The sequence below is a fragment of the Equus asinus genome, chromosome X, assembly GCF_041296235.1.
Source record: "Equus asinus isolate D_3611 breed Donkey chromosome X, EquAss-T2T_v2, whole genome shotgun sequence".
Lineage (NCBI taxonomy): Eukaryota > Metazoa > Chordata > Mammalia > Perissodactyla > Equidae > Equus > Equus asinus.
Genome location: NC_091820.1, coordinates 139421974 through 139560586, shown reverse-complemented (window position 1 = coordinate 139560586; position 138613 = coordinate 139421974). Strand labels below are relative to the sequence as shown.

At 51.1% G+C, this 138613-nt stretch overlaps 7 protein-coding genes across 29 annotated transcripts; 5 read left to right on the top strand and 2 right to left on the bottom strand.

Moving 5' to 3' along the window:
• Positions 1-42068: 42068 nt before the first annotated feature.
• Positions 42069-67585, bottom strand: IKBKG (inhibitor of nuclear factor kappa B kinase regulatory subunit gamma). 11 transcript variants are annotated; one of them, XM_044763130.2, is made up of 10 exons: positions 67446-67585; positions 58500-58701; positions 54993-55204; positions 50970-51088; positions 48102-48254; positions 47435-47531; positions 46204-46347; positions 45778-45920; positions 45507-45568; positions 42069-45267 (listed from the first exon to the last, which is right to left on the bottom strand). In XM_044763130.2, exons 2-10 carry the CDS (start codon positions 58684-58686, stop codon positions 45125-45127), a joined length of 1260 nt encoding a protein of 419 aa, XP_044619065.1. In that variant the 5' UTR covers positions 58687-58701; positions 67446-67585; the 3' UTR covers positions 42069-45124. The 11 variants fall into 11 exon arrangements, with proteins under 11 accessions (XP_044619065.1, XP_070359000.1, XP_070359001.1 ...); XM_070502899.1 differs by having other exon boundaries at positions 47456-47531; XM_070502900.1 differs by lacking the exon at positions 67446-67585 and adding an exon at positions 66283-66699.
• G6PD (glucose-6-phosphate dehydrogenase) lies at positions 62813-74238 on the top strand. 3 transcript variants are annotated; one of them, XM_070502895.1, is made up of 13 exons: positions 62813-62948; positions 63839-63966; positions 68961-68998; positions 69078-69186; positions 69891-70108; positions 71079-71237; positions 71358-71483; positions 71878-71971; positions 72371-72557; positions 72807-73042; positions 73124-73200; positions 73310-73402; positions 73492-74238. In XM_070502895.1, exons 1-13 carry the CDS (start codon positions 62837-62839, stop codon positions 73580-73582), a joined length of 1668 nt encoding a protein of 555 aa, XP_070358996.1. In that variant the 5' UTR covers positions 62813-62836; the 3' UTR covers positions 73583-74238. The 3 variants fall into 3 exon arrangements, with proteins under 3 accessions (XP_070358996.1, XP_070358997.1, XP_070358998.1); XM_070502896.1 differs by lacking the exon at positions 62813-62948 and adding an exon at positions 63097-63243; XM_070502897.1 differs by lacking the exon at positions 62813-62948 and adding an exon at positions 63220-63646 and having other exon boundaries at positions 63738-63966.
• Positions 74239-79920: 5682 nt separating this feature from the next.
• Positions 79921-89280, top strand: FAM3A (FAM3 metabolism regulating signaling molecule A). 3 transcript variants are annotated; one of them, XM_014834134.3, is made up of 10 exons: positions 79921-80101; positions 80431-80503; positions 82113-82226; positions 82828-82851; positions 85060-85183; positions 85311-85369; positions 85872-85922; positions 86254-86338; positions 86414-86540; positions 87434-89280. In XM_014834134.3, exons 2-10 carry the CDS (start codon positions 80491-80493, stop codon positions 87527-87529), a joined length of 693 nt encoding a protein of 230 aa, XP_014689620.2. In that variant the 5' UTR covers positions 79921-80101; positions 80431-80490; the 3' UTR covers positions 87530-89280. The 3 variants fall into 3 exon arrangements, with proteins under 3 accessions (XP_014689620.2, XP_044619403.1, XP_014689621.2); XM_014834135.3 differs by having other exon boundaries at positions 79972-80333; XM_044763468.2 differs by lacking the exon at positions 85872-85922 and having other exon boundaries at positions 79965-80101.
• A 3413-nt stretch (positions 89281-92693) lies between these two features.
• SLC10A3 (solute carrier family 10 member 3) lies at positions 92694-96625 on the top strand. Of its 5 annotated transcripts, none has more exons than XM_070502903.1 (3): positions 92695-92802; positions 94821-95037; positions 95149-96625. In XM_070502903.1, the coding sequence occupies exons 2-3, from the start codon at positions 94959-94961 to the stop codon at positions 96396-96398; spliced, it is 1329 nt and encodes a 442-aa protein (XP_070359004.1). In that variant the 5' UTR covers positions 92695-92802; positions 94821-94958; the 3' UTR covers positions 96399-96625. The 5 variants fall into 5 exon arrangements, with proteins under 5 accessions (XP_044619402.2, XP_070359004.1, XP_070359005.1 ...); XM_070502904.1 differs by lacking the exon at positions 92695-92802 and adding an exon at positions 92979-93116; XM_070502902.1 differs by lacking the exon at positions 92695-92802 and adding an exon at positions 93371-93504.
• A 572-nt stretch (positions 96626-97197) lies between these two features.
• On the top strand, positions 97198-100028 carry UBL4A (ubiquitin like 4A). The gene is made up of 4 exons (XM_044763235.2): positions 97198-97365; positions 97553-97658; positions 97872-98086; positions 98200-100028. The coding sequence occupies exons 1-4, from the start codon at positions 97318-97320 to the stop codon at positions 98305-98307; spliced, it is 477 nt and encodes a 158-aa protein (XP_044619170.2). The 5' UTR covers positions 97198-97317; the 3' UTR covers positions 98308-100028.
• A 7484-nt stretch (positions 100029-107512) lies between these two features.
• Positions 107513-108750, top strand: LAGE3 (L antigen family member 3). The gene is made up of 3 exons (XM_014834136.3): positions 107513-107738; positions 108053-108181; positions 108430-108750. The coding sequence occupies exons 1-3, from the start codon at positions 107530-107532 to the stop codon at positions 108542-108544; spliced, it is 453 nt and encodes a 150-aa protein (XP_014689622.3). The 5' UTR covers positions 107513-107529; the 3' UTR covers positions 108545-108750.
• A 3520-nt stretch (positions 108751-112270) lies between these two features.
• PLXNA3 (plexin A3) lies at positions 112271-127683 on the bottom strand. 5 transcript variants are annotated; one of them, XR_006522578.2, is made up of 33 exons: positions 127551-127683; positions 125149-125772; positions 124216-124755; positions 123479-123661; positions 122505-122633; positions 122334-122434; positions 121925-122048; positions 121684-121840; positions 121506-121605; positions 121227-121341; positions 120866-121066; positions 120603-120699; positions 120263-120453; positions 120040-120185; positions 119851-119971; positions 119606-119742; positions 119348-119518; positions 119100-119193; positions 118777-119016; positions 118559-118702; positions 118248-118482; positions 118014-118156; positions 117673-117929; positions 117511-117577; positions 117273-117419; positions 117029-117188; positions 116769-116872; positions 116433-116529; positions 115959-116149; positions 115491-115660; positions 114730-114942; positions 113521-114508; positions 112271-113347 (listed from the first exon to the last, which is right to left on the bottom strand). XR_006522578.2 is itself a non-coding variant. In XM_070502463.1 (33 exons), the coding sequence occupies exons 2-32, from the start codon at positions 125743-125745 to the stop codon at positions 114405-114407; spliced, it is 5487 nt and encodes a 1828-aa protein (XP_070358564.1). In that variant the 5' UTR covers positions 125746-125772; positions 127551-127683; the 3' UTR covers positions 112271-113347; positions 114358-114404. The 5 variants fall into 5 exon arrangements, 3 of the variants coding, with proteins under 3 accessions (XP_070358564.1, XP_044619577.1, XP_070358565.1); XR_011499704.1 differs by lacking the exon at positions 127551-127683 and adding an exon at positions 126452-126566; XM_070502463.1 differs by having other exon boundaries at positions 114358-114519.
• Between the last annotated feature and the right edge of the window lie 10930 nt (positions 127684-138613).

Below are 138613 nucleotides of genomic sequence, written 5' to 3'. Positions count from 1 at the left end.
GATGTGTTAGTATGCTAAGGCTGCTGTTACAAAGTACAACAAACTTGGTGACTTAAAACAACAGAAATGTATTCTCTCACATTTCAGGAGGCCAGAAGTCCAAAATTAAGATGTTGGCAGGTTGGGGCCAGCCCCGTGGCCGAGCGGTAAAGTTCACGTGCTCTGCTTTGGCAGCCCAGGGTTTCGCCAGTTCGAATCCTGAGTGCAAACATGGCACTGCTCATCAGGCCATGCTGAGGCAGCATCCCACATGCCACAACTAGAAGGACCCACAACTAAAAATACACAACTATGGACCAGGGGGCTTTGGGAGAAAAAGGAAAAATAAAATCTTTAAAAAGAAAGATGTTGGCAGGCCATACTCTCTATGAAGGCTCTAGGAAAGAATCTGTTCCATGCCTTTCACCTAGTTTCAGGTTGCCAACAGTCCTTGGCATTCCTTGGCTTGTAGATGCATCACTTCAATCTTTGCCATAATCTTCACTTGGCATTCTCCTCTCTGTGTCAGTGTCTAGCTCTTCTCTTCTAAGGACATCAGTCATATTGGATTTAAGGCACATCCTACTCCAGTATGATTTCATCTTTACTTAATTACACCTGCAAATACCCTTTTTCCAAATAAGATCATGTTCACAGGTACCAGGGGTTAGAAGTTGAACATATCTTTTGGGGGGGGGCACTATTCAGTCCACAAAGGACCTCAAACATTCAGTTGGTCCTCAGCTCAAGACATACTTACAGCATATCTATTGATATGAATAGAGGATAAAAACCACATGATAACCTCAATAAACTTAGAAAAAGCATTGGACAAAATCCAACACCCTTCATGGTAAAAATACTCAAAAAACTAGGAGTAGAAGTTCATCAACATGATAAATGGCATGTATGAAAAACCCACAGCTAACATCATACTTGATGATGAAAGACTGAAAGCTTTCTCCTTAAGATCAAAAACAAGCCAAAGATGTCAGATGTTGACTTTTCTGTTCAACATTGCACTCGAGGTTCTAGCCAGTGCAATCATGCCAGAAAAAGAAATAAAAGGCAGCCATATCGGGAACGAAGAAGTAAACTTGTCTTTATTTGCAGGTGACATGATCCTGCATGTAGATAATTCTAAGAAAACCACTAAAAACTGTTATAACTAATAAATGAGTTCAGCAAGGTAGCAGAATACAAGATCAATATACAAAAATCAATTATATTTCTATACACTTACAATGAACAATCTGAAAATTAAATTAGGAAAATTATTCCACCTACATGGCATCAAAAACAACAAAATACTTATGAACAAATTTGGCAAAGGAAGTGCAAAACTTACACTCTAGAAACTACAAAATATTGTTGAAAGAAATTAAATAAATTGAATGACATCCCATGTTCATGGAGTGGAAGACAATATTGTTAAGATGGCAATACTCCACAAATTAATATATAGATTCAATGCAATCCTTATCAAAATCCCAGGTGAATTCTTTGCAGAAATTGGCAAACTGATCCTAAAATTCATATGGTAATTAAAGAGACCAAGAATATCCAAAACAGTCTTTTTTTTTTAAGATTGGCACCTGAGCTAACAACTGTTGCCAATCTTCTGTTTTTTTCCCTGCTTTTTCTCCCCAAATCCCTCCAGTACATAGTTGTATATTTTAGTTGTAGGTCCTTCTAGTTGTGGCATGTGGGACGCCACCTCAGCATGGCCTGATGAGTGGTGCCATGTCTATGCCCAGGATATGAACTGGTGAAACCCTGGTCCGCCAAAGCGGAGTGCACAAACTTAAGCACTCAGCCAGAGGGCCAGCCCCCAAAACAGTCTTGAAAAGGACAAAGTTGTAGGACTAGCTACAGAAATCAAGAGTGTGTAGTACTGGCATAAGGACAGACATATAGATCAACTGGAATAGAATTGAGAGTCCAGAAGTAAACCCTCACATTTATGGACAATTGGTTTTCAACAAAGATGCCAAGACAATTAAATGGGGAAAAAACAATCTTTTCAACAAATGGTTCTGGGATAACTGAATATCTACATAAAAAAGGATAAATTTAGACCCCTACGTCACACCATACACAAAAATTAAATTCAAATTGATCGTGGACCTAAATTTAAGAGATAAAATTATAAAACTCTTAAAAGAAAACAAAAGTGTAGGGGCTGGCCCGGTGGCATAGTGGTTAAGTTCACACATTCCACTTCAGCAGCCTGGGGTTCGCAGGTTTGGATCCTGGACATAGATGTACAAACCACTCATCAAGCCATGCTGAGGTGGCATCCCATATACAAAGTAGAGGAAGATGGGCAAGGATGTTAGCTCAGGGCTAATCTTCCTAAAAAAAAATGTAAATCAAAACCAGAATGAGATACCACTTCATATCTACTAGGATGGCTATATTTAAAATGACTGACAATAACAAGTGTTAGCTAGGATAAGGAGCAATTGGAACCTTCATAGTACATTGCTGGTGGGAATGTAAAATTGTGCAGCCACTATGGAAAACAGTTTGCCATTTCCTCAATAAATTAAACATAGAATTACAAGATGACCCAAAAATTTCACTCCTATGTATGTATCCAAAATAAGTGAAAACAGGTATTCAAACAAAAACTTGTACAAGAATATTCATTGTAGCACTATTTGCAACAGCCAAAAGGCGAAACACCCCAAATGTCAATAACTGATGAATGAATAAGCAAAATGTGGTATATCCATACAATGGAGTATTCCTCAGCCACAAAAAGAAATGAAGTATTGATACATGCTACAATATAGGTGAATTTTGAAAATGTTATGTTAAGTGAAAGAAGTCAGACACAAAAGGCCACATATCATATGATTCCATTTATATGAAATATCCAGGATAGGTAAATCCATAGACATAGAAAGATTAGTAGTTGCTAGGGGTTGCTGGTGAGGAGGACTGGGGAGTAATGCTTAATTGGGTGTGGGGTTTCCACTTGGGGTGATGAAGAAGTTCTGGAACTAAATAGTGGAGATGGTTGCACAACATTGTGAATTACTAAATGTCACTGAATTGTATACTGAAAAGCGGTTAAAATGTGAATTTTGTGTTATGTGTATTTTACTACAATTTTTTCTAAATATCAGAGTAGAAATTTCTGCAGTCTCTCAGTGCTGAGAAGACGAAGACCCATACCCACTAGGGCTGTCAATGGAAAACCCTAGTGAACCAGAAGAAGCCTGCAACCCAGCATCAATATAGACCAGTCTCTGATTAGACAGAGTATGGTGATCAGCAGAAAAACTGCTTCACCCTCTCTGGTGGAGGACAACCTCATCTAGAGCATCTACTGTATTTTTATACATAATGTTTGGGACTCAACCAAAATTACTAGGCATGAGAATTGACAAGACTGTATGACCAAATAACCAAGAGGAAAATCAGATAACCAAGAGTAGCAGACTGAGAGGTGACCAGATATTAGAATGGGCAAGAAATGACTTTAAAATAACTATCACTAATATGCTCAGAAAAATAGAGAAGATGGAGATTTTCATAGAGAATTGGAATTATAAAAAAGAATCAAATGGACATCCTAAAACTGAAAATTCCAATATTTGAAATTAAGAACTCAATGGATGACTGGCCAAAGGAAAATACCTAAACTGAAACAGACAGAATAGGTTTTTGTTTTGTTTTGTTTTTTTTGAGGAAGATTAGCCCTGAGCTAACATCTGCTGCCAATCCTCCTCTTTTTGCTGAGGAAGACTGTCTCTGAGCTAACATCCATGCCCATCTTCCTCTAATTTATATGTGGGACGCCTACCACAGCATGGCTTGCCAAGTGGTGTCATGTCCGCACCCGGGATCCAAACCGGCGAACCCCAGGCCACCGAAGCGGAACGTGTGAACTTGACCACTGTGCCACCAGGCCGACCCCAAGAATAGACTTTTTTTAAAAACCGAAGATTGTAAAAGGCATGTAGGACATGGCTAAGAGGTCTAACATACATATAAATGGAGTCTCAGAAGGAGACACAGACAATGGAGCAGAGTCAATATTAGAATGTGAATTTTTCAAATTAATTAATGACATCAAGCCACAGATTCAAGAAGGTCAGTAAAGGTCGAGCAAGATAAATACAAAGAAAACCATATCTAGGTACACTGTAGTAAGAGTGCTGAAATACAAAGAGAAAAACTTAATAGCAGCCAGAAGAAAAAAGGAGGGGAAAGAGACAATGCTAAGATGAACAGCTGAATTCCCCACAGAAACAGTGGAAGCCAGAAAACAAGAAAATTACATATTTAAAGTGCTGAAAGGAAAAAAATAATTTCCAACCTAGAATTCCATATACCCAGTGAAAATATCCTTCAAAAATGAAGGTGATGTATATGGAATTCCCACTATGACAGAGGGAAGAAGTTGAAAAATTCTATCCACAAAAAATCAAGTACAAAACTAGACAAAGTTATCAAAAACAACCATTGTAGGGCTCTGGAAAGTGACCAAAGGCAGACAATGAACTATTACAACTTCAGTTAAGAACAGCAGGAATCTCCAGCCTTCTTGCCCATCCCCTTAGTTAGGCAAGATCAGTACTTTACCACTGCAGGGCTAGATGTGAAAATCAGCAGCTGTGCTGCCACAGGAGGTGGTCTTGATTTGGAGCAGGGAGCAAAAGTGAAGCTTCTTCAGCTAAAAGTGGAGAATTTTATAGGAAACAGAGGAAAGCCACAATTTGAATAACCTGAGGTTGTGATCATGGTTGGGGTGAGCAGTGAGCCATCCATAAATTTAGCAGAAAAATCTTGGAAATAAGAGAGTCATGAAAGGGGAAAATAAGATTTCCACCCATCCATGGATGACTAGGAAATTACATGCACGAGCAGGGGAGACACAAGAGAGACCAGCAGAAAATAAGAATCAAGGAAGATTTGAAAGCTGTCTGAACTTGGAACACACTCCAGCACACACAGATCAATCTGAAAATGGTGGAAGTGTTTTCGGCTCAAGAAGTTTGCCAAAATCTCTGCCAAAATCACTGGCTGACCACTAAGCTATACAGACACTAGGAAGCCAGGTTAAAAAATAAAATAAGAATTTTTAAAATCTGAGGAGAGAAAACCGCAGCTTTACCCCAAGGAATACACAGATTGTGGGAGCGATAGATTAGACAGTTTAGGTCTAGGAAAGTTATTAAAATAGAGCAGAACAATGCAAAAACACTCAGAAAAAGCTCAGAATCCAGAGTTGCTACATTATGCAAAATGCCATTTTTCAACCAAAAAAAAGAAACATGCAAACTGTAGGGGATTGGAAATTCTGTGTGGCATCTCCACATAGGATACACAGGCAAGGACTGACTGCAGTCTGACCTGGGTCTTGGCACTATACCCCATGATTCTCCTGGAGCAAGGGGCAAGAAGCCTGGTACGGAGTTGCTGCGAGGCAGTTTCTCATCCACATCTTATGAGAAACTTCACTAAGGCTATTTCTTATTCATCTCCCTAGTTGCAGTTGATGTAGAACTTTTCACCTTATCTGCCCTTAGGCTACACCTTCAGGTTTCTCTACCAACCTGAAGAGTCTATCAACCTCCTTGGCTGTAATTTTAGAGGTGACTCCTCAATGGCAGAGTGATCTACTGCCTGTACCACCTGTCACTTGGTCCCTCTAGTTTGGTGTCATCCTGTGGAACTGGAGACATGATCTGACACTATGCTGACCTTGCTTTTGCTGACTGTGTAAGTAACAAACTGTCTGAATCTGTTTGGGCTCATTGTCTCCTTACCAACTGAATCCATGGAAATGTTGCAAGCGCACTTAGCAGCCACGGTGCTGCTGCTTAGGAACTGCTTGACAACTTGACATGAAGAAAATGGAAAGCGTGACCCAAACTCGTGAGTAAAAGCAATCAATAGAATCTGACTTTGAGGGGATCTAGATATTCAATTTACCAGTCAAAGGCTTCAAAGCAGCCATTATAAATATGTTCAAAGAAGTATAGAAAAGTATGCTCAAATAATTAAAGGAAAATACGATGTCAACAAATACAGAATCTCAGTGGAGAAATAGAAACTATATTAAAGAACCAAATGAGAATTCTAGAGTTTAAAAATATAAGAACTAGGGCCAGACCCATGGCCGAGTGGTTAAGTTCGCGTGCTCCACTTCAGCGGCCCAGGGTTTCACCAGTTCAGATCCTGGGCACTGACATCACACCGCTCATCAAGCCACGCTGAGGCGGCGTCCCATATGCCACAACTAGAAGGACCTACAACCAAAAATATGCAACTATGTACCGGGGGGCTTTGGGGAGAAAAAGGAAAAATAAAATCTTTAAAAAATAAAAATAAAAATATAGGAACTAACAGGAAAAATCCACTAAGTGGACTTGGAGTGGATATGACATGAAAGACAAAAGAATCAGTACACTCAAAGATAAACCAATAAAAATTATCTTCCTCAGCAAAAAAATAAAGTTAAAATAAAGACATTCTCAGGCAAAGAGTGAAGGAATTTGTTCCTAGTGGAATTAACTTACAGGAAATACTAATGGAAGACTTTCTGGCTAAAAGGAAATAACAGCAGTGACTCAAATCCACATAAAGAAACAAAGAGGAAAGAAATCCTAATACAAAAGGGGACTTCAACACTCCACTTTCAACAATGGATAGATCATCTAGACATAAAATCAATACGGAACATTGGACTTGAACTATACTTTAGACCAAATGGACATAACAGACATATAGAGAACATTCCATCCAAGAGCAGAGAACACACATTCTTCCTGAGCACACACGGAACATTCCCCAGGATAGATAATATTTTAGGTACAAAACAAGTCTTAAAGTTAAGAAAATTTAAATTATATCCAGTATCTTTTCCAACCACGATGGTATGAAAGTAGAAATCAATAACAAGAAGAAAATTGGGAAAATTTCTCTTCTTTTGAGAAATTGATGTTTTACCGAAAGTCATGAGGGAGAAAGAAGAAAAGGAATTTCCTTAAGATGTCAGAGAGCAACACCCATTTAACATGCTTTATGTTCTTTTTTAAAAAAAAAAAACAGAAATTTATTTTTTCACGGTTCTGGAGGCTGAAAGTCTGAGATCAGGATGTCAGCATGGTTGCGTTCTGGTTCTCTCTTCCTGACTTGCAAATGGCCACTTTCTCAGAGTGTGCTCACATGACCTTGCCTCAGTGCACGCATGTGGAGAGAGAGAGATCTCTCCCTTGCTCTTCTTTTTTTTTGTTTGTTTTATTGAGGTCACATTGGTCTATAACATTATATAAATTTCAAGTGCACATCATTATATTTTGACTTCTGTGTAGACTACATCGTGTTCACCACCAAAAGTCTAGTTTTCATCTGCCACCATACATATGTGCCCCTTTACCCCATTTGTCCTCCTCCCAACACCCTTCCCCTCTGGTAACCACCAATCTGTTCTCCATATCTGTTTGTTTGTTTGTTTATCTACCACACATGAATGAAGTAATACAGTAATTGTCTTTCTCTGTCTAATTTATTTTGCTTAGCATTGTACCCACAAAGTCCACCCATGTCATTGCAAAGGGCATGATTTCATCCTTTTTATAGCTATGTAGTATTCCATTGTGTATATATACCACATCTTCTTTATCCATTCATCTCTTTTTTTTTTTTTTAAAGATTTTATTTTTTTCCTTTTTCTCCCCAAAGCCCCCCAGTACATAGTTGTATATTCCTCATTGTGGGTCCTTCTAGTTGTGGCATGTGGGACGTTGCCTCAGCGTGGTTTGATAAGCAGTGCCATGTCCGCGCCCAGGATTCGAACCAACGAAACCCTGGGCCGCCTGCAGCGGAGCGCGTGAACTTAACCACTCAGCCACGGGGCCAGCCCCTATCCATTCATCTCTTGATGGGTACTTAGGTCTTCCAAGTCTTGGATATTGTGAATAATACTACAATGAACATAGGGGTGCATATACCTTTTTGCATTAGTGTTTTCATGTTTTTTGGATAAATACTCAGAAGCGGAATAGCTGGCTATTTTTAATTTTTTGAGAAATCTCCTTACTCTTTTCCATGGTGGCTGTACCAATTTACATTCCCACCATGAGTATATCAGGGTTCCCTTTTCTCCACATCCTCTACAACACTTGTTATTTCTTATCTTTTTAATAATAGCCATTCTGATGGGTTTGAGGTGATATCTCATTGTAGTTTTCATTTGCATTTCCCTAATAATTAGTGATGTTGAACATCTTTTCATGTGCCTATTGGCCATCTGTATATCTTCTTTGGAAAAATGTCTGTTCATATCCTCTGCCCAGTTTTTGATTGGGTTATCTGTTTTTTTGTTTCTTAGTTGTATGAGTTCTTCATATATATTGGATGTTAACCCCTTTTCAGATATATGATTTGCAAATATTTTCTCCCAGTTGGTGGGTTGTCCTTTCGTTTTGTTGATGGTTTCCTTTGCTGTGCAGAAGCTTTTTAGTTTGATGTAGTCCCATTTACTTATTTTTCCCTTTGTTTCCCTTGCCTGAGGAGACAGATTCAAAAAGATACTGCTGAGTCAGTGACATCAGCAACATGGTGGAGTGAGCAGTTTTCTTTGTCTCTCCCCCTTCCAACTACAACTAATTGGACATTCATCATTCAAAAAAGGATATCCACACAGCAACTCAGGACGCCTGAGAGACCTGCGCTGCTATACATCAGAAGGTGGATGGACCTCCCCCTGGGAGGAGGTGGAGATAGGTAAAAACTCTCCAACTCCCAGACAGCCTATTACCTGCAAGCAACTCTCTCCTGGCTGACACGCTCATAGCATCACCATGGCACTGAGGGCGGGCATGCATGCTCATTGGCAGCATGACTGTGAAACAGGTGACTACAGCCCTAAGCCCCCCATGATTGCTCCTTAGTCCAGTGGGAAAATCCACACTCCCACAGCAGCTGCAGGGCAAGCCTCTACTCTGCCTTAGCAGAGAGGCCCTGCCCAGCAATCACAAAGGCTGGAAGGCCCTGGGACAAAAGGAACTCAGCTGGCTGAGCAATCTGCCTGCTGCATTTAACACACACAGCCCTGCTGCAGCCCTGAGGGAGCAAGGGAGACCCAGCAGGACTGCATGAGTGGGTGGTGACAATTTGGAGCCCCAGCGTGACTGATCCTTGGTCCAGGGGAAAAATCCACAGTCCCACAGCAGCTACAGGGAAAGCCTCTACTTGACCTTAGTGGAGAGGCCCCACCCAGCAATCACAAAAGTTGGGAGGCCCTGGGGCAGAAATGGTGTGGCTGGGTGAGCTAACCACAGGCTACATTAGGTACCCATAGCTCTGCTGCATCCCACAGTGGACAAGTGAGATCCTGTGGGACCTGACAGTGGCAGAGCTGTGAGTCTAGGTGAACCTGTTCCCAGCTGCTGTGAAAACCCACAATACCACCGCAGACCCTAAGGAGTGAACATGTCTAGGTGGTCTGCAAGAGTAGGCACCAGCAACCTGAGGTCCCCTTGCAATTGTTCTCACAGTTGATGGGAGACCCCACAGGGCCACTGCAATCGCAAGGAGGGGCCTAGGCTCAGTCAGGAACAGCTGACAGGGCTCCTGGTTGGTGCAGATTACACAGCTGCTGTCCCCTCCCCACCAGTATAAGCAAGTGGAAGCAGTAACCAAACTCTATCTCTATGTGGAGGCACAAATCCATGCCATCAAGCAGTATGAAAAAATATATTAAATCTCCAGCACAGAAGGAAAATGACAAGTACGCAGAAAACAATCCCGAAGACACTGAAATCTATAACCTAAATGACAACAAATTCAAAATAGCTATCATTTAAAAACTCAATGAGTTAAAAGAGAATACAGATAGACAACTTAACAAGTTCAGGAGCTACATCATAAAAGAGCTTGATACTATAAAGAAGAACAAATCAGAAATGTTGGAGGTGAAGAACACAATGGAGGAGATTAAGAAAAATCTGGACTCTCTGAAAAGCAGGGTCGATAATGTGGAAGACAGAATTAGCAATTTGGAAGATAGGAATATAGAAATGCTGCAGATAGAGGAAGAGAGAGAACTAAGACTAAAAAGAAATGAAGAAACTCTCTGAGAAATATCCGAGTCAATTAGGAGATGCAACATAAGGATTATAGGTACCCAAGAGGGGGAAGAGAAGGAGAAGGGGGCAGAAAGCCTGGTCAAAGAAATGATGGCTGAGAATTTCCCAAACCTGGGGAGAGAGATGGAACTCCAGGTGACAGAAGCTAATAGATCTCCAAACTTTATCAATGTAAGAAGACCAACCCCAAGGCATATAGTAGTGAAGCTTGCAAAAGTCAATGACAAAGAGTAAATATTAAGGGCAGCAAGGCAGAAGAAAATAACCTACAAAGGAACCCCCATAAGGCTGTGAGCAGATTTCTCAGCAGATACCCTACAGGCTAGAAGAGAGTGGAATGATATGTTAAAAACTCTGAAGGACAAAAACTTGCAGCCAAGAATACTCTATCCAGCGAAAATATCCTTCAAATATGATGCAGAAATAAAAACTTTCCCAGATAAACAAAAGTCAAGGGAGTTCATTGCCACAAGACTTCCCCTACAAGAAATGCTCAGGAAGGCCCTCATACCTGAAAAATCAAAAAAAGGAAAGGGGTTACAAAACCCAGAGTAAAGGAGATAAGTAGAAAGACAAAATCAGAAAATTACAGCTCTCCATCAGACCAGGTTAGCAAAGGCTAAGCATAATATTAAAGATAAAAGGAAGGGAAACACAAAGAGTAAATATAATCTTGTCATTTTAACCACAAACTCACAACAAAGGAAGGAAAAACAATCTGACCATAACAACCTAGAAGGGGAAGAGGGAAGGGATGGAATGGCTTAGTCTAAGGAAATAAGAGGCTATCTCATCTATAAGATGTTTTATACAAACCACATGGTAACCACTAAACAAATATCAAAAATAGAGACACAAATTACAAATAAGAAGAAAGCCAATATAGAAACCTACCTACCTGAATTGGTAGTCCAAAAATCATAGGACGAGAAACAAAGGAAATGCAAGAGAACTGGAAAACAAGCGATAGAATGGCAGCATTAGACCCCCACATTTCAATAATCACTCTAAATGTAAATGGATTGAACTCTCCAATCAAAAGACACAGGGTGGCAGAATGGACTAAAGAACAAGACCCAACAATATGCTGCCTCCAGGAAACACATCTCAGCCCCAAAGACAAACACAGACTCAGGGTGAAGGGATGGAAGACAATACTCCAAGCTAATAACGAACATAAGAAAGCAGGTGTCGCCATACTTATATCAGACAAAGTAGACCTCAAAGCAAAACAGGTAAATAGAGACAAAGAGGGCAGTTTATAATGACAAAAGGGACACCCCACCAAGAAGACATAACACATAAATATATATGCCCCCAACACAGGAGTACCAAAGTACGTAAAGCAACTATTAACAAAACTAAAAGGAGATATCAACAACAATACAGTAATAGTAGGGGACCTCAACACCCCACTAACACCAATGGACAGATCATCCAGACAGAAAGTCAACAAGGAAATTATAGAATTAAATGAAAAACTAGACCAGATGGACTTAATAGATATATATAGAACACTCCATCCAAAAACAGCAGGTTACACATTCTTCTCAAGTGCACGTGGAACATTCTCAAGGATAGACCATATATTGGGAAACAAAGCAAGCCTCAACAAGTTCAAGAGGATTAAAATAATATCAAGCATCTTTTCTGACCATAACGCTACTAAACTAGAAATCAACTACAAGAATACAGCTGGGAAAGGGGCAAAAATGTGAAGACTAAACAACATGCTACTGAACAACCAGTGGATCATTGAAGAAATCAAATATTATCTGGAGACAAATTCAAATGAAAACATGCCATACCAACTCATTTGAGATGCAGCAAAAGCAGTACTAAGATGGAAATTCATTGTAATACAGGCTCACCTCAACAAACAAGAAAAATCTCAAATAAGCAATCTCAAACTACACCTAACAGAATTAGAAAAAGAAGAACAAACAAAGCCCAAAGTCATCAGAAAGAGGGAAATAATAAAAATTAGAGCAGAAATAAATGATATTGTAACAAAAATGACAGTAGAAAGGATCAATGAAACAAAGAGTTTGTTCTTTGAGAAAATAAACAAAAGTGACAAACCCTTAGCCAGACCCACTAAGAAAAAGGAGAAAAGACTCAAATAAATAAAATTAGAAATGAAAGAGGAGAAATCACAACGGATACCACAGAAATACAAAAGATCATAAGAGAATACTATGAAAAACTATATGCCAACGAGTTGGAAAACCTAGAAGAAATGGATAAATTCTTAGACTCTTACAACCTCCCAAAACTGAAGCAGGAAGAAGTAGAGAATCTGAATACACCAATCACAAGAAATTGAAGCAGTAATCAAAAACCTCCCCAAAAATGAGAGTCCAGGACCAGACAGCTTCTCTGGAGAATTCTACCAAACATTCAAAGAAGATGTAATACCTATCCTTCTCAAACTATTCCAGAAAATTGAGGAGGATGGAGCACTTCCTAACACATTCTACAAAACCAACATTACCCTGATCCCAAAACCTGACAAGGACAACACAAAGAAGGAAAACTACAGGCCAATAACACTGATGAACATAGATGCAAAACTCCTCAACAAAATTTTGGCAAACCGAACACAACAATACATTAAAAAGATCATACACCATGATCAAGTGGAATTTATACCAGGGACGCAGGGATGGTCAACATCCGCAAGTCAATCAACATGATACACCACATTAACAAAATGAAAAACAAAAAACACATGATCATCTCAATAGATGCAGAGAAAGCATTCGACAAGATCCAACATCCATTTATGATAAAAACTCTCAATAAAATGGGTATAGAAAGAAAGTACCTCAAGATAATAAAGGCCATATATGACAGACCCACAGCCAACATCATACTCAATGGGCAAAAACTGAAAGCCATCCCTCTGAGAACAGAAACAACACAAGGGTGTCCACTCTCACCACTCTTATTCAACATAGTACTGGAGGTTTTGGCCAGAGCAATTAGGCAGGAAAAAGAAATAAAAGGAATCCAAATAGGCAATGAAGAAGTGAAATTCCCACTCTTTGCAGACGACACGATCTTATATATAGAAAACCCCAAAGAATCCATTGGAAGACTATTAGAAATAATCAACAATTACAGCAAAGTTGCAGAGTATAAAATCAACTTACATAAATCAGTAGCATTTCTATACCCTAATAATGAACTAACAGAAAAAGAACTCAGGAACACAATCCCATTCATAATCGCAACAAAAAGAATAAAATACCTTGGGGTAAGTTTAACCAAGGAAGTGAAAGACCTATACAACAAAAACTACAAGACTTTACTGAAAGAAATTGATGACAACATAAAGAGATGGAAAGACATTCCATGCACATGGATTGGAAGAATAAACATAGTTAAAATGTCCATACTACCTAAAGCAATCTACAGATTCAACGCTACCCCAATCAGAATCCCAATGGCATTCTTTACAGAAATAGAACAAAGAATCCTAAAATTCATATGGGGCAACAAAAGACCCCGAATTGCTAAAGCGATCCTGAGAAAGAAGAACACAGCTGGAGGCATCACAATCCCTGACTTCAAAGCATACTACAAAGCTACAGTAAGCAAAACAGCATGGTACTAGAACAAAAACTGGTGCACAGATCAATGGAACAGAATTGAAAGCCCATAAATAAAACCACACATCTACGGACAGCTAATCTTCAACAAAGGAGCTGAGGGCCTACAATGGAGGAAAGAAAGTCTCTTCAACAAATGGTGCTGGGAAAATTGGACAGCCATATGTAAAAGAATGAAAATTGGCCATTCTTTTTCACCATTCACCAAAATAAACTCAAAATGGATCCAAGACCTAAAGCTGAGACCTGAAACCATAAGGCTTCTAGAAGAAAATGTAGGCAGTACACTCTTTGACATCAGTCTTAAAAGGATCTTTTCAGACACCATGTCTTCTCTGACAAGGAAAACAATAGAAAGAATAAACAAATGGGACTTCATCAGACTAAAGAGCTTCTTCAAGGCAAGAGAAAACAGGATTGAAACAAAAAAACAACCCACTAATTGGGAAAAAATATTTGCAAGTCATATATCTGACAAAGTGTTAATCTCCGTAATATATAAAGAACTCACACAACTCAACAACAAAAAATCAAACAACCTGATCAAAAAATGGGCAGGGGACATGAACAGACATTTCTCCAAAGAAGATATACGGATGGCCAATAGGCACATGAAAACATGCTCATCATCACTGATCATCAGGGAAATGCAAATCAAAAATACACTAAGACATCACTTTACACTCGTTAGAATGGCAAAAATAACCAGAACAAAAAGTAACAAACGTTGGAGAGGTTGTGGAGAAAAAGGAACCCTCATACACTGCTGGCAGGAATGCAAACTGGTGCAGCCACTATGGAAAACAGTATGGAGATTTCTCAAAAAATTAAAAACAGAAATACCATATGACCCAGCCATCCCACTACCGGGTATCTATCCAAAGAACTTGAAATCAGCAATTCCAAAAGTCCCATGCACCCCTATGTCTATTGCAGCATTATTTACAATAGCCAAGACGTGGAAGCAACCCAAGTGCCCATCAACTGATGACTGGATAAAGAAGATATGTTATATATATATACAATGGAATACTACTCAGCCATAAAATAGAATATAATCGTCCCATTCACAACAACATGGATGGACCTTGAGGGCATTATGTTAAGTGAAATAAGCCAGATAGAGAAAGACAATCTCTGTATGACTCCACTCATAGGTGGAAGTTAAACATGTAGACAAAAAGAACAGATTAGTGGTTGCCAGGGAAAAGGGGGTGTGGGGGTGGGCACAAAGGGTGAAGTTGTGCACCTACAACACGACTGATAAACAATCATGTACAACTGAAATTTCACAAGGTTTTAAACTATCATAATCTCAATAAAAAGTTTTTAAAAAAAAAAGATACTTCTAAGACTGATGTCGAAGAGCATACTGCCTATGTTTCTTCTAGGAGTTTTATGGTTTCATGTCTTACATTCAAGTCTTTAATCAGTTTTGAGTTAATTTTGTTGTGTGGTGTAGGATAATGGTCTACTTTCAATCTTTTGCAAGTGGTTGTCCAGTTTTCCCAACACCATTTATTGAAGAGACTTTCCTTTCTCCATTATATGGTCTTGGCTCCTTTGTTGAAAATTAGCTGTCCATAGATGTGTGGGTTAATTTCTGGGCTCTCAATTCTGTTCTATTGATCTGTGTGTCTGTTTTTGTGCCAGTACCATGCTGTTTTGATTACTATGGCTTTGTATTATATTCTGAAATCATGGGATGTAATACCTCCAGCTTTGCTTTTTTTTTCCCTCAGGATTGCTTTGGCTATTCAGGGTCTTTTGGTGTTCCATATAAATTTTAAGATTCTTGGGGCTGGCCCTGTGGCCGAGTTGTTAAGTTTGCATGCTCCACTGCAGGCAGCCCAGTGTTTCGTTGGTTCAAATCCTGGGCGCGGACATGGCACTGTTCATCAAGCCATGCTGAGGCAGCGTCCCACATGCCACAACTAGAAGGACCCACAACAAAGAATATACAACTATGTACTGGGGGGCTTTGGGGAGAAAAAGGAAAAATTTAAAAAATACAAAAAAAATTAAGATTCTTTGCTCTATTTCTGTGAAAAATTTCATTTGGATTCTGATTGGGATTGCATTTAATCTGTAGATTGTTTTAGGTAAGATGGACATTTTAACTATGTTTATTCCTACAATCCATGAACACAGAATATCTTCCCATTTCTTTATGTCTTCAGCAATCTCTTTCACTAATGTCCTATAGTTTTCAGTGTATAGGTCTTTCACCTCCTGGGTTAAATTGATTCCTAAGTATTTTATTCTTTTTGCTGCAGTTATAAATGGGATTGTATTCTTGATTTCTCTTTCTGCTAGTTCATTGTTAGTGTATAGAGATGTGACTGATTTCTGTATGTTTATTTTGTACCCTGCAACTTTACTGTATTCATTAATTGTTTCTAATAGTTTTTTGGTGGATTCTTTAGGGTTTTCTATATATAAAATCACGTCATCTGCAAATAGGACAGTTTTACTTCTTCCTTTCCAATTTGGATCCCTTTTATTTCTTTTTCTTTCCTAACTTCTCTGGCTAGGACTTCTAGTACTATGTTAAATAAGAGTGGTGAGAGTGGGCATCCTTATCTTGTTTCTGTTCTTGGAGGAATATCTTTCAGTTTTTCACCATTGAGTATGATGTTGGTTGTGGGTTTGTCATAGATGGCGTTTATTATGTTGAGGTACTTTCCTTCTATATCCATTTTATTCAGAGTTTTTATCATAAATAGATGTTGAATTTTGTCAAATGCTTTCTCTGCAACTATTGAGATGATCATGTGATTTTTATTCTTCATTTTGTTCACATTGATTCATTTGTGGACGTTGAACTATCCCTGGATCCCTTGAATAAATCCCACTTGATCATGATGCATGATCTTTTTAATGTATTGTTGTATTCTATTTGCTAATATTTTGTTGAGGATTTTCGCATCCATGTTCATCAGTGATATTGGCCTGTAATATTCCTTTTTTGTGTTGTTCTTGTCTGGTTTTGGTATTAGGGTAATGTTGGCCTTTAGAATGAGTTAGGAAGCATCCCATCCTCTTCAATTTTTTGGAAGAGTTTGAGAAGGATAGATAATAAATCTTCCTTGAATGTTTGGTAGAATTTACCAGAGAAGCCATCTGTTCCTGGACTTTTGTTTTTTGGGAGATTTTTGAGTACTCTTTCAATCTGTTTACTTGTGACTGGTCTATTCAGATTCTCTATTTCTTCTTTATGTAGTTTTGGGAGGTTGTATGATTCTAAGAATTTATCCATTTCTTCCAGGTTATCCAATTTGTTAGCATATAGCTTTTCACAGTATTCTCTTATAATCCTTTGTAATTCTCTGGTATCGCTTGTAATTTCTCCTCTTTCATTTCTGATTTTATTTATTTGAGCCTTCCCTCTTTTTTTAGTGAGTTTAGATAAGGGTTTATCATTTTTGTTTATCTTTTCAAAGAACCAGTTCTTAGTTTCATTGATCCTTCCTATTGTCTTTTTAGTCTCTATTTCATTTGTTACTTCTCTGATTTTTATTATTTCCTTCCTTCTACTGACTTTGGGCTTGATTTGTTCTTTTTCTAGTTCTTTTACATATAGAGTTAGATTTCCTATTTGTGATCCTTCTTGTTTCTTGAGGTAGGCCTATATTGCAATAAAATTCCCTCTTAGTACTGCTTTTGCTGTATCCCATAAGTTTTGGTAGGTTGTGTTTTTGTTTTCAGTTGTCTCCAGGTATTTTTTTATTTCCTCATTGATCCAATAGTTGTTCAGTAGCATGTTGTTTAGTCTCCACATATTTGTGACTTTTCCAGCTTTCTTCTTGTAGTTGATTTCGAGTTTCATAGCATTGTGATCATAAAAGATGCTTGATATGATTTCAATCTTCTTAAATTTATTGAGGCTTGTTTTGTTTCCCAACATATGGTCTATCTTTGAGAACTTTCCACGTGCACTTGAGAAGAATGCGTATTCCACTGTTTTGGGATGGAATGTTTTCCATCCCAAACATTAATATATATATATCCATCTGGTCTAGTGTTTCATTTAAGGCCAATGTTTCCTTAAATGGTCTATCCATTGGCATTAGTGGCTATCAAAGTCCTCTACTATCATCATGTTGCTCTCAATTTCTCCCTTTAGATCTGTTAATAGTTGCTTTATATACTTTGTTATATATGTTACACTATGTTAGGTACATATACATTAATAAATGTTTTATCTTCTTGATAGATTGTCCCCTTTACCATTATATAATGTCCATCTTTGTCTCTTATCTTTTTTGACTTGAAGTCTATTTTATCTGATATAAGTATGCTCACACCTACTTTCTCTTGGTTGTCATTTGCTTGGAGTATCACCTTCCATTGCTTTACTCTCAGCCTATGTTTGTCTTTAGAGCTGAGATGGGTCTTCTAGAGGCAGCATAGTGTTGGGTCTTGTTTTTTAATCCATCTAGCCTCTCTGTGCCTTTTGATTGGTGAATTCAATCCATTTACGTTTAGAGTTATTATTAATATATGAGGGCTTGATTAACATTGCCATTTTATCTTTTGTTTTCTGGTTATTGTATATTTTTCCTTGTATTTCTTTCTGCTATTTCATTTTTGTGGTTTTATGTGATTTTTTTGCAGTTTTCTCTTTATTTAGGTTTTGTGACTCTGCCCTGATTTTTTGTTTAGTGGTTACCATGAGGTTTGTCTGAAATATCTCATAGGTGAGATAGTTCTTTTTTTGCGGATAGCATCTTATCTCCATTAGGCTATGCAGGTTCTGTCCTTTTCCTCTGCTCTTTGTATGCTTTTGTTGTCACAAAGTATCTTTTTTGTGTTGTGAGTTTGCCACAAAATTGAAGTAGTTATAGTTATTTTTGATGCTTTCTTTCCCTTTAGCTTTTATGTCATAATTGTTTACTAACCTATTTTGATATAGAGTTGCAATTTTCTGATTCTTTCTGTCTATTTATCACCTTGTTCAAAGCTTTGTAAACCTTTGCCTTTTGTTTCAGGTAGGAGGGCTCCTTTCAACATTTCTCATAAGGCAAGTCTAGTGGCGATGAACTCCCTCAGCTTTTGTTTGTCTGGGAAAGCCTTTATTTCTCCTTCATATATGAAGGATAACTTTGCTGGGTAGAGTATTCTTGGCTGGTAGCTTTTGTCTTTCAATATTTTGAATATATCATTCCACTCTCTCCTAGCCTACAGATTTCCTGCCAAGAAATCCACTGATAGCCTGATGGGGTTCCTTTGTAAGTTATTTTCTTCTCTCAGGCTGTCCTTAATATTCTTTCTTTGACATTGACTTTTGACAGTTTTAATATAATATGCCTTGGAGAAGGTCTTTTTGCATTGAGATAATTAGGAGTCCTATTAGCTTCATGTACTTATATATCCAGTTTCTTATCCAGGTTTAGAAGTTCCCAGCTATTATTTCTTTGAGTAAACTCTCTACTCCTTTCTCTCTCTTCTCCTTCTGGGATACCCAATATCCTTATGTTGCTTTTCCTAATTGAGCTGGATATTTCTCATAGAATTTCTTCATTTTTTAAAGAATCTTAGTTCTCTCTCCTCTTCCACCTGAATCATTTCTAGGATTATATCTTTGAGCTCACTCAGTCTCTCTTCTATATGGTCTGCTCTATTTTTAAAGCTTTCTACTTTTTTTATCACATTAATTGTGTTCTTCATCTCCAGAATTTCTGTTTGGTTTTTTTTGTTTGTTTGTTTGTTTTTTAGAGTCTCAATCTCCTTAGTGAAGTACTCCTTCTGTTCATTAATTTTATTCCTGAGCTCATTGAACTGTCTTTCTGAGTTTTCTTGTAACTCATTGATTTTTTTCATAACAGCTATACTGAATTCTCTGTCAGTTAGATTGCAATCTTCTGTGACTTCAAGTTTGGTTTCTGGAGAGTTGTCATTTTGTTTCTGTTGTACCATGTTACTGTAGTTCTTCATGGTGCTTGATGAGCTGATCCTCTGCTGTCACATTTTTGGTAGTAAATATCTTTCTTTTTTGGTTAAGGCTTTGTTTACTTTGATTCTGAGCTGCTTCTGGTTGTATTTGAGAGCCTGCCCTTTCCACCCTCCATTGCCTCTGCCAGAGGTGTTGCCAGTGCCCTCCTTGTGCTGCTTGTGTCTCCAATGTTGCTGGTGCCTTGCTGCTTTCAGTGTCACTGCAGTTACAGGTGTTACAACCAGGGTCATCAGGTTGAAAGCACTTCTGATTCTTCTGGGGTTGCCTGGGTCTCATGTTCCCCCTCTGGCTCTCTATGGGCTCTCCACAGGCTCAGGTGCTGCTGCCCTATGCACCACCTGCACTACTGCCCTCAGATTATCTTGTTATTCTGGCAGCACCACTGCTAGGGGCACTGGGTTCACAGATGTCACTGCCACTACTAGGGGCCCGGGGTCTTGTATGCAGCCCCCACTGCTGGTAGAGCCTGTGTAAAGGTGTCACCACTGGGGGCCTGGTCACAGGTTCTGCTGTGGCTCCTGAAGCCTCAGGTTGCAGATGCCACCTGCCACTGCTGGGGGAGTGGTAGAGGCTGAGCCATGAGCACCACTACTGCTCCTGCAGCCTCTGGTCACCAGTACACGCTGGTGTGCTTCTTGAAACCTCAGGTCTAGGCACCACTGCCCCTGCTAGGGGTATCTGCCTTTTAGATCACCACCACTCAGGGAGAGAGAGGGGACTGCTTCCCTAGTTCCATTTCCTTCTGGAGACCCAGTCTCCCACCTTCAGATGTATAGATGTATGGGTCTCTCAGGTGTCCTGGTGTGCTGTGCAGAGAGTGCTTTTTTGGTAAATGAATGTCCTACTGGATGTAGCTTAGAGGGGAGAGACAAAAGGAACAACTCACTTTGTCACAATGCTGATGCCACTCCCTGGAAAAGTCTTACATATGGAAATTAAGCAACACACTCCTGAACAACCAATGGGTCAAAGGAGAAATCAAAAATATCTCAAGACCTACTAAAGTGGAAACGTAATACAGCAAAACTTATGGGATGCAACAAAAGCAGCTCTAAGAGGGAAGTTCTTAGCAATAAATGCCTACATTAAGAAAAAAGAAAGATCTTAAGTAAACAACCTAACTCTACACTTCAAGGAACTAGAAAAAGAAAAACAAACTAAATCCAAAGTTATCAGAGGGAAGGAAATAATAAAGATTAGATCAGAAATATATGAAATAGAGACTAGAAAAGATCAACAAAACTAAGAGTTAGTTTCTTGAAAAGATAAACAAAGTTAAGAAACCTTTAGGTAACCTTACCAAGAAAAAAAGAGCAAGAACTCTAATAAATAAAATCCGAAATAAAAGAAGAGAGATTACAACTGATATCACAGAAATACAAATAATCACAAGAGACTACTGTGAACAATTATATGCTGACAAATTAGATAACCTAGAAGAAAGGGACAAATTCTTAGAACCACACAACCTACCAAAACTAGATCATGAAATAGAAAAGCTGTTCAAGACCAATAATGAGTAAGGAGATTGAATCAGTAATCAAAAACCTCTCAACACAGAAAAACCCAGGACCAGATGGTTTCACTGGTGAATTTTACCAAACATTTAAAGAAGAATTAATGTCAAGCCTTCTTAAACTCTTCCAAAAAATTGAAGAGGAGGGAACAAATCCAAACTGTTTTATGAGGCCAAAGTTCCCTTGATTCCAAAGCTAATTAAGGACACTGTAAAGGAAATATTAGAGGCCAATAGCCCTGATGAATATAGACGCAAAAATCCTCAACAAAATATTAACAAACTGAATTCAATAGTACATTAAAAGGATCATACACCATGATCAAGTTGGATTTATCCCCAGGATGTGAGGATGGTTCAACATCTGCAAATAAATCAATTCAATACACCACATTAACAGAATGAAGGATTAAAATCACATGATCATCTCAATAGATGCAGAAAAGGCATTTGACAAAATTCAACATCTTTTCACGATAAAAAAAAATCTCAGAAAATTAGGTATACATGGAATGTACCTCAACATAATAAAGAATATATATGGTAAGCCCACAGCTAGTATCATAGTCAGTGATGAAAGGCTGAAAGTTTTCCTCTAATATCAGGAACAAGACAAGGCTATCCACTCCTACCATTTCTATTGAACATAGTACTGAAAGCCCTAGCCAGAGCAGTTAGGCAAGAAAAATAAATAAAAGGCATCCAAATCACAAAGGAAGAAGTAAACTTATCCCTGTTTGCAGATGACATGATCTTATATATAGATAACCCTAAGGACTCCACTAAAAAACTGTTAAAACTAATAAATGAATTCAGTAATGTTTCAAGATACAAAATCAACATTAAAAAATCAGTTACATTTCTATACACTAACAACATACTATCCAAAAAAAGAAATTAAGTAAACAATCCCACTTACAATCACATCAGAACAATAAAATACTTAGGATTAAATTTAACTGAGGTGAAAGATCTGTACACTGAAAACTATAAAATATTGATGAAAGAAATTGAAGAAGACAAAAATAAATGGAAAGATATCCTGTGTTTAGGGATTGGAAGAATTAATATTGTAAAATAAAAATGTCCACACTACCCAAAGAGATCTACAGATTCAAAGCAATCCCTATCAAAATTCCAATGGCATTTTTCACGGAAATGGAAAAAAGCAATCCTAAAATTCATATGAAACCACAAAAGATCCCAAATAGCCAAAGCTATCTTGAGCAAGAAGAACAAAGCTGCAGGCATCACACTTCCTGACTTCAAATTAAATAACAAAGCTACAACAATGAAAACAGTATGTAGTTCTGACATAAAAACAGGCAAATAGACCAATGAAGGAGAATGCAGAGCCCAGAATAAGGTCATGCATATATGATCAACTAATCTTTGACAAGGGTGCCAAGAATACACAATGGGGAAAGTAGAACACATGAACTTAACCACTCGGCCACGGGGCCGGCCCCTAAAGACTTAATCTTAAGACCTGAAATTGTAAAACTCCTAGAAACAACATGGGGGAAAGCTCTTTGACACTGGTCTTGGCAAAGATTATTTGGAGATAATACCAAAAGCACAGGCAACAAAAGCAAAAATAGACAAGAGAGACTGCATTAAACTAAAAAGCTTCTGCATAGCAAAAGAAACCATCAACAAAACGAAAAGGCAAGAGACCAAATGGGAGAAAATATTTGCAAACCATATATCTGATAAGGGGTAAATATCCAGAATATGTAAGGAACTCACACAACTCAAGATCAAACAAACAAATGACCCAATTAAAAAATTGTCTAAGGACCTTAATAGACATTTCTCCAAAGAAGACATACAAGTGGCCAAAAGGTACATGAAAAGGTGCTCAACATCACTAACCATCAGGGAAATGCAAACCAAAGCCACAATGAGATATCATCTTATACCTGTTAGGATGGCTATTATTTCAAAAAGAAAAGATAACAAGCGTTGGTGAGGATGGGGAAAAAAGAGAACCCTGGTACGCTGTTGGTGGGAATGTAAGTTGGTGCAGCCACCATGGAAAACAGTATTAGTTTCCTCAAAAAATTAAAACTAGAACTACCCTATGATCTAGTTATCCCACTTCTGGTTATTTATCCAAAAAAATTGAAATCAGGATCTCCCCTGTTCATTGCAGCATTATTTACAATAGCCAAAATGTGGAAATAAACTAAATAACCATCAACAGATGAATGGATAAAGAAAATGTGGTATGTACATACAATGGAATATTATTCAGACTTAAAAAGAAGTAAATTCTACCATTTGCAACAATATGGATGGACCTGGAGGTGTTATGCTAAGTGAAATAAGCCACATACGAAAATTACATAGGAAATACGGAAGCCACATACTAATATTGTCTGATCTCACTTATATGTGGAATCTAAAATAGTCAAACTCATAGAAGCAGAGAGTAGAATGGTAGTTGCCAGGATCTGGGTGAGGGGGAAATGGGGAGATGATGATTAAAGGGTACAAAGTTTCAGTTATGTGAGATAAATAAATTCTGGAGATCTATACAGAACAGTGCCTATAGCTAACAATACTGTGTTGTATACTTAAAATTTGCTCAGAGGGTAGATCTTATGTTAAGTGTTCTTAACCCACAGACAAATAATAACAATGATAATGATTATGATGATGAAGAAAGGAGGAAACTTTATGGCATAGATGGTGGTGATGGTTTCCTGGGTGTATACTTATCCTCAAAGTCACCAAGTTGTGTACATTAAATATGAACAGCTTCTTGTATGTCAGTCATACCCCAATAAGTGATTTTTTTAAAAGGCAATAGGAGGAAGAGAAGGAGGAGGAGAAAACAACAAAGAGGAATTGTAACACAGCAATAGATAACTGAAACAATAGCAAAACTATAAAGAAAAGAAAAAAAGATTAACATAAAAATCAGGGTGGTGATTACCCCTAGGGAGGAGGGAGAGAGTCGTGATTTGGAAAGGATACAAGGGGCTTTCTGGAGCTATGGCAATGTTTTATTTCTTGCCTTGGGTGATGGTTACACTGATGTCTATAATGATGTATTAAGCTGTACATTTGGTTTGTGCCTCTGGCTGTATGTGTGTTGTATTTCACAATAAAAGGCTTAAGAAAGATTCAGTCGAGCCATTGTGTATATCTCTAGTTCATTATTTTCACTGCTGTAAATATTCCATTAAATGATAGATAACACAAGAAACAAAACAGATAACACAACCTGATAACACAATTAGACCAGGAATAGCTAAAAATCAGACATAACCCAGTTGGTTATTGACTCCCTTCCCCTGCCCAGCCCCCATTCTCAAACAGAGGCAGGCTAAAGTTTTTACCTTCAGCAGAAAGTCATGGAGTAGAAGGTAAAGCCAGGTACCAAAGAGGCACATGACCTTGTCTCAAGAAGCAAGACAGAGGGAGAGTCTCCCCAGTATCCTCCCAGCCCAATCTCCCCAGATCAAGTCAATAAAACAAGTCCTCAACTAACTGGGAGGTTCCCAGAGTTACTGCCACTGTCCTGGAAGTCCCAGCCAGACACTGGACCCAGAATCTTCTCCATCAATGTTTATGCCAGAGCAACACCTACCACAAAACTACTGCCAGGATCAGGACAGGTTTGGATGGCCCATTAATCCCACAATGACACAATTCCATGTTTTATGTGATAGAATTTCTTGGCAGCTACCTATTACTTTATGGCAGTGTTTTGTACTGCTCCAGTTTATCCATTCTACTGTTAATGGGTGTTTGGATAGTTTCCAGCCCTTGGCTATTCTAAACAGTGCTGCTATTTAGTTGCTTAATTAGATCTTCTTTCATTTCTTTGAGCGATGTTTTGTAGTTTTCAGCACACAAGCCTTGCACCTCCTTGGCTAAATTTATTCGTTTATTTCATTTCCTCTTTTATATATGCTCCAATTACATTTTTAAAAGTAGTTGGTCACCCAGAAGCACAGACTTGTCTTCCAGTTTTTCTGTCTCCCCTAATGCCTTGCTAAATATACCTTTGTTGACTGAGCCTTTAAACTCACAAGTAAAAATTTAGTGTGCTGTAAAATGTAAACTCATGGGTAAAGTTTTGATCTTTAATCAACATAGATCATGGAAACATCACTTCATTCCTAAATGCCAACATAATGGATACTAGAGAATTATGTTTTTTATGTCAATTTTTTTTAAAGATTGGCACCTGAGCTAACATCTGTTGCCAATCATCTTTTTTTCTTCTTCTTCTTCTCCCCAAAATGCCCCAGTACATAGTTGTATATTCTAGCTTTAGATCCTTCTAGTTCTGCCAGGCGGGACACCACCTCAGCATGGCCTGATGAGTGGTGCCGTGTCCGTGCCCAGGATCCAAACCAGCAAAACCCTGGGCCGCGAAAGCAGAGCACATGAACTTAACCACTCAGCCACAGGGCCAGCCCCTTGAGAATTCATTTTAAAGAAGCATTTTGAACAGCATTCACTAAATTCATAGTGGATCCAATCTTCCTCCACTGCACTTCTTAGAGCAGTTTGGCTCTACTTGCTCTGACACCCCAGGCTGGTAACAATTAGTGAGGAGAGCTACAGGCAATTTCTCTTCTCCAATAAGGACTCCCAAGAAGGAATGAAAAGAGAGAGAAAGAGAAGAAAGCATAGGGGATGGAACCCTAATGATGTCTATTTATTAATAAACATAATATTTACTACTTAAAGTGCCTGTCATACAAAACAGAGCTCTGGAAATGCAAGGTAACTTCTTTAAAAAGTAATGCTCAGCTACTTACTGTCTATTCAGCTCTGCCACATCAAAGAATGATTAACACACGACATGAAAACATATATTCAAGTCATATGCTATATGGAATAAACTCTAAGTGGCTTTACAAGTAAGAGGAGGTGTGAAAAGAATATCAGGGAACCCTGAAACCAAGCTTCTTACCCCAGGGCTAACCTTCGTCAGGTTACAACCTGTCTGAGCCTCAGTTTCTTCCCCCATAAAATGAAGAGCTCATAGACTCTATGGTCTCTGAAGTTCCCTTCCAAATCCATAATTCTTTCTACTGGTTCAAAAGGAAAAGCAAAGATAAAGCAGAACGAGATGAAGAACGCTTAGACTGAACACGTAGTCAATTCCACTATAGCACTTGTTTTGAAAGTAGAAATGTGTTCCAATGCAATTGATATATTAGGGAACAACTTGAGCATAATTCAATTTTTGCATTCGCGTATGGGAAACACTAGGTGAATGCAGAAACCTGTACCAAGCTGAACCAATCAACTCAGGACCACACAGAAGTCACGAATGTCCACCCACTTCCTCTGTTCACCACACGCATTCTGAGCCCCAGCAGTTCTCATGCTCTCAGACCTCAGATCACCTTCCTTTCACTAACTCTCAAGCTTCAGGGTTCCACCACCGCTTCCACAAGCAAACTTCAGATCTTTGTCAAGGTAAAGTGCCATATTTGTTGGAGGATTTATACATTTTAGTCATTTAACATATGTAAAATTGTGCTACCTTTCTTATTAAATTCCTATCTTTTTTATGTGTCACAGAGTTTTTGAGTATTGTGTTCCTAACCCCATTTTTCCCATAAGCCTTGTGGGTTTTACTGCACAATGGTTTTTAGGAACACATATATCATGTTGTAACAGAACTCCCTGTATTAATGTTCAAGAAAACTTAATCAATAACCAAGGTCTGCTTAAGCATTGAATCAAAGTCAGAGAACAGCTGTTTTTTCCTCAAGGTCTGTCCATTGAATAGGTAACGCCCAAGCCAGAGACCAGATCTGGAGCTGGAAGGGTATCATTCACCTTGAAAGAGGGAACAAAAATTTGGTTTTGTCAAGAAATAAAAAGGTGTTAGGGTTACCTGTCTCTCCATGTAGCTTCTAAAATCTGACTTTGATTCCAGCAGAAAAACCTTGGCGTGTGTCACTATAAGTGCCACCTTTACAATAATAGGATGTTCGACATCTACTTGATACCAACCAGGAACGAATTTGCCACCAAATTTATATACATATATTATTTCTGCAATGTAGTTGTAATGGTCCAGTAGAAAGCTTTGACAAAGCCTTTACAAACACTCGCTCCTCATTCTTGATAAACTCACTGAAATAAAGGAGGTCATACATGTTTCCTGGTTCACATGCGCACCTTTCTTATTGTGGCAAAAAGCACAAATTATAAAATGTACCATCTTAACCATTTTTAAGTGTACAATTCAGTACAAATTAAGTTGGCAACTGGGTCCTCCTGACACAACTCCGTGGTCTCTGAGAGTTTTCTTATTTTCTTTTAGAATAAGATGTCTCCAGTTTACCCTGAGCACCTCCTTCCTCATACTTGAAATCAGCCATTTCTCCAGGGAGCCCTGTTCCTTTAAGTGGGTGATATTTAGGGACTACAGTCTTGATCCTACCTGCGACTGGTTTGTCATTGCTTCTAGGCTTTTTCAGGAGAAAAAAAAAGGAAATCTTGTCTTTTTTAGAAAGAAAATAATAAATCAAGTTCATGCTGATATTTCCAATTCAGATCTAAAATTACCCAGCTTTTACTTCTTGGACATATGTTAAGTCACTTTTTATAGTTTCCTATTTCCTGCAGATATTTTCAAGTCTTTGTTCTTTAAACTTAAGTTCACTTGTCTGTCATCGAGGCCTGGTGGCCCCAGGGTCTAGAGCCCTCATGTCTCAGGGCATCTGTCCTGCTCAAGGCACCTCTTCTCATTGAGTGCTTGGTTGTCTTTTACTGTTCATTGTCCCTAAGAAGTTTTTTTGGGGATTCTTTGGGCCCTAGGATGGCATTCTCCAGAAAAGAATTGTGTTTTCTTTTGCCAGGCATCTAACGGTACTACTATGGGGTAAATTATGCTATAGACTGAATGTTCCTGTCCTGTCAAAATTCATATGTTCAACCCTAACCCCCAGTGTGATGGTATTAGGAGGTGGGGCCTTTGGGAGGTGATTAATTCATGGGGGTGGAGCCCTCATGAATGGGATTAGTGCCCTTATGAAAGAGACCCCAGAGAGGTCCTCGCCCCTTCCACCATGTGAGGACACAGTGAGAAGATGGCCATCTATGAACAACAAGTGGGCTCTCACCAGACACCAAATCTGCCAGCACCCTGATCTTGGACTTCCAGCCTCCAGAACTGCAAGAAATAAATGTCTGTTGTTTATAAGCCACCCATCTGTGCTATTCTGTTACAGCAGCCTGAATGGACTGAGACAATTTGTGTCCTCCAAAAAGATATGTTGAAGGCCTAAGCCCCATTGCCTGTGAATTTGACCTTATTTGGAAATAGAATATCTGCAGATGTAATCAAGTTAAAATGAGGTCACACTAGATTAGGGTGACCTTAATCCAGTGACTGGTGTCCTGATAAGAAAAGAAAACAGAGACATAGTGACACACAGGGAGGAGAAGGCCGTGTGAAGATGGAGACAGAGATGGAGCGATGCGTCTACAAGCCAAGGAACACCAAGGACTGCGGCCACCGCCAGAAGCTGGGAGAGAGGCCAGGACAGCTGCTCCATCGGAGTCTCCAGAAAGAACTAATCCTGCCCACACCTTGATCTTGGACTTCCAGCCTCCAGCCCTGGGAGACAATAAATCTCTGTTGTTTTAAGCTGCCCAGTCTGTGGCCATTTGTGAGAGCAGCCCTAGAAAACCAGGCCCGGAGTGAGGTGGGATTACTTTGGGTTTCCCCTTCAGAGATCAGGCTTAATGTAGAGGGGCCTCCGATCCAATGACCCCACACTTCTAAAAGGCTTTGGGCGTTGACTGCTGTCTTCCTTGCCTTCGGTTCCAGAACCAAACCCAAGTTTTCCCAGGTTCACCAACATCCTCAAAACAAAAGCAGCCTCAGTGGTCTGCTTCTTGGACTCCCACTTCCTCTTAGATTTTGCTCTCTCGTTGATTCTCAGTTGCTTTAACAGAGTTTTAAAATATTTGATCTGTCATTTGTAATTATTTTCAGCAGAAATATTTGTTTGCATGCCACTACTTACAAATATAGAAACAGATGGCTTGTTCTGCAATACTCCTGGACACTGGGAGAAGCCTCATTTCTGCTCAAGCAGACATTCATCCATGTGGCTCTGCTGGACCGAGACATCAATTCCCACCCCATCCCTGGGCCTTTGACACTTGGAAGCAGTGGAACCAGTGGAATTCACAGAACAGGGCAATCCCTAGGTTCCCCTGCTTCTGGACCTGCCGGTACCTACCACACTTTCCCTGAGCTGTGTTCCTCCAAGGATGCAATAGTGTTGGCAGCTGCCTGTCCTCTCCAGACACGGGTACCCCCTCTTCGGTGGGGTTCACCTCAGAATAACTCTAGAGAAAGCAGCCTAGGGGAAAGGACAGAGTGGCATCTCCCATTCTCTTCCTCCGAGTCTGCTGCTCTGTAGTTGGTGCAAACAGCACCAGGTGCCTATCCAGAGGTCCTGTCAAACACAGCTCTGGGAGAGGAGCAAATGGCTTTCTATATCTTCATTCGCATCTTCAAAGGAGCCTGCGGGAGGCAGTACAGGGCTCTTAGACAACATGTTTTATAACAGCTTTATTGAGATGTAACTCACATGCCACACAATTCATCCATCTAAAGTGTACAATTCAGTGGGTTTTAGTATATTCATAGATTTGTGCAACCATCACCACAATTTCAGAACATTCTTAGCATCCCTAAAAGAAACCCTGTACCTGTTAGCAATCACCTCCCAATTCCCCCAATCCCTCCAGCCTAACAACCACTAATTGACTTTCCTTAGACAAATTTTAAACTTTCGTTCAGAGTAATTATCTAATGGAAAATGTAGTTTTGTGGCACAGCCTAAGCTGAAATTGCTTTTATGGTTTTCCTTTCTATCTTGGGTTGGTGTGTCACATGCATCCTCTCATTAGTAACTTTGCAGCTCACAGATGGCATTCTGCCCATTTTACAGATGAGGAAACTACAGCTCAGAGAGATTAAGGGGCTGAGCTGTGACTACTCTGTATGACTCCAGAGTCTGCATTCTTGCCTATACAAGACCAACATGATCTACTCATCCACATTCCAGAAATATAAAAAATACAGATGCTTATAAGAAGTCCCCCCAGGTTACCCACCATAGTTCCTAAAATAGGTTTTCAGTGTCATCATCTCTACCACATTAATACAGTCATTTCTGTCAAGTACCATTTACGGTGATGGGGTGATGTCTGCAGAAATATGGAAAGAAGAATCTTGATGGAGCCTTAAGGCATGCTCATGCCTTCTGTAAAGGCGCACTGAGCAGCAATCTGCACTGAGCATTGTTCTAGCAGATTCTGCCTAAGATGGACAAGACCGCTGCTCTCCCTCTAGTGGAGGGAGATAGAAAACAAACCAGGAAAGATTCGGAATTCAGACAGGGCAATGGATTTAGGATGGCGACTTCAGATGAAGGAGATAATGTTTAAACTTCAAGCTGACAAAAAGAAACCAGCCATGCAAAGATTTGGGGCAAGGGCATTCCTCGCAGAGGGGCCAGCAAGGACAGGGGCCTTAAGACACATGAGTGGTTTGCGTTTGAGAACTGCAAGAACTCTTGGCAGGAACACTTCATTCAACCCCAGCACTCAGAGACAACCAAGCCTCATCCAGCTTCTAGCAGCCTAAGATGGCAGCCCTGGGATGACCCAGCCCCCTTTTGAGCTCCTGTCTGAGAAAACAAGGCTGGCAAAAGAATTTACTGTTTGTTCCAGCGAACACCTGACATAGGGCCCCCACCTCCCTTCCTTAGAGCATTTACTAAAAAGGGATCCCACTGGTTACAGGGCGGAGCAAAATGGCGGGGTGAGCTGACCTGGGATTCTCTCCCCTCCAAAATACAACAAAAGATTGGAAGAACTGAATTTCAGAGAATAAACATAATGCCAGCTCGTTAGAGACCTACAATACCAAGAAGGAGGAGATCATAAACCTAGCTTACACCCTCGGAGGCACTGGAACGGTAGGAGAGAACATCGCTCCCTCCCCTAGAGTCTGCGATGGCTGCGGCGCACGTTGGGAAGGAGCGGCAGAGGGGCCGCGCGTCCGGGGGATCATCCAGGACTCCTGCCGCTGATTCAGTGGAGACCCGGTGACGGGGGGAAAGCTTCTGTCCGCGGGCACCCTATAAATCAAGGGCCTTGGGAGACCAGAGAACAGAACTGATCTGAACCCAGACCGGCGCGTGTGAGTAACAGCCCCTCCCCCCCAGCAAAGCCAGTGGGTGCAGCCATCTTGCCCCAAGGCGGAGAGCTAACACGCCGCTCTCGACCCCCATCTAGTGGCGACAGGCTGTAACTGCAACTGAATTCTACCACCATGAGAAAAAAACCGCTCCTCTACCATCCAGCAATTTATAAAAGCCCCAGACCAGAAGGAAAACAATAAAAACATAGAATTAAGTCCTGAGGACTTGGAATTAGGTAAACTAAGTGATAATGAATTCAGAGCAGCTATAATCAAAAAACTCAATGAGGTAGAGAGAAAGATAGAGAAACAATCCAAGTTCTGGAGTTACTTCACAAAAGAGATTGAAATCATAAAGAAGAATCAAACAGAATTACTTGAGATGAAAAACACAATGGGCCAGATAAAACAGAATACGGATTCCCTGAATGCCCGTGTAGACAACATAGAGGAGCAAATTAGCATAATCGAAGACAGACAGGCTGAATGGCGCCAGACAGAGGAAGAAAGAGAACTAAGAATTTAAAAAGATGAGGAAAATCTCCGAGAGATAATGGATTCAATGAGGAGTAAGAACATAAGGATCATAGGAATTCCCGAGAATATGGAAAAGGAAAATGGAGCAGAAAGTGTGCTTAACGAAATTATTGAAGAGAACTTCCCAAATCTAGGGATCGACGGAGAAATGTGTGTAGAGGAGGGTTTTAGATCTCCTAGATTTGTCAATGTAAAAAGACCTACTGCAAGGCACATAGTAGTAAAGTTGGCAAATAGGAATGATAAGGAGAGAATACTCAGGGAAGTAAGGAAAAAAAAGAGAATAACCTATAAAGGAGCCCCTATCAGACTGTCAGCGGATTTCTCTACAGAAACCCTACAAGCTAGGAGAGAATGGGGTGACATATTCAAAGCTTTAAAGGATAAAAATCTTCAGCCAAGAATACTCTATCCAGCAAGAATTTCCTTCAGATATGAGGGAGAAATTAAATCTTTTCCAGACAAACAAAAGTTAAGGGAATTTGTAACTAAAAGCCCTCCATTGCAAGAAATCCTCAAGAAGGCTCTCATACCTGAAAAAAGAAAAAAGGGAGAAAGGGGACACAATCCACAGACTAGGGAGACCGATGGATAGAACCAGAACAGGATAGCAAATATTCAATTATAGCATTAGGGTAAAGGTAAGGAAACTACCAAAACAAGGACGATCTTAGCACTCTAACTACCAATTAATAAGACGAGTTGGAATAAAAAATGAAAATAATTATTTAGGAGGGGGAGAGCAAAGGGTCTAAATCAGTATTGGTCGAGTAAGTAAGAGACCACCAGAGAATAGACTATATTATACACGAGATTCTAAAAACAAACTTCAAGGTAGACACTAAAATAAAGTACAGAACAGAGTCACAAATCATAAATAAGGAAAAATCTAAGAAACCCAGCATAAGAAATTGCAGTATTAAATGGGTAGTCTAAAGCAAACAGGAAAAGAAACGCAGGAAAACAAGATAATGAGCGACAGATTAACAGCATTAAGTTCACATGCATCAATAATCACTCTCAATGTGAACGGATTGAACTCTCCAATAAAAAGACACAGAGTGGCAAAATGGATTAAAGAACACGATCCAACAATTTGTTGCCTCCAGGAAACACACCTCAGCCCCAAGGACAAACACAGACTCAGGGTGAAGGGGTGGAGGACAATACTTCAAGGAAATAGCAAGGAAAAAAAGGCAGGTGTTGCAATTCTCATATCAGACCAAGCGGATTTCAAAATAAGACAGGTAAAGAGAGACACAGAGGGACAATATATAATGATCAAAGGGACACTTCATCAAGAAGAAATAACACTTATTGGGGCTGGCCCCGTGGCCGAGTGGTTAAGTTCACGTGCTCCGCTGCAGGCGGCCCAGGGTTTCATTAGTTCGAATCCTGGGCGCGGACATGGCACTGCTCATCAGACCACACTGAGGCGGCGTCCCACATGCCACAACTAGAAGAACCCACAACAAAGAATACACAACTATGTACCGGGGGGCTTTGGGGAGAAAAAGGAAAAAATAAAATCTTTAAAAAAAAAAAAAAAAGAAGAAGAAATAACACTTATAAATATCTATGCACCCAACACAGGAACACCAAGATTCATAAAGCAACTATTAACAGACCTAAAGGAAGATGTTAAAAACAACACAATAATAGTAGGGGACCTCAACACCCCACTCACATCAATGGACAGATCATCCAGACAGAAAATCAACAAGGAAATAGTGGAGCTAAATGAAAAACTAAAACAATTGGACTTAATAGACATATATAGATCACTTCACCCTGAAAGAGCTGAATACACATTCTTCTCAAGTGCACATGGAACATTCTCTAGGATAGACCATATGTTGGGAAACAAGGCAAGCCTCTACAAATTTAAAAAAATTGAAATAATAACAAGCATCTTCTCAGATCATAGAGCTATAAGGCTAGAAATTAATTACAAGAAAAAAGCTGAGAAAGGCACAAAGATGTGGAGACTAAACAACACACTACTGAACAAGCAATGGATCATTGAAGAAATTAAAGAAGAAATAAAAAAATACCTGGAAACAAATGAAAATGATAGCATGCCATACCAACTCATATGGGATACAGCAAAAGCTGTATTAAGAGGAAAATTCATCACCATACAGGCACATCTTAACAAACAAGAAAAATCCCAAATAAGCAACCTTAAAGCACACCTAACTGAACTAGAGAAAAAAGAACAAATGAAGCCCAAAGTCAGCAGAAGGAGAGAAATAATAAAAATCAGAGCAGAAATAAATACTATTGAAACGAAAAAGGCAGTAGAAAGGATCAATGAGACAAAGAGCTGGTTTTTTGAGAAGATAAATAAAATTGACAAACCACTAGCCAGACTTACAAAGAAAAAAAGGGAGAAAGCTCAAGTAAACAAAATCAGAAATGAGCGAGGAGAAATAACAACAGACTCTGCAGAAATACAACAGATTATAAGAGAATACTACAAAAAACTATATGCCAACAGAAGGGATAACCTAGAGGAAATGGATAAATTCTTGGACTCCTACAATCTCCCAAAGCTCACCCAAGAAGAGGCAGACAATTTGAACAGACCAATCACAAGGAAAGAGATTGAAACCGCAATCAAAAACATCCCAAAGAATAAAACCCCAGGACCAGGTGGCTTTCCTGGGGAATTCTACCAAACTTTCAGAGAGGATTTAATACCTATCCTTTTCAAGCTATTCCAAAAAATTAGGGAAGATGGAACACTTCCTAACACATTCTATGAGGCCAACATCACGCTGATACCAAAACCTGACAAGGACACCACGAAAAAAGAGAACTACAGGCCAATATCACTGATGAACATAGATGCAAAAATTCTAAACAAAATTTTGGCAACCAGAATTCAGCAATTCATCAAAAGACTCATACATCAGGATCAGGTGAGATTCATACCAGGGACACAGGGATGGTTCAACATCCGCAAATCAATCAACGTGATACATCACATCAACAAACTGAGGAATAAAAACCACATGATCATCTCAATAGATGCAGAGAAGGCATTTGACAAGATCCAACAGCCATTTATGATAAAAACTCTGAACAAAATGGGCATAGAAGGAAACTACCTCAACATAATAAAGGCCATATACGACAAACCCATAGCCAACATCATACTCAATGGGCAAAAACTGAACGCCATCCTCCTGAAAACAGGAACGAGACAAGGATGCCCTCTATCACCACTCTTATTTAACATAGTACTGGAGGTCCTGGCCAGAGCAATCAGGCAAGAAAAAGGAATAAAAGGAATCCAAATAGGGAGGGAAGAAGTGAAACTCTCGCTGTTTGCAGACGACATGATCTTATATATAGAAAACCCCAAAGAATCCATTGGAAAACTGTTAGAAGTAATCAACAACTACAGCAAAGTTGCAGGGTATAAAATCAATTTGCATAAATCAGTAGCATTTCTATACTCCAGTAATGAACCAACAGAAAAAGAACTCAAGAATACAATACCATTCACAATCACAACAAAAAGAATAAAATACCTTGGGGTAAATTTAACGAAGGAAGTGAAGGACCTATATAATGAAAATTACAAGGCCTTTCTGAGAGAATTGGATGACGATATAAGGAGATGGAAAGACATTCCATGTACATGGATTGGAAGAATAAACATAGTTGAAATGTCCGTTCTACCTAAAGCAATCTACAGATTCAACGTCATCCCAATCAGAATCCCAATGACATTCTTTACAGAATTAGAACAAAGAATCCTAAAATTCATATGGGGCAACAAAAGACCCCGAATTTCTAAAGCCATCTTGAGAAAAAAGAACAAAACGGGAGGCATCACAATCCCTGACTTCAAAACATACTACAAAGCTACAGTAATCAAAACAGCATGGTACTGGTACAAAAACTGGTGCACAGATCAATGGAACAGAATTGAAAGCCCAGAAATAAAACCACACATCTATGGACAGCTTATCTTTGACAAAGGAGCTGAGGGCATACAATGGAGAAAAGAAAGTCTTTTCAACAAATGGTGCTGGGAAAACTGGAAAGCCACATGTAAAAGAATGAAAATTGACCATTCTTTTTCACCATTCACCAAAATAAACTCAAAATGGATCAAAGACCTAAAGGTGAGACCTGAAACCATAAGGCTTCTGGAAGAAAACGTAGGCAGTACACTTTTTGACATCAGTATTAAAAGGATCTTTTCGGACACCATGCCTTCTCAGAGAAGGGAAACAATAGAAAGAATAAACAAATAGGACTTCATCAGATTAAAGAGCTTCTTCAAGGCAAATGAAAACAGGATTGAAACAAAAAAACAACCCACTAACTGGGAAAAAATATTTGCAAGTCATATATCTGACAAAGGCTTAATATCCATAATATATAAAGAACTATCGCAACTCAACCACAAAACATCAAACAACCCAATCAAAAAATGGGCTGGAGACATGAACAGACATTTCTCCAAAGAAGATATACTGATGGCAAATAGGCACATGAAAAGATGCTCATCATCGCTGATCATCAGGGAACTGCAAATCAAAACTACACTAAGATATCACCTTACACCCATTAGAATGACAAAAATATCTAAAACTAATAGCAACAAATGTTGGAGAGGTTGTAGAGAAAAAGGAACCCTCATACACTGCTGGTGGGAATGCAAACTGGTGCAGCCACTATGGAAAACAGTATGGAGATTCCTCAAAAAATTAAAAATAGAACTACCATACGATCCAGCCATCCCACTACTGGGTATTTATCCAAAGAGCTTGAAGTCAGCAATCCCAAAAGTCCTGTGCACCCCAATGTTTATTGCAGCGCTGTTTACAATAGCCAAGACGTGGAAGCAACCTAAGTGCCCATCAACAGATGAATGGATAAAGAAGATGTGGTACATATATACAATGGAATACTACTCTGCTGCAAAACAGAACAAAATCATTCCATTTGCAATAACATGGATGGACCTTGAGAGAATTATGTTAAGTGAAATAAGCCAGCGAGAGAAGGATAATCTGTGTATGACTCCACTCATATGAGGAATTTAAAATTATGAACTAAGAACAGTTTAGTGGATACCAGGGGAAAGGTGGGGTGGGGGGTGGGCACAAAGGGTGAAGTGGTGCACCTACAACATGACTGACAAACATTAATGTACAACTGAAATTTCACAAGATTGTAACCTATCAATAACTCAATTAAAAAAAAAAGGGATCCCACTGTGAATCCTTCCTCTGTCCCTTTGAGATGTCTCTGTACCTCCTACAACCCAGGAGAGTCTTTCTCAAGGACCCGAGAGCCATTCCTTTGAGATGGAATCCTCAGGAAGGATAGGGCCTCAGTTTCCCAGTCTCTGTGCAGGATGCAATCCTAACTTCCATAACTGCCAGCAGCAGACACAGCTGGCCTCATGTATTTACACGGACCACCCTTTGTGAGTTTTCTCTTGAGCCCCTCCTAGCTCCCTCTGTCCCTTTAAAAAGCCCGTCACCTCTGGGCAAATCAGTACAGAGCTCAGCTCTTTCCCCTGCTGTCGAGAGTTACTGAATAAACTCTGTTCTCACCACTTTAATGTCCAACTGTGTTTCTCTTTGGCCACATATCCTATGCTGCCGACACATGGAGAGAGATGAGGACTGAAGGGGAGTGGAGGGAGAGTTAACGTTTCATGGGGACAGAGTTTCACTTTGGGAAGATGAAAAGTTCTGGAAATGGATGCTGGGGATGGTTGCACAACAATGTAAACGTGCTGAATGCCACTGAATGGTACACTCAAAAATGGGTGAGGTGGTCAATTTTATGTTATGTGTATTTTACTACAATTTAAAAAAAAAAAAAAACCGGGGGCCAGCCCCGTGGCCCAGTGGTTAAGTTCACGTGCTCCACTTCTGTGGCCCGGGGTTTCGCTGGTTCGAATCCTGGGAGTTGACAAATAGAAATGGCAAGCAATAGGATATATTGGAGTATATGAGGAAGCCATTTGGTGTAAACCTAATTCGGCCTGACTTTGTTTTTCCAAAAGGGCCTGACACGGCCATCGAGCATGCATTGTATACCTGCTCTAAACATTTCTTATGGCCAGAACAAATGCCCTTAAGATAAAGGTGCAACTTCTCCCCACATTGGCATTTCCTTAAGGATAAGCATCTCTTCCTAGGCTAGGAACTGATTGCTGCATTCACCTTTGACCACCCAGCTCACCTGTGACCACCCAGCTCGAGACAACAGACCTGCCACCCTGCTGTGTCCACCGAGGCAGCAGACCTACCTGCTGTTTCCATCAATCGCTGTGCCGACAGAGCAGTCTCGCGACTATTGTAAAGGAGACATTTCAATCCTGTGTGAAACACCTTCTTTGGGGGTATATAACCACTCTGTGCACCCCACTTCTTTGGTGCCCTTTCTTCCTTTGGGAAGAAAGGCCCCGGGCCATGGTCCTCACATTTAGCTCAGAATAAACTCACCCAAATTTTCATTTATAGATTGGTTATGGATTATTTTCGTCAACAGTGTGGACATGGCACCACTCGTCAAGCCACACTGAGGCGGCATCCCACATGCCACAACTAGAAGGACCCACAACTAAATATACAACTATGTACTGGGGGGCTTTGGGGAGAAAAAGGAAAAATAAAATCTTTAAAAAAAATACTCACATCAGAAAGTGGAGAACAGCTTTGAAAGTAATTTAAGATTAGCCAAAAAAACTTAATTACCAGTTTGGAATTATTTTTAGGTTTACACAATAAGCCACAGTTATCCTTGAACTTGCTTTGGGAGCTCAGGGGCCAGGGCACCATGAGTAGGCAGCAATCAAGACACCTCGACAGAGCCTTGTCTCTGGTTAGACAGATACGTGCACTTCACTTGGGCAGGCTAGGGATTGAGGAACAGTTAATGGTCAGAGTGTGTGTGTGTGGTTTGTTTTGACCAACATGGTGCAATCCCTGGGGATGTGCTCATATAAACCAAGCTGTTAGGAACATGAGTTGCTGTTAGCACCCACCAATGACTGGAAAATGCAAGCATTTATGTGACAAAAAACCGTGTTTGTCACAAATCCATAAGCTGTGATACTACTGTAGGGGAGGAAGACAATTCCTCTACCCTCTAGGTCCTTCTGGCTGGTCTAAGAAAAAAATTGACATGAAACAGAGTAACAGGAGAAAATCAAACAAAGCTTTATAACATGTGTACATGAGAAGACCCAGGAAAACTGAGTAACTCGCCAGAATGGCCAAAGCCACCACCTTAAAAATCATCTTCAGCTAAAGACAAAGGAGGACGTTGCAGAGGACGTTGCAGGGTAGTGGTTTGGGGCTTCAAAGTGGAGGAAGGCAATTTACATGGAGATGAAAATGCAAATGTTTGTTAAACAAGCGTTTCCTGGGCCAGCTATAGACAATGCTATCTTAGGGTATTAGCTCCTTTCTGGAACAGGCCTCCTATCTTAAATTCTTCTGGGCAGCTAGGGGGAAGGTCAATTTATTTCAGTCTTTTGTGCTTAAAAATAATCAAGCCAAACCGACACATTTTGAGGTGGCCAATACTGATCCCCCACACCACGCTTGAGAATAAGGCTTAGGATCCTTTTTTTACTTCTTCCTGATTTTCTAAAGCAGCAGCTCCTCATCCCTGAACGAAACACAGGGTCCACCCTCCCTGTAGTCAGCAGAGCAGCTGATCCAGCCAAGAGCACTGAGACCTCTGCCATGGAGCACTGTGTTTGTCACGCCTATGTCAGCCCAAGAGGCCTCATAGAATCTTATGAAATAACTTTTGTTTGCCATCCTATGTTCAGTTGGTTGGACTTAATTGCTCTTGAATGTCTGGGCTCCTGGGGAAAGTCCAAGCATAGGTCCACATGCGGCTGTCCAGCCAAGCACATCTTCTCATCACGTTTCTGAATATCAAGACACTCCTCCTAACCTGGATGGGACTAAGGAAGTCTTTGCAAATAAATTAGAAAACTCAGTGAAGGCCCAGGATAGCACGCTCCAAGTAATACAAACACAAATATGACATTTGGGACTGCAACTGAGTCCCGTCCACTGCAGGGGCCCACCCGGGACCAGGTTATGGACACTGCAACAACATGCTCCCAATTTTAACACCTGGATTTTTGGACCCCACCTCATGGTGCAGTGTGTGGTTCAGATGTTTGCTTTGGGGGCTTGTGGTTCCTACCTCAGCCATTGCATTTCGGCTCTGCCTGGGGCAAGACTGTTAAGGAGCTGCCTTCCCCAGGCCCTCGCCCTCACTACAGAATGAGACACTCCAGTAAGTGTGGAGGCCACAGACACCATGAGGCAGCCATACCCCCATACCGCCTACATCCTGCCAAGCACTGCTGCCACAACCCTATTTGATTTCCTCTTCCTCTCCATCCACCGTGGAGGGAAAGTGTGCAAACTACAGTCAACTATCAGTAGCTACTCAAACGGAAGTCAAAACTTTGATGTTCCTCTTTGGGCCAGCCCCATGGCTGACTGGTTAAGTTAGCGTGCTCCGCTTTGGCGGCCCAGGGTCTCGTTGTTTCAGATCCTGGGCGCAGACATGGCACTGCTCATCAAGCCATGCTGAGGTGGCATCCCACATGCCACAACTAGAAGGACCCACAACTAAAAATATACAACTATGTACCAGGGGGCTTTGGGGAGAAAAAGGAAAAATAAAATCTTTAAAACAAAGAAAAAAAAAACTTTGATGTTCCCATTTTACGGACAAGGAGACTGAGGCTCAGAAAGGTAAAGTCACCGCCCATGATCAAACAGCAAATGGGCCCAGGGAGACCTCCTCCGGCACACCCGCCTCCTCCCCGAAGGCATTGCCTGCTACTGCTCTCCACACCTAAGCAAAGCACATGCAAGGACGTGTCAGTTCTTTCCATCCAGATTGACCGTGTCCTGCTGCAGGGCCTAGTCCTCAGCCAAGGAAGCCAGCTCAGCCCTGTCACCATTCTAACATGGCAACGGTCAGCCAGCAATTGAAGGCCTCCTATTCAGAATGTAGGCTGGGGCTGCAGCTGTTTTCTATTGGAAAAGAACAGACTCGTTGTTGTTTCAGGCCTCCTGTAAAACAGGGATAGGCTACCCATGAGCTATGGGTTGAGAGAGGCCCCCCCATAGAAGGTATGGGGGTGTTCTACCCCCCAGGACCTCAGAATGTGACCTTATTTGGAGACAGGGTCTTCACAGAGGTGACGAAGTTGAAGAGCGGTCGTTAGGGTGGGCCCTAATCTAATCTGACAGATGTCCTTTAAAAAGGGGACATGTGGACACACAGAGGGGAGACGATGAGAAGACAGGGAGGAGACGGCCGTCTACAAGCCAAGGAGAGAGGCCTGGAACGCATCCTTCCCTCAGCCCTCAAAAGGAGCCAACCCTGCCCGCGCCTTGATCTCGGACTTCTGGCCTCCGGAACTGGCAGACGGTCCATTTCTGTTGTTTGAGGCGCCCGGTCTGTGGTACTTTGTTACAGCAGCCCCAGCAAATACACCACAGAAGCATCGAGAAGGTCCCTTGCACCCTTCATGACCAACAGTTGTACAACAGTGTGCTCTTTTCCCAGCCACTAGGGCAGACAAAACCTCAGAGCTGCATTCACATCAGGCAGACTCTGCAGTAACATATATTTTCTATGTATCACATAGTAATACATGCAAATTATAGGCACTTAGAAAACACATAAATACATAAGCAACACTTTTAATCACCCACATTCATCCAAATGGTAGCAGGATGTGCACCTGCAGCTTTGACTTTTTCACTGGGCGTCACACTTTGTACATAATTTTGTCTACTGGCTTTTTCACACCAACATGCTACAGAGTGTGTTCCATGTGACAGATGTTCACAATACTGGCTGAGCAGGCCCACATGGTCCAGAAGTCCAGCCTCTTATTTCATCATGATCTTTGATGGCTACAAGTGATGGTGCAGCAGGCTGAGGACACTTCCCAAGTGCTCGTTCCAGCCCGGCAAACCAGCCCCCAGGAAGGGGCAATGTCACAGGCCTGTCCCCTGCACCTTGCCAGCAGGGCACCAGAAGTCTTCATTTGTTGCTATTTTGACATCACTTTTTGTTTAGTTTGAATCCGTATTGTTTTAGCTACTAATGAGAGAGAAATGCATTCTTACTGTGCTTATTTTATTGCTCATCTAGATTTCTCTTAAGCATTGACCAGCAGGTAGCAGAGGGGGCACACGTGTAAGCAATGGGAATGACACAGGTTTCAGGGGGATATGCTTCTAGCTGTCTGTCTCTACCACTCAAACCCAGGGCTGTGAAGATCAAGGGGTCACAGCTAATAAGGCAGGCAGGCTGCTTCCCTCATGGGAAGAATCCAACCACTTGTTTCAGAAGCTCAACCTAACTAAAGCCAGAAAGGAAGAAAGCGGAATCCCTCACATCCGGGTGAATGGCCTGATTTAAAATCCTTGGGGTCTTCTGCAGAACCAGCCCTAGAGAGTGCGACAAGAAGAAAGGAGGCAGGTAGCAAGGACACCCAGCCTTCAGAAAGGGAAGGTTCAAAAGAGCAGCGGTTGCCCGCCAATGCCCGGTTCCACACCCAGACCCTGACTCAGCTAGTCTAGGGCCCAGGCGGGAGCATCTGTAAAGCTCCCAGCTGCTGGGGCTGTGCAGCCCACCTGGTGCCACTGCCAGAGCCTGAGGAAAGTTCTCCAGGAAGAGAACGTCCGCTCTCTCACTGTTCCTGCATCTCACCTTTTTTCTTTCAACCCCCTTTCAGAAGAGGGAGTTGGTCAGAGATATGCCTTCGTTCACCCTCTTAGAAGCATGAAGCCCATCCCCAGGCAGCCAGTAGCCGCTACCCAGGGTGCAGGTGGTCCAATGGCTCCGTCCTACTGCACTATACCCCCTTCTCCTGCCCACACCCACTGGCCCTGGCAGCAGCGTCCAGCCTAAAGAACAAGAGTCTGCACGCCTGCAAGGGCCTGTCCCGCACCAAACTCCAGCTTCCCAGCGGCCACCATCACCCCGGGGAACAACCCCTTGAACAGAACTGCACGTCCTGAAGACACCTGCCTTTGACTGCATTTGTCCTAATCTGTGGGCTCCAGAAGAGGCCCCGGTGCTGGGTTAAATGGTAGCCCCAAAAGATATGCACACGTTCTAACCCCCAGGACTTGTGATTATGACCTTATTTGGAAAAAGGGTCTTTGTGGATGTAATGAAGGTAAAAATCTCAAGATGAGATCATCTTGGATGATATAGGTGAGCCCTAAACCCGATGACTGGTGTCCCTGTAAGAGACAGAAGAGAAGACACAGTCAGACGAAGAGGCCACGTAACCACGGAGGCAAAGACTGGAGTGATGTGTCCACCAGCTGAGGAGCACCAAGGACAACCACCGGAAGCTGGGAGAGAGGCCCGGACCAGACTCCCCCTCACAGCCTCCAGAAAGAATCAACCCTGCCCACACCCTGATTTCAGACTTCTGGCCTCCAGAACCGTAAAAGAATGAATTCCTGCTGATTTAAGCCACCAAGTTTATGGTAATTTGTTACAGGAGCCATGGGAAACTAATACACCCCCAAAAAACTAAAAGTGCTCTTGTAGAAAAATTATAGGATTGGGATAGAAATGTGGCACCCACGAGCAGAGAACCTGTCTGTACCTTTAACATTTTTCTGAAGCACAATCTGCAATTAGACACCTGGGCTTCAGGAAATGGACAAGTTGCTCCCACCCTCCAGATGCCAAGACAGCCCCGGCCCAGGCTTGTTTTCAGTCTCAATACTAGACTTCCATCCTAATTCTGCTCAGCTCTCTCATTGCCAAGTACCAGGAAGCCCCACGAGAAGACGCAGGGCCAGATCCGCAATACCCCATTCCTGACCTGGGAAGCTGGGAGGAGGGCAGGGCGAGGGCCAGGGCACCAAGGAGCAAACGATGGGCCGTCGTCCCATTCTCCCTCCACTTTCAACGTCCTCTCTTTACTACGGTTGCAGGGTGAATGCCCATGGCTCTGCAATCCTAGGAAATACTCAGCATCTTGCACAACAACAAGGAAGAGTTCTCTGGTGTTTGTAATCTGCCAATCGTTGCCAAGTGGCTCCTGTTCGAACGCAAGGCTAGGACGTCACAAACTTCTGGAATGTGATGAAAGACGGCCACCACCACTCACATTGGGCGGCCGTGCTCTCGCAGTGTTAGGAAGAGGAACGGAAAAGCGTGTATGCAGGAAGCAGTCCTCCCTCAGACCACAGGGCGGCCTCAACAACTCCAACCCCAAAGCACTTTATCCCAAAGGTGGATAAACGTGATGGCGCAAAGGTAACAAACCGAGTCCCAGAAACCCAGCCCAAAGGCGAGCAGGAAAAGATCACTGCAACTTCCTCACACCCAAGAGCGGATCCCACTAATGACCAAAGAGCTCCTACAAACCAGGGAACAAAAGACTAACAGCCCAATAGAAAAATGGGCAAAAAACACAAACAAGCTATTCACACCAGAAGAAATGAAAGGCCCCTTCAAGCTCTGAAAAGATGCTCAAGCTCACTCTTAACAGAGAACCACAGCCCTGGTGGATAGCAAGGCTATGGGGAGCAAGGGCGGCGGGAAACCACACTTGGGGGGCAGGCAGGCCCGGCACCATCTACTCTGTTGGCTGATGCTCTACGGTGCCGTCTCTAAGAACTTGACCCAAAGATACACATGACGGATGCACGAGGATTTTCAGTGCAGCGTTATTTATGACAGTAAAAAGATTGGCAACAACCTACATGTCCATCAGCAGCCGACTGGTTCAATCCACGGTGGTGCAGCCCCATGTGGAACACCAGGCAGCCCGTGAGAGCAGCAGCAACCCAGCAGGAAGGAGGGGCTCCCACCCATCTCGCTGGGGAGGCAGTCCTCTCCAAGAGCCCCGACCTTGATTCTTGACTTCCCCAGTGGAGGTGGAAGAACAGGGAGCCCGAGGGACAAGCGGTTCAAGCAGACAGAACAAAAAAAAAAAAGGGCAGAGTCAGGCCTAGCTGGGGCTCTGTGTACCCTAAAAGAGGTGAACCAGCAGATGGGGGAGCTGAAGCGTAAGGCCCAGCGGCTAGCTCTCGGGGCTCAAAGAAGTGGCCGGTTCTTTGTCACTTAGCCCATCATTCAGGACTTGGCGGGCAGGAGAGGAAAGCACAGATGACACTGTCCCAGGCTGGTGATCAACAGGCAGCCCTACTCGATGCACTCCATGACGTGTATCTGCAGGGTGTCCATGTCAGGAGCCTGGTACTGGCACTTGGGGCAACAGAAGTCGGGTGGCTCCTCGGGGGGACTTCTCCTCTGGCTGGGCAGGGCCGAGTGAATGGAGTGGTGAGCTGGGGAAAGAGCGCAGATGCAGAAAGTCCTGAAACTGGAGCCAACTATCAGGCTCCCTGCCACTAGCTCCTCCACTTTAATCCCCCCTTACCGATGGGGAAGGCAGCCAATGCAAGCTCCCATGCCCACCGTGTGTGTGCGCTCCAAAGAGCAACTCTGGGGTTAGACGTGGCTCTCTCCGTCACAGAATCCTTCTCCCAGCACCCTGCCCTCCCCACTCTTCCTGCAGCTCACTCACCTGGGGTGGGGGGTAAAGGGGGCTGGGAGACCTCTACATGCCGCTTCCTCATATCTTCGATCCTTAGAGAAGAGAAACCGTCCAATAAATACGTGAAAGTCAAGGTCCAGGTGTACAAAGCTGATGGAAGGACAGGGGTGGGAGGAGGGGAGTGGGAGGGCCAGCTCACCCTAACCCAACAAGCCAGGAGCACTCAGTCTCCTGTGGTTACTACTGGAGACTCCCCACCAGTACCCAGCCCTGCTCCCCGTGGGGCCACGCTGAGGCCCACCTGGCTGACTCCTGACAGCTGGCCTTCAACCGGCTGTACTCCCTCTGCAGCTGCTCCAGCTGCTCCTGCAGACACTCCTTTTTCTCAGCCAGCTTCTCCCGGGCCTGCCTTTCCGCCTGGAAGTCCGCCTTGTAGATATCCGCCTGGCAAAGCCAAGAGAGGGGGGACACACCCGCCGTCCATCAGCCATTCATCAGACATTCCATGCTAGGCACCAGGAAACAAGGCAGAGCCTGCTCCTACCCTCCCAGAACCCACGGCAGAGAGCGAGTCATCCCACTTGTGCTGAGAGGTCAAGGAACAGCACAAGGAACTTGAAGAGCTTCCAAGAAGCTACTGCAAAATGACACCAGAGTCACACCAGGTCCCAGCGCCAGTGGGCCCAGTCTGCTCACCCGTGTGCAGGCCTCAGAGGAGAGCCCTCACCTGGGCCTTCAGCACCGGAACGGTCTCCATCACAATCTTATGCTGCTCGGCCTCTTCCTTGAGCTTGTCAATCGCTTCCTGTTTGGCCACCAGGGCCTCCTCGGCCTGCTGGAGCTGCTGCTTAAGATCTTCCAGCTGCATTCCCTGGAGACGGACAAGAGGGAGATGACAGACCCTGAGCCGGCCCGGAATGGGGGCCAGGCTGCCCCCAGGATAGCTGCCATTCCAGGTGAGAGCTGAGAAGAACGAAAGATCAACCCCGGCTGTCCTGAACTAGGACAATGCTGACCACAAGGTGTCGGCGTGTGCAGAGTATTAGAAAGGGAGAGGTTGGAGGGGACCTCTGAAGTCATCTGGCACAGCCTCCCACACAGGCCGACATCCCCTTCCCAGAATCCCCAGCTAGACAGCCCTCCTCCAACCCTTCAGGGGATAGGGGCCAGACTCCCCACTGAGGCCACCCTCTCCACTCTGAGCCAGTCTCCCGCACTAACACTACCACATGCCCGCTAGGCTGAGACCCACTGGTCCTGCCACTCTGCCACCTGGTCAAAGGTCTGCTGGTCACACACACATACGTGCGCACGTGCACAGACATTACAAATACATGCACATACAGACACCCACACATGCCAGCAAGTCTTCCCTCTGGAGATCAAAGGGCCACAGTTTTGTCATTAACTCTTCCCCATGTGACCCGGTTTCAGGCTTTACCCTTACAAGTCTCCTCTGGGTACTTTCATGTTTGACAACATCCTGCTTAAAATGTGATCGCTAGAAACTGCACCCAGTACAGGTCCGATAAGAACAAACTAAAAAAGGGCTCCCAGCTGCCTTCAACACTGTTGGAGATGGAAACGTTCCCGGGGCTTACCTTGGCTCAGAGAAACCTGAGCCAGGAGCTGAGCTGGCAACAGCTGGCGGGAGGGACTGGCCATGGAGCAAGCATATTCCCGGCCCACGGAGGGAACATCTAGAAGCCCAGCCCAGCCCACTGTAGGCAGCAAACAGTACGGCCCAAGCATCCCACCTCCCTGTGGCCTGCCCTGAGCCATCACACTGCAGCCTGGACAAAGCTCTAGACAAACAGAGCACCCCTCCCAAAAGCCAACTCTGTCAAGTCTTCAGGGAGGGCCTTGAGTCCCAACATCCCCAAATTTGGAGGAGTAAGGAGAGGAGCCAGGGTAAGGTCAGTCCTAGACAGGCTCAAGGACATCCCAGCCATACTCACTCGGTTCCGCTCACTGCTCACCATGCTGCTCTTGATGTGGTTGTCATACTCTTGGAAGAGCTGGTGATAGGCTACCTGTAGCTGGGCCAGCTTCCGCCTAAGAAAAAGGAGCTTTTGCTGGAGAAAACACCTTGTCCTGGTCCAGCCACAGCTTTTCCTGCTTCCAACTCCACCCTCTTCCTTCTTGTTCTGTCCACAGACAGGAGTGGAGCTGCCGGGATGCATCTGTGCCTTAAAGGCCTGTAGCTCTGAGGCAGACTTTGCTCACTAGTTACTATCATTTTCCTTAAAGCTAACATTTTTAAAAGTACAAAAAGAAATTTTTATAATAAAATGCAACTGTCTTGTACTCTTCAAAAACGTCAACTTCATGAAAAATATGCAAAGGCAGGATGACTGTTCTAGATTAAAGAAGACTCAAAAGGCACACCAATGGAAAGAATGCAGGATCCTGAACCAGATGCTGTTAACATATGGGACAAACAGTGGAATCTGAATGTGGACTGGAGAATGGATAATATTATTGTATCAAAGATGGATCATTTGGGTGTGTACTGGGTGCAGCATAAGGGGCAGCCAGTCCCGAGAAGGGCTACCCCGAAGGCAGAAAGCCACTGATGGCCCCCCCACTGGGCCCTGTCCCTCCCAGTGTTAGGAACCCACTCACTTCTCCTCCGAGGCAGCCTGGCGCTCCATGCGCAGGGCAGCCTCCATGCTCTGGGTCTGCATGCGCAGCTGGTCCACCTGCACGTTGTGCTGCTGCTGCAGCGCCTCCCGCTCACTCTCCAGCTGCCGGGCCTGCTCACTGGCCGCCCGGGCCCTGGCACAGGGGAAGGGGGCGGTCACAGCAGAGCCCCGGCAGGAGCAGAGGGTGACAGGCGCCACCCGCCGTGCTCACAGGATCCCTGCCGTGCTGAGAAGGGCTGGCAGCAGAAGGAAAGCGGAGCCCAAGAGCACTAGAAGCACAGCAGTCCGCGGGAGAGGACAGCCACAGGGAGAGGGCGTGGTCCAGAACGTCCTGTCAACGCACAGCCAAAGCACCATGAAAAGGGGGGCGCCACTCACTGTCCAGGTGGAGGTGCTGTCACCGGAGACAGGGACAACCGCAGGGCACCAGGTTGGGGGTGATGTCTTCACGTCACCACAGGCACCCGGCAGGGAAACAAGTGCAGGTGGCAAGGAGACCCGCGGCTCAGGGTTCAGGTTGATGACATGCATTAGGGAAGCCCCTTCCAAGGTGAAGGAGGTGGTCTCAGAAGAGGACACTGCTGGGGCTAGGGTAGAGGAGCCCCCAGGAACCGTCTATGGGGTTCCAACAGGTGGATACCGGGGGCCCCGGTCAGAGCAGTCTCAGTGGAGGGGGTCAGGAGAGACTAGGAGGAAAGGAAGTGGAGGCAGCCAGCAAAGACAAGCCTTTCTAGAAGATCTGCGGCGGGGGGGGGGGGGGCGGTGGGTGAGGGGGGAGATCCAGTGTGCTCAGGCAACTCATTCCGTCCCAGTCACTGTTCTGGAAGTGGCAAGGAGGCAGCTGGTCCACCTCAATGGCTCAGCTGGAGTCCCAAATGCCCACACCTGAAAGCTGAGTCTGCTGCCTGCTTGCCTGGGTGACAGTGACAGCCTTGGCAGGGCATTCTTCCTTCCACACTCCCACCAGAATGGCTCATCTCTCCTCCCTTGATCTTCTGATCCAGGCCCATACCACCCCATGGCCCCCATCTCCCGTCTCCACACTCATATCTCCCCACAGTCCCCTAAATCTCCAGTTTCAGGCTACAGCCATGTCATCCTGCTGTCTCGAGACCCTCCATAGTCCCCACCATGGGGGGCAACAGTGGGTGTTTCTGGGTGGAGGAAGTTATTAGGGGGTTTCACTGGTCTCACTGTTTCTCTGCACTTGTCCAAATACATTGAACACATTTCCATCTGTGATGTGACAAAAGTTACGTGCTACCATCACCATCACCAGATGGAACTGCTGCCTGCCAGGGGCCCTGGAACAAGGGGAAGGCCATTCCGACGTGACAGGTCTAGGGCTCAGAGAGCAGCCATGTGTATGAAGTTTGAAGCTGTTTAAATGGCCACACTGAATGATCTGAGATGCAAGCAAGGCTTCGTGCCCCAAGCTGCCCAGTTCAGTATTTACACACTCGACCATGTTGGGGAAGGATGGGAAAGGAGGCTGCCCAAGAGCCTACAAGTGCCAGAGTAAACGCCGTTGCAGGGTCGTTAACTGACCAAAGTTGGCTGCAAAACTGCACTAACAGCGAAATGCCTCCAGCAGCTTCTTTTATGTGAACAGAAAAAAGACCGGCAAGAAAGACACCAAATTGTCCTGAAAATTACATATGCGATTTTAGAAACTTGGCAGTACAGAAGAGTACACGGTGGGAAGACACTGAATGCGACGAGCCGGAGCCAACCAGGCTCAGCGCTGCGATGCCTCTGCTCAAGGTCTGTTCTCTGGATGGAAGTGCATTCACGCCATCTCACGTATCACTCCGATAAGGGGAGGGGGCATCTAAAGCGTTATTCAGACTCGTTGGAAAACTCCTGCCTGCTCCTCTAGCCTTCTTCAGGAAGGCGTCCCTGACATCATCCAATGCACCCTGATCACCTACTGCACCGGGGGAGCTGGCGCCACCCCTTTCGACCGGACCCATTTTTCTGGAGGGCAGCCGCTGGGCGGCATGAGAACCACAGAAACATCCGTGCCCTTTGACCCAGTGAAGGCACTTCCAGGAATCTCCCCCCCCCACCCCAAGCCTCGCGACTGTGCAGAAAAGAACAACCAGGAGGTCTGACGAAGGGCCAGCTTGCAAGGTTGGCCCTCGGGTGGCGCCTGGGCAGTGGGCTGGTCCAAGTCCCCTACGCTGACATGACACTTTCCTTACTGCTAAGGGTGGTCCCTGCGCCTGGACTCCTGCACAACAGGATGGTTTATGGGGAGCACCTGCTTTCCTCTGGGAGTCGGGAAGTGTGGTGCATGCCCGGCAGGGGGCCCTGCGTGACCAGCCCCCAATCAAACCCGGGGCGCTGAGTCTCCAGTAGGTTCCCGGGGTCTCCAGTGTTGCAGTGTCGCTGCTGGAGAAGGGAGAGCACTCGGTGGGCCCCTCACAGGAGGAAGGGAAGGAGGGAGCCTAAGGCGTGGGGTTCTCCACCCCCGACCTGTGTCTTCTGTCCTCGCAGGTCCTGGCATGTGACCTTTCCCTGTAATAAACCTCAGGGGAGAGGGCACTGGGAGTACTTCCAGAGGTGACCGTGGATCACAGGGTGCTCATGGGACCCCCCCAAAATGCCCCCTAAGAGAATAATCCCAAATTCCAGCAAAAGGTCAGACAGCCCAGAAGCGCCGGGTCCCAGATGCCCAGCCCACAACTCCTGCAAGGCCCTGCTGCCCCAACACTCCCGTGTGCTCAGGCAGCACATCCCCCAGGCTGCCCTCTCTCAGAGGAACCCCTGGAGGACCCTAAACTGCCTCCCTCTTCTCGGGCATCCCGACAGTGGCCTCCAGGGTGGGCTTTCCCTCCCCACTCACCTGCCCTCCAGAGCCTGCCGCTCCTTAGTGGCGGCCTCCAAGCGACTCTGGCTCTCCTGGAGCTCCCCCAGCAAGGACGTCACCTGGGCTTTCACTGAGGCCTTATCCTCGGCCATCTGCTGCATGAAAAAAAGCCACTTCCTGTCAACGATGTTTTCTCACCAGCTGCCCACCTCTGGCGGCCCAAAGCCCCAGGGCAGCCTGCAAGTGCTGAGATGTGTCAGCCTTAAGACTTCTATCCTGACCTCAGCATCCCCACTCATCTCACCTACAGAAGCCTCCTGATCCTAGCGAGGCAACTGAGGTGGTGGGAACAGATGGAGTCCCATGAGCCCACACTCCCAAGCCCCTCCTCCTCCCTGCAGATGGGACAACACAAGACCCAAGGACACAGGAGCACAGAGATGCCTTCAGTCTCATGAGGCTGACGACCAGGCCATGATGGCTGAACCCAAGAGGAATCTCCCGGCCTCTCTGAGACTTGGTGCTGAGGGAGGCAAGACTCAAAGACAGCAACAAAAATACATGCTCCATTCCACAGGCCCAGGGCCACTAGAGGTGAGCTGGACTGACAATGTTTCCTGAAGACCTCCACCAGTAACAAAATTCCAGAGTTGTCCAAACTCCCCGTCACCCAGTCCCCCTCATCAAATAGTCCGGAACCAGGTCCCCCGCAACCTCAAGCTGCTTGACCCAGGGTTGAATCTCAGTCCCCTGCACCCTCAACTCCTCCACAGCAACCCCTCCATTGTAACTGCCACTCCTGCCCTGGGTTCCTGCCTGCCACTCCCTCCCCTCTCCTTTGCAACTGCTTGCTGTCCCAGGAATGTGACTCTTCTCCATCTACATGTACATGCATGGAGATCCGATCTGGTCTCAAGGCTTTCAATATCCCCTACAGGCTGCTATCTTCCAAATTCATACTTCTAGGACAGACTTCTCTCCCAAACCCCAACTTAGCTATTCAACTACCTGCCCAATATCTCCAAGTCTATGCCTGTCAGCAGACCCTGTCGGCTAGTGCCCACCTTGGTCAGAGTCCCATGCTAGGCGGTTGCCATGGGCTTCCACCAGGGCTCCCCACTCCACTCCTGCGCCTGTAGGAATGTCCTGGGGCTGCCATAAAGGACCACAAAGCAGGGGACTTAAGACAACAGAAATGTACTATCTCCCAGTTCTGGAGGCCAGAAGTCCAAGAGTAAGGTGTCAGCAGGGTTGGTCCTTCTGAGGTCTCTGGGAAAGAATCTGCTCCAGGCCACTGTCCTGGCTTCTGGAGGCTGCCAGCCATCCTTGGTGTTTCTTGGCTTGTAGACACATCAACCCAGTCTCTGCCTCCATCATCACATGGCCTTCTTCCCTGTGTGTCTGTTTTTCTTCTTATAAGGACACGAGTCATTGGATTTAGGCCCCGCCCCCCACTCCAGTACAACCTCATCTTCACTTGATGACGTTTGCAAAGACCCTATCTCCAAATCAGATCCCATTCACAGGTACTGGGGGTTAGGAAGTGGGTATTTCTTTTGGGGGGACACAATTCAACTCATAACTCCCCACCCACACTCTATACTCTACAGGAAGCCAAATAATGTCTCACACTAGCACAGCACCCTCCCACGGCTCCTGTCACACTCAGGATCAAAGCCAAATCCTTCCAGTGGCCTACTAAGCCCACAGGAGCAGCCCCCACGACCCCGCCTTCCTCGGCCCCATCCACTCAGCCCCAGCCATGTTTGCCTCTTTGGTGTTCCCTGAACACGACAGGCAGGCTCCTGCCTCAGGACCTCTGCATGTGCTTTCCCTGCCTTCAAAATGTGCTTGCCCCACATACCCACACGGCTTAGCCCTCATCAGCTTCTGGTCCGTACTCGACGCCCCCTCCGGGAGGCCTTCTCCCTTGAACCTTCCCTGTTGGATCAACAGCTCGCCTTGGGTATCTAGTGGTCCTCTCAAAGCCATCCTCCCTAACACTGCACATCTGACAGTCCCCCAAAGCCAGCTCCGCCCACAGCCTTCGTGATTGTCAGTTGATGGCAAATCCATCCTCCAGTTAGAACAAAAACCTTGGGCTCCTTTTTGACTCCCCCTCACCTCTCTCTCTTTCTCTCTCTTGATCTCACTCTCAGTTCACATCTAATCCATCAGGAAATCCTGTCAAAATGTATCCCAGAATCTATTTGATGACACTAAGCAATTAATGTTAACTATTTTAGGTGTGATAGTGGTATTGTAGCTATTTTTTTCCCAAGTCCTCTCTTAGAGATACATACCGAAATGTTGACAGATGAAATTATATGGCATCTGGGATTTGCTTCAAAATAATGGGGTCATACTGGAGGGGGGTGGGTCTGATCCAACAACTATTAAGAACTACGAAAGAAATTAGCACAGAACAATTTCAATTCAACTCCATCCAAATCCCTGAACTCAGAGACTTGACCAAACTTTAACACAGCTCCAAGCAGCCTGAGGTGGCAGCCCTGGGACGACTCAGCCCCCTTTTGAGTTCCTGTCTGAGAAATCAAGGCTGGCAAAAGAATTTACCGTTTGGGTAGCTCTTCCTACCCATGGGTCCTGTCCCCATGCCAGCAGCTCTTCCTGCCCATGGGTCCTGTCCCCATGCTACTCCATGCTACTCTCTGAATAAAAGAGCCCTACTGCCAGAAAAAAAAAAAAAGAATTTACTGTTTGTTCCAGCCAACACCTGACATGGGGCCCCCACCTCCCTTCCTTAGAGCATTTACTAAAAAGGGATCCCACTGTGAATCCTTCCTCTGTCCCTTTGAGATGTCTCTGTACCTCCTACAACCCAGGAGAGTCTTTCTCAAGGACCCGAGAGCCATTCCTTTGAGATGGAATCCTCAGGAAGGATAGGGCCTCAGTTTCCCAGTCTCTGTGCAGGACGCAATCCTAACTTCCATAACTGCCAGCGGCAGACACAGCTGGCCTCATGTATTTACACTGACCACCCTTTGTGAGTTTTCTCTTGAGCCCCTCCTAGCTCCCTCTGTCCCTTTAAAAAGCCCGTCACCTCTGGGCAAATCAGTACAGAGCTCAGCTCTTTCCCCTGCTGTCGAGAGTTACTGAATAAACTCTGTTCTCACCACTTTAACTAATGTCCAACTGTGTTTCTCTTTGACACTGGCGTCTTTCTAAGAGGAGACACACAGACACCTAAGGAGAAGGCAACATAACAATGGAGGCAGAGACTGGAGCGAGGCGTCTACAAGCCAAGGCACGCCAAGGACTGCAGCCACCACCCGAGTCTAGGAGAGAGGCCGCTGGGGCAGCTGCTCCCTCAGAGCCCTCAGAAGGAACCAACCCTGCCGACATCTTGCTCTTGGACTTCTGGCCTCCAGAACTGGGAGACAATATGCTTTTGTTACTTAAAGCCACCCAGTTTGGGGCACCTTGTTATGGCAGCCCCAGGAACTTACTCTTCCCTGAGGGCCCTGCCAGGCAGTCTATGCTGACAGCGTGATTTGTGGTGGGGCCTTGGGCTGCACACAGCAGCCTGACCTCCGGGCGCGGAGACTGAGTAACTGAGGTCAGGCCCTCGGGTGCTCTAGGCCTACAGGACCCAGCCCCAGTAAAGTCCCTGGACACCATGGCTCCAGGAGAGCTTCCGTGGTGGCAGGACTCCGTGCATGTTGTCACACGTCATTGCTGGGAGAAACTGTGCTGCCGCCCAACTCCACTGGCAGGGGACCTGGAAGCTCCTGCCTGGTCTCTCCTGGACCCGCCCTACGACCGCCCCTTTTCTCTTTGCTGGTTTCACCCTGTATCCTTTCACTGTAATTAACCAGAACAACCATAACCACGAGGACAATGGCTTTTCTGAGTTCTGAGAGTCCTCCTAGTGAAGCATCAGGCCTGAGGCTGCTCTTGGGGACCCCTGATCATGGGTTCCCTCTGGGAACACTGGTGTTCCTGTGGGATTTCAGAACTCAGGAAGCTGGTGGCACAGGTGGCCAGAGCCCCCAGCTCACCTGCTCCTGGGAAAGGGCCTCCCTACCCCCCGGCTACCTGCTGGCATCTCTTCAGGTGTTCCACCTCCTTCAGAGCCTGTTCCCGCTGCCTCCTCAGGTCAAGCTTCTCCAGGCTCAGTCTCTCCACCAGTTTTCTGGCCTCCTGGAATTTCTGCATGAGGAACTCCTTCTCCTCCCTCTGGCTGCTCTGGAAATGCTGCAGCTCCTCACAGCGCTCCCGCAGCATCTGGTTGCTCTGCCGGATGGCATCTGGCAGCAGAGAAGACAGCAGAGGGGAGGTGAGCCCTGACAGCTGGCCCACCAGCCCCTCTGTGGGCCCATTGTGGCACCCTCCCCATAATACCATGTGGCCTCTTACACAGAGAGATGGCTTTGAAACACTTGGTTTTATTTCGTGAAACACTTTCAAAATCAATTATGCTAATAATACACCTCTAAAATTCTCCAATGAGATACTAAACACAACAGCTTCACTGTGCGCCAAATGCCACTTTCCTTGTAAGTGACTCTGGACTCATTTGTATTCTGGTCAGGTCAGAGGCTGCCTGCCCTGAGGCACTCAGTCTGCTGACTTCAGGATCAGGACTGCAGACTCAGAGCATAGCCACCAGCAAACTTCCCTGTGGCACTGCTGGCTGCAGCCCAGGAGGGCCAGAAGGGTGGAGTATGCCAGTGAGTCACCTCTAGGAGCCTCACCATCCTTATCTGCATGTTCGACAGAGACGATCCCACCCATCTCATAGGAGGAAGGTTAAACGAAAAAGCAGACAAAGGGCCCGATGCACAACATGAACTCAAGAAACAGCCAGTCCTCCCATCACCAGGTTGAAGGATGAGCGTGTGCAAATGCCAGGCAGTCAGCAGAGGCCAAGGAAAGGAGAACCACATGCCCAGGGGACACCCCACACAGCAGAAGACTGTCGGGGGTGCCAAAACTAAACAGTGATGTGCAAAGGTTCTAGCAACTACAGAGCTGCAAAAGATGGGGGCAGGGAGTAGCTTCCCGTCACCCTCTGGTCAAAACCCTGACCTAGCAAACAGGGCCTGCTGCCGCCCATTCTTTCACAAGAACCACAGTGGCTTCTGAACCCAGCTCCAAAGCCACCTAAGCCACTTTCTGCACTTGACTATCCCTGTGTGACTCCTCCCCTACAGGGGAGGGGGGCCGAGTGCAGGCCCTGGACAGGGGCCCCCCTGCCTCAGGGCACACTGTTCCCCCAGTGACCACCACCTGTCACAATCCTGCCCAGCCTGACACTCAGCTCACATGCAACTTCTTTTTCTATTGAGATAAAATTTGCGTAACACCAAATTCATTTTAACTATTTTAAAGTATACAGTCCCTCAGTAGTTTTAGTGTATTCACAAAGCTGTACACCCATCACCTCTATCTAGTTCCAGAATATTTCCATCACCCCCAAAAGAAACCCCACACGCAGTGGCAGTCACCCCCCACTGCCCCCAGCCCCTGGTGTCCATTCACCTGTTTCTCTCTCTGGACTCGCCTCTCCTGGACACATCACATAAATGGACTCCTACACTAGATACCTGCGACTTCTTCCATGAAGTTGCCTCCCAAACATTCCAAGCAAAGTCTACCCTCCCTCTTACTCCCTCCTCCATAGACAGAGTCATGAGCATTGTGGGGGGCAGACACACAATACCCGTGCCACAGAAATGTGCAGTCAGGTGGCACAGGTGGAGGCATGCAGCCTTGAGGTCTCCATCTGCCGCTGGAGCCCAAGCTCTGCGGAGGGGAGCCAGGGGTGCCAAGGCCCCTACGCGGCTGGCCTGCCACTCTCTTGCCCCTGAGTCCCCCTTGCGAGAGCACTCTCCTGGGGACGAGCAGAGGCCACACACACAGGTGTGGAGGGTAAGCTGTCTCCCCACCCCCTAACCTGGCTGTCAGTTCCATGTGGCCCCAACACAGCAAGACATTTGACAGCATCTGGGGACATTCTTGGTTGTCACAACTGGAGGGGTGCTATTGGCATCCAGTGAAAAGAGGTCAAGGATGCTGTTGAACACCCTGCAGGACCCAGGGCAGCCCCTAGAAGTCTGAGCACTGAGGGGAAGGGCCTGCCCTAAAGGCAGGTGGGTCTTGTGGGCTCTCTGTGCTCAAAGCAGGGTCAGCCCCCCCAGGAAACCAAGCGGCCTCTTGGTGGCAAGGTGACTGCACTGGACCCCTTCCATCCTGGAAAGGAAGGCAATTCGTCTTGACAGGAAGAAGAGACACATATTCCAGGCATGGGTTTGGTCCCTGCCTGCAGAGCCTCAGCCAGCACCACGCTCTGAGGCCAACAGAGCACAGGACTCATCAGCACAGGGCCCCATGTAACACCCACCACACCAGGGGATGCACTGTCCAGCAAAGGAGGTGGGGGAGTTGCTCCATGACTGTGACCTCCACTGGTTGTGTCACATGCCAAGCCACTGGCCTGCTAGGACAGGGTACGGTTGACTGAAAACAACTGAGGCACTAGCTTGGGGGTGAGTCCTCCGGGATACAGCATACTCGGAGGCTGTGACCTTTGTAAGCCCTGACTTCCTAACAGGAACCCTACTACTCCCCAAGACCCACATGGGAAGTCTGTGCCGGCTCTCCCTGCAGTTCTGGACTCGGCAGTCTAGAAGGTCCCCACAGCAGAAATGCAAGAGTCTCAGTGAATTAGAAGCTGGGGGTACCACCTGGGCACCTGGGGCTCCTTGTACCAAAGGAGCAGCAGGCTAGAGGAGGAGCCCTGGGGGCACAATCACAAGGGGGTGCAGGGGCGCTGTCCCAGGCTGGGCGGGCAGGAATGTGCCGCACCCAAGGGCAGCCACGGGCGTGGTGCAACAGCCACTGGGACTTAGAGGAGCTGCCCTGGATCCAGGTGAGGACATGCAGGGTGAGTGAGCGGCGGCTGTGACGGAGACAGGGATGGGACGGCCAGGAAAGTACTCAACCTCCAGCCCCTTGGAGGGAGGGGGCTGCTGGAGGATGGCCTTCAGCTGGGGTCTCTTCGGAGAGCCGCCTGGCCCAGGATCACCCCCCACTCAGGGTGACCTGGACCTCCCCCTTTCCCAAAACACTCACAGGCCCTTCTCGGGGAAGGCCACGCCCCCTGCCAGAATGGAGAGGGCTTAATGACTGATCATGCAGAGGCTTGAAGGCCTGGCCATGTTGGCCCAGCTTGTGACAACTCGGAAGGGTCATTCCAGCTCCAGAGCTCCCCGCAGGTCAGCCTGCACTGCAGCCCAACTTCTCCCTCTCCCCACCCCTTCTTCTTCCCTGTGCTTCCCTTCCTTTCCCCAATGTCGGTCCTGAGCACTCTAAATAAACATTCTGCATGCTAATCTGTATCTCAGGGTCCACTTCCAGGGACCCCCCCCACACCAGAAACAAAGAGGGAGGGTGGCCGAGCTTGAATGGCTAGCTGGCTCTCAGGCACGTGCCCACCCTAGACTGAGGAAACACAGAGGCACAAGTGAGTGGAATAAGCCTTCCCTCTAGCAGGGCTGGGTCTCCTGACTTTTAGTTCTACACACCCACTATCCTCCTCACCTCGGAGCTCTTGATTCTCCTCCAGACAACGCTGGAAGGTCTCAGGAGTTCCCTGCTCCGAAGGCAGGTGGAGCATGGCCGGCTTCCCCAGAGAAGACTCGTCACCCAGCACGTCCTGGTCCCCTGCCGGGCCGCCACTAGGCTGTACCATCTCACACAGCTGACTCTTCCAGGGGGGCCTGCTCATCCAACAAGTCAGGGTCTGGAAGAGAAAGGCAGCAGGGGTGTCACACAAGACCAGTGTGGAATTCCCTTACCCTGCAGGACAAGGAGTGTAGACTATGCAGGAGTTCTGGGGCCACACTTGAAGCAGAACGCCAAGTGTTCTGCCTAGTGTAACAGGATGCTAAAACAGGCTTTTTGGTCTCAGAGGTAGCACATGCTCCCACTCCAAAGGGAGGTGCAGGCCCATATGTGGGACTTGGAAAGGCCATGGTTTAGCACTGGTTATAAACTCTGCCTAGCACCTATCTCTGGGCTGTAAGCTGAAGTTAAAAATTTCACCAGAGGGGAGAAATTAGGGAGTGGATTATTTGTGGAGAGAGGTGTCAGCATGCTGGGACTCCTACCCTCTACACACCTCCAAGCAAGAGTGGTGAAGCAGGGCTGGCCCCGTGGCCGAGTGGTTAAGTTTGCGCACTCCGCTGCAGGCGGCCCAGTGTTTCGTTGGTTCGAATCCTGGGCGCAGACATGGCACTGCTCAGCAAACCACGCTGAGGCAGCGTCCCACGTGCCACAACTAGAAGGACCCACAACGAAGAATATACAACTATGTACCAGGGGGCTTTGGGGAGAAAAAGGAAAAAAATAAAATATTAAAAAGAAAAGGAGTGGTGAAGCTTGTTGACCCTTCACCTGGTGGAATGTTGAATTGTGGCCCCCAACAAGATATGTCTACTTCCTGACCTCCAGAACCTGTGAATGTGACCTTATTTGGAAAAAGGGTCTTTGAAGATATAATTAAATGAGGATCTTGAGATGAGATCATCCTGGAGTAGGGTGGGCCCTAAATCCAACGACAAGTGTCCTTGTAAGAGACAGAAGAGGAGACACAGATGCGGAGGAGAAGGCCATGTGGAGACAGAGGCAGGGACTGGAGTGAGGTGGCCACAAGCCAAGGAACACCTGGGGACCCCAGAAGCTGGAAGAGGCAGGAAGAGTCCTCCCCTAGAGCCTGCAGAGGGAGCACCGCTCTGCCGACCCGTGGTTTCGGACTTTTGGTCCCAGCACTGCAAAAGGAGAAATCTCTATTGTTTTAAGCCCCCAGTTTGTGGTCATCTCTTACAGCAGCCCTAGGAAATTAACCTATCTAGTAAGAGGGGCTTCGAGGAGACCACTCAGAATCTGACGAGTGTTCCCTGGAACTAGGGGGCCGAAGGGGACATCTAGTATCTGACGTGTGCTAAGTAATCTGAAAGTGAGAGCTGGGCTTGCAGTCCAAGACAGAGAGGCAGAAAGACAGGATGAGCTGTATGCATTCTCTTGTGAACTAGAGTAAGAGGCAAGCCATGTGGGACAGCACCAGCCTGGAGCCCTTTTAAATCCTGCCCAAGAAGACTAACCTCCCAGAGGAAGAGGCCAATCCCAATACAAGTTTCCAGGAGCAGGCCTGAGCTGAGGAAGAGAGACTTTAACACTGAACAAACTTGGACGTTTGACTATGACACTGATATTGCTCCACTGAACACCCTACTAACTCATCAGCAGTATTTGATCAACCGCTGATCCCTCCCTCAGCTTCCAGAACAGCCCACTCTCGTAGTTTTCCTCCTACCTCACTGGCTGCTCCTGCTCAGGCTCTTTCACTTGATCCTCTTCATCCACACACCCCTTCACGCTGTAGTGCTCCAGGGCTCTGCTCTGGGATCTCTTCTCTTCTCTAACTACAGTCACTCCAGTACTAATTCCTTCCATCCTCACGGCTTTAACCCCCATTCTAACGCTGATGATGCCCTAAAATTAGACCTGTTTCCTGAACTCCAGACACATATCAGACTCAACATCTCCACTTGGATATCTAGCGGTCCTCTCAAAACTAATCTAACACTGCACTCCTGACAGTCCCCCAAAGCCAGTTCTACCCACAGCCTTCCTGTCAGTTCGTGGCAAATCCATCCTCCAGTTATCAGGACAAAAACCTTGGAGTCCTGCTTGACTCCTCTCCCTCTCTCTCTCTCTCTCTCTCTCAGCTCACATCTAATCCATCAGGAAATCCTGTCAAAATGTATCCCAGAATCTATTTGATGACACTAAGCAATTAATGTTAACTATCTCAGGTGTAATAGTGGTACTGTGGCTACGTTTTTTAAAATCTTTTCTTAGAGATGCATACTGACAGATGGTGTCTGAAATTCACTTCAAAATAACAGGGCAACTCCTAGGTATCTACTCGAGAGAAACGAAAACACTTGTCTACACACGAATGCTCAGAGCAGCATTACTCATAACAGCCAAAGAGTGGAAACAACCCAAATGTCCATCAACTGATGAATAAACAAAATCTCCTACATTCACATACTACAACATGGACAACTCTTGCAAACATTATGCTAAGAGAAGAACAACTCACAAAAGCCCACGCAGCGTATGATTCCATTTACATGAAACGTCCAGAACAGACAAATCTATAGAGACAGAAAAATTAGCAGATGCCTAGAGCTGAGAGAGATGGGGTGATGTGGGTGACAGCTAAAGGGGACGGGGTTTCTTTTTGGAGTGATGAAAATGTTCTGGAATTAGTAGTGATGATTGCACAACTCGGTGAATACACTAAAAACCAGTGAACTGTACATTTTAAATGAGTGAATTGTGTGCTATGTGAATTATATCTCAATAAAGCTATTATTGAAAATAATAATGGGAAACGATTGTGAGCGGTATAAATTAAACAAAATCAACCACGAGTTGATAATTGAAGCTAGGAAGTGGCTCCATGGGAGTTACTATACTATTCTTTCTACTTTCGTACATCTTTGTAAATTTTTATAACAAAATACTCAAGCATCATCATCTCTCACCTAGATTACTGCAATAACCTCCTAACAGGTCACCCTACTCCTACCCTTGTCCACTACAGTCTGTTCTCCCCACCAAGGCCAGAACAATCAGCCTAAAAGGTAATTATGATCACGTCCCTCCTCTACTCAGATCACTAACATGGTTCCTCATTGCCCTCCATGTAAAAGCCGAAGTCCCTTCGACAGCCTACAAGACCCTGCACCATCTCGTCCCCCATTGCTTCCTCTCCAAGTATTCTCCCCTCCCTCACTCTGCTCCAGCTTTTCCTCCAACATGCCAGGATGGCCCATTCATCCTCAAGTCACAGAAACCGTACGAGGTTGAGTAGACATTGATCGTTTTGCAAAGTGAGTAAACTGAGGCACGTGAGGTAAGATACTTAACTGCCAAACTATATTTAAGGCCTTCTTAAAGATTTTCACAACCTCAAATGCAGTCAAGTTCGATGAACAGAAAACGTCTCCGAACTAGAAGAGTCATCCACGAAATAGGGGTGTGATCAGACTCCGCAGCGGCGAAGGAGGGAGAGACGGAAACAGTCTTGCTCGCCGCCAAAGTAACCTGGGTCCTATATCTGCCCGCCTTGGCTGGTGCTGCAAAAGCGGGCAGCAGGAATGGGCGGGGGCCCAAAAGGAGGGGGAAACCTGGACATCCGGGGGAGTCTCGGAGGCGGCGGAACGCCCACCGTTGGTACCCTACTTTCGGGGAAGAGGACCACACCTGTCAGCAGAATCGGTCCGAGGTGAGAAGGGCGGGAGAGACAGGCCGCGAGCGCTCCTCGGGCCCCAGCACTCCGAGAAAGTCCCGACTCCGCGGTCGCCCTTCCCTTCTCCCGCGGCCGAAATTCCCACTTCCGGCTTCCGGTGTCGTACTGTGGGATCCGGAAGTAAAACAAGCAAGCCCCGCCCCCGCCCAGGAAGCCCGCGGGAGGTGCGAGGGGGGCTGCTCCAGAGGGAAGCCGAGGCCGCCAGTCTCGCTCGGCCCGCAGGACGCTCCCCAGTGATATCCACCATCTGCTACTTTTTGGGGCGTCGCGACCCACCCTTTCCCTTGTCCCGCGGGCGACAGTATCCAGTCTCCACGCGCTGGGCTGCCCCCGCCCCGCCAGGGGAGGAGCCACGACGAGGCCGCCCAACAGAACTGGTCTGACCCGAGCTGGCGACCGTCCGGCAAGGGGAAAGGGTTCAGATGGCCCCGCCCATAGACTGGGTCGAGGAGGCGTGGCCACGCTGCCAGCGGAAGTGGAGCCTTCCGCGAGGGTGTAGGGCCGCCTGCGACGAGCGACAAAGCCAGACTGTAGGGGCGGGGCTGAGCCGGTGATGGGGACGCGGACGAACGGCGCGGAGCTGCATGCGGACCCGCGAGGCATCTGGGACGCGGCGCAGCGGCGGCAAGGACAGCAGGCGGCCCGCGGCCGGGCGGCCGGGGCAGGTGCCCAAGAGGCGGGGCGAACCAAGGGCGGGCGGCCTCGCGCGGGGGGGGGGGGGGGGGCGGGGAGGAGCGGGGGGGGGGTGCTTACCCGGGATGCGCGCGCACCTGCCTGCACCCTCACCCCGCCCCGGGAGGGAGGGACTTGCGGGGACCCCGCCCGCGGGCCTCGCCTGAGGCGGGTCGGCTCAGACCAGGCGCCCGCCCCCGCCGGTTAAATGGGCCGGCGGGGAGCAGCCCCCGGAAACGGCCGAAACTCCGGGGCTGCGAGTTCGACGAGCGGCGGCGGAAGGCGCAGGTAACAGAGTGGGCGGGCGCCGCGCCCGCGGAGGGGTGTGCTGCGCCTTAGCCGTTTTGGTTTGGCGTGCTTGGGAGCGGGGCAAAACCGAGAGGGCCTTAACCGATCCCACTGCCCTCTGCATCCCCGCCATTGGACCCCCGAGGAGACTGAGACCCCGAGAGGACTTGCCAGGGTCTCTCAGCCTGGCAAGAGGGCTGGAGCTGCACTCCATCGTCTGCATGGGCTAACATGCTCCAGCTCATTGTGGAGTTTCCGCCAGAGTCTGGGGTGAGATGGTCTTAGGCAGATCGTGCAATGCTCCAGCAGGGTTTTGCTCAGTCCCCCAGAATTGAGGTTCTAGCTGGAATCCACTAGGGCTTTGAGCAATTTTGTAATGTACACCGTGAAAGAAGGCTGCCTGGTGAGTATGGCTGGAGCCCAGAGCTGGCAGTTTCTTTCTCCCCCACCACCCTGCTCCCTGGCCATTCACAGCTAATGGTTTCAATAATCAGGCGTCAGCTGGGTGAGAGCTCAAAGGACCCCTCGAGAAAGGCGTCAACTTCTCAACGCTCTTCTGTTCTCATGCCATGTCAATGAGCCTTTCTTCCACCAGAGAGCATCATGGCAGAACAGGTGGCCCTGAGCCGGACCCAGGTGTGTGGGATCCTGCGGGAAGAGCTATACCAGGGCAATGCCTTCCATCAGTCCGATACACACATCTTCATCATCATGGGTGCATCGGTAAGTCTCCCCCAAGCCCCGCATCTTAAAAGCCAGACTTAGAGTGTGACATTGCTTAAGGTCCCTTCCTGCTCACTGCCTGGGCTTTCCCAACTGACTGTTGTGGGGCCACGTGGGCTCTGCTCAGTTGGGCTCTCCTTCTTGCTCCTGCCTGTGTGCCACTATCATCCCAGCACCACGTGATGTATACACACGATGAGGTATTTCTGAAATCCGTGTGCAGCCGTTGATTGTACACATTAACAGGACAGCCACTGACTGTCCTGGAGCCGGGATGTCCTTCTCCAAGGGGAACACTGAGATAGAAACAGGGGAGCCTAGTCATTCTGTGAGTATCTTTTTCAAACCTCTTTGTGACTTGACAAATGTCACATAGTCAATTAGTTCCAAAGGCAGGATCTGAGGCCCCATCTCCACCTTGTCTCTCTACCATGTCAGATTCCCTGGGGACAAACACTTGACCCGTCTTTGAACATAGTCTCTTTGCCGCATTTTGCTCTGATAGAGTAGAAGCACATTGACAGTTTGTGATGGAGGACGGGCGCGCGAGAGGGAGGGTGGGTCCTAGTCAAGTCATGACCCTCAGACTAAAGCGCCTCCCGGTGTATCATGTGGAAACAAGATCTGCCGGGTGGCCAGACATGTGTAGTGGCTGCCAAGATGAGCTGCCAGGGTTTCATCTCGAAGTAATAGTGGTCTTTTCTTCTCAGTTTTAACCCTGGACGTGACCAAGAGTCTACTAAGCATTGTATCATCATCTTTGCCAGTAACTTACTGTATAATCTTGAGCAAGAGTTCTCCCAAAATTAGAGAGCTCTTGACAGAGCAGCCCTGGTCTCTCTGCGCCTCCCACAGCACAGTTCCCCCGGCTCTGGAGAAACTCAGGTCTTCGTTCGTATGTCATGACATGCCACCGTCCTTTGCAGAGCCTCCTCCCTGCCACCTTAGGGATTCTGATCAGAACTTGGAAAAGGAGAGCCAGAGTGCAGAGCAGGAGACAGTACAGGGGAGAAGGGCTCTGCCAGAAGGAGGAAAGGGAGGGCTGCCCCAGGCACTGTTCTGTAACTCCCTGTACCCAGGAGGAGCACACAGGGGGGCAGGCTTGGCCTCCACCCTGGCCTCAGCCTCCTCCCCTTGGAGGATTCCTACCTGTGTTGGCCACAGATCTTAACACCTAGGACTCTGACCATTAGGCTCTTTGTCCAAGAAATAGGTAGGTAAAGAAAGTAACTCAGGATTATTTTTCCTCCTCCCATCTCCATGCCAGCCTGTCACAGGATGCTCCTACAGAGGAGCAAGAAATGGCTTGTGACTCCAGGCCCCCAACTCTTAGGTGCCGCGTTGAGAGCATCCAAGCTTGCTGTGTGACCTGGGACAAATGTCTTCCCTTCTCTGAACCTCAACGTTTCCACGGAGTAAACGAGGGCTTTTGAAACAAGTGCCAAAGGTCCTCAGGCTCTACCAAGCTGATTCTGTGACTCCTCACTGCCTTTGCCTGTGGCCAGCTTGGCGTTGGGCAACTTTGTGTCTTTGCAATCAGCAGGGTTCCCCTTTGCTCTCCTTTGCTCTGGGAGTGACACCCAGAGGCTTCCAGAGCAGAAGTGGGAAGTGCTGCTCCAGCAGGGCGGAGTGGGGGAGAGCAAGGGTCCTCTGGAAGAAGAGCCTCCTTATTTGTTTCTCCCTTCTAGTCAAGGGGACTCGAGGTGGTGGGCCTCCCATGCTCAGGAAGCACCTAGCATAGCTCCCACAGTCTGGGGCCTTGCCACCTCCTCTGTCTGGGTAGGAGGTAGGCAGAGGGCGGTGCTGGGGGTGCACTCTCCCAGAGCCCGCTGCGCTGGGAAACCAATGAGTTCTCCGAACATTCATCTAACAAATGCTGATGAAGCACTTCCTCTACAGCCTGTGTGCTGGGGGGCCGGGACCCAAGATGAGTGCACCCAAGAAGAGTTCAGAGTGGTGCATGTGACAGAAGACACAGACGGGCTTCTGTGTCCCCAACCCCCCGGCACACAGGTCTCATGAGGAGGGCCTGCAGAGCCAGGGCCCAGGGAATGCTCCACACAAAGGGAAGAGCAGACATAGAGCCCCCAGTGGGGCAGGCTGGGCCCACGTGGCCCTCCTCTGCCCCTTCCTCCTCCCTTGCCACTTACCCAACCCTCACCCACATGCCCAGCTTCCTTCCTAGGGGCCTCCTGCTGCCAGCTCACAGAGTTACCCAAAGGGCTTTGAGCTGCTCTCTGTTCTCTCTGCTATGTGGCCACTTCCCCCCTCCTCAGGACTCCCACCCACAGCCGGGAAGGGAGTGAAGGTACTTACTGTCCTAGTCCAGAAAGCTCTAGAATGAGAGAAACTGGTTTCTCCTTATAGATCAGCGTGGGGGAGGAACCTTGGGCCTGGCAGATCATGTCCTCCCCCATCTGGTAGGACTCGGCCAGTGGGCTCAGCTACTCTTCCCCCCTCAGAGGATGGAGAGAGGAATAGGAGTGAGAGAGAAAGACGAGGACTGGGAGTCCACTGGGCAGGATTGATTCCCTGCAGGGTCCTCAGCGAGCCCCTCACCTCTCTGGGCTTCAGTCTCCCCACCTGGGCCACAAGGGCCGTGGGCTTGATAGGTGCTCAGGTCCCATCCTGATGACAGGCCGGTGAAGGGCTGACCTGGCAGCCCCAGGCCCTCCCTCTCCTCCGAAAGTCTCTGGGCTGCCTTCCCCCTCAGGCAGATAAGATTCTTGCTGTGTCATGATGACATTGGCACTCCCCCAAAGGCCTGGTGATTCGTAAGCTCCAGGGTGTAGGAGGGAGGCCCTCTTGTTGGTTGTGCAGCCGAGCCTACCTCAACAGCCCCCAGATTCTCTCACTCCCGTGGCCGGGAGCCAGCTGGGTCCTAGCCAGGGCCCGGGCTCCATCCTGAGAGGCTGGGTGGATCCTTGACTTCAGTGACCCTTGGGGGACCAGGGTGGCCCACCCCTGCCGGGCCTCCAGTTGGCGGCCAGCCTCTCGAGCTCTCTGCTGCACCCTCCACCTTAAAACTCTCAACAGATGTCGGCAGTCATTTGGGCTTGTAAAACTGGAGACTGAGGTCAAACCTGGGCAGCGACAGGCAGGTGGTGGCCCAGGTCCCTTTGCCCCAGCTGGGCTAGATACTGGTGGCTGGAGATCTTAATCAGATCCTGCTTCTTCTGCTAAGTCACCACATGTCCCTGGGCAACTCCTTCCCCTGCTGGTCCTCTGGCAAAATGTGGGAGTCGGGAAAGACAAGAGACTTCCAACTGCGTCTCACCAAGAGCCTCTGTCATCGCCCCCACCCTACATATGGTGTGCTTAGATTTGGTCGATGTCTTCCCACATCCCTTTCCAAGGAGTTCAGCCCAGGCTGGTGGGGAGGGCAGGCTGCCCCCAGCTCCAGGAAAGCAACTCACCCCACTTCCCCATGGGAGGGAGCAGCCGCCGGGCCTCCCACCCCTCATGGTCCTGGGTCCTACCTCGTCTCTCCCTTGGGTGACTTGGAGCCCAGCAGACCGCCGATAGCAGGGGCTGAGTTGAACGAGGCGAGCCGGTTCTATCACTAGTTAATCTGCAAGAACAAACAGCCTGGGCTGTGGGGCCCTGTGACTTGGCAGACAGGAGACTAGTCCTCTGCCACCAATCCATGGCCCTCAGTCTGTCCTGACCCTTGCAGCCTGCTGGAATTTGATCGTAAGCAAACATTACCAGCCATAGGGAAGGCTGGGAGGTGTTTGCAGGCTGTAGTTCTGATTGTTTCTCCTGGAGGCTGGTCCCCAGCAAGCTGGTCCTCTCTGGAGCATGTAGGGCCAGCACTGAGCCAAGGTGACACGAGCAGAGCCCCCCTCCAGCCCCACTGATGGCAGAAGCCAGAGGTGGGCACTGACAATTCACTATGAGGATGGCTTCCGTGGGGCTACTGAGTGCTGAGGGACCTGGAGGGGAGCTCGCAGCCCAGGCTAGGGGTCCTGGACCCGAAGGACCAGTGAGGGCAGCCATCTGATGTGGCCGTTGCAGTGGTTCACGCGGAAGGTGGCAGTTACATAGGGAGCTGCTCTAGAGCGCCTGAGAGAACAGTTGTGAGCGGTTGGCAGACATGGACAGGGGCACCAACATAGGGAACCGGGGTTTGGGAACCATGCACTTTGGGAACCATGCACTTTGGGAGTTTGGGGTCCCAGTGGAGCCTGGACATGACGAGTAGACACTTACGTCTGTGGGCTTGGCGCCCTGTGAAGTCTGGGCTGGAACAGATGCTCAGAGGTGTCTGAATCCAGGTCCCTGCCTGAAGCCACGGGTGGAGGTCGGGTCACCCAGTGAGACTGGAGGTGAAGCAGAGAACGGGGAAAAACACAAATATGCAAAGTGCCAGGCATCCCAGAGCTCCCATGGAGCCTGCAGTCTCTGAGATGCCTACCCCCACCCAGAGTAGGGGTTTCCACCCAGCAGCCCCCCAAGTGCCTTCCTAACTGCCTGTTTCCAGGGTGACCGGTCAGGTGGCTTCTGTTTTACAACCGCTGATAGAAATGAACTTACCCAATGGTTACATTGCTTCTAAAGGTAGTTCTGCTTTGCACATTCAGGTCCTATCCCCAGACTTGGTTTCTCTGCCTAGGGCAAGCCCGGATCCGGCCCAGCCTGGGATAGTCGCTCCCCTCTGATTGGCAACGCTGGGTGGCGCGCCCTCCGCTCTAATTATAGGGCGGGCAGATGAAAGGCACCCTGCTCTAGACTGCTACTGCTTGTCCCTTCCTCTTCCACCTGGAGTGGAGAATTCCTTTGTCAGGATGTGATGCGCGGGCGCTGTCAGCTCAGGGTCGGGGTGAAGGGCTAGCGCAGGCTCTAATTCAAGCTCCTCTGGCTACATACAGGGGCAAGACATGTATGCTTGTGGCTGAGTGGTGACCCTGAGCAAGTGCCCAGGTCTCCAGGGGGGGTCCAGTCTAGGTCGTGTCCCCAGCTTCTCCTAACCCCGCCTGTTCATTCTGCCACAGGGCGACCTGGCCAAGAAGAAGATCTACCCCACCATCTGGTAAGCACTTCCCCCACTTCCCACTTCCCCACTAGCCCTCGGCTTCCCTACCCTGGCCAGAGCCATGCTCTGCTCTCAGGTGGCTGTTCCGGGATGGCCTTCTGCCGGAAGACACCTTCATCGTGGGCTACGCCCGCTCCCGTCTCACAGTGGCTGACATCCGCAAGCAGAGCGAGCCCTTCTTCAAAGTGAGTGGCTTCCGGGGTCTCTGCAGGGGACATCACCCCATCCCATCCCAGCTTGCCCTTCCCTTCTCCCTCTCTGCACCGCCTGGCCGTTCTCACCTGCCACAACTGCCGCCTGGGGCAGCTCGCATCCCAGCGTTTCTCATCCTTGCCCTCCCCAAAGCCACCCACACTGCCCTGCCAAACTGGCATGGAAAACTCTGCTCCTCCTGCTCCTGCCAATTCCTTGATGAGTGGGGGAGCATGAGACCTCTGTTTCCCAGCACCACCCCCCGCCCCGACCTAGACTCACCGGTTCCTCCCCACTCTACCCCGGGGCCAGGAGCTGAAAAGGCCTCTCCACCCCAGAAATCCTCCAGAGCTGCGTCTCCTCAGCACACCGGAGTTTGGTGTCGTGACTTTAGGGAGAGAGCTTCTCCAGGGTGGTTCTCTCAGGTCAAGGTTTCCTGAAATCTGACTTCTGTCTTAGGGCATGAGGTCCCAGGGGTGACCATGCCAATCATGGGCCTGACCTGGGACTGCTGGGTCCCCTTTCCCCCAGTGCTCGTGCTGCCTGAGTCTCGCCCCAAGGGTGTGCAAAGCTGATGAGATGGGGGTGAACCTAGTGTGGGGCTAGGACAGCTGACTCCCAAGGGAGCCTGCCCAGGCCGTGGGATGAGAGAGGGAAGGTGGCCAGGGCCTGACGTCCCTGTGTCTGTCTTTCGCAGGCCACCCCAGAGGAGAAGCCCAAGCTGGAGGAGTTCTTTGCCCGCAATTCCTATGTGGCTGGCCAGTATGACGACTCAGCCTCCTACAAACATCTCAACAGCCATATGAACGCCCTTCACCAGGGGTCGCAGGCCAACCGCCTCTTCTACCTGGCCTTGCCCCCCAGCGTCTATGAGGCCGTCACCAAGAACATCCATGAGACCTGCATGAGCCAGACGTAAGGCTTGCCTTTCATCCTCCCTTCCTGCCTCCTAGATGTGCCCGGCCCTGGGCTGGCCTGCCCTGCCGGCTGTCCAGAGCTCCTGGGGCAAACTGGCTGAGGGAGTCTGAAAAAGAGGGCTCTCCTCTGCTTGTTCTCTATTTGAATTAGCTCTCCAAAGAAGGAGCTAGGCTATAAACACAGTAGCTTTCTACCAGCCTGTACTGAAAACACTTTCATGCATATCGATGGTCCACATCCTTGTGCAGACCCACGTGGTCCATCTCACCAGAAATCCAGCTGTTCCTGCCAACGGTCCCCACCAGACCACAAGGTGGCAGTGTTGCTCCATGAAACTTTCCCTGCCGGTTGCTTAGTCTTTGGCTTTTCAGTGTTTCCCAAGGTCCCCTCCACGACCACGATGTGGCAGTGTTGCTCCACCAGAATCCTGCTGCCCGTGGTGCAGTTTGGCTCTGTTTCCCCAAAGCCACAGCCATCTGGTTTCACTTTATTCTGGTTTTGAATGCAGAAAGCCGCGTTAGCTCTCCAGGGGGGATAGCAAAGAAAGAGACCTTTTTCTCGTTTTTAAACCCACAGAGGTAGCTGTGCCCTTGATTTCCCCTCCCTCTGCTCCCCCACTAGCTCCTGGGCCACTCCTGACCCACTGGGTCCCCAGCCTGGGCAGGACGGGGGCGGGGCCACTGGAGCCTGCCGGCAGGTCTCCTGGCAGTGGGTCAGGCAGGAAGTTTTCCAGGGAAGTTTGGAGCCCGCCACTGAGGGCTGGGGAGGACAGGTGTCCTCGGATATGGGGGGCTCTGTGCCCAGGCAGAGGGAAGGGCCAGCCGAGCTTTGGTGGGTCACTTCAGAATATAAGAGGGGGCGGAGAGCTCTGCCCCGCTCCCTGAGGAGAGGGCATGGGAAGTGACAGAGTTCTGGCTCCTCCTCCCCAAGGAGGGTGTGGGGATGACACAGCTCTGGGCTCCCACAGAGGCTGGAACCGCATCATTGTGGAGAAGCCCTTCGGACGGGACCTGCAGAGCTCTGACCAGCTGTCCAACCACATCTCCTCCCTGTTCCGCGAAGACCAGATCTACCGCATTGACCACTACCTGGGCAAGGAGATGGTCCAGAATCTCATGGTGCTGAGGTGCGGACCGGGCGATGGCATGGAGGGGGACCAAGTCAAGGGCAGGCACTAGGGGGCCCAGCCTGCTCTGCTGCTGCCCCCCTGGAAGCAGCACCAGCCCCTACCCTGCCCCTCCCACAGGTTTGCAAACAGGATCTTCGGCCCGATCTGGAACCGGGACAACATCGCCTGTGTCATCCTCACTTTCAAGGAGCCCTTTGGCACTGAGGGCCGCGGGGGCTACTTCGATGAATTTGGGATCATCCGGTGAGAGCCCATCTCCCCTTCCTGGGAGGCCAGCACAGATGCGGAACATAATCCTGCCACCCTGTAGGGTCACCCCTCCCTGTTCTGGGGGGCTCCTCCTCCCACTCAGCATTCAAATTCTGTAGCAGGAGTATCTGAGCCATCAGTCGTGGCTGTGAAGGGAGGGGGTCACTGTCTCCTTCCTTGCCTTGAGGGGACCTGGCAGACACTGGGAATCAGGAAGCAGGTCTCGTAGCTTGTGCTAGCCATGGCCATCCTGGTTTGAGTTCAAAGCCCTGTTCCTGAGCCCCTAGAACCTGGCCAACAGGCAGTGGGGCTAAAGTGAGCTCACTCCTCGCTCTTTCCTCCCAACCTGGAAGCCCCTGACCTGAGTTCCACCTGCTTCCCCTGCCAGGGACGTGATGCAGAACCACCTCCTGCAGATGCTGTGTCTGGTGGCAATGGAGAAGCCCGCCTCCACCGACTCGGACGACGTACGCGATGAGAAGGTAGGTGGAGGTGTGCCCTGCCACTAGCCCCAGTGACCAGCCCTGAGCATGGGGTGTATTGGGCTGGAAGTCAGAAGCCCAAGATGTCATGTCCCAGGACTGACAGTGGTTGTTGTGTGACCAAAGATAGACCCATTGCTTCTGTAGGCCTCAGCTTCGCCTTCAGAAAAATGCGGAGGGGGGCCGAGGTGGTCCTGCAGGGCCCTTGGGTGGGGTGGCCTTCAGCAGAGTGAGTGAAGCTCAATGGGCACCTCCTTCTGTCTGTGCGGGCCAGCCACCCCTCCAGGAACCCCACCCTACTGGAGCACGTGGCTTCCTTACACCCCGCCCTCAGCCCCACGTGTAGGCAGCTTCACCTCCTTACCCAAGGGGCCCCTCCCTGCCCTGGCTCTCTCCCAGGTCAAGGTGTTGAAATGTATCTCAGAGGTGCAGGCGGACCACGTGGTCCTGGGTCAGTACGTGGGGAACCCCAGCGGAGAGGGCGAGGCCACCAAAGGGTACCTGGATGACCCCACAGTGCCCCGCGGGTCCACCACTGCCACCTTCGCAGCTGTCGTCCTCTATGTGGAGAACGAGCGGTGGGATGGTAGGTGATGCCTCCAGGCCTGGCAGGCAAGGCTGGTGTGCCTTCATGGAGCCCTTTTCCCGGGGGTCCGACCTGGGACGCTGCAGGGGAGAGGCCCAGCAGGGATGGGACACGCACACGCACGCACACACTCACACACGCACACTGTGTCATGCGCGCTCGCACACTCTCCCTGCACTCCCTCACGCACGAGGCCCACGGCCTGGGCCGCCAGCAGAGTGGGTCCTGAGGCAGCCTTGCCCCCTGCAGGGGTGCCCTTCATCCTGCGCTGCGGCAAAGCCCTGAATGAACGCAAGGCGGAGGTGCGGCTGCAGTTCCGCGATGTGGCTGGCGACATCTTCCAGCAGCAGTGCAAGCGCAACGAGCTGGTGATCCGTGTGCAGCCCAACGAGGCCGTGTACACCAAGATGATGACCAAGAAGCCCGGCATGTTCTTCAACCCTGAGGAGTCAGAGCTAGACCTGACCTATGGCAACAGATACAAAGTGGGCACCGGGCCTGGGGGCCGGGGGAGGGGGGTGGGGGGCGGCAGCGGTGGCAGTGACAGCGATAGCCCTCTCCCGTAGAACGTGAAGCTCCCTGACGCCTATGAGCGCCTCATCCTGGATGTCTTCTGCGGGAGCCAGATGCACTTCGTGCGCAGGTGAGAGGTGCCACCGAGTTGGCTCCAGGCGCTGGGGCAGTCTTCTCCTTTTCTCCCTCCTTCCCTCTGTGTCCCCACACCCCACCAAAGCCACACGGTGTCCCCTCAGTGACGAGCTCCGGGAGGCCTGGCGGATCTTCACGCCGCTGCTGCACAAGATTGAGCGTGAGAAGCTCACCCCCATCCCCTACATTTACGGCAGGTGAGGGTCTGTGCAGGGAGGTCGGGGGGGGGGGGGGCCTGGGACCCGGGGGCTCCCTCACATCTCCCCTCTGCCTGTCGCTCTCCCAGCCGAGGCCCTGCGGAGGCAGACGAGCTGATGAAGAAAGTGGGCTTCCAGTATGAGGGCACCTACAAGTGGGTGAACCCCCACAAGCTCTGAGCCCTGGGCCCCCATCCCCACCCCCCTTGGTCCTGTCTGTCTCTATCCTGCCCACCTTCCCACCACCCGACCCTACATCAGGAGGATTTGGGGACCATAGGCCTCAGCCCCACATTCCTGGCCCCAGGCTCAGGCCACCCCGCCCACCCCATGCCACTGCCCCGGGCCCAGCTACATTCCTCAACCATCGAGCACTTGAGACTTGCGCCATGACTGTCCTCAGCCACCACTGGCCCTGCCTGAGCCAGCTTCTGTCCATGGGACTGAGCCCCAACGGAAGGAAGGAGAAGAGTGGCCCTTCCATCTCTCCCGAGCTCCTCGGCCCAGGACAGGAGTTAGGGACAACGGGCAGGGGCAGTGGGTGGACAAGCTCCTTGGAGCTTGGGGAAAGGGGGTGAGCATGTCACACCAGCCTCAGTGCCACTCGACATTCCTGCTCACCCACTGGAAGGGACCTCTGGGCTGCCCAGCAATCCCCCATGTCTTGGGCCCCCTGAACTTCCCTCTTTTCCACCAGTTTCCCCCACCACCCCAATTCTGCACTCCATGCCCACCCCACCTCACCCCACGCACAGGTGGCCCCCTTGCCACTAGGAAAGTAGAAGCAGCAAGTGGGACACCCCATCTCAGCCCCTGCCATTAAATCCACAAACAGACCCGCCTATCCCCTGGTTGTGTCCTTACTGCCACCTGTGACCATGGAGGCGGGTGCCTCCGCCTGAGGCCAGCCCACCCAGTGGAGGGCCTGTGGCCACCTGCCTCCCTCCATCCCTGACCCTGTATCCCAACCGCCTCCTGAGGCCCCTTCGCAGCGGTGCCCCACTCCATGGGATTTCGTCCCGAGACCAGCTTGGAGTACGAGGACAGGTTGTGTTTTTCACCTTCCACCCAAATGCTTACACTGCGCTTACTGCCCACATGGGCCTCCACCCCACGGTGTCCCTGCCCCAGCCGGGTCACTTCACCATTTACACATACTGCCAGTCCACAGAGGTGAGAAGTATTCAGGAAGGAGAGATGACAGGATTTTGTGACTGCTGTTGGCTGCCAAGGGGGAGGGCTGAGTCCAGCACCATGGCTTGGACCCTCCTCCGAGGTAGGCGGCTGGGGTATTTGTTCCCTGGGGCTGCGGGGACAAAGCACCACACACCGAGAGGTTCCAGAAAACGAATTGGTCCTCTCCCAGTTCTGGAGGCTGGAGGTCAAGGTGGAGCAGCAGTGCCGTCCCTCCAAAGGTGCTAGGAGACGGTCCTTCCTTGTCTCCCAGCTTCTGGTGGCCGACATCCTTGGCCATCCTTGGCCTGTAGTCGCGTCACTCCAGTCTCTCTCTGTGGCCCTGTCTCCCTCTGTTCTGTCTTCTTGTAAGGACACCAGTCATAGTGGATTAGGAGCTCACCCTCCTCCAGTGTCACCTCGGCCTGACTTAGCTTGATTACTTAACCTCTGTAAACACCCTATTTCCAAATAAGGCCACGTTCCAAGGGTCCGGGTGGACACAGATTTGGGGGGCCACTGTTCAACCCAGTACACTCCCAACAGAGGCAGCATACCATGAGCGTCCGTCCTGCCCTTCCCAGCTCTGCTCTCAGCTGAGTGCCAGGGAGATGGCAGGACTGTGGTCCCTTTACTCACGGCCTGGGGTCTGACTTGCGACTGACCGGGCACAAAATGAACAGACTGATCAGGTGGGGATGCGTTTTATGGAGGGAACAAACCAGCAGCCCGTCAAATGAGCAGGTGAGCAAGGTTCCCCTCCTGGGGAGGTGAGGACACACACCGGGTCCCTGCAGCTGGCAGGGCTTGGTGTTCCAGAATAGGGAAGGCCCGTAGCGACAGAGCAAGGCCCTCAGGCCGTTAACCAAAGCTTGGCCACCAGGACTCCTCCCTCCAGCTCAGCCGGGGCCTTTCTGTCCTCCACCCTGCTTGGGAGGGCAGCTGCCCAGAGCTTGGTGCTCCAACTGTGCAGGCCTCTCCTTTGCCTGCCACTGACCTGTCCCTCCTGCATGGGCACGCCAGGCTGGGATGGCAACAGTTGGGGAACGATTAGGATGAGGAAGACAGAGATGCAGCTTGGCAGGTGGACCACCGGGTCTAAAGAATGAGCCAAGGCTCACACCAAGGACTGCAGGAGACAACAAAGAGGTTCAAACGGCGAGCTGGCCTGTTCCTGTCCCATAAGCTAGGATGGCGTGTGCCCCCGCCCCCCACCCCACAAACTCCATCCCAGGGCACCATTCCCACTCTCCCTGTCTCCTGTAACCAGGGGGGTGTGGAAGGAGGGAGACCACCAAGTTCACCTGGACCCAGCTGAGTAGGGAAAGAAGCTTGCTGGGACACGGATAGGTTACAGACCATTAAGTGGTGACTTCCCTCAGCTGGAATCTGGACCTTAGAGTGGCCCCTAGCCCAGGTCCATGCAGAGCAACCAAGAAGGCTCAGTGTGGGCAGGATGGGTGGCCGGGCTTTGGCCAGGGAGCAGCAGCCTTGGTACTCTTTCCTGGTACCTGTGCCTCCTGGACAAGGGGCAGTGACACAGGTTTCCCTGGGAGCTGATGGGCCCAGCCTAGGGACTGCCAAGCTCCCCTGTAACCTTCTGGCTGCAGAGGGTCTTGCCTTTGACTCTCTGCAGTGCAGCCACATGCCTGCAATGGGCAGATGAGGCTTTGCAAAAGGCCCATGACAATTCAAGAGCGATGGACCCTGAGACAATGGTTCAGGATGGGGAAGAATGGGTCCCTGGACACGTGGCCACACCTTCCCCCTGCTTGCCACCAGAGGGCACCGTCCTCCTGCCTGATCCTGGGGAAAAGACATCTGTCCCCAACTACCCTGGCCCATTGGCCTAGAACCTCAAATCCTCAAAATACAGCCCTGAGGATGACAGCAAATCCTCGGGGGGAAAAACCAAGCAAACAATGGCATGGGGCCCTTCTGACCCCGCAAGAGTCTTCATGCTCGGAGCCCCACGGATCTTCATAAATTTGGGGGGCATGTAGCAGAGCCATGTGCTAGGGATAAGTCCCCCGGGACCTCCAGGTCCCCTGGGGAACCTGCTGACATGGCATCGCCGAAGGGGATGCTCCTGGAAGCAGAGGATTCACGTAGGGGGGACAGCGGGAGCCCGAGGTGGAGGAGGGACCCGGCTCCTCCCAGGCACCCAGCACGTGATGACCACGTGTAAGCAGGGAGCTCCTGATCTGATCCTGCTCTGAGTGTCTCCACTGCAACAGGCAGAGGGCCCAGGTGAGGGCAGTCAGATGACACCGCAGATCTGGGTGCTACACTGGGGCATAGGCATGAGGGCCCTGCTGAGAACACTGACCTCTGGGTGCCTGTGAGGGACAAAGAGATGAGGGCCTTGATGACAGCTGTCATCTCAGCTCTAGAAGCCTGCACTGGGGAAGAGGCCCGAGATCCCAGGTAAGGACATTCAGCTGTCACCTCCGCCCTGTGTGCCTGCAATGAGGCACAAGCATGAGGGATGAGGTGAGGATGGTCTTTTGTGAGACAGTCACCTCATCTAAGGATGGATATGTTCTGACACAGACCTTAGAGCATCCATGAATTGAGACAAATGTCACCTCAGTTCTGGGCCCCTACAATGGGGAACAGGGATGACAGACCCAGTGAGGAGAGACATCTGTCACCTCATATCTGTGTGTTTACATGAGGGCAGATGCAACAGGTCCCAGATGAGGAAAGACATCTGTCACCTTGGCTGTGAGTGGCAACATTGGTGCTGAGGTATAAGGGCTTTCAGCTGGCACTGAATGTCCACTGGAACAGAGCAAGAGGGTGAGGACAGCCACAAGTCCCCTCAGCTCTGTGTGCCTACACTGGGGTAGAGGCGTTGGGTCTGGGTTTCAACATTCAACAGACAGTTAATTTTTGGATGCCTGGACTAAGGCGAGGCTTCAGGGCCCTGGAGTGGAGAGTCACCTTTCACCTCAGCTCTTTGTGCCTAACCTTGGGTAGAGGCATGAGGGACAGGCGAGGGCATTCAACTGTTACCTCAGATCTAAGTTCCTACCCTGAGGCAGAGCATGAGGACCCAAGACACAAGACGCAAGGAGCACTGGAGCTGGGAGCTGCACAGCAGCAGAGACCTGCGGCCCAGCAGAGGGAACTCAAGTGCCTTCTCAGCTCCGTGTAGCTACACGTCAGAAACATGAGGGGCCAGGTGACAGCATTCAACTGAAAGCCCAGATCTTGATCCCTATGCTAGGAAAGGAGAATGAAAGAGTAGGTAGAGACATGAGGGCCAGTTGGGGACCATCAACTATCACTTCATGTTGGGTGCCTGCACTGGGGAAGAGACTTGAGGGCCCAGGTGTAGACAGTCTACTGAAAAACAAATCTTGGTGCCTACACTGGAAAAGAGAATGAGGGACCATTGATGTCATTCAACTGTCACTTCAGCTCTGGGTCATTAAACATAGGCAGAGGCACAAAGGACTAGGTGGAGGAAGTCAACTGTCCCCTCAGCTCTGGGCCCCTCCTCTGGGATAGAGGCAGGAGGTGCTTGCACTGGGACATAAGCACGCAGGCCCACATAATTACCACCAACTGCTACCTCAGCACTTGGTGTAGGTCTACACTAAGGGGAACAAGGGAGCAGTTGAGGGCATCAACTGTCACCTCAGCTCTGGGTGCCTACCCTGAGGCAAAGACATGAGGACCCAAAGAAAAACAGTCAACTGCCACCTCAGCTATGGGAGCTTCAGTGGGGCACAGGCCAGAGGGCCCAGAGGAGACGTTCTCTGCCCCCTCACCCTGGGTGCCTGCACTGGGGCAGGGACATGAGGGCTTATGACATGAGGGTCTAATCCTCTCTACGTCCCCATCGAAAAACAGTCCCAGAGAAAATAAGGGACGTGCACAAGGCTGCCCCATGAGGCACAGAAGGCCTGAAACTGAGTCCCAGGTTTCTAGCCCATCACTCATGTGGTGCCCCTGGGGATGGTGGATGTGCCTCTGGACCCTCAGGGGGACTCATTAAACCAACCTTTCCCAAATGATTGCTCTGAGCAAGATGTAAACAGTGTCCTCTAAGAACTACCAGTCTGGCAGATGCACTGTGCCCAACAGGCAGCCCGAGAGTATAACTGGGAGCCTCCTCTACTGGGCACCACAACTACAAGTATTGCAGGAAAGACCAGTGAGGCAGGCATGGTGCCCAAGGTTCAGTACCCACAAGTATGAGAGTTTGGCAAACGGTCAGCATTATCTGATCGCAAATTCTATGACAAAACCCAAATACTAACCCCTGACTGCCACAGCAGAGCCCAGAAATTGATTACTCTGATCTTACTAGGAAGAATGAGGGAGTGTTGTGTATGCCAGTGTAGAAGCTACGGGTTTTTTTAAGATTTTATTTTTCCTTTTTCTCCCCAAAGCCCCCCGGTACATAGTTGCATATTTTTAGCTGTGGGTCCCTCTAGTTGTGGCATGTGGGACGCAGCCTCAGCATGGCCTGATGAGCAGTGCTGTGCCCGCCCCAGGATCCGAACCGGGGAAACCGTAGGCCGCTGAAACAGAGCGCGCGGACTTAACCACTCGCTCGCGGACTTAACCACTCGCTCGCGGGCAGGCGCCCAAAGCTACTGGGTTCTAACCAGAGCTCTGTCATTGCCTGGCTTTATAAGATTTCTCTGTATTTTGGACTCTTCCCTTAGGAAGGTTCCCGGAAGTGGCTTCACTGGGTCAAAGGGCACGGATATTTCTGTGGCTCTCATGCCGCCCAGCGGCTGCCCTCCAGAAAAATGGGTCCGGTCGAAAGGGGTGGCGCCAGCTCCCCCGGTGCAGTAGGTGATCAGGGTGCATTGGATGATGTCAGGGACGCCTTCCTGAAGAAGGCTAGAGGAGCAGGCAGGAGTTTTCCAATGGGTCTGAATAACGCTTTAGACGCCCGCTCCCCTTATCGGAGCGATACGTGAGACGGCGTGAACGCACTTCCATCCAGAGAACAGACCTCGAGCAGAGGCATCGCAGCTCTGAGCCTGGTTGGCTCCGGCTCGTCGCATTCAGTGTCTTCCTACCGTGCACTCTTCTGTACCGCCATGTTTCTAAAAGGCACATATAGCAACTTTAAAACAATTTCTAATTAGTCCCACCAGATCTATCCGACTCTTCCCAGGCTTCAGAAATCCGACCACAGGGCAGGAGGGTATCCCCAGCCCTCGAAGCATAGGAAGGCTGGAATCTCTTGCCCGAGAGGAGTCGGGGGAGACTTCTGGGGCGGGGCATACGTGGGGTCAGGGGCGAGGCCGGATAGGGCTCCTCCCATTTGGCGGCCTGGCGACTCAACCCGAGCGCACGTCAGAGGCGGGGCCGGCGCAGGCCCTCCCACCCAGCGGAAGGCGGGGGTGGCACCGGAGGGCTGTGGCCCCGCCCTGGGGAGCCATTGCTGGGCCTGTTGGGTCGCGCTGCGCGGCTGTCTCCCATACTTTGGTCGAGAAGAGCCGGGCGGCTGGCCGGATAAGGCTGCCCCCGACCGAGCCCGCGTCTCCCTACTGCCAGGCAAGTCTCCGGCCGACCCAGCCCTCATCACTGGTCCCCAGGCCCGGAGGGACGGCCTGAGCTCGGGGCCTCCCAGCGAGGGACCCGCGTCCGGGAGGACCATTTCCACTTGCCAGCCCCAGGGGCTCGCGTGGGCACGATCGTGAGCCGATGGGTTCCCGAGTTCCCTCCTAGCCTGGCAGGGCTTCTCTCCACGTCCCCGAGGAGCCTGGCCAGGTGGTTGGACGAACAAGTCAGTGCACCGATCGCATCCACCCTGCGGCAGGGGCCCAGCACAGGCTCGTCCCTGACCCCCACCCAAATCTGCTCTTTTGTTTTGTTGCCCCCAGAGCGCGCGGTCCCCAAACAGTGCTCTAGCCGGCGGCCCCAAACCAGCAGGAGAAGTGGACATGAGGTTGGCAGGTGGGTGGCTTCCACAGTGAACAACGGGTGGGAGTTGGAAAGGGGACCTGGCTGGAGGCCCAGGTGTCTAGAGGTCTCTGTCTAGAGGGGCCCGGTTGGACCACTGGGTTTGGTTCTAGAAACCGAGGACTCTTCATAAACCCTCATTCTATGACCTTGAACAGATCCTTTCACCTCCATAACTTCAGCTCCCCAAGCTGTGAGATGAGGATTAGGATAGTTGATTTCTCCCAACTCGGATAACTGGGCACTGTTTGGAAAATGAGCTGTGGGAGAGGCTCCAGGGAGCATGGCCACTGGGTGGAGAGGGGTGGGGTGCAGAGGTGGAGACGCATGGTCTGACCAGACTGGCCATGGGGTTGGATATTGAACCCAGTGCCAGACCTGCTGTTGCCTGGGCAGCTAAAATGAAGATGACTTGGGGAGGGACAGGTTGGGGGGTGGAGAGCAGAATTTAAGAATTGGAGTTCAGATGTGCTTAGGTTGCAGCGTTATGAATCTATCCCAGTGGAGCTGCCCATTGAGGAACTGGCTGAGAGGGTGTGGCCTCAAAAGTGGTCAGGGCTGGGGCAGGACAATATTGAGAGTCGCAGTAGAGAATGGGGGTTAATTCAAGGACAGGAGTAGATGAGAGCACCTAGTGGGAGAGGAGAGCATAGGCTGAGAAGGCAGCTTGGGACAGAAGCCTGGGAAAGTCCAGCTTTTCAGCGCAGAGTAAGAGGACGATCTAAGCAAGGAGGAGGAGGAGGGACCAGATAGGTTTAGAGTGTGCCATCCTGGAAGCTAGTGCAGAAGTGTTTCCAGCAGGAGGGCCTGGGCAGCAGCCTGAGAGGCCAAGGAAGATCAGGGCCGACAGGTGACACGGGGAGTTGACACCAAGAAGGTCATAGGTGGCCTTGGCAGCAAGCTGTTTTGGTGGGGTGGTGGAGACCAGGCCAGATTGGAGTAGGTTGGGAGAGAGTAGGAGGTGAGACTATGGAAAGAGCCAGCGTAGATGACTTTGGAGGAGCTGACGGGGAAGAGGAAGGGAGGGGAGAGAGGTCAGTGGCTGGATGGGGATGTGATTCTGAAGGAGGGCTTTTCCTTCTGTGCTTTCTTACCAACATTTCTGTGACATGTTGAAAATAGAGGAGAAAGAGTGAGATAGGGAGAATGATTGCCATTACAAGAAACCTGAGCAGGGAGGAGAGCTGCCAGCACAGCCCACAGCAGGTGAAGGGACCAGTCTTCAAAAGACAGAGGACCCCCTCCTTTGCTTTCCCAGGAGAAGAGGAGGATGGGTGGGACACAAATATATTGGTAGCCTCAAAGGCAGGAAATTGGGGGGAGCACTGGAGCCCTCTTGAGCAGTGAGTTCTGGAAGGCCCCTCCACACCTGCTGGGGAGAACCAAGCCGAGAGCCTTGGAGTTAGAACTCAGTTTCCTCCTTCTACCTGCCAGGAGCTCGAGGCCCGCTCTCAGGCCTGGTGGATGGTAACAGGTCCCCACCTTCCTGTCCTCCAGTCACTTCTTCCCAAGTGGATGAGGCAATTGTCCTGAGAGGCCCCGGGGTCATTTGGGAGCTCACTGGCATCTGAGGTGGCCTTGCCTGTGTGTGTCCTATCTCCAGGCCCCCTCCGCATTGTGGCCCTGGTTGTCATCGTGGGCCTCACCTGGATCATAGTCAGCATCCTCCTGGGTGGGCCTGGCAGTGGCTTTCCTCGCATCCAGCAACTCTTCACCAGTGAGTGTGGAACTCTTCCTTGCCCCACTACGGAGGTCACCAGGGCGGTCGCCTGGGCCTGTGGACTGAGGCTCCGGGTAGGGGTGGGGGTGGCCTGGGTTTTCTGTCTCCCTGGCAGGCCACCTCTAGCTGCCCTCAGTCTGTCTCCTGGCATCCAGTGCAGCCTTCCCCTACCACCCAGTTGCTTTGGCTGGGAAAGCCAGTCCCTGCTAATTAGAATTCCGTGCCCAGTTGGAGTCAGTGGGACCCGACTAGGGGGCAGGGGGCTTCTGTGGAACTTTGGGTATGACATTCTGGTTGCTCCTTGCAGGCTTTCCAGGGGGCTCTGAGATAGAGAGGGGACTCTACACCTTGTTATTGGTGACGCTTCACCTAAGTACTTTTTACAATTCTGATTCACCCTTTTCCTGGAGCAGGGAGCTTTGCATCTGAACATCATTCAGTCTTAAGCAGGAACATGCCAAGGTCAGCCTGGCTTAGCCCATGGTCCCTGAGCCTACCTGCCCCTCTACCTTGACTTCATGGTGTAGGGCCCATGGTGTAGGGCCCTTGTTAGCCTGGAGGCCTCCAGGCTAACAGAAACAACTCTCTGTACCCACAGGCCCAGAGAACTCAGCGACTGTAGGTAAGGCTCCTGTCACCTTCCTGCTCCTCCCCTGCGCCCACCCCTCATGCTACTTTTGTGACACCCCTGCTTGCCCCCAGTCCTCCATGGTTTCTCATCTCCATTCATCCCTCCCCAAACTAGCCATCACAGCCCCCTGGAGCTGCTTGCATGCTGTGAACCTAGAAAACAAGTTCCCTGCTTCCAGAATACCCTGGTGGGACGGGCATAGGATAGACATTCCCATTCCAAAAGCGAGAACGTGGAAGGAATTGAGGGGTCACCACGCCCAAGCAGGTCCAAAACCCAGCAGGGCAAATGCCGTTAGGTTTCAAGGCCTGTGAAGAATCCTCTGTGACCCGATGCTCTGTCCTCTAGGCCCACCGGGCTGGGGGCCCTCCAGAATGGAGGGGACCGCCCTACCTTTTGGGCCTGTGCCATCTCTGGCCTCTGTAGCCACCACTCTGCCCTCAGAGTCATCTTTCCTTCCCTCTGTCCTTTCTCTGTCCCTTTCAGTCCAGGCCAGCAGTGTTTCTGCTAGTATAAAATTCTCAAAAACCTTGTTGGTCTCCTGTGCAATTCATGAGGGTCTAAGCTATAAGACAAGAAAGTCTTTCAGATCTTTCCTGGGTAACCCCATCTCTATTCCTGGCTTCTGCTGACATGGTTAAGTGGATCTGTCAGTCACATGCCTCAGCTCTTTAGCAAACAGTTGTCCAGCCACATCCTTCATGTTCTCTCCAGAGCACAATTTCTCATTTTTCACGATATGGTTAGACTGAGAATTTTCCAAATCTTCGTGTTCTGGTTCCTTCATGTTTAACAATTCCTTTCTCCGTTTTTCTCTCTTATCTTAAATTTTACTGTGAACAGCAAGGAGAAACCAGGCCGTGCCCTCAATACTTTGCTTGGAAATCTCCTCAGCTAAATATCCAAGTTCAGCATTTACAAGTTCTACTTTTCACAAAGCACTAGAACTCAATTTGACCAAGTTCTTTGCCACTTTATAACAAGGACCGCCTTTCCTCCAGTGTCTGATAACGTGTTCCTCATTTCCGTCTGAGATCTCACCAGAAGCACCTTTAGCATTCACATTTCTAGCAACCTTATGGTCATGATGATATATGTGTTCTCCAGGACAACAGAAGCTTTCTCTACTGTTCTCTCTTCTTTCTGAGCACTCACCAGAATCACCCTTAATGTCCATATTTCTACTGGTGCTCTCTTCAAGGCAATCTAGGCCTTTTCTAACATGCACCTCAAAATTCTACAGCCTCTACCCATTACCCAACACCAGAGTTATTTCCACATGTTTAGAGATTTTTTATAGCAGCACCCTACTTCCTGGTATCAAAATCCGCATCATTTCCCTGGGGCAGCTGTAACTAAGTACCACAAAGTGGGTGACTTCAACAACAGAAATTTCTTCTCTCACAGTTCTGGAAACTAGAAGTCTGAAATCTGGGCGTTGGAGGGCTACACTCCCTCTGCAGGCTCTAGGGAAGGATTCGTCCTGCCTCTTCCAGCTTTTGGGGGAACCCCTTTTGGGGGTTCCTTGGCTTGTGGCCACCTCACTCTAGTCCCTGCCTCTGTCTCCACGTGGCCTTCTCCCCCGTGTCTGTGTCTCCTCTTCTGTCTCTTAAAGGACACCTGTCATTGCATTTAGGGCCCACCCTACTCCAGGATGATCTCATTTTAACAAATTACATCTTCAGTGACCCTATTTCCAAATAGGGTCACATTCTGAGGTACTTGGAGTTAGGACTTCAACACATCCTTGGTGGGGGTACAATTCAACCTGTCACAGAGGCCGTCCTCCCACCCCACCCCATGGGAACCAGGTGCTCTCGGAGCTATTTTCCTGCAGTCCAGTCTGGCCGGGCACTCATCTGTGCAGTTACCCTCCCAGCTGCTCCTTCCTTCCCCACCTGTGCTCTGTTCCTGGTACGGGCACAGCCCAAGCCAGCTCTCCCGCCTCCTTTTTCCCACCAGTGGCAGAAAAGCCTCCCTGGGGTCCCTGTCACCTTGCCCTGAGGGCAGCCCCAGAAGGATGCAGAGTATCCATGGAAGTGTCCCTGGCCTTGGCCTGAGCCATGTCCCCTCCCCACCACCAGTCCTTTGCTCTGTGGTCACTCATTCCTCCCTATGGGCTGGTCCTGGCCTCCCTGTCTCCGATCTCGGGTGACCCCAGGACCAGGCCCATGGGTCACCCCTCCTGTCCCCACTCAGAGCCACGGGCCAGGAAGTACAAGTGCGGCCTGCCCCAGCCATGTCCTGAGGAGCACCTGGCCTTTCGCATGGTCAGCGGGGCTGCCAATGTCATCGGACCCAAGATCTGCCTCGAGGACAAGATGTGAGCTGCTTGGGGTAGACAGAGGCAGGGGAGGGAATGGGGGACCAAAAGCTGGGTCTGTGAGGGCCTGGGCATGTGAGGGAAAGCAGAGCAGATGTGCTACTCGAGGGCTCCGTCTCCCTGCCAGGCTCATGAGCAGTGTCAAGGACAACGTGGGACGTGGACTGAACATCGCCCTAGTGAACGGTGAGTCCTCCATGATGTGGGGTCAGAGTTAAGACCAGAGAAGCAGAGCTGGGCCATGACCTGCCACCCTGCTTCCTCACCCTCTCCTCGCGAGGAGGTGTCTGGCTGTTTGTCTTGGCCCTCCCCTCCAGGAATTCCCAGGGAGGCCCGGGAAGGGGTCTCTGCAGGGGTCTGTGTGAGCTGAAGGCTCCACAGAAGTGACCCAATGAACAAAACCATGGTAGCAGTAAAAAACTAGAAGTTTCCAGGAAGTTGGAGGGTGCTTCATGGAGAGCTCCTGGAGGGCCCGAAATGCCAGGCAGAAGCTCTGCAGCCTTAGGTGGGCTGCCGCTGTCTGAACGAGGGGCACAGTGGGCATGAATATGGGGGGATGTTTGAAAAGCTTCCAGAAGGGCTGCACCTGGTGGCCACCACCATGTCCTGATCTGGGGGGATCGAGGTGGTAGGGTGGAGTTACCCTGGTGCTTGCCCAGTAGGACCCCCTCCCTCCCTCTCGACCCAGGGGTCAGCGGTGAGCTTATCGAGGCCCGAGCCTTCGACATGTGGGCAGGAGGTGAGTGGCAGCTGTGGCCTCCTCTTTGTGACTGTGCAGCAGAACGACTGGGAGTCTTTCCCCTGAAACACTCTTCTTTCTATCCATTCTCTGGGGGCTTCTCAAGCACTTCCTTGGGTTTGGAAAAGGTGGGAAGGGACAGGTGTATGGTCATGGGGATGGCCCTGGCTTCTTATACCAGTTTGCCCCTGCACTCACTTGGCCCCCCTTGGTGGGATATGTCCCTGGCCTGATCCCTACTTTAGTTTCCTCATTTGGAACACAGGGGTTGTGGGGGAAGGGTGCTCAGTGGTGCCTGATGCTCCGTGTTCCATTGGACCTGTCCCCCTAGATGTCAACGATCTGCTGAAGTTTATTCGGCCACTGCATGAAGGCACGCTGGTGTTCGTGGCGTCCTATGATGACCCAGCCACCAAGTAAGTGGTTGCCAAGGCCAGCCTCAGCCTGGCCCTTCTCTGGCGAGGCTCACATCTCTTCCTTCTTTGCGGCAGGATGAATGAAGAGACCAGGAAGCTTTTCAGCGATCTGGGCAGCAAGAATGTCAAGGATCTCGCCTTCCGGGACAGCTGGGTGTTTGTGGGGGCCAAGGGCGTGCAGAACAAGAGCCCCTTTGAGCAGGTACAGCTGGAGAGCGTGGTGCCTCTGCTTCCCAGCCCAGGGCAGTCTGCCTGCCCCTTCTGCCTGCAGACATTGGTCGCCCCGCTGACCATCCTGCCAGGTCCCCTTCTGTTCACACCACAGCCTGCCCTGAATTCTGCCCTAGCACACACCCCCAAGGCAGGCCTGGCCCCTCACCGTCTGCACAGGGAGGGGCAGTAATGTGACCTTGTCTGTCCTGTATGGATTTCAGTCTTTAAATGGCAAAGCTTTCACATTGGCAAGAGTCACAACTAAGCAACCTTCCTCTCAAACATCTTCAAGATGCTCAGTTCTGTCCCATTCTCCCAAGACCCAGTACCCCGATTGACACTATATACCCTTCTGCCACCAGCCCTGGCTGCCCTCTGGCCAGCTGCTCCTCTGGGGCCACATGTGTCAGGTCCCATCCTTATTTTGGGGAGGCTCCCAGTCCAGTGAAAAGCTACGGTGCCCCCAAGCCCTGCTCCCCACAGCAGGACAAGGCAAACAGGCTGTTCCAGTGGTTTCTGGAAGGCTCTGGCTGCCAAAAGAGCAGCTCAGCCCCCAGAGAAGAAATGCCCCCTCTGGCCTGGCTTTTTCTGCAGCTTCCAGCAGCTGCCTGCAGGCCAGGTAAGGACAGGGACACACACACTCCCTCCTTCCCTTACCGTTGTGTTCCAGGCCAACATGAGGGCACAGAAGTTGACCCCCCGCTCCACCTGTGAGGGGGCAGGCCAGCGCAGCTATTGCCATTTTTAGATGAGAAAATCAAGGCAGGCAGGCAGGCAGAGAGTACACAGTTGGTTGACACTAGCACAGGGGGACTGAAACCTCTGTCTGTCCCCTGTGCCTGAGGGCTGAGGCTATGACTTCCTGCTCCCCCCACCCTGCAGCACGTGAAGAACAGTAAGCACACCAATAAGTATGAAGGCTGGCCTGAGGCGCTGGAGATGGAAGGCTGCATCCCGAGGAGGACCATGGCCAGCTAGCCCACCGAGCGTGAGCTCCAGGCTGAGGGAGGCTGCGTGTGCCCAGCCCGGGTGGAGGCGGTGGCGGCGGCGGCGGCGGCAGTGGCGGCGGCGGCAGCAGTGCAGGGCTGAGGCCCGACCCCATACCCGGCCAGGAACATTCTCTTGCCCCAACACATTGGGGCTCCAAGGCAGTGACTGATGACCAAAGCATGACCAGTGGTCGGGGCTGAAGGGGCCGGCCGCGTCACACTTTGTCAGGGGAGCCCAGGTACTCATCTCCTTTTCCTAGGCTACTTCCCCTGGCTAGCCCCCACCCGATTCCCAACCACCCCCAGCCGCAAGGACCCTGGGTGCTCACCCCCTCATCGCACAAGTCTGGTAGCAGCTGCCTGGTGGATTGGGGCATCTTCCAGAACCTCTCCGTCCCAACACCACTCGCTGCCCTGTGGGCTAACCTGTTTCCAGTGTGACTCCTTCTGGTGAGCCACACCTGGTGGCCAGTTCGGGGGACTGGCTGCCTCCTGCCTCGCTCTCTGCGGGAAGGGGCCGCCTTGGAGCCAGACCAGCTGGGACAGCAAGACAGCGAGCCTGATGACAGTCCCTAGCGCAGTGGGTTCCGGCTCCTGCAGTTTATCAGAGGGCCCGCCTTCTAGATGACCTCTTAATAAATTGGTGGCCCTCGATGGAATGAAGTACATTCAGTGGGGAGTCAGGGCTGGTGGTGTCAGGGGGAGGGACATGTCCTGGAGGCTCAGCTGACCTGCCCCCACAGCCTTAGCAGACAGCCTTTGTCTCCAGGGCTCCTGCCACCGACAGGTCCCATTGTAGCTGAGGTGTGACTCAGGCGGTGAGCAGAGGAGCTCCCCAACTGGCATCCCCATAGCCTTACCTGAGAGAGATGGTTCTGCCCTCTGAGGCTGCAGGAAACTCACGCAGCTCTCTCGGACACAGCACAGGCCTGTAGGGACAGGGATGGGGATTAAAACCAGCCCAAGTGCCTTCCCTCTCCGCCCAGCCTCCCTCAGGAGCTAGTGTCTCCCCACAGCGGGCTGGTGGATGCCTTTGAAATCAGGGCTGCAAAGGGCCAAGTCACGTGGGCTGTTTGGCATTTCTCACAGATCGCAGTTACATTTCCCTCCACTGAGCAAGAACCAGCAGGAAACTGTAAGGAGTTTTACTGGAATGGCACATCCAGGGACACAGAAGTGGTCTGGGGTCAGCAAAAGGAGAGAAGGCAGTTTGGACTTCCTGGATGGGAGGAATTAGGGTGCCAGCCAGGCAGCCTCGAGGGGGCCATGGCGGGCGTGGTGGACTTACAAGTCCGGTTCTGGAGACAGGCTTCCCGAGCCTCTGCTTTCTAGGAGTAAGTGCTGCCAGAGTGCGAACAAAATGTCAAGAAACAAGTATTTAAGGAGCAGGCAGAAGAAGAGTGAGAGGCCAAGGGACAGCCCAGAAGGAGAGGCTGTGGTTGTGCTGCCAGGACCACAAACGGTTGGGGACGCGTCGGCCCGGGGGTGGTGATCATAGACCCTGTGCGGAGCGCTTTATGTGTATTCATTTTTTTTATATAGACTTTCTTTTTTAGAGCAGTTTTAGGTTCACAGCAAAGTTGAGCAGGAAGAGAGTTCCCACATACCCGACCTCCACTGATACATCATCATCACCCAAAGCCCAGAGTTGACATTAGGGTTCCCTCTGGGTGTTATACAGTCTGTGAGTTTGACAAGTGTATGATGACGTGTATCCACCATTATAGTATCATACATGTATTCATTTTTTTTTTAAAGATTTTATTTTCCCTTTTTCTCCCAAAGCCCCTGGTACATAGTTGTGTGTTTTTAGTTGTGGGTCCTTCTAGTTGTGGCATGTGGGATGCCGCCTCAGCGTGATCTGATGAGCGGTGTCATGTCCGCGCCCAGGATTCGAACGGGCGAAACCCTGGACCGCCGAAGCGGAGCGCATGAACTTAACCACTCGGTCATGGGGCCAGCCCCCAGGCATTCATTTTTTAAACCTTTGATTATGGAAAATTTCAAATATCCCCCAAAGTAGAATAGTATAATGAACCTCAGTGTGCCCATCAGAACTGTCACAGTGATCAGCATGTGGCCAGTGTTTCATCTGCACCCCCTACAGCCCAATATGTTGAAGCAAATCTCACCTTAGTTCTTCCATCAGGACTTCGGTTATACACGTGTTACCTAAACGGTCCTCACGGCAACCCTAGCAAGAAAGCCCTGCCGTTAGCCCCATTTCCAGAAGTGATAAAAGTCCCTGGTGAGCTTAGGAGAGTTTCACTGGAGCTCGGAAGTTAGAAGCCAGATAAGTAGGGCTCTGCAAGGTTAGTGCTTGCTCTAGATGAAATGGAAGCTCATGAAGCTCCATACTGCAAGGCTGGGAGGTGTTTAGGCCCCACGGTGCCTGTCAAACCACTGCTGTGATTGCCTGACCTTCCCCAGACATTCACCAGGTGCCTGCCCTGGGCCAGGCTCTGTGTTACATGCTGGAAAGGTGGGAGTGAGCCCCGTTGATGGCCCCTAACTCCCCAAGAGGCTGTGCCCTCGCCGAGGGTCACCAGAGTTACACCAATGGAAACAGCAGGCCAGCTTTCTCCCCCACTTGGCCCAGCACAGGCTAGGAAGCTGATGGTGGTGTGGGGCACAGCCTGCACGACCTTCCAAAATGGAGGTAAAGCTGTATCCTCAGGCCTACCCTTGAGGAGTTAGGACATCCTCGGCTACAAGTGCCAGCATCCCAACTCAAACTGGCATAAGCAAAAATAAGTAATGACAAGGGAAGGAGACTTATTGTTCCTGTAACAGATCCCAATGCCCATGGGTGGTTCTAGCTCCAATAATGTCAGCAGGATCATTGAGACACGGGCTGTCTCCATTTCGGCTTCGTTTTTCTCTGTATTTGCTTCCTTTTCAAACATGCTGTCTCCCTCAAGTACGGGGAGCAAGAGAGAGGTCCCAGTTTAGCAACCCCAGCAAAAAAGTGGTCCCACCTTCCCAATAGATCGCGTACAAGTCCCCGGGGACTGTCATTGGTCCAAATTGGATTATGGGCTTATCCTTGCATCAATCTGTGTGGCTCTGGTTGGCTACATCTGGGCATGGGCCCACCGGAGGCCAGCGTTGGGACCATCCACATGCAAACTTTGGGTACCGAGGTTGGAGGAGGGATGGTTCCCCCAAAGGAAATTGAGGTGCTGTGACCTGATGCCGGGCAAGCAGAAACAACAGTGGTCATTACACTTCCCTGCAAATACCACCTGCATCCCGTACTTGTGTTTGTAGAGAATGTGCCTTCCATGCCTGCTTATTCATCACCGAGCATTCCTGGAGGCCCCTGCCTGGAGAGCAGGAGGTGGGCACACTGCTCAAGGTCACCATTGTGACCCTATTACCTACTACAGTGGCAGGTCTCCCATCTGAAGTACATTTCTGCTGTGTGGCTGTCCCTATCATTCCTTCTATGTGTTCTCTCAGTTCAGATGACTTCTCTTTTGGAACTAAATATCCTGGACTGATTTGTAGAGCCCTTCCTCCTCTTCTGGGGTAATTTGGTAATACCCTGACCCAACTATGAACATTCCCTTGCCTTTAATTAAGCCGTCCCTTTTTCCTGCAGAGAAGGCCTCCAAATTCCCTCACGTTAGACATCCCACCAGCGCACTCTGGCTTTTCAGGGATGGCTGAAGTGACTGACGACAATGGGGAGCAGCCTTCTGACTACATCTGGTCTCCTTGACCCCCGGCACCCATTCCCATTCAGTTGGAATATAAAAACGCAGGTTTCCTCCAGGGAGGACATCTCTTTTAGGTTTTCCTCCCCCAGCTCTTTCTGCTGACCCATTCCCCTTCTACCTCTAGCCAGTTTTACCCTGTCCTTGGACAGCCCTACCCCGACTGCCCTTTTGCAAACTGCAGTCTTCAACGCAGCATGTGCCAAGCCCAGCCCTCCCCTCTCACTTGTGCCAGCCTGCTTCCATCAGGACCCTTCAACCCTATTTGAGAGGGACAATGCAATAGTTCTGGAACACCAAGTCCACACACACAAATGGCTTACGCCTTACTGGTCCTCTGAGGCTAAAGAACAGCCCAGAGTTATGGCCTCTGAATGTTTTTAGTCACCGACCTAAATCAAACCCTCTTAAGCATGCACTGCCATCATGTGTACATCTATCTGCTTACGTATCATATGCACGCACTAATCTGAACTTTATAAAACACACAAATATAAATTTTTAAAATGTGTTTACGTTTACATTTAAATTAATACTTATTAAAATTATTTATTTGAAAAGTTAAATAAAAATAGAGATGCTATGGAGTTTTGGGGGACATTCTCAGTGAAGTGTCTTGTGCACCTCCGGGGGCAAGCACCTGTAACTCTGGGGCCCACTGGTTTCCATCAAAGCCGTGACGAGGTCCTCCCAGAGCAGTGGGTAGCCAGTGATCCGCTGGCAGACTGCAGGTGCCCAGCAGCCTTTGGGAACGTGCAAATCCCCTTCAACTATGCACTTGCTTAGTCTTCCCATGTCCTTTCTACACCCTTACCACCTTTCTGCCCATCCTTATGCCATCTGTTTGCATTCCTTTTCCGTGAAGTCGCCAGACCTTGCTGGTGGCGCCAAAAAGTTTGGAAAGGTGGACAAGTCCACTGATGTTCCGCAGTGTGGAAACAGGCACTCAGTCAATGCTTGAATGAAGGAAGCTGAAACCAGGTCGAGCCTGGCCCCCAGAGTCTGGGTGGGTCGGACTCGGCCCTGGGGCCATAGGGCTGGGCGCCCGGAGCCGGAACGTGCCGAAACCGTGACCCCGGGCTCCCGCCACTAGCAGCAGTACCTGGGCGTCCCAGTCCTGCTAATGGCTAGCCCTGTGTCTCACTGCCCCCAGAGGTCGCAATGTGTTTGGCAATGACCATGGCCCCTACCCGGAGCACGTCACCCGGGCGGCAACCACAGAAAACTCGGAACGGCAGCTCGACGGCCGCAAGAAGCCGCCTCCAGCGCCGACCAACCGCGATCCGGAAAGCCGCCCGGCCGGAGGGCCCGCGCCGGCTCGTCGCTCCCCGATACGTCACATCCGGTCGGAACCGGCCCGGCCGCCTGAGGAGAGCCTGTTTCCGTGGGGGAGGCGGAGCGGGCCCGTGGGGCGGGGCCTCGGCTGACCGGGGGCGGTGCCTCAGCTGGTCGGGGGCGGGGCGGGGCCCTGGCCTGCCGAGCTCGCAGGCGTCCGCCGGCCGGGCAGGCCCGGTGGCGCCGAGCTCCGGGGCCGCGACGGCAGGTGAGAGCCTGGGGCCTGAAAGGGCGGGCGGAAGGCGGCCTCTGGGTCCGGCCCGGCTCCGCGCTCGCCGACTCGGGCGGCCGGGCCCGGCGGAGGACTGCTGCCGCGCGAACGTGAGGCCTGGTGCGGCCGCGGAGCCTGGGAGGGGCGCGAGGGCCCCCTTCCGCGACCCCGGGACCGCCCGGGCGGGTCGCCGGCCTGCCGGCTTCGGGGCGGCAGCGCGAGCCCAGCGGCAGCGCTCTCCTCCTTCCCTCCATCCCCTGTTCGCGCCCGAGCTCTGCTCGAGCTCAATCTGACAACTTCCGGACTTCCAGGTAGGAAGGAGCTCCGGGTCAGCACTGCCAACTGCCCTAACACGGAACCTTTGGCCAGTGTGGAAAAAGCAGCCAGCCTGGGGTTCCCTCCCTTGCCTTGTGGTGCATCTGCTGAAACTCTTCCGGCCCCTCAAGCAGAAATGGTGTGGGATCTGGGCCAGACCCCTCTTGCAGTGACTCAAAGCCGCCCACCCTACTGGAAGGACAGGGTGGATGACCCTTAGCCTCCTCTCCCTTCTGAACTGGCTCACGCCACCGCGGTGGCTTCAGTCCTGGGTGCCTTCATCTTTTCCCTGTGACTCTCCTCCACTTTGCTTGTCATATTCCCTCTGGTTTTCCTGCCTCCCTCTTCAACGGTGGGACACAAGGCTGGACCAAGGCCTCCACGGTAAGTGACCTAAACTCCAAACAAGACGAGGCCATGGCATCCCAAGGGGGATGGGGGAGACTTTCCCAGGGATGAACCTTTTGCTTAACCTGCCCTCCACCCGCTGCGGCTTGGCTCCCCAGTCTCAGGACGGGGTGGGGGGATGGGGGCAGGGACAAAGACTGATAGGATCTAGAGAGGCAGGGGCCTCTAACAGGACTGGGACACTGCAGGACGTGAGGCAACTGACAGTAGTGATGAAAAGCCACTGTGTCCCCATCCTGGTTGCTCCAGTCCCAGCAGGTGATGTGACAATTGGGTGGTGGCTGCCCAAACCTCCTCCTTTCAGCCTGAGGCACCTCGCCTATGAGAAACACTCATAGTCCCACTGGGAGTTCCAGGCTCTGGTAGGGCGCATGTGGGCATGGGGAGGAGCCCCTGGACTCCAAGCAGAGCCTCTCAGATGTAACACAGCGGCTCTAGGAGCTCAAATTCTGGGACTGCCAGAGGAGTGGGAGCTCTGAAGGAGAAGAAGCCCTCCCGCAGACATCGGATCCTATCTGACCCCCTCCTGCTGCCCCTTCCAGCAACTTCCCTGGGGAGATGGGACCTGCTCCACCCCAGAACCCTCATCTCCCCACTGTCAGCAGGTAGGGGAGGCCACGGAGCCACGGTGGCACCATTCACAACTTCACGGTGGTGGTGGACATCAGCCCCTGGGGCCTTCAACCAGATGGTCACCCACTGCCCACACCACTTTGCTGGCTGCTTTCTACCTGTCAGATGACACTCAAATGCCATAACCTGCTCTCTGAAGGCCTCTCAAATCTGGCCCAAGCCAGTGTTTCCTATCAGCACCCTTTGCTCTCCTTGAGCTTGTCTCCTTGTCATCCCTGGGCAGCCTTTCAGAGATTTCATCCTGGTTGTGGGATTGCTGCGGCCCCGCTGTAGCTGCATCTCGAAGCTGGTGGGGAACAGGCTAGTGGTGACAGGATTGGAGGTGGCTCTCTCAAACCCTTTGGTATCAGGATGTCTCTGCATGGTCACTGTGCTGGGCAAGTCCCGGTAAATCAGCAGGTACCAGCAGGCTGAACGGGAACTCCTACCTGTGGGTGGCTCCTCTGGGTGAGGGATGAGAAGCTTGAGGCACTTGTGCTGGGGGAGAGGACAACCGAATGGCACTCAAGGATCAGCACTCGGCACTGCCTTTCTGTTCCTGGGCTTGGGGCAAGGGGCCCTACTGAGTCGCCCAACAGTGGGCTTCCAGATCCCCAGGCTCTTGGGCTCACAGCTGCTCACCCTCACCAGCCATCTCTCTGTGTCCTTTCTCTCCTCAGGAAGAGCTCTGCCATCAAGGAAGGCAGCACAGGGCTGGGCCGTGCCTATGGACCCTTCTCAGGACAACCCAATGGTACCAGCAGGGCTGCTCTCCTAAGCCGCAGAGAGCCTGGGCTCACCATCCTTCAGGAGGAGCCATGGTGTTTAGGAGGGGCAGGGGCAGCTCCCAGCAGTGGCCTGGCCCAGGAGGGGGCAGTGGCTGCACAGGCTGCCTAGGTATGCTCAAGGCTGCCCTGCTGCTTGTCAGCCTACCGTGGGGGGCCTGGGGAACAGCCATTGCCGGTGCCAACCTCAGCACGGCTCTGGGCCATACTGTGCCACTGACAGGGGGCCGCTACTTGAGCATTGGGGATGGCTCTGTGATGGAGTTTGAGTTCCCAGAGGAGAGTGAGGGCATCATTGTGATCTCGAGCCAGTACCCAGGCCAGGGCAACAGGACAGGGCCTGGCCCCACGCTGAGAGTCACTTCCCTGGACACAGAGGTGCTGACCATCAAGAATGTGAGTGCCATAACTTGGGGCGGTGGGGGCGGCTTTGTGGTGAGCATCCACTCAGGCCTGCCCGGGCTAGCCCCACTCCACATCCAGCTTGTGGATCCCCACAAGGCCCCACCCATGCTGATCGAGGAGCGGAGAGATTTCTGCATCAAGGTCTCACCTGCCGAAGACTCCCCCACCACCCTCGGCGCCGACCTGATCCACTTCTCAGAGAACCCAATACTTTATTTGCTCCTGCCTCTTATCTTTGTCAACAAGTGTTCGTTCGGGTGCAAAGTGGAGCTCAAGGTTCTGAAGGGACTCCTGCAGAGCCCCCAGCCCATGCTGCTGGGCCTCCTGGGCCAGTTTCTGGTCATGCCCTTCTTTGCTTTCCTGATGGCCAAGGTCTTCATGCTGCCTAAGGCCCTGGCTCTGGGCCTCATCATCACCTGCTCGTCGCCTGGCGGCGGGGGGAGCTACCTCTTCAGCCTCCTCCTTGGAGGGGACGTCACTCTGGCCATCTCCATGACTTTCATCTCAACGGTGGCTGCCACTGGTTTCCTGCCACTGTCCTCAGCCGTCTACAGCCGCCTGCTCAGCATCCACGAAACACTCCATGTGCCCATCTCCAAGATCCTGGGGACCCTGCTGTTCATTGCCATCCCCATAGCAGCAGGCGTAGTGATCAAGTCCAAGCTCCCCAAGTTCTCCCAACTGCTGCTCCAGGTTATCAAGCCCTTCAGCTTTGTGCTGCTCCTGGGTGGCCTCTTCCTGGCCTACCGCATGGGGGTCTTCATCCTGGCGGGCGTCAGGTTGCCCATCGTGCTGGTGGGCCTCACAGTGCCCCTGGTTGGCCTCCTGGTGGGCTACTGTCTGGCCACATGCCTGAAGCTGCCGGTGGCCCAGCGGCGGACGGTCAGCATTGAGGTAGGAGTGCAGAACAGCCTGCTGGCCTTGGCCATGCTGCAGCTGTCCCTCCGCCGCCTTCAAGCCAACTATGCCTCCCAGGCCCCCTTCATCGTGGCACTGAGCGGCACCTCAGAGATGCTGGCCTTAGTCATTGGCCACTTCATCTATAGCAGCCTGTGCTCAGTTCCCTGAGGCCCCTGGGTCAAGCTTTCGCCGCCCCTAGCCCCCACCCTCCACCCACTGTCCCCACAGTTCTTGTGTACCAAAGGCCTTTAGTTCTCATGCACTATGCACTCACAAAAATCCAGGCTGATGTTTTTTACTGGTTTTTTATTCTCCAGCTTTCAGTGCCAAAGAGGCTATGCTGACTTAGGTAGGTAGGCACTGCCCAGAAATATATTTCAATAAAAGAGAGAAGCAAGCTTGGGTCCCTTCCAATTTTTGCCCTTTGGGGCCTGGGGTTGGGGGTAGGAAGGGTGTGACTGGGTAGGTGTGGGCCAGGGTGGAGGACTGGCTTGAGTGACAAGGTGACCTCTGCACAGACTTTCTCTCTCAGCCTGCCTTCCCCAGGCATCCCCTCTCTGTGAGAGGTAGGCGTCTCTGTTCTAGAATGAGCCGCGGGAGGATGCGGGCAGAGGCCTGGCTCCCCTGCCTGCTCCCAAGCTCAGCTGGTTTTCTTCAGCCAGACTGGAAAGGAGGAGGCAGCAGCCCGCCGCGGGCACCGGAGCAAGCCTGGCAAGGCTGGGCCGTGTGGGGACTGCTGCGAGGCACCGCCGGGCCGCCTGCGCTGACCTGCTCAGCCGCGGGGCGGCCAGGCCGGCGCTCCCCGCCCAGAGGAGGGCGAGCCGGCCTGACCCGTTCCTCCTCCCCGTCCTGGCCGGCTTCCGGCGCCGTCGTCCCAGGGAACCCGTCAGCCCAGCCGGTCCCCGCCCGCTGGCGGGGCGGGGCGCCGCGGGGACTCCTCCTCGGGGCCGGCGGGGCGGGGCGGGGCGGGGCGCGCCCCTCTCGCGGCTTCCGGCGGCGGGGGGAGGTTCCGGCGCGCGCCCGGGGCGGCGGCGCGCGGCGGGCTGTTGGGTGCGTGCCGGCCGGAGTGGACGCCGCCGCGGCCGCCATGCAGCTGACGGTGAAGGCGCTCCAGGGCCGCGAGTGCAGCCTGCAGGTAGCGTCGCCGGGCCCCGCCGCCGGGCCGGCTCGCGCCCTCACCCCCAGCCCCGGGCGCAGGGCCGGGCGGGCCGGGGCCGGGGCCGGGGCCGGGGCGGGCGGGCCGGCTGCGCCGGGGAGGCCGGGAGAGCGCCCTCGGCGGGCATGCGGGCTCAACCCTGGCCTCCCACCCTCGGCCCGGCCAGGTGTCGGAGGACGAGCTCGTGTCCACGCTGAAACAGCTGGTCTCCGAGAAACTGAACGTCCCGGTGCGCCAGCAGCGGCTGCTGTTCAAGGGCAAGGCCCTGGCAGGTAACCGGGGAGAGACGTCCAGGGAGCCCCGCAGGAAGTCGGGGGACAGGATACCCAGGCCGAGCCCGGGCAGCGTGTGAGGAACGGCGCGCTGGCCGCTGGACCCTCCGGGAGGTGGCCGAACCCCCCTCAGCCAGCAGCGGCAGCGCTCGGCCTGGGCTCCCTGAAGCCACCCCCACCGCTGTGGGTGACAACTTAATCTCTCTTTGACAGATGGGAAGAGACTCTCCGATTACAGCATTGGGCCCAATTCCAAGCTCAACCTAGTGGTCAGACCTCTGGAGAAGGTGTTACTGGAAGAAAGCGCTACCCGGAGACTGGCTGAGACCCCGGCCCCACCCCCACCTGCCTGGCAGCTGATCTCCAAAGTGTTGGCCCGCCACTTCAGCGCTGCAGATGCCAGCAGAGTCCTGGATCAACTGCAGAGGGTGAGAGGGAGCCCTGGCTGGCCCCTCCTGGCCCCGCTGCTCCCAGCCCCCACCTCTGTCACCGTGTACCCCGCACTGACACCCCCTGAATCCTCCTGGCCTTGTCTCCTCAGGATTACGAGAGGTCCTTGAGCCGCCTGACTCTGGATGACATCGAACGCTTGGCTAGCCGCTTCCTGCACCCTGAAGTGACTGAAGCTATGGAGAAGGGGTTCTCCTAAGAGGATTCTTGGAGTGTGGGGAGGAGCGCAGCCAGGCTGCAAGCTGCATGTAGCATTAAATGTGTTCTCATGTTGCAATTTGGCTCACAATAATATTAGCTGGCAGGTGTCCGGACCCGGCTCTCGCTAGGTGCCAGGCACCTCGCACAGAAGGTGGGACAGCCGAGGCTCCTGGCAGTGAAGTGAGAGAGCCAGAACCTGAGTCCAGCCAGCTTCTAGAAGTGCCTCAGGGTAAGAAGGAGAGAGGGGCTGTTTGGAAGGGCTCCGAGGGATGGGCTCTGGCATTTCATGTTTAGCCCACTGAGAATAAACCCTCAAGTGACTCCTTTCCAGGCCTGAAAGGGGAAGCAGCTGGCCCCTGCTGCCCAGTCCTGTCACCTGACAGGTGGTCCAGCATTGGTGGGAGGCCAGGTGACAGCCAGCCCCGAGGCCCCTCAGCTGCTGCAGCCAGAGTGCACTCGACGAGAGACAAGCAGGTTGGGGAATCGGGGATGAACGCCCAGCTCTGTAGTGTGACTTCAAGCAAGTCCCTGTGCCATGTTGGTCCCCAGCTGTTAGCTCTGCACAATGAGGGCCGGTCCTTAAACCTCAGTCAATTTCCTTCATCCTTACCCCAGCACCAGGGTGAGGAGTCGGCAGCCATCCTCCCCGTCATGTTCCATAAACAAACTGAGGCCAAAAGTGGAGTAATGGCCAAACATGGCCCAGAGATGAGGTGTCCCAGCCCTTAGTGTCACAGCTCTTGTCTAGGCACCCTCTCTGCTTGTCTCCTCCTGGACATGGGCAGTTCTCACCCCCTAGGAATGACAGGTGACTGGCTTGAGGTCACTCAAGGCAGTGCCAGAGCTAGGCCTCGACGAGGCCCCTGTACCCTGTGCTCACCCACAGCGTGGAAGGGCCCCTTCCCCTGCCATGTGTGTACAAGGGCTTCCACTTTGCACACCCCTCACTGGCTGAGAGGAGACCTCAGGGTGCTGGGGAGGGAGAAGAAGCATGGGCTGGTGGTAGTGGTCCTCCCACCCTGCCTGGTGTGGGCACTAGAGATCATCTGGGCACCTGCTCCTTAGAGGAGGGCATCTGGGGTGGCCAAGGCAGGAAGGAAGCTGCCCTCCTGCCTGGGCCTTGTTGGGTGAACACTGGGTCCCCAGGATGGGAAGACAAACAGAGGCCTAAGGGGCGAAGGCTTTGAAGAGTCCACAGAAGCCCCTGGCCCCACCTGAGAGCCGAGAATAGAAAACAGGGCCTGCTTAGGAGCCTGTGTGGTCTGGCAGCTCATGTGACTTACCAATGCTCTCATTTATTTTGAGTCAGGAAGTTTATGTTGAAATTTTAAATCGCACTAAAGGTGAATATGAGACCTTGACTTTTATCCAAAAGGAACTATATTAGCTAGGCTGCTTTTGGTTTCCAATAATTGGTTTAACCATAGAGGAAGTTGGTTTAAACAATAAAGGAAACTTACTGGTTTACGAAGCTGAGAAGTCCAGCGGTATTGGCAGCAGATGAACAATTTCACCAAATACCCAGTTTCTTCCTACCTCCCTTCTGCACTCTGCAGTGTCTGCTTCATCCCAGGCTGCCGCCTCAGGATCAAAAGATGGCTGCCTGAAGATTCCATTGAATCCCTCGTTCACAGCCAGCAAGGAGCACCTACTTGCCCTGTAGTGTAGCTTTTTTCTCAGATGCCCCTGACAAATAAACAGTCCTTTCGTTGGTCAGAACCAGATTGTGCCTCTGATCATTTTGGCTGGGGATGAGGTGGGCAGTGGGAGGCCAGGCACCTGGACACCCATGGGCTGCCGGAGGGAGAAGGGGATTCTCAACCAAAAGCCAGGTTCTCGGGGAGGGCTGACTGGTCCACTGCAGGGGAGTGACACGCGGATGTGAGTTTCAGACAGACCTTAGATGGTCACTGAGTCCCTTGTGTCAGCGCCTCTCCACTCAGGAATGACAGAGCCATGTGGTGGTTAGGAGCCATTCACTGGGCAGTTGGATATGGGGGCAGGAACTCAGCGGAGAGATTGGGCTGGACATGGAGACAGGAGTGGAGTCTTCAGGGTGTGTGGTGGGAGCCTTGCTGACAGAAGAGCTGGCTGGCACCCAGGCCAGGTCCGATTCCAAAGCCCTGTGCAGCCTTCAACAACAATGTTCAGGAGTTACCTGTGGACAGGGCACCCTAGAAGCTGAGGACGGATGAGGCGGCATCCCCGAGAGTGTGGCATGAAGAGGGGAAAGGACTGGGCCTTGAGGAACTTTACTGACTGGAGATGTGGTAGAGGCCAAGGAGCATGCCCAAACACAAGGCCACGGGGAGAGCTCGGTGTCGGAAGCCAGGAATGCCCCTCCAGGAAGGGGGGTTGTCCAGTGCTCCCAACAGGCAAAGTGAGGGCAAGAGGGAGCCACCCCTGGCCTTAGTAAGGAGAAGGTCATCACTGATGTTGGGGGGCAAGAAGCAGTTGCAGGGTGGGTAGGGGAGGAGTCAGTGTCAGTGACTGGGAACCCCTCATTCCAGAAACTTGTCTGTGCAGGAATATGTAGCTGTGGCAGGGGAGGGGTGGGCAGGTTGAGGGCGGGAAGACAAGAGAGGGAGGAAATGCTGCCGGGATAAGAGATGGGAGGCCCCGGTAGGACAAGGCCGGGGAAGCTCTTGTCCAGGCCCCAGCCGTCATGAGAGGAGACTGAGGACTCCATGAGAAGATGGAGGGGTCACAGGCTGCACCCCACCTTTGCCCCTAGATACCAGGGGTGGCCCCATGTACACCTGCAGGCTCCAACTGCTGAGATCCTTCAACAGGGGTCAGAATGTTTACTGCAGGCCTGATGCTCCTCCAAGCCAAGTGTCCACCCGGGGTGTGGGTGCTGACCCACTGCTATCCCTTGTCCCCTGCCCACTGTGGGGCCCTGAGACCCTCTGCCTGCTCCTAGGGGAGTGGCCTCAGGACAATCCCTGAGCCCCAGGGACATCTTGCGTCTCGCAGGCTCTGTTGTGATCACAATGATACTAGGAGACAGCAGGATGAGTGAAGGGCCCAGCTAAAGCGGCCTCTCAGACAGAAATGGTCTAGCACCTGGAATGAGATGCTTGTGGTACCATTTCCTGAGGGCACGTGGGAGGAGGGGGGTACTCAGAGGAGAGCAGCATTTGCTTTGGGGTGGGGCTCGTTGACTTGGAGGTGCCCAGGCGAGAAATTAGCTGTGCCCACAATTTGCTGGCACCTTACAGGCCTAGCCAGGTCCAATAGATCTGACAGGGCCGCTGCTTGGCCAGGCCAAGCACTCCAAGGAGCAGATGTGGCAGCTGTGGCGAGCCTCAGACCTCTGGGTCCTGAAAAGCCTGCGCAAGAGACAACCACCCCGTCACCTTCCAAGCAGACGGAGCGGCCCCCCTGGGCACCTGAGGACCTCCCCCTTCCGCACACCTCTGGCGGTCCTCACTCCCACCCTCTTCTGCCCACACTCTCGTGCTTTTTCTTCCACTTCACTGCTCACTCCTTCTCTGGCTTCTTTGCTGGTTCTTCCCTCCCACACGCTCTACCTCTTAATGTTGGGGGGCTGCAGGGCTCTGTCCCCAGACCCTTTTCTTCTCTCTCTGTATCACTCCCCAGGGGAGCTTGTCCACCTTCATTTCCATTTCTGTGCTTCACCCCCATGTCTGCAGCTCACCCGGGCCCTCTCTCCTGAGCTCCAGGCCACATCTCCAGGGTGGGACTCTGAGACAGCTCCTGGCTCTCCTTCAGCACACACTCACTGAGTGCCCACCATGTCCCAAATGCTGGCCACATTGGGACTCACAGACACAGCTCCTTCCCTCTTAGCACCCACGTCCAGCACTGGGCAGCCCCTCAGCACGCACATTTTCTCCACGACCCACCTCGATGAATGGCAATGCCACTCAGCCAGGCTTTTAATGACAGGCAGTGGGAGGCCACCTTTGCTTCTCCCAACTCTCCCTTCTCCATAGGCAATCAGGCAACAATATTTTTGGAAGAGTCCAGAGCATTTGCCTTGTAGAATGTTCCAGAGTCTGGATTTGCCTGATTCCTTCCCTGTTAGATTCAGCCTAAGTGCTCTGACAAGTTGCTGTCCCCCTCCCCCTGCCCCCCAACAGCATCAGCAGGCACTGGGGAGCAGACTGTCCCACTGTAGGGGAGGGGAGGCTCAGTGGTCAAGGTGGTGGCTGCCAGGTCTCTCCGTTGCAAAGTTGCATGTTCCCTTCCTAATGCACGAGTATCTGGGGTAATACCTCGAAACCCTGTGCATATCCTGTGCCCAGCAACCTTCATCTAACGGTTTCACCATCCAAGGGTGAGCCTGGCCAGAAGGAATTGTGTTGGTGGCTGCAAAACGCTGGTTTTCTTTTTTTGTTTTGTTTTGTTTTGTTTTTTGGGGGGTTTTTTTTTGAGGAAGATTAGCCCTGAGCTAACATCTGCCGCCAATCCTCGTCTTTTTTGTGCTGAGGAAGACTGGCCCTGAACTAACATCCGTGCCCATCCTCCTCTACTTTACATGTGGGACACCTACCACAGCATGGCGTGCGTGCCAAGCGGTGCCATGTCCACACCCCGGATCAGAACCAGCAAACCCCGGGCCACTGAAGCGGAACGTGCGCACTTAACCTCTGCGCCACCGGGCCGGCCCCAAAATGCTGGTTTTCTGATGCTTTCTTTCTTTCCACAATTGTTAGTTGGTATTTCTCTATAAAGAGCTTTCCTTTTTCCCTGCTCTCTTTTCTCGATTATCATGGTGGATGCATCATTTTTTTATTCAACAACTTAGAATCCAAGAGTGTCATTTGGGGATCATTTTTATTGGTCTACAGCATGTGTACAGTACTGTGCATAAATCATCAGTGTACAGCACAATAGACCTTTAAAGTGGATATCCCATGTATCTATCCTCTCCAGGCAGAAATAGAGAATATTGCCAGCACTCCAGCACTTTCCTGCTGCCCGCTCCTCGTCACACTCCTCTACAAAATGGTTCATACCCTTTCGGATGCTCAAGCTGTTCTAGCTTGCTTCTCTCCAGCTGGCTCCTGTGTCCCTTTGACACGCCTCATTCTTTCATTGTTCAACCACCACAAGGTGCTCCGGGCTCAGCTCGTGTATTTCCCGCCCCAGCCCTAAAATTAACCGTTTCTCCAAAGAGCTCTGGTCCTTTCCCACCCCCCTTTCTTTTTTTTTTTTTTAAAGATTGGCCCTGAGCTAACATCTGTTGCCAATCTTCGTTTTTTTTCCTTCTTCTCCCCAAAGCTCCCCAGTACATAGTTGTATATTCTAGTTGTAGGTCCCTCTAGTTCTGTTATGTGGGACGCCGCCTCAGCGTGGCCTGACAGGCGGTGCTCAGTCTGCGCCCAGGATCCGAACCAGCGATCCCTGGGCCGCCAAAGTGGAGCAGGCGAACTTATCCACTGGGGCCAGCCCTGGAGCTCTGGTCCTTTTAGTGGTGACTGGTACTGAGAAACCAAGGTCTGGGTGCAGGGTATGTTCATTGTTACTGGGGTGTCATTGCTTCCAGACTCTTTCACTGGATCAAACTGGAAAATATATATATACGTTTTTTGTATTAAACAAATTTTTTTTTCCTTTTTCTCCCCAAAGCCCCCCGGTACATAGTTGTATACTCTTCGTTGTGGGTCCTTCTAGTTGTGGCATGTGGGACGCTGCCTCAGCGTGGTTTGATGAGCAGTGCCATGTCCACGCCCAGGATTCGAACCAACGAAACACTGGGCCGCCTGCAGCGGAGCGTGCGAACTTAACCACTCGGCCACGGGGCCAGCCCCGGAAATATATATTTTTAAGGGTTCACACTGCAATCCCCAATTCCAATCCAACATCACAGTTCTTGCCCATCTTCCCTCACTCCAGTGAGAATTCTGGTTCCCAAACTGCATGTAGTTACTCATTTGCTCTATCAGACAGAGTCTATCTTAAAGTACACCCAAAACCGCCTCATCACCACCATTGTTGACAATAAACATACTAAGAGGAAAGCCAATTCTTTTGGTCCTTAGAAGACATCCCATGAAGGCTGTCTGGTCAGAGAGCTGAGCTCAAAGGCACCTAAACTGTCCACTCCGTGTGCTTTTGTTATCAGTTGCATATGCACTTAGGCTCACTGTGTTTGCTTTTATTCAATTTTAGCATTTTGATTTTTTTCACTCTTTTCAAATGTATTTTTGAACATGTAAAATATTCACATGGTTCAAAGTCAAAACTACACAAAAGGGTATATTCCAAGAAATCCCAGGCCCATCTCAACCCCACAGAGGTGACCATTTTCATTAGTTTTGGGTTTCTCCTTCCTCTGTCTTTTCTTTTTTTCCAATAAGCACGTATGTCTGGGAGCGTGTGTGTCCTTTGCGCTGTGCTTTTTTCACATAACAATATATCCTGGAAATCACTTCATTTTTCATTAGAAATTTTCATTCTTTTTTACTGCTGCTTAGGACTATTTTATGAATGTACCATAGTTCATTTCACCAGTTCCCTGCTGATGAACATGTACCTTGCGTCCATTAGTTTTCTATGACCAATTATGTTACAGTAAGTAGCTTTGTGGATGTGTTGTTTCCTATTTGTGAAGTAACTTCCTACATGTGGGATTGCTGGTTCCGAATCTGTGCTCCAGTCTGGTGCTTAGTTAATATTCTGTTTCATTCGACAAGCAACAAACTAATTTCAGATTATTAGAAATGCTATACAGCAAATTTATTTTTTTTTTAAAGATTGGCACCTGAGCTAACTGTTGCCAATCTTTTTTTTTCCTGCTTTTTCTCCCCACATCCCCCCAGTATACAGTTGTATATATTTTTTTAGTTGTGGGTCCTTCTAGTTGTGGCATGTGAGACACTGCCTCAGCATGGCCTGATGAGCAGTGCCATGTCCGTGCCCAGGATCCAAACAGGCGAAACCCTGGGACGCCGAAGCCAAGCGCGTGAACTTATCCACTCGGCCATGGGGCTGGCCCCCTGCTATGCAGCAAATTTAAATGGGCAAATGTGAAGTGTGCCTGGGGGTAGTATGCCAGATTGGTGATTCAGAAGCCCTCTCAGAGGTGACATTGGAGCCAAGACCCTAATGACAAGGAGCCAGCCAGGGGAAAGTTTGCCGACACAGTCTTCCAAATAGCAGAGTAAGTGCAAAGGGCTGGGGGCAGGCCACCCTTGGTCAGGAGCAGAGAGAAGGCCACAGAGGCTGCCGAGAATGAGCAAGCAGGCAAGTGGGGGTGGAGGAGTGGGGAGACAGGTCACACATGGCTTTTATAAGCTATGGCAAGGAATTTGGATTTGATTCCAAGAGCAATGGGAAATCATTTTAGGCTTTTAAGCAGGGATGAGATTATGATGTGGTTTATATTAAAAATTAAGAACAGATTCTGCTGTGTGGAGAACAGGCTGTAGAGGTGCAAGGGAAGAAGAAAACCAGTCAGGAAGCTGTTGAAGGAGCTCAGGAAGAGATGTGTCTCCCCCTGGGGACTAGCAATGGAAAGGGAGAGAAGTGGGCTGATTTAGGATCTATTCTGAGGAGAGATCCAACGAGATTTGATAACATAATTCAGCTTCATGTCCTGCCTTTTGATTACAAAGGAGGAAAATAGAAAACTAATGACAATCCCCACCAAGAATTTCATGTCACTTCAAAAACATTTTTTTAGGTGTTGTTTTTTTTGGTGAGGAACAATCTGTTGCCGATCTTCCTCTTTTTTCCCTCCCCAAAGCCCCAGTGCACAGTTCTCTGTCCTAGTTGTATGTTCCTCTAGTTCTTGCATGTGAGATGCTGCCACAGCATGGTTCGATGTGCAGTGTATGGGTCCCCGCCAGGATCCAAACCCACGAACCCCGGCCGCTGAAGCCGAGCGTGCGACCTTAACCACTACGCCACTGGGAAGCCAGTAAAAACTTATTTTTGATTAAAGATGTCATGAGAGATCATTGTCAAAAATTTTCGGGAAAGCACAAAAAGGAAGTTAAAATCATCCACAATCCCATCACATCAGGATGAGTATTTACATTTTGGTGTACTGTTCTAGGATTTCTACGCATATATACAGTAATTTCCCCAATTGGGGTTTTAATGATTTTAGTCTTACATTCTGATGTTTCACACATGACAGTAGCCCTGTTCTCACTGCCATTACTTTACTTCAGGCCCCTATCATTTCTCTCCTTTCCTCTCTGTGGGCCTCCCTGCTGGCAGGCTTGACCTCCACAAGGCCCACTTAGTGATCTTTCTAAAAAGTATATCTGATGGGGTCGTTGACCTCTTTAAAGCCCCCTCTGGTTTCTCTGCCTACATCGCCAATGGGGGCGGGGTGCAGAGCAGCATCCCTCGGGGACTATCCTGTTCCACCTCCCTCCACAAATCACTGCAAGGACGTCGAGGCACATCTCTTGGGGTCATTCAGTTCCGTGAAGAAGTATAGCGGGAAACCGGCCACGCATCTGCTGGCCTCACACGAGGTCTTGGGGGGGACCGATAATGAGGCAGGTTTGCGCAGGCGAACTGGGGTCACATGTCGTTCTACGGGGCAGAGCTTCATGAAGGAGCATTCATTGGCTAGGCACCCAACCAGGTGTCCCTGGGCCGGCCAGGGCTGGCTGGGCAGGAACCAGTCATGCGCCCAATGGAATCACAGCGGGTATCTTTGCGCAGGCGCACTGGGGTCATATCAAGCTCTGAAGGGCGGAGCTTCATGAGGGAGCGCTCATTGGCTAGGCAGCTGACAGGGTCTCCAGGAGCCCTTGCCTGGGCTGGCTGGGTGGGAAATAGTCTCGCGCCCAGCGGAATCACAGGGTGTCTGTTTGTGCAGGCGCCCTGGGGATCCCCCGTTGTACTGGGCGCCAAGGGGCGGAGCTTCGTGAGGGAGTGCTCATTGGCTAGGCAGCCACGGGGTCTCCCGGGGCCCGCGGGCCACAGGGCTGGCTGGGCGGGAACTGAGGCCTCACTGGGGACCTGTTTGCGCAGGCGTCTTGGGGTCGAGTCATGCACGAAGAGGTGGGGCTTCTGGAGGGAGCCTCAGTTTCTCCGCGGCCAACGGAATCCCTAGCCTCCAGCAGGGTCGGTTGGGCGGGAATCAACCACGCGCCCGGCGGCCTCATTGGGGTCTGTTTGCGCAGGCGCGCGGGGCAGAGTCAGCGCGAAGGGGCGGAGCTTCGGGAAGGAGCCACAGTTCCTTAGCGGCCGGAGGAGAGGGCGGAGTCGAAGGCGGGGCGCGGCCGCCATGCAGGCAGCAGACGCAGGCGCAGGCGGCGGGGCGGGCGGCGCCGACGGCCGGGACGGCCAGGACGGCCAGGGCCTCCGGGGCGGTGGGGGCGCGGCGGCATCTGCAGCCGGCGGAGCTCCGCGCGTCACGCGAGTACAGCACGCCTCAGGGCCGGGGGTAGACGCCGCGTCCACAGCCAGAAGGCTGGAAAGCCGACTACACATGTTGTATCCTACCCGAGGGGACAGCGGGGAATGGGCTGGGGGCTGCCTGCGGCGGGGAGTTGAGCTGCAGGGGACAAACGGGTCGGTGAGCAGCCTAGGGGCGGAAAGGGGAGCCGGAGGAGGCTGGGGCTGGGAGTGGTCTGGCGGGAGAAGAAATGAGAGCAGGGGGGTACGGGGTGGCTGGGGAGGACTAGGGCCAAGAGTGGTTTGGACCGGGTGGAAGCAGTCCTGAAGGGAAGGAGACTTGTCAGGGTGGCCTGAGAGGGAGCCCGAGGCCGAGTCGGTATTGAATGGTGCCTTAACCGAATCTCCACCAGCGCCCTCAGCGTGCCTTTCCCGTCCTCCTTAGAGGCGGAGATCGCCCATGGGTCCCTGGCCCCAGATGCGGAACCCCACCGAGGGGCGGTTTGGAAGGAGCTCTCAGTGATTGGCAGCGTCCTGGCGGTGTAAATTCTAATAGGGGCTCGGTGGGGTTGGCAGCGGGTGGCCAGGCCACCGAGGGGCGCTCTATTGGAGTCACGGAGACGAGAGTTAGGTCCAGAGAGGGGACGTGGTCCGCTGGACCCGTCTCCACCTGAGAGGGCGCTCTAATGCGCATGGCAAAGGGTTCGCTGTAATGGATGCCTGAGGGGCAGAGCAAGGAAGGGGAGGAGTCACCGCCTCCAAATTGAATTTCTTTTCCCCTCCCTTTTAGCCGCTGGAGAGCTGAAGATTCTCGCCTCCTCCGAATTTCCATCATCAACTTTCTTGACCAGCTTTCCCTGGTGGTGCGGACCATGCAGCGCTTTGGGCCCCCTGTTTCCCGCTAAGCCTCGGCTGGGGAGAGGGGGCTAAGGTCTAACCTTGTGTCCTGTCCTGGTCAGTGTACCCTCCCTAGGTTCCCGCAGTAGTTGCCACTTTCTTACAGGAGCCTAATCCTTGGCTGTATGGCCCTTGGGCGCTCAGGGTCCACTTGTTTTGTTTGGTGCTTAAATGTTTGTTACAGCAGAAAATAAAACTGAGCTACTGTTCCGTGTCTGAGTTCCTTTTCAGCTACTGCACCTCCTAATATTCTTGCTTTTGTCCTCAGGTTGGAGGGCAGGTTCGGGATTCAGATGGTCCAGTAGTGCTAGGCAATTGAAGACAATTTAGGAAATGGAAGAAGATGGGTCCTGTCATTCACTATTAACTACTGTCAACATCTTGGAATATTTTCTTAGTTTTATAGTTAAATTTGTATAGTAAATATTTAACAATAATAGATGATACATAGTATCTTGCAAGTTTAGGATTTTTCCTGATATTTTTCATCTAACGTGAACTTTTTATAAAAATTCTCAAAAGCATTATTGAATAAATGCATAAAAGATAAATTATGATGTAATTATTGAACATTTAAATTATTTTCAATTTTTGCCATATTATAGGTAATGATTCAATGGAATTCTTGTATATAGATCTTTGCATGAATGATGGTTTGCTTAAGATTATAAGAGGTAGGATTACCACATTCAATATTTACTATTTTTTTAAAGCTCTCAACGTACGGTGCAAAATTGCTCTCCAGAGAATGTGCCTTCTCAACAAAATGTTGGTTTCCCACATCGTTGTCACCACTGGGTCACCTCAGCAAAATTTTTTAAAAACTTAGTTTGCATGAGAACAACAAAAATACCCCAAAAATTCTGGAGTAGGAGCCTTGTGGCTTCCTGGCCTAGTCTCAGATCAGTGAAGAGAAAGTGGTGGGACAACTGTTTAAGCCTTTTGTTGGAAGAAGTTAGCTCCCTGTAAAATATGTTGTAGCCTGCAGCCTTGCTAAACTCACTTATTCTGGTAGCTCCTTTGTAGAATCCATCAGATTTTCTACATAGGTGATCATGTCTGCAAATAAAGGCAGGTTTTTCTTCTTTCCAATCTGGATGCCTCGTATTGCTTGATTTCTCTCCTCATTATGAGTTGGATTTTCCCGCTGCTCTGCATGCCTGGTAATTTTCGATTGGATGCCAGGCATTATGATTTTCCCTTGTGTGCTGGCTACCTTTGTATTCCTCAACATCTTCCTGAGCTTTGCTCTGGGGTGTGTTAAGTGCCTCGGAAACAGTCGGATCCTTTTGAGTCTTGCTTTGAAGATTTGCTGCGTGACACCAGAGCAGCTTTCAGTGTCAGAGTCATTTTTTTCCATGACCCTGAGACGAGACCCTTCTGAGCACCCTGCCCGAGGCCGCCTGAATTATGAGGTTTGCCATTTTGGCCAGTGGGGGGTGGGCAGCCACTAGTCCCTGTCCTGCTGTAGGGCTGGGCATAGTTAACCTTTCATCCTTTGGGGGAAGGGAGGGGTCCTTTCACGGCCTCCCTCCAGTAGTTTCCTCACACACTTGTGCTGATCGGTGGTCTGCAGATTGCTTCAGCAGGACCCCCTGCGGATATGAAGGTTCTCTCCCTCTGCAGCTCTCTTCTCTCTGGTCCCCTGTCCCTGCCAACTCTAGGTGCTCAGAGTTTCGGTTCCATCTCCTAAACTCAGGGTGTCCGTTGGGCCCCATCAGGAAACGCCCTCTCCAGTCAGTCAGCTGGGGCAACTGCAGGGCTTACCCATTTGTCCCAAGCTCCAAGAGACCACTGTCCTTCCCTGCCTGATAGCCGGTGTCTCCAAACCTGTAGTTCAGATCTGTTGTCTGTCTTTTGGGGTGTTTCAAGTGGGATGGTAGGTCCAGTCCCTGTCACTCAGTATGCCTGGACATAGTCCGCCACTGCAGAACTTGGACAGCTCTGATGTTGTGGGTTGGAGGGAGAGAGATGCTGTTGATGGGGCTGTGGCAGTGGTCCTGATGATGATGAAGAATCTCACCTGACAGCATGCAGCAGCTCTAGTGGCTACAGTGAGGGTCTCTTTCTCTCTTTTTTAAAATCACTTTTAAGACCTTAATTATTGACAGATAGATGAGAATTTAGCTCTTTTACACCATTATCCACTCCGCTTCCCCGCCCCCTCCTCCCAAAATAGTTCTATTCATTTCTTGCGGTTTCTATTTTCCCTGAGGTTAAAAACTGCCTTGTTTAGTTTTCCATTGGCTTAGCTTCTCTTATCTCATAATGATAATGTTTAAAACCATCTTCCTTGGAGTCCTCTTTCCTCTTCCTATCTGGGTCTCTCTAGGTCGCCTGCCTGCACAGCTGTCATCTTGGGACTTCCCTTTCTCTGGGCTGGAATCTTGTGCCTGGATCACATGGCTTTCCCTTTACTCTTTCACCTCTTCTTTTTGTTTCCTTGTCTGTGTTGGAAGTCAGCTTTGGTGAGGTCTAATTTCCACACTGTCAACTTCCCCCTTTTTAGGTGCACAGGTCCAGAGTTTTGGCAAACACATACAGTCACATAACCACTACCACAGTTCACTGCCTTGGCCCCATGGATGGACTGCTGAAGCTGCAGGCAGCTTTAACGCCTAAGTCAGGTCATGAAACCCCTCTGTTTCCAACCCTCCCTGGGCTCCCCTCTCACTCAGAGACAAAGCCAAGGTCCTTATGGTGGCCTACAGAGTCCGATGTGACCCAGCCTGCTTCCACTCTGGCCTCCTCTCCTCCCCTCTCCACCTTGCTCACTCTGATCCAGCCACATTGATTGGCCTCCTCCCCTTTCTAAAACACCCCAGGCCCGGGGCCGGCCCGGTGGCGCAGCAGTTAAGTTTGCACGTTCTGCTTCTTGGCAGCCCAGGGCTCCCCGGTTCAGATCCCAGGTGCGGACATGGCACCACTTGGCAAAAGCCATGCTGTGGTAGGCATCCCACATATGAAGTAGAGGAAGATGGGCATGGATGTTAGCTCAGGGCCAGTCTTCCTCAGCAAAAATAGGGAGATTGGCAGTAGTTAGCTCAGGGCTAATCTTCCTCAAAAAAAAAAAAAAAAAACACCCCAGGCCCACGCCTACCTCAGGGCCTTTGCACTGGGCTCTTTCCTGTCTGGAACTCTCTTCCCCCAGGGTTCCTGGCTCACTCAGATATCAGTCCTGGCCACTCCATTTAAAATTGCATCCCACTTTCTCATCACCTGCATTACTTTAACAGGAGTGGGGAGTAAGAGGGAAGTGGGGGCATCATGATGGAGATATAGCTGGAACAGTAAAGAATTGTCAGACATGAAGGAGTTTGGGTACAATGAAGCCACTGGAGGGTTTTAAACAGAGCAGGACAAGATAGACCTTGTATCTTACCAGGATCCGAGTGCCTCCCACGTTGAGACCAGGCCAAGGAGGGGCAAGGCAGATGCAGGGAGATTGGCATCCAGGCAAGAGACAAGGGTGGCTTGGACCAGGCTGGGAGCAGTGGAGGTGGGGCGAGGTGAGGTGATTCTGAATATATCTTGAAGGTGGAGCCACCAGGACCTGCCGGTGGGTTGGACATGGCCCTGGACCTCCTCAAATCCTCAGAAACCCTGCGATGAGTTACCCTTCCTCCCACAAAGGGAGTCCAGCTCATCTGCAGTCCAGCAGTCTCCCCACCTGCTCCCATGTTCTCCGACCACCCACCTGCCTCAAGGACAAAGCCACACACTGACTCTATTTTCCCAACATTTAATTAGGAAAAAAAATTACACGAACAAAGAAGAACTCATGCAACAAAAGAGGAGAGAATGGAGTTTCCAGGACTGCGAGACAGGGCCTGATTCCTCACAGGAGGCAGAAGGACAAAGGACTAAGGCACTGCCGCCTCAGCCCCTTGGGGCGGGCGCAGGACAGGGCAGCTGAGGACAAGGGGGTCGGGGGCAAGTGCAGACAACACTGAGGACGTTTGGCAGTAGGGCCGGGGGAAGGAGAGCCGGAGTCCCTGGGCCCAGGTCAGGCCCCGGCACAAGCCTGGTTCTAGCTCTCCAGGGTCTCAGAGAGAGCAGGGCCCTGTACAGGACAGGCCAACTCCCGAGAAGTCTGAAGGGAGACGCTGTGGCCCAGCTGCAGGGGGACCCCTGGGCACAGCCACAGTCTGAGGGCGGCTTCAGGTGCATCATCCCACCCCAAGTGCTGCTGGCACCGAGGCTGCCTTCCTGGTATGGGTGGGGCCAGCCATGGCAAGGGTGAGGTGCCAGAGGCTAGGCCAAGGCTGACAACGTCACAAGGGAGCCAGGACGACTCAAGGAGAGAAGGTCAGTGAAGTTGGCAACATGCCAGGGGTGACACGTATTTACAGATGGAGACAGTGAGGTGGTGGTAAATTAAATAAATAGGTGGTTGGGGGTATAAATAGCAAGGAAGGCAGGGGCCGTGGCAACACCTGGGCACAAGGGCAGGAGGCTAAGGGTATTGCTGCTGCTGGGGTGCGGGGCTTGGTCCTGTCATCCTCTCCCCCTCCGCCCCCAGCCCCCACCCCGGTGGGGCCCAAAGCAAGGCACTAATGAAGGGGGCCCAGGTGTGCCAGGGGCACACTAGCCCAGTGACCTCCCCCGTGCCACCCGATCCAGGGCTCAGCCCCCAGACCCAGGCGTGAGCCGCCCCCCTCAACGGGAGGACAGCTCAGGACCGAAAAGGCCCCTCCTCACCGGTTCCGCCACCCTTAACTGTTGCTGGACAGGAGAGTGATGATCTGTTCCAGCTTCTGGCGCAACTTATGCTTCCGACAAGACGCATCTCGGTCCAGAGCGGTGAGAACCTGGGGCAGGAGGGCCCCCCGGAGCTGGGCTCTCGAGGAGGGGCCGGCTCCTCCGGGGCAAAGCCCCCCTCCCCAGCTTGAGCAGCTTGAGCTCTTCCTTCCCTCACGCCTCAGCACATCCCTCCTCCCAGGGGGCCCTGGGCAGGCACGTGGGAAGGGCTGCAATCTCTCACCTCTGAACACACCCTCCGGCTTCTCCTCGACCCCAAATCCTCCTCCAACTGCAGAACTTTCTTGTCGTCCTCTCCACAGCCAGAGCGCAGCCCCTCCCAAGAGTGGTCTGCACTCGCTGTCCCCGATTTCCCCTTTCCCATCCGCTCCTATCGGCGCCCCCCCCCCAAACCTCTCTTGTCCAGGTCTCCATGATCCTGATGCCAAGTCCCAGTGAGCGTTTGGGGCCTCATCTCCCTTGACCGTCGGCAGCACCCCACAGAGCCGATCACTCCCTCCTCCCTGAGCGCCCCCCGCCCCGGGGAGCCTCACTCATGTTCCAGGACCCGCCTGGCACTCTTGGGGTCCCTTCCACCCCTCTGGCCGCCCCTCCTCAGTCTCTGCTGCTAGCTCCCCGTCTTCTTGGCTACTTGTGGGTGTCCCAGGGCCCAGTGCTGGGGCCACTTCTCCCTCTACACCCACTCGGCCGCCCTTGGTGAGCTCAGCCAGGCTCGGGGCTTTCAGGGCCATGTCCTGACTCACAAGTTCTTGTCTCCAGGCAAGGATGCATCCTTAAGTCCACACCTCTGTGTCTCCTGCCTACTGAGATCTCCAGTTGGGTTGCAAACGCCACAGGCCCTACACGGGGCTGGCGCCACACACCTTCTGGCCCCACCCACTCCCCTCAAATCCCAGCATCTATGGAGAGTGTCACCTATGCTAGCCCGGGGACCTGGTCAGAGGGAACATCATAAGCAATCTGTCCCCTCCACCTCCTTGTGGCACTCCCTGACCCCCACCGACGCCCCTGCCTTTGCCAATGGCTGCACCCTCAGGGGGATTGTGGGGGTGGCACGCACCTCTTGGCGGTACTTGGTGACATAGAAATAGAGCTCGCTGAGTGCACTTAGGACATTGAAGTCGCTGGCGTGGAGTCGGGACTGCTCCACCAGGTAGGCATCCATATCCTGGTCGCTGATGGATGCCATCTTTGCAATGTCCCGGTAGTACCTGTTGGGACCCTGAGGTCACACAGGCAGGTGCCATAAAAGCCAAAGCCCCTGCCCTGGCAGCCAGGCTGGCCTCTGGGCCTTTTCCTGCAGCTGGCCCACCTAAGACAAGCCAGCCCAGGGAAGGCAGCTCCTATGCCCCTCACCCAGCAGCAACCTCCCTGGGCTGCCTGACCCTGCCTCCCCTCCGCCCAGCACACAGGGCTGCGGGGCAGGGCCCACCTCTCCACCCAGCTCTTGTAGTTGGGGATGTCCTTGGCGTAGAGCAGCTTGTTGGAAGGGGAGTCCTTGCCCAGGCGGTGCTCGGACGTGGAGCAGGAGTCCATGAAGGTCTGGGCTACCACCGACAGGCAGGCATCTGTGATGCTGCTCTTGTGGATGTCGAACACAAACTGCGGGTTCTTGATCACGTTCACCCAGAAGCGCAGGGGCAGGCTGGACAGAGGGACACACACCCACAGCTCCCTAGTCGCCCAGTGAGCACCCACCCATCACTGCTCCGCTCCACGGTTCCTATCTGGTCAGCTCCCATCTTGCCCAGAGTGGCAGGAGGGACATATTTAGGATTAGTGGCCTTTTCTCTAAGTTTCTGCTGGCCTTCAAGCAGTGAGACCTAAGAGTAAACAGCTCTTCTGTCCTCAGTGCATCCCAACCCCTGACAGAGACCACCTGGGCCAGGCAACCAGCATCTCTGCCCTGTGCCAGACCCCAGAGAGCAAAAGGCCACCTCTGGGCACTGGCCTTAACTACCAACATCCCACCCCCTCAAATGCCTGGCAGAGCCCACCTCTGAAATTGCACTCACTCACTCGCCCTCTTTGCTTGCTGGCACCATTGACCCCAGGCCACAGTCCTCTCCTACCCGGACAACCACTCCAGCCCGTCAGTCACCCTGGCCCCACGGTCCCTGAATCTCAGCAAAGCCAGCCTCTTCTGCCCACCCATCCCTGTAGGGGCCAGCAGCATCCGGCATGGGGCAATACCAGTTGCTCTTCCAGGTGTGCCGCACATCGGGGTCACTGATCTGGCGCTGGTCGGCCTGCTCATCCAGGAAGTCAAACATGTACTTGATGGCCAGGGGCAGGGCCGAGCCCCGGTGCGCTGTGCTGAACACGGTCTCAAAGAGGTCGTCCACAAACTTCTGCAGGGTGCCCTGCAGGAGCACAGCAAGGGCACAGGCTGTGAGGGAGCCAGGCTGGGATGTCCCCACAGCAAGACAGACGGGGGGACAGAGAGGCTCAGCAATGAGCAAGGCTTCCCTGCAGAACCAACGCCCCTAAGATAGGCCCTGTCTCAACCTTGGGCTGGGAGTTCCCATAGCAAAGGACCACTGGATTCGAACAATCCAGTGGTCTCCTCCCCACACAGGCCAGACAGGGCCAACCTCAGGGTCAAAACCAGGCTCGAAGGTGTCTGGGCTGAGGCCAGGCTGGTGCAGGGCAGGCCCACACCTTAGTGGCCAGCAGCCGTGTCAAGTAGATCTCTGAGACCATCTTGCTGCCACGGTCCCCCTCGCGGTGGTCGGCGTGGTCATGGTTCTTTACCAGGTGCCACAGCTTGGTGCCTGTCTCCTGGTCAGGCGTGATCATGGGCGCCCGAGAGCGGAGGCTATCGGGGCTGCTGGCTGTGCGGAGCAAGCTCTCTAGGGCAGAGGACAAGTGTGCCCCTTAGGCCAGGGGGACCACACCAGTATTGTCAGGGCTCTTGCCCCACCTGTCCTGGGAGCCCAGCTGGCTGAGGGGGGCCCGTCCACTCTTGCTGGCCCACCCCACTTCTAGGCTCTAAGGAACTGGAGACCTCCCAAGGGCAGGGCCCAGGGAGACTGCCAGAGCCAAGCTGGCCGCAGATAGGGGGTCCCCTATGACAGCTGATACAGCCTCAAAGGGCACAGGGCCAGCAGAGGCCACCACACTGAGAACACCTACCGTAGCGGCTGAGGGAGCAGGTGAAGGTAAAGGAGTTGGCCATGTTATAGGCAGATACTTGTTTGGGCACCAGTGCTACCACGGAACCATCTGTCACCTGGAGACCCCAGAGACAGAGAGGAGACAGTGCAGGAGGCCAAGAAGCCAAGGGACCTGAGCCACCAGCCACCCAGACCCTGCAGTGCACATGTAGGGCAGCAGCCAAGGCTCCTGAGGAAGGCCTGCGAGCACAGGTGCCAGAGAAGGGAGGAGCCAAGGTCCCTGCTCCTGAATCCTCAGGGCAGGGCTGCAGTACCCCAGTGGCCCTGGGGGTGAGTGGGCCCCCAGCCCCCTTACCTGGTAGTGGGCCAGTGAGTTGACCCTCTTCCAGTCACACTCGATCTTGGTGGTGACATCCTCATCCTGGAGGATGATGCGGGCCATGCGGCCCTGGCGCCATTCTGCAGGCCACAGATAGCCCTTGAGGTCCCGCACAGCATCCCCCAAGACCCTGGGCCCATTCCCCTCAGAGGACAGAGCCCAGGTGAGGAGTGTGAGCAGTGACCAAAGTAACGTGGCCACAGGGTGGGGGCCAGGAGGAGAGGGTAGGGCCTCACCTAGGTCCATGTCCTCAGCTTTGGGGCGCTGGGAGTATGGGATGCCCTTGTACACAGCATCCAGCAGCTTGTCTTTGGCCTGGGTGATGCTGTCGCAGTTGAGAACCTTCACTGGGACCTGAGGGCTCCCCTCACTCTCCGGGCATAAACAGTGCAGGGTCTGAGGGCAAGGGGCACCACAGGGTGGGTCCTGGGCAAGGCTTCCCCCCATGCCCGAAGCCCTGCCCACTGGCCCCTCACTCACCAGCGTCTTGTAGTCAATCTGCTGCCGGATGAGCTTGTCCTCGCTCAGGGAGTAGCGCGCCTCGCCCGTGATGGCGTCGATGGGGCCCTTCTCCATCTGCTGCTTGATGGCGCAGTAAAGCAGGAAAAGCGGCTCCCCGGCGCACTCCTGCAGCCGGGCCAGCACAAAGCTTGCTGCCTGCCTGACAGCCAGCTACTTCCCCTCATCATCTCCCCTGCCGCCTGCCGGCCATGCGCACCTTCAGAAACTTATGCAGCAGGAAAGTGAACCAGTTGGTAAGCATCTTCTCAGCCACTGACTCAGTCCTAGGGCGAAAGGTGCGCTCAGCCCAGGCCTGGTAGGGGGCGGGGCCTGCCCAGAGGTAGAGCCGGCCAAGGGCGGGGCTGGAGCAGTACAGTACCTGCGCAATAGCAGCTTTGGATGGTTCTTGCTTTCTAAGTTTTTCTCTATGAGGTCCGCCAGCAACTGCTTGAGCAGCCCTGTGGCATAGTCGAGGCGGCTCTGCAATGCCACCATGGTGAGCGAAGCCACGGTGCCACGGTCCCGCATGGAGAAGCTGCTCTGGGCCTCCAGCGTGTGGATGAAGGTAAGCACGAAGGCCCGGCTGTGCAGCAGCTGCCCGAAGAGGCGCAGGGCCTTCTCGACATTGGGCGGGGTCTGTGGGGCACAGGGCATCTCAGAGGGTGCGGGGGTGGCCCTGGGGGTGACAGGGAGTGGGCAGGCAATGGGGGGGGGATTCACATCCAGCTCCTTGAGCACTGGGTGGGCCTCGATGCCTGGGAAGAGTACGCGCACGGCATAGGTCCGGTAGTCCAGGAAAGGGATCTGCACGCCATCCATATGGTTTGTCAGCTCGTTGATGTCTGTCTGCAGCTCGGCAAAGGCTGGGGAGGGGCAGAGAGGGAGAATGAACAGAACAGGCAAAGGAAGGCCCCCCAGCCCGCCCACCCTACACTGCACCCTGCCCCCAGGCACCTTCCTTGCATTCTAGGGCCACGCGGGACTCCAAGTTGTCCATCTGTAGCTGGAGCCGCTTGAGTGTGCGGTCAGCATCCTGAGTCTTGCGCTTGTAGGCGACCAGCACAGCGGTGATGGCCAGCAGCAAGAGCCCACCGCCCACTGCCAGCCCCACCATGGCCGGCAGGGTCAACGCTCGCTCGGCCGTGATGTGCAGGGTGCCCAGCCAGAACTCCAGGCCACCCACCAGCACCTGCAGGGACAAGTCCGCTGTGAGCTGACCTCATGCCCACCCCTACTCCCCTGATGGCCTCTCCACCCCCACCCACCATGACAGGCTGCCGGCCCGTCTGGCTGGGTGAGTCGCACAGGAGTTGTGTGTCCGAGACGGTGAGTGCACACGGCTGGCCCCCAATCAGCACTGTGTAGTTGAGACGGGAGTTGCCGGCTGCTGCAGGGATCAGATTCTTGCCCTACAGGTGGAGGACACGGTCAGCCAGGTCTCCCAGCCTCCCTGCCCCTCCTGGCCCCTGAGCCCCACCGGCACCTTTAACACTACGTGGGAGCCAGGTTTGACGTCCAGGACGCCGGAGGGCCCAAGTGGCTCGAAGCTGGGGTCGGGGTAGTAGGTAAAAGAGGATCGGTTGAGAGAGCGGGCTGTCTGCACGTGGTCTAGCAGGAAGCCAAACTCGTCAGGGTGCTCGCCCTGGGCCTGCGGCTGGGGCCGCCCCAGGAAGATGCCGGGGGCCTTACACAGCATAGCAGTGTCGTTGATCACCTGGCACGTCTGTGGGGACAAGGGCGGGTAGCCCGGCACATGAGGCCACAGGTGGGAGGGTGAGGGGTGGGGTGAGGGCAGCTGGCACTCACATTGGTGGTTTCAATGCCTCGGTACTTGGCCCGGACTCGGGGCTCCTGGACTGTCAGCAGGTGAGTCCCACTCACAGTGATGGCAGTGCTTCCGCTGGGGGCAGGGACGAGGGGCTCTGGCTCAGAGGAGATGTAACTTGAGGCCCAAGGCCCCAGTCATCAGGGGAGACCCCAGGACAGGAGCTTGAGGACCCAGTCCCCAATCCCCTCAATGCCAGACAGGCTCCACGTTTTCTCAAGGGTCTTACTTGATGATGCTCCAGGTGGGCTCAAGGCGAGTGACAGTGGGGTCCTGGGTGTAGGTGTAGAGGACTCCAGGACTAGAGATGTTGGCACGGTCGATAGCCAGGGTGATGGAGGCCTGGCTGGGGCCCAGGGTGGAGACGGGCGAGATACACACAATCGCTTCGGCATCTCTCCTGGGTCGACAAATGGGCCCTTGGAGCAGGCGGCCCAGGGCTATCACACGCCCTGCCCCTGTGGTCCCTACCCAGCGCCCTGCCCACCTCACAAACTGGCACTCGCCGTCTCTCACAGTCACTGCAACTCTGCTGCCAGCATCCAGAGAGCTACCGGAGATGGTGAGCCGTGTGCCTCCAGAAGCTGGGCCCCGACTGGGACTCACACGGTTGAACATTGGGGTCTGTGGGAAAAGCAGCCCTGAGGGGAGGGAGGAGGCAGCCCAGCTCCGGGGCTAGGCCTGTGCCCCTCAGAAGGGGTGGGCAGGGGAAGAGGTGGGCGGCCCACGCACCACGAAGCTGTAGAGCTGCTCAGACTGCGTGCGGAAGTCCGCGGAACAGTCGCCTACACAGAGCTCCACAGGCCCCGGCGGCGGGCTGGGCACCAGCGACTCCTCCATCTCACACACAATCCTAGGGGTCAGAGACAGTCAGGGCCAGCCACAGTGGATAGGGCTGGGCGGCGGCACAGCCACACTCACCTCTCAGCGCTGACATACTCGGCAGGGATGGAGTTGCAGCGCACGCCGGCCACCCGCAGGCCCACCTCTCGGTAGGTGAGGCCCAGGTTCTCGCCCACGATGGTGACCCGGGTACCTCCCTCCTTGGGCCCCATAAGTGGGTGGATCTGCAGAGCATAGGAGGCGAGAAGGTGAGCCCAGACTTGCGGGTGCCCGGTGGGTGGAAGGCGGTTGGGAGGCTGACCTGGGCAATGCGAGGGTGGCTGCAGCGGGTGCCTTTCTGGCTCAGGTGCATCCAGTTGGTCTTGGGTGCTGGGCAGTGGGCCCGCAGCTGGCACCTGTGCTCTGAGACGCACCAGCCGCAGTTGAAGCGGGGGTCAGCCTTGAGGCAGAGACCACAGCTAGGTCGCTGGGCCCAGCACTTGTACAGGAGAGCTGTGGGTACAGAGGGCACTGCTAGGGGGTGGTTACAGGGAGCCAGTGGCACCAACGGCCCTGCCGGAGGGTCCCCTGCTGGACCTGCCCCCAGCTCATGCCAACTCTGTCCCAGGAGGCGAGCTCCTCAGCTCCATCCTGCCCCTCACCTCGGAAGGTGGCAGGCTTGTCAATGGGGAAATCTCCATCCCAGACCACAGAGAAATCCAGCTCGGTGTCACCATACTCATCGCCTTCATAGGAGTACTGGGGGGAGAGGAACCTGCATGACCTCAAAGAAGGTGTACAGACCTCCCGGCTCAGGAATCCCCAGCAGGAGGTTCAGAAGGCCCCCTGCCATGGCCACCTGAGGCTTCCACGCTTGGCCCTGCACGTCCTGGCCACCCCCTCAGGTGTGATAGGTGGGCCTCACCGAGGCATTCTGGCACTGCACACTGCTGCTGTTGAAGCGCACAGCAGGCACCCGCTGCTGCCGGCCCTGCACCCGGACCACGCACTCGTAGTTCTTCTGGCCCGACTGGGGCTGCGGCAGGTTCTTGGCCCGCAAGGTAAGAGGCTGCATGACACCGACCGGGATCAGGAGGTCCCCGCTGGGCAGGATCTCAGGGCAGCCCTGCAGGGAGAACGCCCGTCAGCTGCACACCAACTGCTGCCGTCCATCCGGGCCAGCCCCATGTTGAGGAGGCTCCAAGAAACCAACGAGATCAAAGGCAGAAAAGCCAGAGGCCAGCACACACGGAGCCCAGCCCCCTTGCTCACGGCACCCGCCTCACCTCAGGGCTGTGGACCCTGCCCTCCTGGAAGGAGCACTCGTGGGGGTGGCTGGTACACACGTGGCGGTACTTACACCAGTGGCAGGGGTAAGGGCTGCCGACGCAGGACATGCACCTGGGGAGGAGAAGCTTCCAAAATAACCAGGAAGGCCAGGTCTGCCCCTCACCACCTCTCCTACAGGACACACAGGGGACTGAAGGAAGAAGACAGCAGGGCCCACACAATACAGCGAGGGACAAAGAGACGTGGGGACAGTGCTCAGGGAGACCAGTACTCACGACTGGAGAACACTGCAGTTGTAGAAGACAAAGTCGGCCCCTGCAAAGCTCACGCCGGTCTCCTTGGAGAGCAGCTGCAGCCGCACAGTGCGGGTGGCCCCTGCAGCAAGCCCAGGGCAACTGTGAGCAAGCTGGGGCCTGAGGGCGCCCCTGTCCCAGGCAGCCCCAGCCCACTGACCGTGCCCCCTGGTGAGCGTCCGGAGCTCCTGGAGGGAGGGCGAGGGACAGCGCAACTCCCCAGAGGGCAGCAGGATGGCCTCGTTCTCCGTCACCTCCTCAAAGGCACAGCTCACACCTGCGCTGAGGTCTGGCACGTTGCGCATGGCCACAGTGAGCTGGAGGAGGCAGAGGACTCAGAACAGGGTGCATCCCCCCAACACGCACAGGCCCACACACCTCCCACCCACCACGCCACTCACCTGCACCCCAGGTGATGTCACCGACACGTTGTTGGGCTGGACCCGCACCTGAACACATTTGCTCAGCTCCTTGGCAAAGCCATGAGGGGCTGAGGCACCTGGACAAGCCCCTTCGCGGCAGCATCTGCGTGGAGCCAGACCAGAGCCCATCCCACAGCTGCCCCAGGAAGGTGCCGGCCGGGGGTACAGTGGGGCCTGAGGACAAAGGGGACAGGCAGCCCAGCCCACAGTGCCAGGCAACAGCATGCCTCAGCCTTGTTCCCTGGGTCCAAGGGACGTCACTCAGGGTGGAGGTTCCACTCATTAGCGGGAGAAAGTGGAAGGGGAGGGAGGGGGAGGCCGCAAGGGCATGGCTGGGAGCAGAGGGCCTGTGGGCTGGCCCCTTCCGGGAGCTTCACTGAGCCCTCACCTGTGCTGCAGCACACACCAACCACAGTGCGGGTCCCCCGAGCCCAGGCAGGCTGCACAACTCAGGTATTGCTCGCAGGTCTCCACTGGGAGCTGGCTCACCTGGGGACAGCCACATCAGCACCCAGCCTGCCCCGACCCTGCCACCCACCACCGCCCGCCACGGGCCCACCTGCTTCTCACTCAGGAGGTAGATGTGCCGGTGGTCAGGGCTGAAGAGGAGGTCTCGGAGTATGGGGCTGCCATCCACCACGGGCACTGTCTCGTACAGATGGGCATCCTGGGAGCCATCGACCCGCACCTGGGCCATGAGACCAGGGCAGAGGGATGACAAGCCAACCTGATGCCATAGTAGCACCCCACATACCCAGGGTGTCCTCTTCTCAAGCCAGGGACTTTCCAGGTTGTGGCCAAGCTGAAGCCAGGACCTGGCCCCCACAGGCCCTTGGGGGTGATTCAGCCAGCCAGAAAAGGCTCCCAGAAGATAGGGGCACAGAGGTTAGTGCTGCCTAGGGATGGGGAAGAGGGGTAACAGCTAAAGGGGCAGGGATTCTTTTAAGGTGATGACAATGTCCTGGATCGAGAGAATGGTGATGGTTGTACAATTCTGCAAACTTACTAAAACCACTGAAATGTACGCTCCGAATGAGGGAAGTGTATGGTACAAGGACTATACCTCAGTAACGCTGCTGCAAACGAAAAAAGGGCCTAGGAGGGAAGCAAGCCAGGCTCTGAGAGCTCAGTGGCTCCCTGCATAACCTTTCTCCTGGCCACCCCCAGACCTCCCCAAGGATGCCATTTGTTCCCTCATTCATCTGACTGAGGACCCAGCAATGATGGCTCAGCCACAGCCCCTGTTCTGCGGCAGGGAAGCCCTGAGATGGGTCTGGTCTCTGTCCCCACAGCCACAGGAAGCTGGCAATTCAGGCCACAGCAGGCAGTGATGCTGGCGAGGTGGATGGCTCAGGGGTCGGCCGTGGAGCATGGCCAGGCTCCTGGGGCCCAGCCTGAGAAGTCCCCCTCCCCCCACGGGCCATGCCCTGTTCAGAGTCTCCAGGGGCCCGTCTGCATGTTCTTGCCCCCAATCCTCGTCCCCTATGTCAGAGTCTGCCCTGATCTCCACATGCCAAGGCTTCTGGGGCCCACCTTCTTCAGGCTGCCACTGCGAGTGCCAATGAAGACCACGGAGTGCTGGTGGTAGGTGTAGGCAGCCACACTGGCCATGCCATCAGTGCTGTCAGCCAGCAGGGGCAGCCCCTCAATCACGTGCAGGCCACCCAGTGGCTGGTTCAACACCAGCCCGCAGAAGTTTCCATTTATCTGCATGGGCTGGTGAAACAGAAGGGATGTGTATAAGAGAGCCTGGAGGCACCAGCTGGATGGAGGCCGTGGGACCCCACATTCTGGAAGAGAGCAAGAACTGACTGCTCGCCCTGCGAGCCCCACAGGAAATCAGGGGCTGAAGAGGGAGATGGAGGAGGAGGAGGAGGAGGAGGAGGCAGGAGCGGGGAGAGAAGAGCAAGGCCTAGGCCTGCAAGATGGGGCCAGGCTGGGACACCCGTGAGACAGAGTAAGGAGCAGCAACCTGGGGATGGGTGGAGGAGCAGTAAGAGGAAGGGGGTGGTCCACAAACAGAGAGCGCCTGCCAAGAGAGCCAGTAAGACGGAAGGCCAGGGAAGGAAGAGAAACAGCAGATGCAGAGAGAGGACAAGACAGTGCGGGGGACCCCTGAGAGGGAGAAACAGGTGTTCTAGGGCTAGGGTGCCACTCCCAAGGCCATGCCAGTCCACTGGCTGCCACGCCACTATCCAGGCCAGGGCTGCAAACCTGGGAAGGGGCAGATAGCCTGGCATAGGGGCAGGGTGGGGCAAGTGAGAGCTTACAGTGTTGATGCAGGGCAGCTCCTTGTTCAGCAGCCAAGGCAGGGCCAGTGTGCCCTCCCCGCGATAGCAGGACTGGATGCGGCGCCGGATGTGGGCATTGATGTTGCTGAGGGTAAAGAGGCAGAGGATGGTCTGCCTCGGTGGGCTGGCCCGGTTCTTCTGGCCTTGAGAGAAGACTGTGAAGAGGACATCCTCGTCAGCTGGCACACCCAGGGCCTGGGCCAGCAGCAGGCCGGGCTTGGCCAGGTGGGCGCTCTGCACCAAGCGGTACTCCACGCCACGCCAGGAGCAGCCAATGGGGAACTCCACGTATGAGTAGAACTCCGAGTCCCCCGCGCACATGCGCACGATCTTGGATGTGAAGAATTTCTCGCCTGCTGTGTCCAGCAACGTCTGCTGGGTGTCCAGCTGCAGCGTCAGGAAGTACACAAAGGAGGCACTCACAAAGCCATAGATATAGTAGATGTCAAAAGCAGGGTACAAGGACAATGTGTCTGAGGGGATCTTGATCTGTGAGGAGACAAACTCATCCTGGTACACCTGGAGAGCAGATCAAGGAGAGAGCTTGGGATGAGGCCTGCGTCCATCGGTAACCTCCCAAACCCTGGGCCCTTGGACCCTGCAACACACCCTGGCCCTGCTCCCACAAAACGGTCCCCCCAGGCTTCCCTCACAACTCCCGACTGCCCACATGGTCACAGGAGCCCAGGCCAGAAAGGCTGCCAAGGGCAAGGTGAGCAGCCCCATCCTGTGCTCCAGCTGGTCCTGCTGTCCTCAGCAGCTTGTCCCCTCTTGGACTAGGGCTCTTCCAGAGGTGGAGCCAACACAAGGTGCAGGCAGGAGGGAACTGGGAGCTGGCTCTTGAGAGGGTGAGAAGCGACGCGAGGGAAGGAGGGCCCAGCAACCCGCCCAAGAGGGCGAATAGGCACTCACCAGACTGAACATGTCGGCACTGTCCTCATCACCGATGAGCTTTCGAGAGCTCAGAGTGGGGAAGTACTCAGACTTGCCATCCACAGCAGTGCCCACAAACAGCTTGCTGGGCCCCTGGCCCTGTTCCACAATGACGCCAGCCATGGAGTCGGGTTCCCGGGCCCCCGACAGGTAGTGCTCCTTGCGATGGTGGGGCTCGCCCAGCTTGAAGAGGTCATCGAGGCGCAGGAACTGGCAAATGCCCTGCCAGATGCTGCCACAGGCCACCAGGCGGCGGGCCGCATAGTCTATGAGCAGCAGCTTGTTCACGTTGTCCACAGGCGCCAGGCGATGGGCGCACACACGCATACTGGGGGGTGGGTAGCAGCGAGCATTGTCCTCAACAGGCCCCGTGACATGGGCCCGCAGCTCGGTCAGGTTGGGGGACAGCTTGAAGACACGATTCACTGCACCCACAAACACCTCTCCAGTCACCCGGTGTACCGCCAGGTGGGTGAGGGTAGTGTCTGTCACCGAGAAGGCAGGGAAGGGCCTGCTGCTGCCCAGGGCCCCCCCCATGGCAAGGACGAGCAGTGAGAGGAGACAAACAGCGGGCATGGCCGGCGGCTGCGCCCAGGGACGGGCCTGAGGAGAGATAGCAAGTACCAGTCAGAGGCCCTCTGGCCCAGGCTGCCTGCCCTCCTCCTGGCCTGCCTGGCCTAGGGCCCCTGGCAGGCTGAGCTCTGAGCCACAGAGGGTGGAGGCCACTCACCCAACACCACGCCAGAGCCCCAGATGGTGACCGTGTCTGGGAGAGAGGAGGGGCCTCCACCAGGGCGCATGAGTGAACAGCAAGCACAGGCAGGCTTGGGGGCCATCAATCATCCCCCACCCCCCCGCTGGAAAGGAGCCAGGAGGCCTTGCCTCAGCTGGGCCACACCCAAGAGGGCAGCAGAGCCAGATGCTGGGAAAGGCAGGGTGGGAGGCCCTCCCAGAACGAGACCCCGATCACCAGATCCCAGACTTGAGGGCAGCCAGCCACACAGAAGAGCCACCGTAGGCAAGCCACAGGCCACAGAGACGCCCCATGCCCAAGTTGGGGGAAGGCGGAAAGGCAGGGAGAGAACAATCATAAGCCCGGGGGGGGGGGGGCACCACCCCAGAGTGGCACTGCCACCAGGAGCCCCAGGACAGAAGTCTGGGGCATCAAGGCCTGAGATCAGACCCAGCACCACCACATCCCCACTCCTGGCCCCAGCTGCCTCCTTGCCTGGAGGGCCTCCCTCAGCTGGCTGTCCAGGAGCCTGCTGTCTGGCCTACTCACTGCAACACAAAGCCGAGTCGCGCCTGCCCCCACAGCCACGCGCTGAGACAGACGTAAGTCAGGCTCTGCTCAGGCACAGCCAAACAGATGGCCAGGCAGCCGTGTGCTGCTCTCTCTCCCTCCAGGTCCACAGGTTAGCTGGGGAAGGGGAGATGCAGAGGGACCCAAGGGGCCCTATGGATGGGGAGCAACATCCCCCAAAACAGCAAGGCCTTGGGAAGATGGGGGGGCCATAAGGACAGTGCCCAACTTGGCTGAGTCTTCACCCCCCAAGCCACACCCAGCCCTCTGGCCAGCCCCAGACGGCAAATACAGCAGAGCAGTGTCGTGGCAGCCAATGGGGCAGGGTTAAGCGCTACCCAGTCAGTGCCCTAGCCCCAAGCGAGACACAAGGTACCCAGACTGGGGGGCGCGGGGAACCAAACCAAGGAGGTGCAGAAGAGAGAAAGGAAAAAACACATTTCCTAAAACAAGGAGCAGGCCCAGCTTGAAGCCAAAGTTTCAGCTCAGACTGATCATCTCTCAGGGGTTCTTTTGTCAGGTCCATATCCTGGACCCCTAAACAACAGCCAGAGAAGAAAGGAAGGCCAGAGGGGAGACCACATCCCACCCTCACCTCCTAGGAACCAGGATGGGGACAGGGCTGGAGGGAAATCTGGAGAGGCAGGATTTGCAGCCCAAGCCCCCTCCCAACCTCCACCTGTCAGTGGGAGCCTCAGGCATCACAGGCACACCAAGCCCCTCTGCCACAGCCCTGCCAGCAGAGTGCCCATGCCCCGCGCCATGCTGCTGCCCGGCTCGCCCTGCCCCCACCAGGGGGCACCCCTCGGCAGAGCCACGGGGACCCTCGTGGACGGAGGCGCCGTAGCAGTCCTCGGAGGGGTAGCTTCTCTGCCACAAAGGGTCCCCATCGGGCAGGGAGGCTGGGCTTGGACTGGCCGTCCCTACCAGCGCAGGGCATGAAGGACTACTCAGGCCGGCGCCCGAGGGTCAGGAACAGAGGCAGGGCCCGACCCCCTGAAGGCCCCCGGGCTGCGTGAGCCCCGGGCCGCTGAGCATGCTGGCCCCGCACGGGTGGCGGCGGATGGGGGCCACCTACCTGTCTCTCCGCCGCCGCTGGCTCGGAGTGGCCGCCCTCCAGCCACGTGGACGCGCCCCCGAGCCCCACACTGGCCCAGCTCCCAGGCCCCAGCCGCCACGCCCCGCAACCGGCGCCCCGCGCGCGCCGCCGCCGCCGCCGCCACGACCACCGCCACCGCCACCGCCACCGCCCACACACTGGGCCGGCCCGGGTCCGCCCGGGCCTTTTAAACCCGGATCGTACCACCGCGCGGCGCGGGGGCACCCAGGGAGGGCCGGGCGGCAGGGCGCGCGGGCGGGGCCCCTCCTCCCCAGGGCCAGGGGCAGGCCTCGCGCGCAATCCCGGCCCCCGTGAGCTGCCTGGGTCTCCGCCCCGCGAGCCGACCCCCCTCGCACAATGGCCGCGTCCGCGGCGCGCGCCTCTCCCCTCCTCCCCGCCCGCTGCCTCGGGCAACCCTGGGACCCGCGCGCCCCCGCGCCACACCCCCCTCGGGCCTGGGGCGCGCGCGGCTGGCACGGGCGCGCGCCGACCCCGCCCCGCCCCACCCGGCCCCGCCCCGGAGCTCTCAGGCGCGCCCGGGGCCACCTGCTGCCGGCGTGCGGCCTCCCTTGCTCGGCCAGTCAGGTGCCCTCCAGCCGACGACTCGCGGTCCTTGCTGAGGACACTCTCCCCGCGACGGTCCATAGCCCGGAGGGCCCGCGGCTAATAACATGCAAAAGCCTAGCACAGAGACTCGAGGGTGTCAAGCATTTACACCTGGTCCCTTTCCCAGCCGGCCACCATGCTGTGAATCTGGGGTGTTCATTCCATTGCTTTCTTTTTCCTTTTCTTTTTAAACAGCTTTATTGAGAAATAATTCACCTCTCATATAAGACACTCATTTAAAGTGTAACTTTCAATGACTTTTAGTATATTCACGGAGTTGTGCAACTACCCCCACTATCAAATTCCAGAACATCGACATCACCACCAAAGGAAACCCCTGTACCCATTAGCACTCACCTCTAGTACCCTCTCCCTCCAGCCCCTGGCAATGGCTAATCTCTTTTCTGACTATGGATTTGCCAGTTCTGGACGTCTCAGATAAATGGATTCATACAACATACTTGTGTCTGGGGTTCTTTTACTTACTGTAATGTTTTCAAGGTTTATCCATGTTTAAGCATGTATCAGGACTTCATTTCTTTATAGGGCCAAATAATATTCCATTACATGGATATACCACATTTTATTTATCCATTCATCAATTGGTGGACATTTGGGTTGTATCCATCTTTTGGTTATTGTGAATAAGGCTACCAGGAACATTAGTGTACAAGTTTTTGTGTGAACACTTTTTCATTTCCCTTCCACTTTAGAGTACAATTGCTGGGTCACATGATAACTCCTTTTTTTTTTTTTTTTTGAGGAAGATTAGCCCTGAGCTAACATCTGCCACCAATTCTCCTCTTTTTGCTGAGGAAGATTGTTGCTGAGCTAACATCTGTTCCCATCTTCCTCTATGTTATATGTGGGATGCCTGCCACGGCGTGGCCTGACAAGAGGTGGTAGGTCCTCAGGATCTGAACCAGCAAACCTCAGGCCACTGAAGGGGAGCCTGTGAACTTAACCACTGTGTCACCTGGCTGGCCCCATATAACTCTATTTTTAACGTTTTGAGGGAAACAGCCAAACTGCTTTCCAAAATAGCTGTACCATTTTACATTCTCATCAGCAGTGTTTAAGGGTTCCAATTTCTTAACATCTTTGCCAACACTTGTTGTTATCTGACTTTTTGTTTCTAGCTCTCCTAGTGGGTGTGAAATGGTATCTTGTTTTGATTTGATTTCCCTGATGACTAATGATGTTAAGCATTTTTCATGAGCTTGTTGGTCATTTGCTTATCTTCAACATACAAAGAAATCTGAAATGTCTACTTTGCCCATTTTTTAATCAGGTTTTTGTTTTGTTGTTGTTGTTGAGTTGTAGGAGTTCTTCATATACTCTAGATATTAATCCCTTATTATATATATAATTTGCAAATATTTTCTCTAGTTCTGTGGGTTCTCTTTTCATTTTCTTTTTTTCAGCTTTTAAAGATTTTATTTTTCCTTTTCCTCCCACAGCCCCCTGGTACATAGTCGTGTATTTTTAGTTGTGGGTACTTCTGGTTGTGGCATGTGGGATGCTGCCTCAGCATGGCTTAATGAGCAGTACTCTGTCCACGCCCAGGATTCGAACTGGAGAAACCCTGGGCCACTGAAGCAGAGTGAGCGAACTTAACCACTCAGGCACGGGGGCCGGCCCCTCATTTTCTTTATAGTGTACTTGGATGCACAAAAGTTTTAAATTTTGACAATGTCTAATTTATCTCTCTTTCGTTGCTTGTGCTTTTGTTGTCATATCTAAGAAACCATTGCTCAATCCAAGGTCACAAAGATTTATCCCTGTTTTATTATAAGAGTTATTTGGTTTTCACTCTTAAACTTAGGTCTCTGATCCGTTTGGGGTTAGTTATTGTGTATGATAGGAGGTTGTGGTCCAACTTCATTCTTTTGTATGTGGCTCCTATCTGATTGTCCCAGCACCGTGTTTTTTTTTTTTTTCTTTTTTCTTTTTTTGAAAAGATTGGCACCTGGGCTAAAAACTGTTGCCAATCTTCCCTTTTTTTTTTTTCTGCTTTATCTCCCCAAACCGCCCTCCCCCCGCACACAGTTGCATATCTTAGTTGCAGGTCCTTCCAGTTGTGGGATGTGGGATGCCGCCTCAACGTGGCCTGACGAGCGGTGCCATGTCTGCGCCCAGGATCCGAACCCTGGGCCGCCACAACAGAGCCCGTGAACTTAACCACTCGGCCACGGAGCCGGCCCCCCAGCACCATTCCTTGAAGAGACTATTCTTTCCTCCAGTGAATGGTCTTGGCAACCTCATCAAAAATCAATTGACAATAGATATACAGTTTTATTTATGGACTCTCAGTTCTGTTCCATTGATCTATATGTCTCCCCTTATGCCAATATCACACTGTGTTGATCACTGCAGCTTTGTAGTAAGTTTTGAAACTGGGAATTATGAGTCCTCCAATTTTGTTCTTCTTTTTCCAGAGTGTTTTGGCTGTTTAGGGTCCCTTGCATTTCCATATGAATTTCAGGATGAGTTTGTCAGTTTCTGCCAAAAAATCAGTGGGAGTTTGATAGGGATTGAATTGAATTTTTTTTTTTTTTTGAGGAAGATCAGCCCTGAGCTAACATCTGCTGCCAATCCTCCTCTTTTTGCTGAGGAAGATTAGCCCTGAGCTAACATCCGTGCCCATCTTCCTCTACTTTATATGTAGCACGCCTACCACAGCATGATTTGCCACGCGGTGCCATGTCCGCACCCAGGATCCAAACCAGCGAACCCTGGGCCTCCAAAGTGGAACGTGCGCACCTAACCGCTGCTCCACCAGGCCGGCCCCTGAATTGAATCTTTAGATCAATTTGGGGAGTTTTGCTATCTTAACAAGATTAAGTCTTTCCATCCATGAACATGGGATGTTGTAATGATTGATTTTATGTGGTTACTAATTTCAATATAGTCCCCCACTGTTTAATCAAACACTCATCTAGGTGTTGCTCTAAAGATATTTTGTAGATGTGGTCAACATCTACAATTGGTTGACTTTAAGTAAAGATTACCCTCCATAATGTGGGTGGGTCTCATCCACTCAATTAAAGGCCTTAATAGCAAAAATTGAAGTTTCCTGGGGAAGTAGAAATTCTGCCTCAAAACTGTAACATAGAAATCCTGCCTGAGTCCCCAGCCTGCCAGCCTGCCCTACAAATTTTGGACTTGCCAACTTGCCAGCCTCTGCAATCGCATGAGCTAATTTCTCAAAATAAATCGTGAGAGAGAGTGTGTGTGTGTGTGTGTGTGTGTGTGTGTATCCTGTTCTGTTTCTCTGGAGAACCCTGACTAAACAGATGTCTTTCCATTTATTTAGGTCTTCTTTAATTTCTTTCAATGATGTTTTGTAGTTTTCAGTGGACAGGTCTTGCACTTCTTTTGTTAAATTTATTCCTCAGTATTTTATTCTTTTCGATGCTATTTGAAAATGGAATTTTTTTCATAATTTCATTTCAGATTGTTCATTACTAGCATATAGAAATACAACTTGGGGGGGCCGGCCCTGTGGCCGAGTGGTTAAGTTTGCATGCTCCGCTTCGGCGGCCCAGGATTTCGCTGGTTCGGGTCCTGGGCGTGGACATGGCACCACTTGTCAGGCCATGCTGGGGCGGCGTCCCGCATGCCATGGTTGGAGGGACCCACAACTAAAAATATGCAACTATTTACCGGGGAGCTTTGGAAAGAAAAAGGAAAAATAAAATCTTTAAGAAAAAAAAAGAAAGAAATACAATTGGTTTTTGTGTAATGATTTTTTATCCTGCAACCTTGCTGAACTAGTTTCTTAGCTCTAACAGTTTTTTGGCCGATTTCTTAGGATTTGGGATATACAATCGTCCCTGGGTATCCAGTGGGGGTTGGTCCCAGGACTCCCTACAGATATCAAAATGCTAGGACGCTCAAGTCTTTTATATAAAATAGCATAATATTTGCATCTAACCTACACACATCCTCTCGTATACTTTAAGTCATCTCTAGGTTATTTATAATTCCTCATGCAATATAAATGCTATGTAAATAGCTTTTAGACTATATTGTTTAGGGAAAAATGACCCAAAAAAGTCTGTCGGTGCTCAGTACAGATGGAACCATCGTAGGCCTTTAAAGCCACAGTTGGTTGAACCTGTGGACGTGGAACCCATGGAGAAGGAGGATGTCATCTGAAAACAGACATAGTTTTACTTCTTTTCCAATCTGGATGTTTTTTATTTCATTTTGTCACCTAACTGCCCTGGCTAGACCCTCCAGTCAAAGGTTGGATGGAAGTGGTTGCTTTCTTTCTAATTTTATAATTTGAGATGATCTCAGATTTACGGAAAAGCTGCACGAATAGTATAGACAGCTCCCATGTACCCTTAACCCACAAGGTCGTATTTGGCCACATTTGCTTTCCCATTCCCTCTCTCTCTCTCACGTGTGTGCACGTGTACATGAATATTATGCATGTTTATTACATAGAAAAATAATATTGTGCTGAACTATTTCAAAGTAAGTTGTATATATCTTCCCCCTTTACCCCTAAATGCTTCGCTGCGTATTTCCTGACCACAGTATAATGGCTGCACAATTGTTATAGCCTCCTACACCGCCACTGTATGACTATCAACATCAGAAATGTTAATATGGATACAATAATATTATTTAATCTAAGATCTTATTCAGATTTCACCAATTGTCCCCATAATGTCTTTCCTAGCTTTGTTTATTCTGATCCAGGATCAGGTCTGCGATGCCACGTTGCATTTAGTTAAGTCTTTTTAGTCCCCTTTAATCGGCAACATTTCTCTGCTTTTCTTGGCCTTTCATGACACGGACATTTTTGAAGAGTGCAGGCCAGGTATTTGGTAGAACGTCCCTCAGTCCAGGTTTGTCCGATGTTTCCTCACGGTGAGATCCGGCAGGGCGGTAGGGGAGGACACCACGCCCTCCAGCCACCAGGCCGGGCCCTCTGGGGGCTTCTTATCAGGAGACACGTGCTGTCACTGTGATGTTCACTTTGAGCATTTGGTTAAGGTGGTGACTGCCCTATGTGACTAAAAAGTAGTTTATAGGAAGATACTTTGAAACTAGGTAAATATTCTATTCCTCACCGAAATGTCACCCAATCATTAATTCTTGCCTGAATCAATGATTACTCTGCTGGTTGCAAAACAGTGATTTTCTCCTTCCATGAGCCTTCCTGCAATTGTTCCTCAATATTCTCCTGTCAGGAGGAGCTCTTCTGTTTATCTAACTATGTGTTCGTTATCAGTATAGACTCTTGGATCTTGATTTTATTCAATGGATTATAACCCATTATTGTTAGCTATTCTCTTTTTTTTTGGTGAGGAAGATTGGCCCTGAGCTAAGATCTGTTGCTAATCTTCCTCTTTTTGCTTGAGGAAGATTGTCATTAAGCTAACATCTATGCCAATCTTCCTCTATTTTTTTTTTTTTTTGAGGAAGATCAGCCCTGAGCTAACATCTGCTGCCAATCCTCCTCTTTTTGCTGAGGAAGACTGGCCCTGAGCTAACATCCGTGCCCATCTTCCTCTCCTTTATATGTGACACGCCTACCACAGAATGGCTTGATGAGTGGTGCCGTGTCTGCACCCGAGATCCAAACCATCGGACCCTGGGCCGCTGAAGCAAAACATGTGTACTTAACTGCTGCACCAGTGGCTGGCCCCCAATCTTCCTCTATTTTATGTGGGACACCACTGCAGCATAGCTTGACTAGTGGTGTGTAGGTCCGCGCCCAGGATCTGAACCCATGAACCCTGGGCTGCAGAAGCAAAGCGTGGACTTAACCACTATGCCACCAGTCCAGCCCCCTTAACTATTCATTTGGATGCTCCAATTGTTCCAGATTTGGCCCCTTCAAGCTGGCTCCTGTGCCCTTCTGACACGTTCTCATCATTCTTTAAGCACTGTTTTACCTTGGGCACAAGAACTTCCTGATGCTTCTTGTCCTTTCCTTGCCCCAGCCCTGGAATCAGCCATTGTTCCAAGGAGCTCTGGTTCCTCTTTTTTTTTATTTCAAAGATTGGCACCTGAGTTAACATCTGTTGCCAATCTCTTTTTTTCTTTTTTCTTCTTCTCCCCAAAGCCCCCCAGTACATAGCTGTATATTATAGTTTAAGCCCTTCTAGTTGCGCCATGTGGGACGCTGCCTCAGCGTGGCTTGATGAGCAGTGCCAGGTCCGCACCCAGGATCTGAACTGGGGAAATCCTGGGCCCCCAAAGGGGAGTATATGAACTTAACCACTCAGCCACAGGGCTGGCCTCCCTTGGTTCCTCTTCAGGAGAGTAATATTTAGACACCAAGATCTAGGGGTGGGGTGTGCTCATTGCTACTGGAGTGTCATGCTCTTAGGCACTCTCAGTGGGCAGAGCTAGGATGTGTGTGTGTGTTGGGGGGGGCCTATATATATATATATATATATATATATATATATATATATATATATAAAATCCTGAGTACATACTGACATCTCCCACTCCAATTTCACAACAAAGCTTCTCAACCTTTCCCCAGTCTATACCTGCATCTCCATTCTCCAGCAGTGGGAGGCCTGGCTCCCAGCATCATCAATATATTGACTCATTTGCTCCATCCTCCAATGCATAGAGAAGAGCCACACCCACGTCCCAGGGCCAAGCACGCCTATGGAGCAGAGTTTGGGATTTGTTCCCAGGACTTTTGTTACTTGGTTTCTTTGGTCTCAAGACTAAGAGGATAAAGTAAAAATGCTGTATTTAAACTTTGCTTGGATTTTTAAAATTTCCCTTTAATATCATTATGTTATTCATTTGAAATACACTTGGGATAATTTCTGTTTGTATTCAATTTTACCTTCTTCCCCATCCTGACGACTTTTCCTTTTTTTTAGTATGTAAAATAGTAAGATGTGTCCAGAAGTCAAAACTACACAAGAGGATACACCCAGGGAAACGCTGCCTCCTCCCGCGTCCCTCCCACCCAGTTCCTTCCCACCCTCTTTAGGTAACAAATTTCATTAGTTGCCTTCTTTTTTGTTTTTTCCTTTTAAAATGAGCTTTATTGGGGTATAACTTGCAGACAGTAAAATGACCTCATTTGTGTGTGTGTGTGTGTGTGTGTTTTTTGAGGAAGATTAGCCCTGAGTTAACCGCTGCCAATCCTCGTCTTTTGCTGAGGAAGACTGGCCCTGAGCTAACATCCATGCCCATGTTCCTCTACTTTATATGTGGGATGCCCGCCACAGCATGGCTTGCCACACGGTGCCATGTCCGCACCCGGGATCCGAACCAGCGAACCCCAGGCTGCCGAAGCAGAACGTGTGCACTTAACCGCTGTGCCACCGGGCTGGCCCCTAAAATGACCTCATTTTAAGTGTCCAGTTCAATGAGTTTTGACAAATGTATACCTCTATGCAGCCACCCTCCCGTCAAAGTACAGACGATTGCCACCATCCCAGAGGCCCCTCTGAGCTCCCTCTGCAGTCAGTGCCCCTCTACCCGGCCCCAGGGGGCTACCAATTTGCTTGCTGTCACCATGATGATGGTGAGCATCTTTTCAGCGCTATTGCCATTCCTATATCGTCTTTTGTGACATGTTAATGCAAATCTTTTGTCTATTTTTAAAAAGTAGGATGTTTGTCTCATTTTTATTGACTTGTACAACTTTATATATATTACATATTCTGGATACAAACCCTTTGTCATAAAAATTTCTTTTCTCCAAGCCAGCGACTTGTCTTTTCATTTTCATAATAGTATCTTTCAAAGAGCAAAAGTTGAGATTTTTTATGAAATCCAATTTATCAATTTTTCCTTCTGTGATTAATGATTTTTATACCCTGTCCAAGAAACCTTTGCCTAGACAAAGGTCACAGAGATTTTCTCCCATTTTTTTTTTTTAAGATTTTATTTTTTTCCTTTTTCTCCCCAAAGCCCCCCGGTACATAGTTGTATATTCTTCGTTGTGGGTCCTTCTAGTTGTGGCATGTGGGATGCTGCCTCAGCGTGGTTTGATGAGCAGTGCCATGTCCGCGCCCAGGATTCGAACCAACGAAACACTGGGCCGCCTGCAGCGGAGCGCGCGAACTTAACCACTCGGCCACGGGGTCAGCCCCTCTCCCATGTTTTATTTAGATGTTTTTTAGTTGCAGGTTTCACTTTCAGGTCTACAACCCATGTCAAGTTCATTTTTCTGTATGGTCTAAATAAGGTGCGTGAGTTTCCCGGGGCTGCTGTAACAAAGTACACAAACTGAGTGGCTAAAACAACAGGCGTTTCTTCTCTCACAGTTCCGGAGGGCAGAAGTCAAGATAGGGCAAGAGCGTGCTCCTTCCTTGTCTCTGCTTCAGGTGATGGCTGGCAATCCTTGGCCTTCCTTGGCTTGTAGACACATCACCCCAGTCTCTGTTGTCACGTGGCATTCTTCCTGTGTCTGTCCACCTGTCTCCTCTCTTCTTAGAAGGACACCAGTCACAGTGGATCAGGGCCCATCCTCCTCCAGTATGACCTCATCCTAACTTGATTCCTTCTGTAAAGATCCTGTCTCCAAATTAGGTCACATTCACAGGCACTGGGGACAGGACTCCAACATGTCTTTCTAGGGGACACAATCCAACCCATAACATCAGGGTTACAGTTCACTTTTTCCATACAGATATCTGACTGCTCCAGCATCATTCCTTAAATATCACAAATGTAAGGATTTATTTCTGGACTCCTAATTCTGTGCCATCCACCTGTACGCCTGTCCTGTGCCTTGATTACTGCGGCTTCGTGGTAAGTTTTGAGATCAGGTAATGGTGAGCCCTCCAACTTTGTTCTTCTTTTTCAAAATTGTTTTGGATATTCTAGGTCCTTTTCATTTCTATATAATTTTGGGGTCAGCCTGTCAATTTCTACAGAAAAGCATGCTGGGATTTGGGGTAGGGATTGCATTGAGTTCACAGATCACTTTAGGCAGAGTTGTCACTATGGGGCAGAATTGTAAGATGGCCCCAAGCTCCCTGCCTCCCAAGGTACAAGCTTATTAAATAACCCCCTCCCCTGAGACAGAACAGAACCTCTGCATGTGATGGGCCATCACTTCCATGGTTAGGTTACTAATCAGCTGACTTTGAGTTCATCAAAATGGAGATTATTTGAGTGCGCCTGACCTAATTAGGTGAGTCCTTAACTGAGACTGGGGCCTTCCTAAAAGGAGAGATTCAAAGCATGAATGGGGGGCCAGCCCGGTGCTGCAGCAGTTAAGTGCACACGTTCCGCTTCGGCGGCCTGGGGTTCACCGATTCAGATCCCAGGTACAGACATGGCACCACTTGGCAAGCCATGCTGTGGTAGGCGTGTCACATATAAAGGAGAGGAAGATGGGCACGGATGTTAGCTCAGGGCCAGTCTTCCTCAGCAAAAAGAGGAGGATTGGCAGCAGTTAGCTCAGGGCTAATCTTCCTCAAAAAACAAAACAAACAAACAAACAAAGCATGAAAGGGGCTTTAGGAGGGCACCACTCGGCAAGGAACCTCAGGGTGCCTCTAGGAGCTGAGAGCATTCCCTGGCAAACGGCCAGCGAGAGAACAGAGACCTCAATCCTACAGTTACGAAGAACTGAATTCTTCTACTCGGAACCACGTGAGCTTGGGAGAGGACCCTGAGCCTCAGATGAGAAGTCAGCCCAGGTGATTTTTTTTTTTTTAAGGATTGGCACCTGAGCTAACAACTGTTGCCAATCTTTTTTATTTTTTCCCTGCTTTATCTCCCCAACCCCCTCCTGTACACAGTTGTATATCTTAGTTGCTGGTCCTTCTAGTTGTGGGATGTGGGATGCCACCTTCAACGTGGCCTGATGAGTGGTGCCATGTCCGCGCCCAGGATCCGAACCCTGGGCCGCCGCAGCGGAGCGCGCAAACTTAACCACTCGGCCACGGAGCCGGCCCCAAGCCCAGCTGACTTTGATTATAGCCCTTAGGAGACCCTGAGCAGACGACCCAGTTACGTCATGCCCGGGCCTCGGACCTACAGAGACTGTCAGGTGAGAAATTTACCTGTTGTTTTAAGCCACTGAGTTTTTGTTAATCTGTTACACGGCAATAGAAACCTGATACGGTCATCCTGACAGTATTGTCTTCCAATTCACAAACATGGAATGTCTTTCTGTCGATACAGACCTTCTTTACTGTATGATTCCATTTACAACTTCCAGAAGAGGTAATCCATACAGACAGAAAGTAGATGAGTGGTTACCAGGGGCTGGGGGAGGGGAAAAGAAGAGAGACTGCTAATGCTAATGGGTATAAGGTTTCCTTTTGAGGTGATGGAAATGCTCTGGAAGTAAATAGTGGTGGTGGTTGCACAACACTGTGAATGTACTACATGCCACTGAGACGTACATTTTTAAATGGTTAATGGTTATTTTTATGTTATGTGAATTTTTCCTCAGTTGAAAAAAATTTTTAAATAAAAAC

What these genes read in the sequence shown, in the direction of transcription:
- IKBKG (XM_044763117.2), bottom strand. Translation starts at nt 62,886, where the DNA reads ATGCCTCGCGGGTCCGCATGCAGCTCCGCGCCGTTCGTCCGCGTCCCC. An exon ending in TGAGCAGTGAGCGGAACCGA is followed by an intron (nt 46,348 to 47,434) that starts GTGAGTATGGCT and finishes GTCCGTCTCCAG; the next exon opens with GGAATGCAGCTGGAAGATCT. An exon ending in TTCCGGTGCTGAAGGCCCAG is followed by an intron (nt 45,921 to 46,203) that starts GTGAGGGCTCTC and finishes TGGCTTTGCCAG; the next exon opens with GCGGATATCTACAAGGCGGA.
- LAGE3 (XM_014834136.3), top strand. Translation starts at nt 107,530, where the DNA reads ATGCAGGCAGCAGACGCAGGCGCAGGCGGCGGGGCGGGCGGCGCCGAC. An exon ending in GAAAGCCGACTACACATGTT is followed by an intron (nt 107,739 to 108,052) that starts GTATCCTACCCG and finishes AATCTCCACCAG; the next exon opens with CGCCCTCAGCGTGCCTTTCC. An exon ending in ATTGGCAGCGTCCTGGCGGT is followed by an intron (nt 108,182 to 108,429) that starts GTAAATTCTAAT and finishes CCTCCCTTTTAG; the next exon opens with CCGCTGGAGAGCTGAAGATT.
- PLXNA3 (XM_044763642.2), bottom strand. Translation starts at nt 125,745, where the DNA reads ATGCCCGCTGTTTGTCTCCTCTCACTGCTCGTCCTTGCCATGGGGGGG. An exon ending in CCCACCTGGAGCATCATCAA is followed by an intron (nt 119,194 to 119,347) that starts GTAAGACCCTTG and finishes CCCTGCCCCCAG; the next exon opens with CGGAAGCACTGCCATCACTG. An exon ending in GAGGCATTGAAACCACCAAT is followed by an intron (nt 119,017 to 119,099) that starts GTGAGTGCCAGC and finishes TTGTCCCCACAG; the next exon opens with ACGTGCCAGGTGATCAACGA.
- G6PD (XM_070502895.1), top strand. Translation starts at nt 62,837, where the DNA reads ATGGGGACGCGGACGAACGGCGCGGAGCTGCATGCGGACCCGCGAGGC. An exon ending in CAGAATCTCATGGTGCTGAG is followed by an intron (nt 71,238 to 71,357) that starts GTGCGGACCGGG and finishes CCCCTCCCACAG; the next exon opens with GTTTGCAAACAGGATCTTCG. An exon ending in GATGAATTTGGGATCATCCG is followed by an intron (nt 71,484 to 71,877) that starts GTGAGAGCCCAT and finishes TTCCCCTGCCAG; the next exon opens with GGACGTGATGCAGAACCACC.
- UBL4A (XM_044763235.2), top strand. Translation starts at nt 97,318, where the DNA reads ATGCAGCTGACGGTGAAGGCGCTCCAGGGCCGCGAGTGCAGCCTGCAG. An exon ending in GCCGCGAGTGCAGCCTGCAG is followed by an intron (nt 97,366 to 97,552) that starts GTAGCGTCGCCG and finishes CGGCCCGGCCAG; the next exon opens with GTGTCGGAGGACGAGCTCGT. An exon ending in CAAGGGCAAGGCCCTGGCAG is followed by an intron (nt 97,659 to 97,871) that starts GTAACCGGGGAG and finishes TCTCTTTGACAG; the next exon opens with ATGGGAAGAGACTCTCCGAT.
- SLC10A3 (XM_044763467.2), top strand. Translation starts at nt 94,959, where the DNA reads ATGGTGTTTAGGAGGGGCAGGGGCAGCTCCCAGCAGTGGCCTGGCCCA.
- FAM3A (XM_014834134.3), top strand. An exon ending in ATCTGCCTCGAGGACAAGAT is followed by an intron (nt 85,184 to 85,310) that starts GTGAGCTGCTTG and finishes TCTCCCTGCCAG; the next exon opens with GCTCATGAGCAGTGTCAAGG. An exon ending in TATGATGACCCAGCCACCAA is followed by an intron (nt 86,339 to 86,413) that starts GTAAGTGGTTGC and finishes TCTTTGCGGCAG; the next exon opens with GATGAATGAAGAGACCAGGA.